Here is a 144,179-nt window from a genome sequence, read left to right as displayed (position 1 = left end):
GGTAGTCCCACCCTGCTGGCTGGACTTTAACTTTCACTGATCTGAGCTCTAAACGGACTCATTCGAGACGGTTGAGGACATTTCCTCTGCCCCAGACTGGCTCCTCTCCATGAGTCACCTCACGAGTCTGGTGTCTGGTGTAAACCTGCGTTTCCCCTCGCTGTCGGATTACTGTTCAGGTGAAACCTGTCGATGCAGATTGCTCCAGGTCTCGTAGCTCAACAGTGGCTGTAAATCACTAAATGTTCTGGCAAGAGGCAAATTTCTACCATTAAAGTTTGTGATGACAGCTCTGAGCAGAAACACAACGTTTGCATACTCGTGTGACATGTCAGCTGGTTTGTTTTTCCGGTTTCAGAGTAAAACAAAGTCTCAGGAGTGTGATCGCAGCTGTTTTAAGTGATCTTTTGATTCAAAAATGCCTTATGGTGAATAATTTGTATTTATGTAGCGCCTTCTTAGAGTTCTACAACCCCTCAAGGCACTTTACAACACAGTCATCCACCCATTCACACGCTGGTGACGATGAGTTAGCCACAGCTACCCTGGGGCGCACTGACAGAAGCCGCCACTCTGACCACCACCAGCAAGCAAGGTGGGTTAAATGTCTTGCCTAAGGACACACCAGCAGCATTCAAGTGCGGGGATTGAACCAACAACCTTCAGATTATTGGACAGCCCGCTCCACCACCCGAGCTACTGCTTCTTTCCCTTGTTTGATTTTAAAATTCTCACTCGTTGCACCTTTTAGAGTCACAGAAACAGATTTTTAGCTCATGTTTCCTGTCGCTGCTTTTGCTGACGCAGCAGAGATTTCTGTCCCCTCAGCTCTTCCTCCTGACTTCTTCACATTATATTCATCCATCGGTTGGGAACTTCTGCTGTGTTTTTATTTTGTTTGCTGCGTATGCGTTCATGTTTAAACCTGTAATTAACAGAAAACCGGTGTTTATGTTTAAACTGTTGCTTTAGAACCTCTGACCTTTTGTGGCACGTGACACGTGCAGGTTTTCACATCTTAGACCCAAATCAAGTTTAACTCTATAAAAACAAGTTTTATGCTGTTAGGAACTAGCAGCATCTTTTATGTGCATGTTCGGATCAGGAAGTGCCAGAATCTGAGCTGAGAAGGACAACAGAACCATCGAGTCGACTTATGTAACCAGAAGTCCTTGTGCTGTGACGGTGGCCCAGGCCAAAGGGAATCCCAGACGCTGTTCTTTCAGGAGGCCTGGCTGCTTCACACCAGCTGTAAACAGGCTTTAATTAGTAAGACGAACCATCACGCTGGTCACCAGAGCTGCTTGTTTGTGCCTGACATCCCCGGAGTGCCATTAGCCTTTAGCTGCGTCTGGAAGCTGTTTTATTTCAGGTTTATCTGATGATTTGATTCTTTTGCAAAGGCCTAAAATGGGATCTCATATTCAGATTCTGGCCTGAAATAGCAACAAACATCCTAAAGACACCTTTCATAACCTTTTAAAGTCCAAGCAAAAACAATTCAAATCTTTCTTCACTACTTTTTAAAATTAATTTTAAGCAAAACTGTTGTAATTTATTAATCTAATGATGTGTTCTCGGTGTAATCAGCTCGTCCAAGCGAATGAACTCACGCTGTTCGGTAGAAAAATAAGTGTCTGAGTGGATTTTATTCATTAAAATTGAAAGATTTTTGTATATGGAAGCTTTTCTCACATTAGAAGTGATGCTTTTACGCAGCGAACCCGAAGCTTTCAGCTCGTCTCTTTCTTCTGAACAACAGCTGCAGCTTCTGTCTAGAAAAGGAAACCATAAGAAACAAACGAGATGAACGGTGAAGGAAGGATTAGAGGAAATCAACAACGATAGACGAGGAACAAAATAAAGGCGGGTAAGCCTGAGGCGAAAAGGGAGCTGCAAAACCGGTCTGAACCAGCTGACTGTGGGCCTTCACACACTCCTCCCCTCTGCTCCCTCCTCCTCATCTTTCCTCTGACTCAGATGGGAGAAAGCTTTCCTCTTCATGCTCCGTCATGTGCTTGTTGTCACATGGAAAAAGAGCGGGATACACACTCCCAAGAAGTGTAAGGAGATCCAGAGCAGATGTAGGAGCGGGGCGGTGCAGTTCTGCCCAGGCAGGTGTTTCCCTGCTCCTTATGTAAGGAATCAGAAGATGCCTGGAGAAAGAGAAACTGTGAGCTAATTACTGAGCAGACATACTCAGGATCTGTGGGACACTTCTGCTGCTGGGACAGTTTGTTCCCAGCGGTTACACGGGCTGTTATCTCTATTTTTGGGTGCAAGTTGTAGATCTATATTTGGATACTATAAGACGGTGACTCTCCAGAACATTCTTATATGGCTTACAAGAAGGATAGGGCCTGGCTTGTTAGAACAAGTTATTAATGAGTTTTAAAGAAAGAAATGCACATTTATTAATTCATTTAGCTACAAAGAAATGGACATTCCAGTCCTGAGAAAAGGCATGTTTTAATCCCCACTCCTTGTTAACGTTCTGCCGCTGTATTTTCAACCTGTGGTAAATTAAATTCAATTATTGTAATAGTAATGAATTAATATTTGTTAACTGTACAGGGTTTTAATATTCATCCTGTTGTGAATCTGCTTTGCTACTGATACACCAAAATCTACACAGCTAAATACAATAAAGCCGAAGAAAGTGTTTTAATGCAGAAATAAACATCTAAACTAAAATACAGAGAGAGAGAGAGAGAGAGAGAGAGAGGAGAGAGAGAGAGAGAGAGAGAGAGAGAGAGAGAGAGAGAGAGAGAGTTAAAGTCCCATTGGCCATCATCACAGACAGGTGACCCATCCCTGTGAGGAGCGGTGAGCTGCAGCGGTGGCTGCGCTCTGGAACTATTTGGTGGTTTAATCTTCCAATCCCTTTAAGGCTGAATGTCAATCAGGGAGGCATCAGGTCCCATTTTTAGTCTTTTGTATGACCTGACCAGGATTTGAACCCTGATCTCCCAGTTCCAATGTGGACACTACCACCGTCAAACTCAGAGGCTAAACTAGGTTAAAGCAGGTGTTTCAGTCATCAGGTGATCCGTTGAATGATGAGTTAAACTTAAGTTAACGGGATCTTAACTGGGCTTAAGTGGATTTTGATCAGTGAAGGAGTTTGAGACATGGATCTGAAAATCCTTCATACCTGCAAACAAACTTGGTGTTTTTAAAATCCCTTTAATGCCAAATGCATCAAAATGGCTACATGTCCCAGAGTTTCTTAGACCTCTAACTCTTTAGTACACTCCTCACACTTCTGCTGTTAAATTCTGTCCAAGTCCTCTGCCCCCTTGTGGGAGATGTAAGCACTGCAGGAGTGACACACCAACTATATTTTGTTTTTCCGTTCATGTATTTGTGTATTTATTCCTTTTATCCCAAAGATATAATTGTTTGACATTAGCCCTATATTAATAGAACAGTCTTTAAAAAAATTATTTTATGACTCATACTTGATCTATCAGGCTTTAAAGGGTTGAAAATGAAATAATTTATTATAGTTAAACATGTAAGAAGGCTTTGAGGGAAACAAGGTCGTTTGGACTTGCTTTTAGCGCCCCCTAGTGTCTGTTTAGTAAAACCAAAAGTGAAATTTATCTCCTCGCTGCATGTTCGCCTGTTTACCACCTTCATTTAACAGCTGAAACGTCTCCTCAGCCTTGATATTTTCTACAGGAACGATTCATAACTAAATCAAATGTATCAGCTGCACTCATGATCTAAAGCATGCAGTGCTGGCATGTCAGCTCCACTTCTATTTATTCCTGCAGAAGACGGCCTGCCACTCTGAAGTCGCAAGTGCAGCATGGAGGTGGGGGTCTGAGTGACATTTTATTCACCATGTAATTTTAGCACATACTGGCTCAAGAGGGATTTAAAAATATGAAAAAAGTTGCAAAGTTTCCCTTTAGTATTGGAATTTATGACAGGTAAAATCTGTGAAAAGCTCCTTTTATGATCCGTGTGACCAAAGCATTTCATGTTGGCATTGTTGGAGATTAGGACCATCTGCATCAATGACACAAACAGAGATGGAGCCAGAGACTCGTGTGAGCTGGATGGCTTCATTAGTGACCCCACTTCAGCGTGGTTGATTCAGTCTTTACACCTCCTGTTCCCAACCCAAGTTTTAGAGCTGAAGGAGCTTCTTTGATGAGACAACAGATGAAATCTCTCAAAATAACCAAAAAAGTCAAGTTGTTTTCATTTAAACAGCCCAGAAGCCCCTTTCGCCTGTGTGTTTGCTGATTCTAAAACCCTCGTATTCGGTCTTGTTTATCGGTAGACGGGGGTTTTGATGATGATCGCTGTGAGGTCAGCCTGTGGGACATTTTCCATCTGATATAACCTGGCTGTCGGTCACAGGACTACTGAGACCCGGCAGCGTTTCTCCTCTCTGCCAAGTCCTAAAGTGACGTTCACCGACCGGCTCAAGCTAGCTTCTGTCTTCACACAAGATCAGATATGACCTATTAATACCCGTTTTACTCAGAGCAGACAGGGTCCCTGCGGCTAGTTTGTCTCCATTTGTCTCAGTTTCCATTTTAAGCAACACTTTTACTGTAAACAAGTCATGAATTATCAGCAGTTAATTAAAAAGTGAAGCAGCAGACCAGCAAAATGTACTTTCAAAATAAAATAACTGATTATGGAATTCAGTTACTGAAAATCATTATTTATTTGTGGGCTTCCTAAAGGTAGAGCTCAGACTCCTGACCTTTGACCCTTTCTGGATTGAAACTGCCTTTGTGGGGTTGGATGGTGGGTTCTCTGAGCGGACTTCCCTCCTGAACTGAAGCAGAAAGGTATAAAATCCTCTGTTTCCCAGTTGATCCGTTTTACTGGAATCTTCTGCCAAATGTTTCCTGTTCATTCCCAGCACCAGCCAGAGACCCATGCTATTACCAAATATTTTTAATCTCCACTATTAACACAAATATCTTGCGAAATCCTTGATGTAATTTGAAGCACGTTTGTGAAGATGTTTCTTTTTGCTTTTCAGCTGCGGCTCACCTGGTGCCGCTTAGTTTTTCCATTGCATGACGCTCCAGCTGTGTCTTATTTGTTACTCTGAAGATGCCGTTTGATGTGCAGCACATGTTGGCATCCTGTGTTTGACTTAGCTGGAAAAGGAAATGTTTCTCTGTTTCCAGCTTACCGGGCAATGGGGGCATTTTCTGTGCCCAGTACAGCTCTCACCACAGGAACTGGGCTTTTGGGAATTGTAGCAACAATTAATACCACCTGGCATTTTAGGAGCAGTAAAAATAAAGATTCCCAACAAGAGGGCTTCAGTTTAATAGAGGACATGATGAAAAAAGAGTATGTTTGATGAAGTTTAGCCAGTAAGGTCAAATGATAAACAAATCACAGCAGCTTTGTTTGCATTTAAAATGTCCTATTTAAATAGGAGTGAAATGCAAAATCGCAACAAACAAACATCAGGTAAGATATTTAATTACTTTTGTAAAAACTCAACAGCACTCACAACACCAACGTGATGACTAAAGGTAACTTTTGTAATCCGACGATTGATGAATAAGTCTGGACTTTTGAAGCATCCGTAGCTGTTTCCTCCATTCTAATCTGTTCAGCATCGCAACTGCAGACAGCTGCTTCAGGATTTGCTCTGAAGCCCAACGGCTGCAGCTCGTGTTCCTGTCTGCAGCTGTGCATCCCACCCTCCTGTCAGCCGTCTGAACGCATCGCAGTGGAGCCACGTGCTGGTGGAAACATGAAGATAGTTTATGTGGCTGCTGCATGCCTCTCTCTGGAAGCTGTTTTCTAAGAACTGAACACATCCGTGGAATGCCTGCTTCAGTCCTGATGTGCTTATCGAATCATTCGCTCGTTTGTCTGATGCTGAGATCTATTTTTATGATGAATAACTTTGATTAAATCCATGCTTTCGTTCTTTTTTAAACACAGAAACAGTTTTGTTTACCTGTTTGTAGCTACGGTTTCGCCGACAGCTGCCGGCAGCTGTCGGCGAAACCGTAGCTACAAACAGGTAAACAAAACTGTTTCTGTGTTTAAAAAAGAACGAAAGCATGGATTTACAAAGACACAGCAAGAACACACCTAAGAAACTTTGATTAAACCAGAAAAGGTTACTCCTTGTCTTGTTTTTAGGACAGAACATCCATGTCTGCACCAGACACACGGTGTTCTGTGTCATTCCTCTGACGGGTCAGAGGGGTTCTGCTGGCAGAGGTCAGGGGTCTTCTCCGTATCAGATGGATGTTCTGACTGATTGATGTCTTTGTTTCTGTGTGTGTGTGTGTGTGTGTCCATTAACTAGGATATTACATGTCTGAGTGTCTCGGTCATTTATGGGGGGTGCTGTTGCATGCTTTCTCTTCAGATAAGTGTCCCACACTTCAACAGGAAGCCCTGCCAAGGACCTCAGAGCTGCAAAGGGCAATCGAGGCACTGAATACCCCCCCCCCCCCCCCCACCATCAACCCATCCACTCGCTAACCTCAATGTGGTGTGCCGGCGAGAAGCGGAGCAAACCGGCGAGAACCAGAGCTGTGAGCTGCATCAGAACAACCCCCCCCCCCCCCCCCCCGGCTTCTTCCTCCTTAATGCGCGCACGCACGCACGCACGCACGCACACACACACACACACACACACACACACACACGCGCGCATGCACACACCACTTCAGAGACCATTGCTGTCATTTTTAAAAGTTTTTCCACTTCGCTTTACTCTCTATAAACAATTGCAATGCAACATTTTTTGCCAAAACTAATTATTATGATTAAATCCAACGATGTCTGGAAACCACTGATTTATTTATTGTCCTGCCAAAAAAATCTCAGACCCTCAACCTGACATCTGCATGAGGTGAGCCTTGATTCACCTTCGCCTCTATGTCCAAACGTCAGGATTTAGGTCAAAACAAAACTGAAAGCTCTAATGAATCCTGAGGAACACATTTATAAACAATCCTACAAGTTGAGTCTAATGTTCTTCTGAAAGCTTAATAACCTAAATTATAAAACATTTAAATAATGACTGTGAGCCAAAGCTGTTCTTTGCAAAGTAAAAGTGAGAGATTTTGTCTGTGTGTGGGAACGTTTCAGATCAACAAGACCTCTTCCTGTAGATAAAGAAGGAGCCAGCATCCCTTTAAGCACCAAAGACTCAAGGACATTTTATTATTCTCCCTAGAAATAACTTAATAAACTAAATAAAAACTAAATAAATTAAATAACAAAACCTGACAGAGCATCTACTAAGTAAATACATTTACTATCTAAATTGCTGTGAAAATACTGATGTCATCAGGTTAGCTATGTGTTCAGACTGGAAGGTCAAAATGAAAAAGACTTGGACTATTTTTGCTCTGAGAGACTTGTTCGTCCTACTCCTTAAAAGGTGTTTTGTACACTTTACAGTAGATCAACGCAAATGACAGCTTCTCCTCCTGGAAAAAACACGAGAACGAGATGTTTCTGATGGAGGAATCTAACTTTAGTGATACCGTGGCGTCAGTTCTGAAGCCCCAGAAGTCAGAATTTGAAATTACTTGATGCAACAAGCAGGAAGATGAAACACAGACCTTCACAAGTCGCACAGAAACCAAACAAAGAATAGACGTCAGCTGGTTTCATGCAAAGCAGCAGACAGTGTGGCAGCATGGTGGAGGAGGGGGTTCCTGTCACACACACACACACACACACACACACACACACACACACACACACACACACACACACACACACACACACACACACACACACACGCACGCACGCACGCACGCACGCACGCACACACACACACACACACGAGTCACATGTTTAAAAACCATGAAGCACAGGAAGTAGTTTAGCTGCAAGAACCTTTTGGGCCACAGAAACTTAAACTTTGGCTCAAAAGGTCACAGCAGCTTAGAGGTTTGGTTCTGAAGTCGTTCACTCAAACTCGTGCACTCAGGTGAAGACATCAGCTGATGTCAAACATGAAGAAGTCCCTCTGAAACCACCGGCATGATGCAAACGCCACTGGGAAAATGCAACTCCAGCAGAATGTTGCTCTGGAATTCTCAGCGGTTGCTTCACAATTTAAAAGCTGATAAACGAGATATTTAATCACATCTGTACTCCTGTAGATTACAACTTATAGTGTAATCAGTAACTTGGAACCTCTTGGAGCAGGAGGCCATCAGATAAACAATAAGTGCAGTTCGGTCCTGTTTTCCAGTAAGCCTCCCACTCAGTCATTTTCATTTCCCATAAACAGCCTCCTCTGCCCCCTCACCTGGATTCCCGGCTCATGCATTCATTCTGTAGAAAGCGTGGCTTCATTTGTATGAAAATGAAGCTGTACATTAAATCAAACAGATCATCATTATGTTGCTGCTCCACTCATCCTGTAAAATTTTAAACAACACAAACATTTAGCTACACTCTTCTCTGTTCCTCTACTGACTCATCAGGATCATTAAACAGTTTCCCCAGTGAACCAGTTCCACAGTTTGGTGCAGAAATTCCGACTTTCTGGTCAAACGCACCACAAGCTGCCATTGTTATAGAGTGTCAGTGGGCCAACTGTCAGCGATGCTGCTGAACACACAGAAAACTGAAACTGTGTGTTTTTCTATGTGTGTTTGGCCTCATGAAGCCATTTAAACTCAGTGTGTGGTTTGCTGTTTAAAGGCCCGAATGATGTCACCCCAGATACCATTCTTTGGCACATCAGGGAAATTCCTCGCTCTGTCCTGATTGGTTCAGCAGCAAAGTTGTTTTGTTATTAACTGCACTTGACGACAGCCCAGCCAATGAGGAACGAGCAGGGGGCGTGGCCTGATGTTCCCAGCTGTCTTCACTCAGACACACACAAACACACGCACACAGACTTGTTTCACTTCCCCTTTTGTTGTTGAGGTTGATGCTGAAAGCCAGTTCGTCCGGTGCTCTGCAAACTTCTGCAGCTCAAACACGTGACACATGTCAACAATCGAATGCTTTCAGTATGAGACTTTTAACTCCTACCTCCTATAATTTGCATTTAATAAAAGACAAAACAATGCAAAGAGACTCACGTGTTTGCATGCATCAAATTTTGCAACAATTTTTGCATAAAATTGAGTTTATATGGAAAAGTAGAAGTGAGAAAATGAAATGCTGAGTTGAACAGATTTGTTTTTATATGCAAAAATAAATGCAGTTTGATCAAATCAGTTTCATGTTCTCATAAATATATTTTTAAATTATTTTAACCTCTTTAAGCTATTCTTTTGGTCCAATTATTATGGATAATGAAGCAAAATCGTGCACAACAAGTCTACACTTCTTCAGGCTGCTCGGTATAATTAGGCCGTGCATGAAGGAGCTTAAGATTAAAGTTTTTCAAGAGTACTTTTAATAATAGAAATCTGTTACTTTTATATGCTCAACATGCAGACACCTAAAACACACTTTTTGTTTGTTTTAGCCACAGTTGCACAGAACTTTGTGCAGCTGATGAAGTTAAACATTCCTATATTTAGTTACGCCTCAACTGGTAACTTTCAATAAAGGTTTCCAGCTTTGAGTGTCTTGTGCTGATGAGGCGCTCCCACACAACAAAATAAATGTTGCAGAAAGCATCCAGGAAAGACACACACACACACACACGCACGCACGCACACACACACACACACACACACACACACACACACACACACACACACGCACGCACGCACGCACGCACACACACGCACGCACGCACGCACGCACGCACGCACGCACACACACACACACACACACACACACACACACAATAACATGCACATACTCCGAATGTTGTGATACTTAAATGTCTGCAGCCTCAACACAGCTGGTGCTGCACAGAGGAAGCCTTCAACTGTGTGTGTGTGTGCGTGCGTGCGTGTGTGTGTGCATGTGTGTGTGTGTGTGTGTGTGTGTGTGTGTGTGTGTGTGTGTGTGTGTGTGTGTGTGTGAGACCACTAATTCTACATCCCATCTCATGTTTACTGTGTGATGTTTTTATTAAGATTGTTGTTGTTGGCTCAGAAAGCCAGATGGCTGTTTAGTTGTCAGCTCTGCATATTTCAACATGTTTTTTCTTGCTAAATGTTGCATTGATGAACACGTAACTCCAGAAAAGCAGCAGAAAAAAGTTAAAAAAATCATTTAGCTCCACCATACTGTACTTTTCTGTACACTGAACATCTTGAACATCCATCTTGTTGTTTACTTTATATTCATTTAGCTAATCTAGGGAGAATGCCGTGCACAGTGTGTTCCTCTGCAGGTCATAAAGTTTACCTTCATTCCTCCTTCCATCCATGACTCGGCCTACCTTTCCTTTCTCCTGCTAGCTTTGCAGATTTTTGAAGAGATACGGCACAATAGGCCTTCTGTGTTACAGGTATTTTCATGCCTGACTGGCTTCAGGTACTGGGAGTTTTCTGCAGCGACACACACACACCATCACCTAAAGACTTTGTTTATTAAAGCCACACTCACCTTTCTCTGGTCATATTTTTCTGTCTACGTTTAAAACGTCCCTGCATCCAAACTTGCTCCGTTGAGTCCTGTTAATAATCCACCCCGAGTGTGAGATGTTTCAGTCTTCTGGCATGTTCTTTCAGCAGAAACATTTTGCGTTGTTCTAGCAGCTGTTTGCTAATGACTGTAATGTTCATGTTTCTCAACGAGATTTGCCGCTGAGTTAATTCAGCTCTGAACTTACATCTTTTTTAAGCTTGAGGCCTCCTTCATTTCTATATGTTTTGCACCCAACCAGCAAAATTGTCTGAAATGATCTTGATCAGCTCTCCAGGTTCTCAGAATGCCTGTTTTGGGTCAATTCTCCCCCAAAATCACCAAAAGGCCTAAAAGCTTTTCCTCCAGGCCGTTTTAAAAGGTTTCAACAAAAACTTCGGCTCATTACAAGCAAAATGTAAAAAAAATTGCTTTGTTTTCTTTTTTGGATAACCATAAACACAATCAGCGGTTTGATGAGCTGATAAAACATGATTTAAAGCTGCTGCCTTGTGTTATCACCACATTCTTTCACATCCAAAACTAATTAAACTGAGTATTAAAATAATCTTCAGAGCGGCCCTGGCAGCTTTGATTGGTGGTTTTCTCAAAGCTGTGTGTTTATGTGACCTGGAGCAGGGATTAGATCAGCTGAGTGACCTCCTGACACTTCAGCTGGGCTGCTGGCTGCAGCAGGAGGAGGCCTGCGGGGTTTCCCCTTCCCGTACGAGGCTTTGGCTGACGGTTGTCGAGGGGTAACATCAGGGGTCGAGTCTGTTTTCCCTAAAAACTGTCCCACCGAGTTTCCGGCAGGCCGTCAGTGACCGAGGCCTGCTGTGACAGTCGCTCAGCTGAAATGAGGCCAAACATTTTCTCTTTTAACTTCTCTTTTCTTTGTCTTTGGAAGTCCTGTTGACTCAGAATGTGACGCCGCTGAAGGGAAACTCATGCTGTGAATTTACTGGTTAAACTGGTCTGTGCGTCGTTGGGAAACCCCTTCTTTAGATTCAGCTCTGACGAGAATCTTGAGCTGTTGTTGAAATTTAGTTTCTTTCAGAATTTGACCTTCAATACTCTGGAAAAATAAAAATGAGTGGTTAAGTGTTGTTGAGGAAAAGGGGAAGAATAACTGCTGATGAGGTAGATGTGTGCGGTTTCAGCATCAGCTGGTCAAATAAATCATAATCTGTTGAACTAAATCAGAAAAAGAAAAAGGTTAAATTGTGAAATCAAACAAAGCAGCATTAGAGAGTCATGTAAAGGTTTCTTGATTTGTTGAGGAGCATTTCAGCACAGACCCGCACTTGTATGGCACCTTTCTGAGTCAAAGGACTCCAAAGTCATTCCTTCACACATTCACACACTGGTGGTCATGAGCTACAGCGTAGCCACAGCCGCCCTGGGGCACACTGACGGAGGCGAGGCGGGCCCTCCGACCACCACCAGCAGGCAGGCGGGTGAAGTGGCTTGCCCAACAACTAACATGACTGTTGGAGCCTGGGTTCAGGGCGACCTCTTAACCCCAGAGCCGCCATCGTTGTGATTGGTTTGTCTTCTTGATTGACAATTAAAGAAGACAGATAGAATGACGCAGGACCGGTTTTATTTTTAAATAAACCAGATGCGTCCATCTGATTGGACTGGATGATTTTTGATCCATGCAGAACCTACACGTATTCTGATCCACACCCATTTCACACAGTGAAGCTTCAGTTGTTTCCCGGCTTCAACACACCTGGTTTTAATCAGCAGGTGAATAACGGGCTTCTGGAGATCCCGATGACCTGCAGGACAGGTGTTTTGACCATCGAACCAGGTGTGCTGGAGCAGGGAAACAACTAAAACATGCTAAATGGTTGCCCTCCAGGACCAGAGTCACAGAATCCAGTTAATCACCCACTGGATAAAATCAGGTGTGTTGAAGAGAAGACGTCTCTGAAAAATAGTTCTGGACGATCAGAGCTGAAGCTGCTTAAAAACACGTTCATGTTCTGTTTTACCAACACAACAAGCTATAAGAAGCCAGTTCTATGCCCAGTAGGGATGTAAGAAAATATCGATATGGCAATATATCGTGATATTTTTTCTAGCAATATTATATCGATATTCGAAAGCCGTGTATCTAATTCTTGAAAGAATTTACATGCAAACTTTTGTGTATTTTATTTTCGTTTTGTGCAATTCAATCGCCACCCGCTAGTTGGCAGCGGGTTTTGTTTCCACCATTGAAATGTAAATCCCTCCATCATGGTTCAGATACCTCATGTTAAACATGTTACGTATCAGTTTGGACTGTTTATTGAACATTCTTACAATAAAGTCAGTAAAAAAATTGCTTGTAACGTCTGACTGAATGTATCGCAATATATCGTGATATATCGTATCGTCTCCCCTACATCGTGATATGTATCGTATTGCCAGAATTTCAAAAATACACATCCCTGATGCCCAGTTTGTTCGTTTGGAATAATATAAACAACAGTTTTTTTGTCTTAAAATTATTAAACGTATACTTCATTTTTACTTTTTAAAAGTGCTGCTGCTCTTAAAATAACTCTAATTCTTGCATCATTTGGCAGTAAGTCAGCGCTCACTAGATAAAACAGCAAATTCACATCTCTGATTATCAGAATAATGAGTTTTTAGTCACAAATGTCAGACCTTAAAGATGCATTAGGACCTACAAAACAACTCTGCAGTGTTTCAGTTTTCTATTTTCTTCTCTGAAACAGGAGGAGAGTGTTGGAGGGGATGGATGTGAGGATGAGGAGCTGTTTGCTCAGCCTGTTGTTTTGCCCTCTGACTCAGAACCAGCAGGATTTCCTCTGAAGTAGCAGTTTGCTGCAAAACTGCGGGTGGGAGGGTCAGAAAGGCGAGGAAAGCTGAAGTCCAGTGGGTTGTGGTCATGAGAGAGGGAGGAAGGTTTGACCTCGTCCATCGATAGCAAACAGATCATAATTCCACATCGAGACTCTAGAAGTCTGAAGGTGTTTCGGTCAAATAACTCATTTTCTCTGAGCAAATTAGGATGAGAAAAAAAATCCCTGCAATGTGTCAGAATGTAAGTTTATAGTAGCCGCGTTACAGAATGACTAGCATGAAGCTAAAATCACTCCATTTTATATTTATGCTGTTTTAGTTTTGTCTGCTGTCTTCTTGTTGTTTACGTTCGAAAGGAGACGACAGATGAGAATGAGAAAAAACAAAAACCCTCTCATGCACGATCAGCTGTTCTGAAGATGTTGTTCTGGTTTGTGAAAAACAGGCCCGCTCCGCTCTTCTAACCTCTGACACTGGATCCTCTCCAGAGGAAAGAGCTGAAGGAAAAACATCACCGTCCCGCAGTGGAAACATCACGGCCGGCTGCCGTTCCTCCTGCACAACCGAGGAGGACAAGATAAAGAGCAGGTAGAGACTCAAAACGCTGGAGCTTATTGTGGCGCTGAGGTCAGAGGTCACTCTTTAGGGAGCGTCAAAGACAATTATCAGAGCGGGTCGTCAAAGTCTAGACCAACTGTTCCTGGAGCCTCACTGGCTCCAGGAACAGTTTCAGGAGGAACAGATGTTCTCTGCTTTAAACTCCAGGAGTGTTTATGCTCAAATCTAATCTCTGCTTACATCAGTGATCATAGCGTCATTATTTTAAAGCTGCTTATTAACATGAATAATTCTAAATTATCATTCTGGTTGGCTTGTTTGGGGTGAGTTCTGTGGTAAATACGTAACCGTAAACTGATTTAATCTCTGCACTCTGAGTCTCAGCCTCATGAAAACAAAAACATCGCAGACCGACCTCGCACCCTTTGGCAAAACACAAACCTGCTGATTTATCTCTGTCAACAATCAGTAAAGTCAATACCTTTGGTTTCCTTTTTCACCCACTGGAGCTAAATCAGAACGATTCACAGCGATGCAGCTGCATGTGAGCGCTGCTTTAACGGTGTCTGTGCTTCAGGAACCAGGATTCGGTTTACACGAACGTGTGGCTTTAGGATGGGACGTGGCTTTGCTCACTGTTATACGCAATAAGTTTTATTCTCTTTTAAATGAAGCGTCATCTCCCCAGCTTCCTGTTAACATCTTTTCCTGTGAGCAGACGATCAACACATCACGGGTGTTCTGCCCAGATTGAGACCATGGGATCCATTCTGGGTTTGTGTTTTTCACCGGGAGACGTCTCTAGCTGCAGCTGCGTCGCTGGTCTCTCGGTCCCCTGGTGTTAATGTTTTGATGAATGGATTTTTGGGCAGAGCGTCGTCTTTGGTTTCACATCTGGACCGAGGTGCTGCTAACGTAAACAGACCAGGAGGAGTTGAGAGGAGGTATGGAATCGTGAGCCGTGACTGTTTTTAGGCGTCTACGCGCTGACGTGTGGGACAGCGTGTTCAGCAGACTCTTACCCTGAATGTCCAGCAATCAGCCACAAACCAGAAAATAACACCGTCACAGGTTGTAAATGTGTCCAACCATGGATCCAAGACCCAGATTCATCTGCAAAGAGAACAAAATGCATCAAACCATCCACTGGTCCTGATGACGCATCCTCCTCCCACCTGCAGGAAGCGGTGTCCCCACGCCTCGTGTTAAAACTCAAATGTAAACAGCAGAAAGGTCAAAGGACACAAGATAAGCAATGCAGCTGTGTAGATGACCTCCTGAAAGTGGCGCACAGATGACTTTATCACAGCTTATCTTTATTGCACGTATGGATTTAATTTGAGATTTTGTCATTTAAAACCTTTAGTGAGTCTGATCGAGGGTTAATGGATCTTTAAAGGAATAAGTCTCATTGCGGGCTGCGCAGTGGCGAAGTGGTTAGAGCTGTTGCCTTGCATCAAGAAGATCCTGGGTTCACTTCCTGGCCTGGGATCTTTCTGCATGGAGTTTGCATGTTCTCCCTGTGCATGCGTGGGTTCTCTCCGGGTGCTCCGGCTTCCTCCCGCAGTCCAAAAACATGAGTCTGTTAGGTTGATTGGTCTGTCTAAATTGTCCTTAGGTATGTGTGTGCGTGATTGTTTGTCCTGTGTGTCTCTGTGTTGCCCAGTGATGGACTGGCTCTCTGTCCAAGGTGTAACCTGCCTGATTGCCCGTTGACCGCTGGAGATAGGCACCAGCCCCCCCGCGACCCTACATGGACAAAGCGCGTTCAGACACTGGATGGATGGAAGTCTCATTGCTGCGGACCCAGCTCATGTCAGACTCAAACGGATATGCTGAGGCTGGTTGTGCGTGTTTCGACTTCCTCCTCAGATGCTGCGGTTGGTTATGAAACAAACCGTGCAGCTAAAAACAGCTTTAGTCAAACCCAAACCTTCAGTGCAACAACAAGTACGTTCCAAAAACAAGACGCTGCGACTTTTAAACTTTAAAGAGCAGAGAGCACGTTTGACTTTGGAACGTGAACAGTGGTTTGTGTGTTTTTTAATCATTTACTTTCTCTTTCTTCTGCCCACAGTCTTTTTGATTTCATAGCTCAATAAACTTTACAGCTTTCTATAGCGGAGTTTACAACCTGCAATCCTGCGACCAAGTGGAAAAGCACCTGAGATAATTCAGTTACATAACTGCTGTAATGTACAGAGTCATCCTGAAGCCTCCCACTGGGCTGCAGCTGTGTGTGAGGGTCAGTTTCACAAACGATTTCCTGTAAACTCCCACTGATGGACAGCAAAAGTCCCACAAGTCACTCGAGGAAATTGCAAAGCCTTGGGAATGTTTCAAGACCTTTTGGAAACTCTCTGGAGATCCTAGTTTGTGTTTAGCTCCCAGCAGATGCAGCCCAGTCAGAAACTGGCTTCGTCAGAAATGCAGCATTTTAAAAAAGGCATTCTGAGCCTGAGAGAGAGTTTTCAGTGAGGCTCTACATCACAGTTAAAACGTCCTCTAAGTCACAATCAGACCAAAAGACACAACAGCTATATGTCTCAAAATGAAACCATTTTCAATCTCTAAAGCTTTATTAACCTGGTTAAAGGTACACATTTGAATTATACTGTTTCATTGAATTTGGGTGAGCTAGAGTTGGGATGACCCAACCGTTTAGCCAGAGGTTTTGGAAGAGTTAAGGAAAGCAGAAGCAGGTTGGGACAGAAACCCACCTCGAGGAGTCTCGTAAAGATAAGAGCAGGTAGGCGAGTTCAAAGATCAGCGAGCAGCAGGAGTCTGACTCACCAAACAGGTGAGCTTTGAGGACAAGCGTTCGGTTTCCGCAGCGACGTGGATGACAACCAGCTGGAGACAGAAGGCTGCGAGTCACGAGCCACAACACAGGCAGGGGGAGGGGGACAGGGCCTGACAAGAGGACCTGAGGACAGGGACAGCTACAGCTGCTGAAATAATCAACGGACAGCCATGAAGAAAAACAATCCCTGACAAGTCTGAATTTGAACGATAGAATGTGGCCACTGCAGCAGAGGTGTTCCTTCTTGTGGGACAAGAAACAATAAAGAGACACGTGGGACAAACTTTAGCATCATTTGGGATAAGAACTGGAGTTAAAATAACCTGGATTAAAGCTAAAAGCCTGCAGGAGATGACCCTTCTGACAGGAGCAGACTCAGGATTTATGTACTTATAGCAAAAACATTTTGTGAAATGAACTCAGGTCCGAACGCAGCAGCAGCAGGAACACGAGTCAAGCTTTCATAGAAATACTCAAGCCTGATGATTACATCCAATCATGGCTGCTGCAAGCCCATCTTGTTCCGGCTCAGAAACAAGTGTGTTTTTACGGATTTCTCTTTGGCTTTTTTGTATAACCAGTAATGAGATTAAGTTGGTAATCTGATAATAGTTTGATCATTTAAAAAGCTGATGATTGGAGAGGATGCACTTTAAGGGTGTGGAACACTGAAATAAAATGATTGTTCATGATTATAATCAGTCATTCTGACTTTTTCATGAAGGCTGAACATGAAAATAGTCTCCTACACCTGTCTCCTGCATTAGCGTCTGATAAAAAATAGATGGTGAAACTCTAGGATTAGAAAAGCCTGACAGATCCACGTCACCCTGTCACTTAACATTCATGTACTCACCCATCTTGACTCACAGCGGGGGAAGGCTGTTGGTTTAGTGTCCAGGAAACAACAGAGAATGCCTCGGCTAGCAGAAGCTAACCGTTAGCATTAGCAACTCTACCACACAGCAGAACTCCTCCAGGCTTGTGTTATTTGTGGAGATAAAACATCAACGTTGAAAAGCAAATGGAATCAGTGGTAGGGTTGTGTTGCTGTTATCCAATCAGAAGCAAGATGTCAGAACATCAGGAAATAAAACTCTAAGAACTGGCGTCTGAAGCTCAGCTGTGCTGCGCACCGGTATGTGTCTCCCCTGAGAACAGCTTAAAAGACTTTCATTCCTACTAGAGACCCCAGCAAATGTTTTGAATTGACGAGTGAACCACACCTTTAGTTAGGTTAAATCTGCAGCAAAGGTGTTGTTTATGTTCTATTTTAAAAGTGTATCTGTTGATGAATTTGTGTGACTGATTTATTTATTTTGTATATTTGTGTTTGTTTTGTGATTTGGTGTCAAATGAAAACCTGATTTACGTCTCATTCTTTTATTTTTGTTTGGTTCATTTAGTGGGGTGGGCGGGGCTGCTTTTTTAATTAGGTTCTTTCTTTTGTTTTGAAAAAAAAATGAAAAATAAAAAACCATTATAAAACACCCAGTTAACATCTGCAGCAAGGCTTGTTTATCTACAGTAATCTGTAGGAAAACATATGAAATCACAAAAAGAGGATTAACAGCATCTTTTTCAGTTGATCAAGTTCATTTAAAAGTAATAAAATAACTAGACAACGGTCACAAATGTAAATCCAGTATTTAGGCAAAAGGTAAATTGTTTATTTTTTTTATTTATTTGCACATTCTTCACTGACTTTATTGGTTTTATGAAATGTGCTCCTGAACGAGACATCAAAGTCAGCAAAAGCTGCTGAACGCCACAGAGCTCATCTGACTGTGTTTAACTGATCATGAAGACTTTTTCTCATGTCTTCAAGCTGGATCTGGGTGCATGTTTGTTTGTGAATCTGCTTCTTATTGACAGTGACAACAGCTCTGTTTATGTGAAGACTCTTCCCCGATTAGTCTTTGTTTACTGACCCATAAAGACTGACGTCAGAACCCAGGACAGCCTTTCCTCCCGGGGGGTTAGGGTTAGGGTTAGGGTGGAGCTGTGATGGGAGGATGCTGACAGTCAGAGGGGGCGAGGCCTTAGAGAGTAGACGTTCACATTTTTTAATTATACTCAAATGAAACTTTAGTGCATCAAATCTGTAAGAATTTATGGCATTTAAGTGCATAACCTATTGATATTATTCCTCGTATAAAAACCCTGATTTGAGCAATAATCTACAGGGAGTCCAGTTTCCCGCAGGTTTAGATTTTCATCACACCTAATTTGGTCTTTAATAAACTTTTACGAAAACATTTAACCAGGTGTGTTGAAATAGCAAAACACTTCTCAATACAAACGTTTTCTGCTTCACAACAGTTGTCTCCACCAGTGCCTGTTTACCATCTGAGGGTCAGCCCAACGCCGACCCATAATGCCTGATCTCATGCTCGCTCCCTGCAGGAAGTCGACATCACACCACCAGATCAGATCTCTCCAAACAGAAGAAAATCCCACGGCAGCGTAGCGACGCCTATACAAAGTGAATCAAGTTTCACCCACAATAACATTTATGTTTTAGGTGTTTTGCTGACACGCTCTTCCAGAGTCTTTGGCAGAAGTGCACATCCCTCAGTAGCTCAGCAGAATGCGACTGAAGCAGTCTATTCTAACAATCAGACGAAAACATAACTCTAATCCAAATAAGTTTAAATAAAAGGCATGATTTGGCTTTTTTCTTCCTGCATGCTGGTTACATTTAAGATTTTGTGGCTGTGAGTGCTGGAAACTAGTTGTAGATTGTGAAAAATAAGCACCTATGAGCACTTATACAGTTGTAGGTTTGTCAACATTTTTATTTATTTGTGGCTTTGATGCAAAATTCATACGAGTGTGATACTCAGTTACAATGATGTTACATTTTATCCTGACTTGTTATTTTGTTGTGCTCAGAATTCTGTTCATCATCTAAAACCAGTCACATCTTAGCTTCATGGGTCGCCAACCGCTCCCACGGTTGTCTCAGGACTCGAGGCATCCCTCGAGTCCTGAGACCTGGAGAATCCATCTGAACATTTTGAGACATTTTAAAACCTCTCTAAAATGTTTATGATTATGTGTGGCAGCCTCTGTTAAGTCAGATCCTGTCTGTGAGAGTCAGAGAAGAGAAAATCAGAAAATCAAAACAAGTGGTTGCAGAGAAATCGCTGCTGTCAGAGGCCAAACCTCCTCCTGATATTTCCTCCTTCTCTCTGACATCCGACACTGTGTTTAGCCACGCCTCCTCTTTCTGCCCCCAGGAGTATTTACATCAGACTTATTTTGCTTTTATGGGACATAATGTTCCTTCAGCTGCGGAAAGCAAGACGATTGGGCAACACGTTCAAGTCAAAACTGACTGGCTTCCTCAGATTGCCCCTCGACCATTGTTTTCCTTCACATCTCTGAAGGAGTTAAGTACGTGCTAATCTTGTTCTCTTTCCAACAAAAATACATTCCTGAGAACTGCTTTCATGTTTGTCACATTAAGAGGGAGAGTTTCTCCTTGCAGACCTGGCTGGAGGCCAGCTTTTCGAACCAAAAAACTTCATCACGTGCACTGCTGCTCAGAACAGGAGGGAGGAAGCATAACTTGCATATGCTTGCATGTGTGCACGTGTCACGTTTGCATCATCTGATCAGTTCTGGTTTGAGCCTGAGCTGACTGACATCACATTTAAGATGCATCCAATTGAATTAGGCTTTAAAGGATTATTTTGTAATTGTTTTTAATAAAAATTCCTAAATTTGGGTTATTTGGGCATAAATGACATTAACATGTGTCACTTTTATGCTTTTCTTGCTTACTTGTCAGATTAGCAGCATGCTGCATTCATGCATCGTAGCTTCATAGACATCCCTGAAGTTAGCAACAATAAAAAATGAACTCTTATCACTTTGCAAAAGTCCTGCTGCTTTCTCTGATCTCGTTTCCATGGAGCTAAGCTTTGTTCTAAACCTTTAAAGTGATGTTGATCAGTATTTCCTGCTTTTTGAAGACCTTTAAAGTTTTTCTGTGGACACTGGTAAATGTTACATAATCTTACATGCAGCGTAAAATTTATTTTGTTTGTTTGTTTAGTTAACCTGCTCATCAGTTACACACACCGAGGTTTTCTGACATCTAAATATTAAAGCCAACAGGGAACATTAATGGTTTTTCCCTCAAGGGAAGCTGTGTGAAACGTGATCATAAACGAAGCTGCAATCCCAGATCAAAATCTCACTATAGCTGGTCTTCAGAGAGATGCTGAAATCATCCTTTAGCTTTAGGTTTTGACTTTTAGATAAACAGAAGGTTTATTTATGTACCTATTTATCTGATAAATTGTGTGACATCTGGTACGTCTGGGCTTTCTGTGGGGCCTCCATTGTGCTGAGGATGACCCGCGAAAACAAAGAACTGCTGAAGTGCTGGAACAAAGAGAGAAGGATCATAAGCACCACACAGCAGATTTCATAGAGCTACGGGTCACAACTGGAGGCGGGGCAGACGTAAACAAAGCGGCACTCGCTGCATGTTGTTTGTTCCTGCGTGGTATTTTCCCCCTTCTGGAGTATTTTGGGGAGCAGCTTGCTGTGCAGCGCTCTGCCGTCTGCAGCCTGAACCCTATGAAGTTACACTGCTTTCCATGAAGTCCTGGAAAGGGTGGAGGGCTGCAAATGGATCCCCCCTTCTTTCTTTAGACTCTTCAAAGGTCTGGTCTGAACCAGCGCTGACTTTCTGACGTCACACGCAGGCTTTAATGTTCCAATTTCGTCCAAACCGCATTACTGAGAATTTCTTAGCTAAAAGTTGATATTTTTCATTTAAACTTGTGCTTCTGAACACAAAAATGATCTGGAAATTCAATATTACCAACACAAAAGCTTGCCTTTGTACTTTTGTAATTTTACCTGCATTAAAAGCTTGGTGAATAGGGAGTATCGGGTTTTTTAGGATTAAAACAACAGAAAAGACTTTCTTATAAGTAAATAATCTCCTGTAACCATCACCAGGCGTGTTTTTTAGGTTCAGACTGAATTCAGATGCTGATGAAAGGAAGGAAAACAGCAGATAATATTTGCAAAAAGAACTTTGCAAACATATTGAACTTTGAGTTCTCATGTCCAGCTGTTCCTGAAAAATAAAGCTTTAATCTTGAGTAACATTTTGGCTGAAATCGTTTCTCCAGATTAGATTCTTGCTGTAAATCTGTAGCGATCGGCGTGCGGTTGCCAGATTAGATCGAAGTTAGTGACTTTTAACTCTTTCAGTGGCGAAATCCTGCTTTATTTTTAGGCATTTCCTGTTATCATTCAGTAAGTCAAAACTCAGATGCTGAATCGGTTTGTTAACTCTGAAGACGACACACGCTGTGCTTCTCCTGGGATCAGGCCAATGTCTCCTGGCAAACTCTTCGTCTTAGTGCACAACGAAGTCTTTATCTCCTCAGAAACACCCAGCTGGTGTGTCCTTCCACTTTGATGTCGAGGAGCTGCAGCAAAAGCAGCTCTGGTTTGTTTTGGTTTGTCCGCCTCCTTCTCTCTGCTGTCTGCACCGACTCTTAATATTTCCTCCTTGAAACTTTTGAAGAATTTTAAGCTAAAGTGTACAAATCTCTGCTTTGTTTTGTTTGTTTTTCTAGAGTCAACAAAATATGATTGTTTTTATGATTATTAGTTTTAAACATTGCGTGCGTTTACATGTAGCCAGTAACCCTTTTAAAACCAGAATATTCACAATAACCCGGTTCCGCAGGTCCTTGTAAACACCGTCAAAAACCCGGATATGCTCATAACCGGGTTTTTAAAAACCTGGTTAAACCCGGTTACTACACCTGGGGTAACCCTTTTCTAACCCGAATGTTTGGTCGTGTAAACGTATATCGGGATATCCCCATCAAAGCGTGTGTTCTGCGCATGCTCTGTTCGCAAGGAATCTTGGTCTTTTGAGTAGCGAGACGTCTTGTATGCACCAGAACACCGGAAGTAAACAACAAGTTGGGAGCAACACGGCGAGTCGCGGCACAGCACCACACTTTTGGAGTGACGAAGAAACTAAAGCACAAACAAACGCGGTCGCTATTTCTTCCGAACTGGGAAACATGTTGTTGTTTTCACGGATACCGGAACAAGAAGAACCGGAAACGAGGCATATTGCGTCTGGACGTAGTCCATACGTCTTGACGCTACCCCAACGTCCGCATTTACATTGGGTTATGCAAGTTAGTGGTAACTCTTTCTATTTATGCTTGTAAACGGGTTATTCTGATCAACTCAGGCCCTGTCCACACGTAGCCGGGGATCTGCCAAAACGTAGATATTTTTCTACGTTTTGGCCTGTCATCCACACGAAAACGGAGTTTTTTCACACGAAAATGGATCTTTTTAAAAACTCCGGCCAAAGTGAAGATCTGCGTTTTCTCCGTTTTGGGTGTCTGCGTGTGGACAGACAAAACCGGAGTTTTAAGGTCTGCAACGTCACTTTTTGCGACAGAAAAATGCTGACATCACGTGTGCGACCTGTGTTTACACTAGCCGACAGCATGGAAGCCCTCAGAGCTGCGCTCTGTCACTACCCGATCCATCAATTGTCCAAGTGCTTTTTGCTTGTTTGTTTTAGCAAGCGGAATTACTGCTCCTTGCGGAAGACTACAGACGAAGGACGAGGTTAAGAACGGGGGAAGTACTGCCGTCTACAGGTCTGGCATGTCCTTAACAGCGTATTTATCCGGGTACGTGTGGACAGAGTTTAGTTTTAAAACGCGGTGGTGTGGATGCAAGTTTTTGGAGGGGCGGACATTAGTTTTTAAAAACCCTGGCTACGTGTGGACTAGGCCTCAGAAACCCAAATACCGACCTTAACCCGATCATAACCCGGATATTGGCTGCATGTAAACGTAGTCATTGACACTGAAGATTTCTTCTGTGAAATTATGTATTTGATTTTTCCCCCACTCAAATGGTAAGTAGTCTGTATTTGTATAGCGCCTTCTTCTACAACCCCCCAAGGTGCTTCACAACAAAGTCATTTGCAGCTGAGAGAGCACACAACATCTAATGCGCGCTCAGAGGTGTGGAGGAGATTTGAGGAACGGCGAGTGCATTGAGTCCTTGAAGGTTCCATGGTCTCACCCAGATCGCCGTGGGCCAGCCGAGTGTGCCACAGTTCCAATCAGGATAGGAGAGAGAGGGTTTCAAGGACACTGTTAGGGATAGCATCAAGCTGAAGAAAGAGTCCTATCAGGTCTTTTTGACCTGTGGGACTCCAGAGACAGCTACTGGCAGGACAAGCAGAGCGCAGCTTGAGTGGTCACGGAGGCAAAAACCCAGGCATGGGAGGAGTTCGGTGAGACCATTGAACAAGACTTCCATTCGGCTTCGAGGAGATTCTGGTGCACCATCCGGCGCCTCAGGAGGGGAAAGCAGTGCGCTTCCAACACTATTTATAGTGGGGACGGTGTACTGCTGACCTCTACTCAGGACGTTGTGTATCGTGGGTAGAATACTACGAAGACCTCCTCAGTCCCACTGGCACGTCTTCCAGTGAGGAAGCAGAGTCTGTGAACTTTGGGTTGGACTCTCCAATCTTTGGGGCTGAGGGCCGCTCCTCCACATCGAGAGGAGACAGTTGAGGTGGCTTGGGCATCTGATTAGGATGCCTCCTCGATGCCTCCCTGGTGAGGTTTTCTGGGCACGTCCAACCAGGAGGACACCTAAAGGGAGGCCCAGGACACGTTGGAAAGACTTTTTCTCTCACCTGGCCAGAGAACGCCTTGGGAATACCCGGAAGAGCTGGGCAAAAGTGACTGGGGAGAGGGAGTTCTGGGCCTCTCGACTTAGTCTGCTGCCCCCATGATCCAACTCCGGATAAGAGGAAGAGAATGGATGGATGAAACAACATGTTAAGTGAGGTGTGTGTTTTTTAACACCTCCTAACTTGCTGAAGAAAAATATTTGTTGAAAAAAACTTAAGAACAATCCTTTAAACACAGAATAACACGTTTCTGGTTTTCACACGGGACGCTCTGTTGTGCACCATTCATCATCAGGATGGCTACACGTGGCTTCAAAAGGGTTTGGCATTACTTCTCATTGGTGAACTTTAACTGTGTTCCAGCAGCAGGAAGGGACACACTGAGCTCGCCTAGCTGAAATTCTCCGTCACGTCGGAGCTGCTAGTCCTGCTTGTCAAGTGTCTGTAACTAAAGATGATTGAGTCTTAAACCAGCCCAGCTTTAATGTTCTCCACAATTACAGTAAACACGTGGATTCTGAGTGCTGATTGGTCCGTTTGGTTCAGGTGAGCTGACGTGCACGGTGGGATGTTGGTCGGTTTGCAGCGACGGGTATTTGTGTCTGAGAGTGTGAGCAGTCAGCCATAAAAAAATCTGGACGTCACAGAAGCAAGACGTGAAGATCCATAAACACACACTGTCAGTACTTTATAAAACTGTTTAATGTGCAGGTAGAAGACACTTATTTGTGTCCCATGAGGACACAGGCACACTAAACACAGAGGCTGCCGGTGCAATTACAGTCCTGTAAACACAGCTTCAGACCGTGTGTTTAGTAGCGATCAGCTGTTGAAAGGACACGATTCCTTCTTGTTAAAAACACAACCTTTGCATCATGTGACCACACAGTCAGCGTCCCCACACGTCTACGTTTAAGTTGTAGCTCAGTCTAGTCTGCAGCTCAGGTGAGAGGAGTGTGGGGTCTGATTTCCTGCTTGTTCATCTTGTTCAACCATCACTTTGTGAGAACATCAAGCCCTGATTGGACAGCGTCACGGTGTTTGTGCAAAACTGTGAAATGTGATCAGACAAATTTACAGATTCAAACTTGTGAGCAGCTGTGAGATAAAATAGTCTGGTGTGGTTTTATTATCTTTTGATTTATTGATGTTGTGTTCTGATGATGTCTTCCTGCCATTCTTAGTTTTAAGGACTCTGTTTATTTTTTGTTTGTCCTTTTTCTCATCCGTATCCTTCCAGCTCAGAGCACCGGTTTTCTCGGACAGGTTTGTTTTTTGCTTTTGTGCTTCTGTCAGTGTTTTTTTTCCCCCTGCATCTGTCAGCTCTCCAGCTTGTTTGATGTTTTCCTTCTTAGATTCCCCGCTTAGTTTGTTTTTTAATCTGCCTCCGGCCTGTTTTGCCCCCAAGTTTGAGTTTTCCTTTTCTCCACAAAAAATGGCACCAACTTAAACCTGGCATCACCAATCAGCAGGGTTTTTTGTTATTGTGCACCACAAACACATCCCTATTAGGATGTGGATTGTGTTGACATCTTTTTAAAAGTCTTAATAGAGATCATGAAACTTTACTAAATCTGTGGAGTTTTAAAATCTAAAAGAAATTAATAAAATTATGAAGCAAAAATAATAATAACAAAAAATAAAATAAATATATAAATTGGTAATGCAACAATAGTTGAAAAATTACAATAACACACTGAACCAGATGAGCTTGTCAGACAACAGTTGAAAATTTATCCTATAAAACATTTAAATCCATTACCAAAGCCTCGAGCGCCACGTCAGCATTACAGGAAGATGATGGACGTCGTGAAACAACTGTTCCTGTAGGGAGGAGTCAGAGGGGATGACAAATGATAGAAATGTGTCAGATTGAATCCATAAAGACAAAAATTACCTTATCATTCATTAAGATCAAAGCCACATATATACTTCTGAAAGGTAAAAATTAAGTTCTGAATGAATCACGAATGATTAATTTAGTATTTTTACAAAAAAGGATCATGAATTATGTTTAATGTTTTGAGTGAAATATAAAAGTCTTTGTGTTGTCATACATCTGATTGGGTGAAGAACTGTCCATCGCATTATTAAAAACTGAAAGGATGGTCACGTGGTCTGAGTCCAAACTGACGCTGTTCCAGAGCAATGGTGCATCAGGGTAAGAAGAGAGGCAGATGAGGTGATGCACCCATTATGCCTAGTGTCTACTGTACAAGCCTGTGGGGGCAGGGCTATGATCTGGGATTGCTGCAGTTGGTCAGGTGTAGGTTCAGCAACAGGGTGTGCTCCAAGAATGAGGTCAGCTGACTACCTGAATATCCTGAATGGCCAGATTATTCCATCTTCCCTGATGGCACGGGCATATTCCAAGATGACGTTAGGATTCATCAGGCTCAGCTAGTGAAAGAGTGGTTCAGGGAGCATGAGATCATTTTCACACATGGATCGGCACCACAGAATCCAGACCTTAACCCCATTGAGAATCTTTGGGATGTGCTGGAGAAGGCTTTGTGCAGCGGTCAGACTCTACCATCATCAGTGTAAGATCTTCAACTTTTTTTCAACTTTATTTATAAAGCCCCTTCCTACCCCATTCAAGGGGACCCAATGTGCTGAACAAGTGTTAAGAACAACTAAAACACAATAAAAAAGCCATACAGTAAAATGCAGAAATACAACATTTAAAACGCAGTAAAAGATTTTAAAAAGCCATAAAACAAAAATGATCAGAACATCAAAACATGAGTACAAAAGCTAGACCTACTATGAATCTTCAGCCTAGCTTCAAAAATGGGCAGCGATGTAGACTGTTTTATTTCTAGTGGGAGTTGGTTCCAAAGCCGAGGACCCAGAACCGAAAAGGCACGATCACCCCTGGACTTACGCTTTGACCGCGGAACCACCAGGAGGTCACTCTGACCTGAACGTAACAATCTTCCAGGGACATAACGAGTCAGCAGTGAGGCTAAATATGGTGGGGTAGTTCCAGACAAAGATTTAAAGACAAAGATCAGGATCTTGAATGGGATACAGTGTTTCACTGGTAACCAGTCCAAAGTAGTCAGGAGGGTAGTGACATGCTCCCATTTCCGTGCTCCATAAAAAACCTGGCAACAGCATTCTGGACCAGCTGCAGTAAGGACTTGCTCAAGCCAGCATACAGAGTGCTGCAATAGTCCAATCTCTCGATAATAAAAGCATTGGCCACGGTTTCCAACTCCTGTTTTTTGAGGATCGACTTCATTTTAGAAAAGCGCCGCAGCTGTTAAAAACACAAATGAACAACAGAATTCACCTGAACATCAAATTGAAGAGCACAGACTATTTTAACACCAAAATCTGTGATCACAGACTTCTCGTAGGGGAGCAGCAATAAAAGGTCCAATCCATGGGGCTGGTGGTCATTTGGGGTAAAAACTATTACTTCAGTTTTGCCCTCAGTTAGGAAATTGGACCCCATCCATTGAGTAACATCCTGTAAACAATTCACCAGCTGCTGTATGCTACCCCTGGCTGAAGTGGCAAAAAAAAGTTGACAATCATCAGCATAGAGATGGATGCTAATGTTATGTTTTTTAAATAACAGTCCCAGTGGTAACAGAGCAAGAACAGCAGGGGGCCCAAGGCAGAGCCCAGGGGTACCCCCCACCTAAGCTCAGCATCTCAGGATGAAAAAGAACGGAGGGAAACAGAAGCCCTATTCATGAGATGGGACCTTATCCACTCCAACAAGGTCTTGGTGAATAATGAAAACAACACTGGATGGAAATAATTCTGGTGACATTGTAGAAGATTATCGAAACTCCACAGTGAAATGTTAGAGCGTGCTTTTTTTGATCAGATGAAATCAAACATTCTTATTAGCATGTCTGTTTCATCACATTGTTATTCATAAAACCCTGAGGATTTCTTTGGCCACGTTTGTATTTTTGTCTAAATGCTTGAGCACGGTATGGCTGAACTGCTTATTTCAGTTTAGATCCATCACATGTAACTTGTTGAAAATTGATGTAAACACAGAAACAAACAGCACCAGAGGATTTCTAATCCAAGCAGCTGTTTGCTCTAACGTAAGTGACAGGCAGTACTTTAGTCAGGAACTATGGTTCTGATCCAGAGCGTGAAACCCGTCTCTCCGGCAAACTGTAGAACACGATGTACTGGTCCAGTCGCACGCAACACACCCAACAGCTCTCCGTTATTCTCAGAGCAGAGTTCACAGCCCACGTTTGTCACAGTAAAATAAATAAAACAAGACAGTCCAGATTTTTTTTTTAATTAGGAAAACCAAATACAAAATATTGTTCACAATCAACAAGAGCATTTGTATAAAAATACATTTTTTTGTCTATCTTCAGTGTGCCACTCGAGTCGCACACATGACCCTGATCTGGTGCTGACATTATTTTGGAAGTTGAGGAGAGAACGTAATCCTCGAGTCAGTTTCTGGAATGTTCTTCATCCATACATTTCAGCTAAAGGCTCAACCTCGCAGCACCAAGGCGCCGTCTGGTCAGACAATTCAGTCCGTTTGGCTCAGAGGTTGTCTTATTTTTCTGCAGCTGGGAGAGCAAATGGCATGATCCTATTTAAAACGGCTGCTTACATCAAAACACCACAGCTTTCCCACTCGCCAGCGCCTCGAGCTTTACGGCGACACAACGCCACTTGTGGAATCCAACCACTTAGAAGGCACTTTTCTTGTTTTTGGTTTGAACCTCTCTCAGTTTACAATCAGCTCTATCCAGCTCTCTGAGAGGAAAACATGCAGTCTCGGTCTGCAGATTACTAAGGCTGTGTTATTTCCCTTTTACATTTTGTTACCTGCATGCATTCAGTACATCTAGATCTTATTTAGCTTTGCTCCAACACCAAACCCTTTAAGATACAGTATGTGTTTAACAGTATAAATTCATCATATACACACTGCTGTTGAGTCACACAAATGCATAGCAACGTAGGATTTCAACATCTACCCCGTTTCCAGGCAAATACCAGAAACAAGAGGATGATAATTGCACTTTTCTCTTTAACGCCGTTCAAAGATGGCCGTGTAATTCTGTACAGGTCAACTCGTCAAAAGCACTTTCTTTCCACCCAATAAATATCAAGTGATCTCTTCCACCCCCAAATCTCAAAATGTCTCGAATCTTGAGGGGATTGTTGACTAGGAGGCACTATGTAGCTCACTCTGCTGCGAGCCAAATAAAATCACTTGTGGAGGACAGGAACTGGTGCAGAGAAGTTGTTTCTCCTCAGTGGAACCTGGAAGCATCCACGCCGCTGGACTGGAAACAAAACCGCAGCTCCTCTGCATACGCCCAGTTCCCGTGAGCTCCATCTTCGGACCTCACTGTGGCACTCCAGTCCATCTCCACAACTCAGGCTGGGACCAGGTGCTCATTCACCAGAGAGGAATAATCCAGGAGAGGACGGATCTCTAGATTTGTTTGGTTAATCACGCTGCATGTCGCTCAGGCAGGGCTCATGGTTCAATACGTCATACAGCGAGGTCTCATGTTGATGGGCTGAGGGTTCGGGTCAATCTGTAGGCGGGAAAAGAAAAAGACGCAAAACAAAAAGGTGAATTCAAGTCAACGTTCAGTCACTGAATAACTCAAAGTGTACTTGGCAGTAAAAGTAACTGCTGTATGTGACTCACCTCGCTGTACACAGGCGGAGGTCTGAAACGAAACTCCTGGACAAAAGCCATGAGGGGTCGCTCCAGGATCCCACTCAGGTCATCGGCCGGCTGCGGCGCCGCTGCGTGGTTGCGCTGCTCTGCCTCCTCCTCAGTCACCACTGAGCTGTAATCCGGAGGAGCTGCAGGGGAAACGGCAGCGCTGTTATTGCACCATTCAGACTCAAGACTGCAGAAAAAATCCAAACACCGAGCAGCTGAGTCATCGCTGCTGTTAAAACTTTATAAACTCCAGCAGCAGAGATGCTCCAGAGGGGTGTTTTTTTTTTATCTTTTTGGCATATAAATGAACAGATGTTGCTGCTCTGCGTTCGTGGAGGTCAACAGTCTGAATACTTACGCTCAGGCTGCTCGGGGATGGCCATGCGGAGCCACTCCAGGTTGACGCTGTAATGGCTGCTGATGCTGGATGTCCTGCTACCAAAGGGATGGAGGGGGATGGTGCCTATGACCAGCGGGAGCTCCAAACACAGCTTGGATGTCCCGGGAACATCAACACAGACCTTTAGGAGGAAAACAGAACTATTAGTACCATCCGTGCAGACTCAAGCATCATTAGCATGCATGGAGGAAAAAGAAGTGCCGCTTACCTTGAGCAGGTACTCCACTTTGATGATGCGGCACTGCAGGATGGATGGACCCACAGGAGGGATCTTGATTGCTCGGCCGTGCCAGGTCTCGCGACTTTTGGCACCAACGATGTCGCCGCACAGTGTGGCCACTACTGAGCGCTTCTGCTTCATGGTGCCGCGGGCGATGAACGTCTGCGTTTGAGTGATGAAGGCTCTGGGCACGATGGACCTGGAGGTGGAGTTGTCGAACTCGGCGAACACGGGGATCACCTCTCCTGTAGGGGGATGAAGCGCGTTAACACATGCAGCGACGTGCTTTCAGGCGCTTCAGGTGACAGATGCTCACCTGGTGTGTAGCCTTTGCGGTCGATCTTTGCCGTCACAGACACCTGTCCAAAGTTACGGTACCATGCTCGTGCCATTTTATCCTTGGTACCAGCCTGCGGTGCCTGAAAAGTCGTAAAAACAAATGAGCACATGCCCAGAAGCCTTTAGGAATGTGTCAGCAGCATGATTTAAGAGGAGAAGTGCGCACCAGCAGGGTTGGCGTGTTGATGTCAATGGGTTCAATAACTGTAAACTCCTTCTTGAGCTTCCTGACGGTGGACCACGGCCTGTGGAGCTTGACTTTGACCCAGTAACGAATGCTGCCATGTTTCCCCTCGAACGACGTGACCAGAGTCTCTTCAGGAAGCTGGAAGCTGAACGGAAACTCGTGCCTGCCGGCGTGGAGGACGGTCGCTTCACCGTTATCTGGATGGAGGCAAAAAAAGGGGTTGCATCTTCTTTTAGTTTGGTTGAGTTGACTGTAAAGTAGAACCCGAAGCCCCCAAGTGGAAGATTAAACTCTTAAAAACTGATCTTTCCCATGAGGTGATGCGAGTTTCATGGAGGAGCATAAAATGTTTTAGGCCATAAAAAACTAAATTCAGACACGAGCGAGCTGAAGACACGGAGGCAGACCTGTAAGAGATCCTAGTTTTTAACAAATCAACTGTGAAACCTGGTGTTTCTCTGTAATCACGTGGTTTCCGTTTTTGCTCAGAGGAGCAGTTCCTCATCATGCCGACTGCGCTCCAGCGATTTCTTACAGCCCGGTTCAACAAATGTTTCTCTCTCCCCGGCTGAACCGGTCCTGGAACACGTGTTTGTATTGAACAGTCTCCATCGGTATTTTCTTCATTTTTGTTTGTTGGATCCTTCAACTTAACTCAAACTTTTCTTAAAACTCAAACATGTATATTCTTCATGCATATTTTCAAATTAACACATTAATACTCCATCGTTTAGGGTATAGGACGTTTTGTCTGCAGCCAGAGTTGAGCCGAACAACAACAACAACAACAAAAGGCTGACAAAGCCCTGGCTGTGTGCTTCCGGTCTGCTCTTTAAACCAAAACAGCTTTGTGCTGAATGAATGAAGACAGAAACATGAAGCTCCCCCTCACTGCAGAGGAGAAAAACAACCCAGATCTGCTGAGAAGATGATGTCAGGCTCCACGGATGTTTTCACAACGAGGAGACAGCTGCTGAAGCATCTGCCTTCTCTGAGTAAAATAAAGAAGTTTTATCTCCTGTAATATTTGACTACTGCTGCGTTTATTCTTCAAGTGAACTTCGAGGAGGCAAGGCATGCTCCTTTAATAAACGGATCTATAAAATAGTTTAAACCTGACTTTGGTTTCATTCATGTTTAACACTTCTGCATGACAAAAACAAACGAGGTTTAACTGGAGCACGTTTTTGTTCAGCAAAGTAAACAATATTCTGATTATGACCCTGTTCAGAGTTCTCTGACTGATAAAAACACATTATTGTTCAAGGTTCGCAGTTCCAGTTGGAGAAAGCGGAGTTTGCCGACTTTCTGCCCCCATCACCGAGCCTGTTGAGCGGACTCACCTGCCTGCAGCAGCACCTCTCTGTGGTTCAGGTACTCCACCTCGTCGCTGTAGTTCTGGGTGTACGCGGTGCTGGACCCAGCCGAGCGGGACTCGGTCCAGTGCACCTTAGCGAAGCCCTCCGCGTGGAGCTTCAGGGAGTCCAACTTTGTCTCCCCGGACAGCACCACCGCCACCCGTCCGGACACCACGTCCCCGCTGCTGAACACCGGAGGACAGTCCATCTCCGGAGAGTCAAACACGATGTCAAACTTTTTCAACTTGTCGAAAATCATTTTTGTTGCAAGTTAGGCGATTGTTCCTGAAAGCAAAAGCGAGTGGATCCTTCTTTGTGTTCTGCAGAGTTAAATGTCCCTGGGCTTCCGGGATGCTGCTTTCTGTCGTGAGACGCTCAAACTGTGCAGATAGTCAGAGGGCAGCCCTATTTGGAGACCTCGAAGTGGGCGTGGTCAACATAATTTATTATGTAAGGCCTCAGGAGAGGGTTGAAGGCTGGCTGGTGGTGCGTTCATGGACTCCGTCTTGGCACGGACGTTTTAAAACAAGCCCTAAAGTTAATGACCCCAAACGTTTAGTAGTGAAGTTTTATTTAACAACTTCAAATACGATCCAATTAACAATGAGCGCAAACAAAAACGCACAAAGTGTTGCGCATTATCTTAAAATCATCACTTTTCCGGACTGAGCCTGAACGCAGCACTATTAACATGCAGACTGGGTGTGGAGGCCTAGGAGGAAAACAGGGTGATGATTGATGGTTACAGGTTCTTAGGAGAACACAGGCCCACTGCCACAGTCTGGCAGAGATCTGGGGGAAATTATTTCACTCTGGGTCGAAGCTGTTTACTTAACAACATTCGTGTCACTTTGAACATGCAGTAACCTTATTTGGGATGCTTGACAAGCTAAAACCACACAGCTAAGCAACCAGAAAAAAGCACGCTGCAGGTCGGAGCCATTGGAGAACAAATTCCCTGCAACAGTTGGTACGTTTGCATGAATCATTGTGTGAAATCGTAAGGCTTTAAATCCACTTCTAAATAAAACCATAGTTGAAAACTCAGTTTAAGTATTAAACAAATCCTCCCCCGTCTTTCATTTTTAAAGTAAGGGAAGTTCTGTCCTTCCAGGGAAAAGTCTTCAGACAAAAAAGATCAGGTTTGCCTGAGAAAAACAGAGTTGTTTACTCCTTTGTTCGCTGGGATGACGACTCTCTTGCGCCACTAACTGGACAATTGTTGCAAAAACCTGCAGGGAAGTGGATGCTCCTGCAGCCTGCACTGGGACACTGATGAAGAGAGGAAAAGTAGCAAAACACTGAACATATAGCACTAGCATGGCACTACCAGTTAGAGAGATCTGTTCTAACCTGTTCCTCATACAGGTAGTATTGAGCTGTGGTTGGAAAGCACACGGTGTTGTCACGGAACCAGTACACTCTTCAGAACATCTGTGCAATAAGGATTGTTTAATCTGGTAGATTAAAAATCGAATTTCACAAATATATGTTTGTAAATATTCCCACAAGGGCTTTAAGTTCACTGAATGAGTTGATCTGAGACAAGCGCGCCACCTAGTGGTGAAGATGGGCAGAGGCTCAGTTCTAGCAGAGCATCCTGGCACAACACTGATAAGAACATCCTGTGGTTCTCTGCAAAAGCCAACAAACCAGATAATCCTCACACCATGTAGATGATTAACCAAAAGCTGCTGCAGGGTCTAGAAAAGCGATTTATTCATGTCGGCTCATTTACCAAAGAGCTGCTCAGAAAAACAACAGAGAAACTCAAAATCTGCTTTGCAAGGACAAATGTCAAAAAGAAAACCAAACATCTTGCTTCAGTGCTAAAAGGAATTGGACAAAAGGCAGAATGGATGTAGGCAACAGCTGGCAGAAGGGGTGGGGCCAAGGAGAGTCAGGCGTTGTTTTTCCTTGTTGCCAGGGTGACACAACTTTCTCCTAATTTATTTTTCAAACAAAAGCAAACAACAAACATAACCTTTGTTCTGACCTTCTGTTTGACTTCACATGCTTTCTGTTACCTGAGAAAACATTTTAAAAAAGCAAAGCCTGCTCTCCTGCAAGCAATTGTGAAACAAATGAGTGTTTATATAAAGGAATAACAAGAAGCGATGCTCCCATGATAACTGAATTACGTCAGATGGTTTAATTAGTTTAGTAAGCTCAAGAAACAAATCACTCAGTCTGAGATGATTAAATATTTTGATAAAGTACATTTTATGTGAATTAATCAGAATTGATCTGCTAAAGTTTAAGTGTTCAGTAAAGGTTAAAGAGCAAATCAACTTCTTTTTTATAGATAAACTGTATAATTGAGTGTCTAATCATGCTGTAGACATGTGTAGTCAATAATTTGGCACTTTAGTGCATCTTAGTAAAAATTTAAATATTCTGTCTAAAACTGTCAGCGTTGCCCCCTCTTCAATTAAAAACTCTGCACTACAGTTGAATTCAAAACTGCCATCACTATTGGCAAAGAGGTACCCTATGATGTTAGCTGGTACCATATGATGTCACAATGCTGCTGTGAGCCTGTGTGTGTGTGTGTGTGTATTTGTTAGCGGCTCCGCCCTCTCAGTCTGCCAGGCAACACCTCCTCGTGGTGCATTTTTCAAATAGGAAACGGAAATGGAGTTAGACTCTGGTAATAATAATAATAATTCATTTTATTTCAACAGCGCCTTTCTAAACACTCAAGGACACTTTACAGACAGATAAAATACACAACAATAAAAGATAGAACAGCATAAAACAAACAGACAGATTGGAGCAAAGAGAGTAACTACTTGGAATGCTAGACGGAACAGGTGGGTTTTGAGTCTGGTTTTAAAGAGAGTGAGGGAGTCAATGTTACGGAGGTCAGGAGGGAATGAGTTCCAGAGCTGGGGAGCAGAGCGACTGAAGGCCCTGCTCCCCATAGTGACCAGACGGAAAGGTGGGACAGAGAGGTGGATGGAGGAGGAGAACCTGAGGGAACGGGTGGAGGTTGAAGGATGAAGGAGGTCTGAGAGGTACGGGGGAGCTAGGTTATGGATGGCTTTGAATGTATATAGCAGAATTTTGAATTGGATTCTGGAAGTGACTGGGAGCCAGTGGAGCTGCTGAAGAACAGGGGTGATGTGGTGGAAGGAGGGAGTTCTGGTAATGATGCGGGCTGCCGAGTTCTGGAGAAGTTGGAGTTTATGGAGGGATTTGTGAGGAAGACCGAAGAGAAGAGAGTTGCATTAGTCAATACCGGAAGTGATGAGGCTGTGGAACAAGGATGACGACCGAGTGAGTAGTGAGGGAGGGGCGTAGGCGGTTAATGTTACGTAGAAGGAAGTAGGCAGACCGGGTAATATTGTTTATGTGGGACTGGAAGGATAGTGGTAGGGGGTGACTTGCTCTTTAATAAAATTAACAAATTCAAATCTAGTTCTTTTCATGTAAACAAAAGACAAAAAAATCAGGACTTTGTTTGCTGTAAATCTGCTAATAGAAAAGAGTGAACAAAACATTATGACCACTTCTAGGCTTTATTTCTAAAGGTTAAAAAGAATAAATATCCACCTGCTTGTGATTGAGAGAAACCTTTTCACTAGTCCCAGTTTACTACATACTGATAGTTACAACATTTTAGTCTATTCATAGATGAAAAGTATTTAAATAAATCAGATTTTGTACTGAATGTGAATTAAACTCAGATTGTTGGTAAAAACCTTTGACTTTTTATTTGAATGCATCTGACATAGAATGTGTATTTTGTTATGAGTGTTTGAAAAGCATCAGCTGTGGTTTAGTTTAGCTTTAAATAACATCTTAAATCTCATAAAAATGATGAATAAACATTGATGGAAACTTTTGGATGAGACTTCCCATCTAGAACCTTCCAGTCTGCCCAGCCAAAGGAGTCAAACTAGCTCAAGAACCTCTAATAAAACATTAACCACTGTCTTCAGTCTATTCACTCAGCACTTTTGCCTATAGTCTCTACCTCTGTAATTTTCAGCCCCCACACTGGGGGAATTTCACTCACCCAATGTGGACTCTGCACTAATGGATTTGTGTTTAATGTCAAAGATTGTGTTATCTGGCAAATATATCTGGCCTCTTTCCCAGGTTTGCATGCAACACATTTGGCTTGACTTTTCATTTAGTAAACTGCACAGGCTACGAGACACCTGGCGACGCATTAGATCAGCGTGTTTTCACTTCTTTTTTCAGAAAATAGAGAATTATATTCCTCAAACAGCTGCATTGTTTCCTAATATATCCCAGCAAAGCGTCACATCAGCAAATTACATAACTACCTTCAAACAAAAAGAAACAATGGGGGGGAATTCATATTTTTGCTAACTAGCATGTGGAAATTACATTCATCTAAATGTAAAAAAAGATATGGTTTAGCACAGCTGCAATGAAAATCATCAGTTTTATTTACATCCACTACTGACCTCTGATCAGATGTTGTCTCTTCCTGAAGTATGTGATTTTGGAGGTGTAGTCGTTGTAGACGGAGTTCATGCCGCGGTTCTCCAGCCAGTGTGCCGTGGCCACCCCTCTGCCCTGTACCTTCATGGACTCAACTCGGGTGTCCCTACGAAGCTCCAGGACCACCTGACCTGACACCGCCTCCCCAACGGTGAACGCAGCATCAGCAGGACCATCCAGCTCCAGGCTGAAGGACTTAATGGAGCTCAGCGACATACCTGCATGTCAGGAAGGACAAAAAACTGAGCATTAAAACACAAACACATTTACAGTAAACTACAGAGCAAAAGAAACAGTTATGACAGCTGACAGGAGCTCCTGTCAGAGGAGATCCCGACAGCAGCAAGTTTAAATCCTCCTCACTTCACTTATTTGAATGTGTTGGTGATGTTTGGGACCAACTCTGATTGGGTTCCTTCTAGGGATGTCCCGATACAACTTTTTCACTTTCGATACAATATCGATAGTGCAGCCTTCAGTATTGACCGATACCGATATCAATCCGATACAATATCAGCTCAAATCATACATACTTTTACCTATTTCGTAGTGTGGAATGTATGAAAGCTTGATCAAGTGATATTACTCAATTTGAGAACAAGAGAAAATAACAGTAAGTATGAAAAAAATGATTTTTTAACCATTGGTTGCAAAACTGTGAACCTTAAAGGACTGCTTATATCAGAGATTTTTGATGCAGTCCGATATAATCCGATGCCGTGTTTTTGGGCCGATATGAATAACTTCAGATACTGATATCGGAATGGGATATCCCTTCCATGAAATAGAAGCTCAATGTTATCACTTGTGGTTACTATCAATAGTTTTTGTGGTTACTATCAATAGTTTTAGTTTCACGTAACAGGGCTGGGTGGATCCCAGAGGGTTCAGTGTCATATCTACAACCGTACAGACATTTTTCATTAAAACAATGTTAGTTTATTTGTTTTTAGGTCATTTTATAAACAAAAATAACAGCTACTTGTTTGTTTAGACATTATTAATTAATATCACTACAGTACCAAACAACAGCAGCACTTTAATTAGGTACATGTCTGTGTTAAGAACAACTAAGGACGTCTCTGACACGTTCAGATGAATAAAAACAGCTGAACTGATGAATGGAAAGACTCAGAACTCACCGAGAAGAAGGCTACGTGGTGGGGCTCACGTAGGGGATGTTTACGGGTCTGTGAGACCTCTCTGCCTTGGGCTGAACGGAAGTCAAGCTCAGGAAAACGGTGACAAGTTTCAACGCGCAGGAATACCGCTGCCTCTCCGTTTTGACTCCAATAACAAAAAAGGGTGTATGCTAGTCACGGCCGCCCACCAGCCACGCATGGAGGAGGGCTCGCGCCTGGAGGAGTGGGCGGACCGTAGAAGAAGACTGAAGGTCACGTGACGCAGGTTTAAAAAGGTTAAATGGATAGCTGAGAGTGGGTTTCTGTGGAAAATATTATGAACATTTTAATGTTTTCCCTTTCCCCCCTGTTTCAGATGGCGGTAGTTATGAGAAATACTAAGTAGTTCTGACAGGAGCTATCAGCTAGTTACAGCGGGGCCAGTTTCAGTCTTTAACCATGATTAAAAATCTAAATCTCATCTAAAATGTTCAGTTTGATGCAAGGCAGTGCTACGTCATCAATATTGACATTGCTGTAAATTTTGTATTACAATTATTACTACAGGACAATATAATGCAACAAAAAGTGTTTCTAATTTCTGCTGAAAATTTAAATTCTAAATAAGTGTTTATCCAAGACTTCATGTTGGTGAAGTTGGTAGCACTGTTGCCTCACAGCAAGAAGATCGTAGACTCAAATGCTGACAGCGGCCTTTCAGCATGGAGTTTGTATTTGCTCCCCATGCTGGTGTGGGTTTTCCCCAGACTTCCTATCACAGATCAAAAACACAGCTGTTAGGTTAACTTAAGACTCTAAATTGTCACTAGGTGTGAGTGAATGTGTTAATGGCTGTGTCTATATGTGGCCATGGAGATCTTTCCAGGGTGTCGCCTGCCTCTTGTCCTGATGACTGCTGGAGATAGACGACAGCTCCCCGTACACCACTGATACGTGGTTTCAAAAACTAACGAGTGAGAGTTCCCCTAAATCACTATTTGGAGCATAGACCTATTTTACTACTTTTGTTTTCATCTTTGGAGCTGGTCCACCTGTGACTAGCCATTAGCTCATCAATACAGAAAGCAAATCTTTCTCTAAACTAAACGTTTGTTTTACAACAGTTAAATTATATTTGTTCATAACCTTCATGCAGAAAATCCCCTCAAAGACCTGAAATATCTCTTTGAATCCTTATATACTTAACCCTTTAGGGTTTGTAGCTTTATGTCAGATCTCCAAAAGTGCATTGATATTCAGCTTCTTATTCGGTTTAATTATAGCACCAAATCACAACAAGAGTTGGCTCAAGACACTTATTTGTCGTGCTTTAATCACGTGCAAGTGTGTTGAAATCATCGAGGTTGAATGTGTTCTTTACAATGACTTGACTACTCACTCATTACTGCAGATATTTAAGGGACTATACCTAATAAAACATTTTATTTTGTACTTGGCACATTTTCAGCTGCATCAAACAAGAACAGAAAACACAGAGAGCTGTTTCTTGGACATGAATCTGGGAGTTGGGGGCTGCAGATTGCAGCTTTACCAGACAGTTGACCTCAGTTTGTTTACATCTTCTTACGTTTAATCAGTGGAGCCTATCTCAAGGTTATTGCTACAACAGTTTTGAGTTCAGTCATGCCTTCAGAAGGGAGTAAGAATGTTTCTGTTAAACAGGCGGTAACCTTCATAGCCGTTAGCATTGACAGTGTAAACAGGGTGGAAGTAGGACAGTCAGAGTCTGACTGTAACCTTTCTGCAGCTTGTTCTGAGATGGATGGATGTGAATCAATCAGACTCCCAGCCGTTTATTCTGTACAGTACATGAAGCCAAGGGTTTATGTTTAAACCACATAACAGCTAAAACTATGATTGCATGCTGCTTTAAAATGTCATGCTGCACCATTCTGGGAAAAGTTTTATTCATCACCTACGTCAGATTATAAGAATTTTTCAGCAATTCAGTGGAAGAGAGACATTAGTGGGTTTGGTTGGATGCACACTCTGAATTTTTGCATTCATGACACTACTGGTCTGGGGTCAAAGGTCGATGTGCAAACAACAAAAGGACCATGTCATTTTTTATAGAGCTGACTCAGGACCCTGAGACCTTCCTCAGCATTTATTGAATAACTTGAATAACATAACTACTCACATGAAGAGAATAAATGTCAGTGTTAAAACTTTCTTTGCATGACTCCATAGAGATGTATTAAGCAGCACTCTTGTTTAACCCATTAGTGACCGACACGTTTAACTCACAACTTTAAACTGTCTAATCTGCATGTGGAAGGTTTCTTTTTACAAGTAAACGTCTCTTATTTTAGGAGCTGATAAAACAGAATATTTAAAATCTGACATTTAACTCATGAAATCTGCTCTCCAGTGATGAAATTGCTTAATATCTTTTATTAGGGACTGATGGAGAACACAGAATCCATTATTCCAGGTGGGATTCTGGTTATTTCAGAGTGAAGTGAGAGATTGTGTCTATTGACGAGGCGCTGCAGGGTCAAAGATTTGGCTGTGTAGTCGTCCCTGGTGACGGTACTGGTTTTCAGCCAGAGGGAACAATCTATGGCTCTGTTTAATCAACAGAAAAATAATCAATATTATATGACACTTTAAGAAAAAGCGTAATTAAGAATTACAGTTAATGCAGCAGTTATCACTGTAGTCTAGTGGAGAGTCAGCTTTTTATTTGATTGCAAAGTTTCTCACCTTTTGTTGCGACTGACACGCTGTGGTTTTGGAGATGTTCTGTTGGAGGAAATCTGTCTTTGTTATGCTCAAGTTCAGCCCACCACGTTCTGCTCAAAACACATCAAGCATTAACATAAACTGCTATCATCCTGTAAATACACAAACAGGTGAAATACATCACCTGGTTGTTTCAGTGCGTTGCTACTGAAGCGGACGACAGGTCTGCATCGATCTCCATCCTTTTCGCCGTAGTGCTCATGAGCTGTGGTGGTGTAGCTAAAGCCTGACAGATCTCGATGGCTGATGTGGGCGTGACTTCTGGTGATCAGGCCGGGCGTGGGCAAAGACGCTTTCTGATGAGCTTCTTGCAGCTGTATTCATAATGAGATAGAAAATGTGTGAATAATCACCAACAGAACTTTTACTGTTAGAATGTCTGTCCTCTCACGGTGGAGAAGAAGATTTGGTTGGTGGTGGACATCCTCTCTTTGTTTCTCATCTCATCCGTGTCGCCTTTGAGAACAACGCTGACTTTGGGATTTCTTTTTACCCGAACAAATGGATCTGCTGGGAAATTTAAAAAAAACATGTTGGAGATAAATCAGCAGCAGCTCATTTTATTTGAGTCTTTAAACATTATTGCTTGATTGATTTATAAAGTGTTACATGCAGCTTTAATGCGTTCTGTTTTCTACAACAGGATGTAAAAAAACGTTTCACCGAAAACTTCAATGCAGTGAATTCTAGTAATTCATTATGTAACAAGGAAAACTCACCCAGTTTGGGATAACAAAAGTCCTCTGTGGATGTGGAGGACCAGACGTTGTCATAGAAACCACCAAGTTTGAGATTTGTGTGCGGTTTCACCATTTGGGGGCGTCTGGATTAAAAAAAAACATTTAATCTTTAAGAGTCACAAATCAGAACCAGGTAATGCACATACTGCCTTGGTAAGTTGATCTGGATGGGTTCACACATAACAGGACATACACAAACCCAAACAATGATGCACACAGCTGACTCTTAGAAATATGCAAATATGCAATAAAAGATAAGCAAAATGTGTATTTTGACATATGATTTATTATCAGGCCAAAAAAAAAAGCCTAAAGATACAGTAAAATGATCTGAAATTGTGTACTGGTGATGGGGGAGTATAAACTGTTCTCTTGTGGGGTAAAAGTCTGCCCTGTGGAAGTCAATATATGATGTGTCATGCTTCTTGAAAGGCTCTTTCACAGTCTCAGCCATGATGAACATTGGAAAATGCACCTCAGACCTCATGACCTCATCCAATCGTTCCAGAGTCCAATTCTTTATGCCTCACAGCAAAATGAAACCTTTTGTTTGAAAGTAGTCCCAATGAAAGTGATTATCTTCGGTCTAAACAGCTGTTTAGCTCAGACACCATGAGCTTAACTGAAGAGTCACTTTCTGCAAGGAACATTTTTCCAGAATGTGTGTTTTGGTGTGAATGTTCAACGATGAGAGGGTTAACACGTTGTCATATATGCATCCAACACTGCAGTAACTGTCATTTACCAGGCTCTTATACTGGTGTAAAGGCTCACCTGAGTGTCCACCCCTTTCACAAGCCGAATACACAAAGCATAATCTTCTTTACTTTGTGAGAAAACTGAGACACTTATTCCAGATTAGCAGAGAAATACCAACCTGCAGGCCGATGGTTGAATGAATGACACAGAGTAAGATGTCTTTTGCTCCATGTTCTTTGTAGGATCACCGATACGGAGGGAAGTTGAGTGCTGAACAACAACAACAGTCATCACATACGTACATAAAATGTATTATAATATAATCTTAAACCTTTACTTTTCTAAATTTCTAAGAACTCTTCATTTCTGGAGACAGCTAGAGATTTCTGTTAACCTCAGTTAAATCCATCATGGAGTGGAAATGGCCTGTATTTGATATAGCGCCTTCTAGAGTCCTGGAACCCCCCAAGGCGCTTTACAACACAATCAGTCATTCACCCATTCACACACACATTCACACACTGGTGGGGATGAGCTACAATGTAGCCACAGCTGCCCTGGGGCGCACTGACAGAGGCGAGGCTGCCGAGCACTGGCGCCACCGGTCCCTCCGACCACCACCAGCAGGCAACGTGGGTCAAGTGTCTTGCCCAAGGACACAACGACAGCGACAGACTGAGCGGGGCTCGAACCTGCAACCTTCCGATTACGGGGCGAGCACTTAACTCCTGTGCCACCGTCGCCCCTAAATGAAGGCAACATCTCATAAAAGTCCAGAAAGTTTCCTCAGTTATTTGAGAATCCAAACATTTAGGTTATAGAAATGTTCAGAAAACTAATTTGTCCACAACATCATTATTCATGACAAATCTGTTAAATAGAACTAATGTGAAGATTTTCTGTTACCCCCCAAATAGTCTGACTTTACATTCAGTTTGGAAAAGGTTTTGGGTGTTTGATATTATCTAGAATTACCCTTGTGGCTTGTGGAGCTGCGAATCCACCGTGCTCTTTAAACGTGTCTTTTATGGACAGAGACAGCACAGCGTCCATACCCTTCTAATGTGGGAAATATCTCTGCAGGGAAAGCATCATTTTAGTAAATATAACCTACAACTGCATCAAGAAATTAGCATTTTTATTTGTGTTATTCATTATGGGTGAGGTTAAGAGTTTATAATTTACTTTGAACTTTTCCCCCCTTTTTAAAAGCAGTCCGTACTGTTTAAATGTGACTAAATGAATCCATCACTTGTTTATTTTCATTTAAAATTTGAAGATAATCCCAACAAATTTGACTAAAACTGTCAGCTTACCTGAGCTTTTGGGACGTTTGGCCTTTAGCAAAGGCATTGTGTGGTGTGGGATAAACGTAGATTGGGTGGTGCTTTCTGGAAGTTTTTCCTTCCGCTGGAACAGATCTGGGTTAGAAGGTCTTATGCAGGTTTGACGTGGCTGCAGTTGCTGCGACATGGTGGTGTACATGTCCGCATCCAGAGGTCCTGTCTCCCAACGGAAGTTGGTGGTGAACTTGGTCCAGTTCGGGATGCGGATTATTGGTGGCAACTGATGCGGCTTGAAAGACTTTGCTGTCTCTGTCATGAAGTCATTAACGTACTTTCCTTTGTTTTCACACGTTTTATTGGACTACAAGACTGAAGTGACGGCTACTTGGCTTAACTAAAGGCTTATTGTTGTATAATTTTAATGAATCAGCCAAATAAAAAAATCTTTAACTATTTATCAACTAACCACACCAAAATAATCTAAAATGTTTTATTAAAAATCTGTTAATATTTGAATGAACAAGAATGGTTTGTAGCTTCTTGTGATTGGAGGATTTGTCGTCCTCCAGTGGTAATTTGAGGACATTCTGTAATACTGTTGAAATAACTAAACTGACCCACAAACATTCATACCGTATTTATAAGTGCTCAGGAAGATTAAAAGCAGCAATTGGAAGCGCATAAAACTACAGCATCCTTTGTTTAAATCATAACAAATAATTCAACACTAAGAATTTAATCAAACACATTAAAATCCTGCTTTTTAATAATTGTAGATAAAAGGACATTTAAACCAAGTTGTTGAAACAGACAATTGAAAATAAAAACCCAATATATGCACAAAGACATTACAATGGCTCTGCTTTTGCCAACAAAACTGTAACAAATGTTTTATTACAAATATAAATATATGTTTTGCCTTAATTGCTAAACTGTGGCATTTTTTTCTTTTAGCATTAACCACTAATATAACATTCCACTTTTAAATGAATCCTCAAGTTATTGAGGTATGTTTTATTATCAATATAGTCAAATGAGGTATTTCTAACCAAACTAGTTAACTCTATGAAGACCTCTGCATGCCCCCTCGACATCTTACCCTCATCTTTGTTTAAAAGTGCTTTTCAGTCCATCGGTCCCAGCGTGCTCTCTATAATTAATGCTTCTCTGGTCTCTGGTCAGGTTCCTGCTTACTTTAAGAACGCTGTAATCCACCCGCTTCTTAAAAAAACGAGTCTTGACCCCTCTCTCTAGCAGCTTCAGACCCATCTCTAAACTTCCGTTCATCTCCAAGATCTTGGAAAAGGTTGTGGCTAAACAACTCACAGCTGCTCTTGATGAACATAACATCTATGATCGTTTCCAGTCAGGTTTTCGTAGAGCTTATTCTATTGAAACCGTTCTTCTTAGGGTCTCTAATGACCTTCTGACACACAGTGATGTAGGGGACTGTTCTGTTCTGGTCCTGTTGGACCTGACTGCAGCCTTTGACACTGTTGACCATCACCTGCTACTGGAGAGGCTGAGAGACTGGGTAGGCCTATCAGAATCTTCTCTGGAGTGGTTCTACTCTCATCTGTCTGAGCGCTCCTTCTCTGTGGCTGTCTCCGAGCTTCGGTCCTCCACCACCTCCCTTACCCATGGTGTCCCACAAGGTTCTGTGCTGGGGCCTCTGCTTCCTCCTCTATCTGCTTCCTCTTCAGCATATCCTGAGCTCCTTTAAAGTAACCTCCTACCATCTTTACTCAGATAATATCCAACTGTACATCTCCTTTAAGCCCCATGAGATGTCTAAGCTGCAGCTGTTACACACTTGCTTAGACTATTAAAACCTGGATGCTGTCATCATATAATGGTGAACTTCTCACTCCCTACACCCCCAGCAGGTCCCTGAGGTCCAGTGACCAAAGCCTACTGGTTGTGCAGCACACCAGGCTAAAGACCAAAGGTGACAGATCATTTGCTGCTGTGGCCCCCAGACTCTGGAACTCTCTCTCCCTGAGCTTGAGATCAGTGGACTCAGAGGTCTCCTTTAAAAAGCAGCTGAAATCTCACCTGTTCAGGCTGGTTTTGTGTGACTTTCATCACCACTCTCTCCTTATTCTGTTCTTATTCTGCCTTAACTGGGATCCATTGATTTCCCTCTTTCCTATTCATTCTCTCTCTCTCTCTCTCTCTCTCTCTCTCTCTCTCTCTCTCTCTCTCTCTCTCTCTCTCTCTCTCTCTCTCTCTCTCTCTCTCTCTCTCTCTCTCTCTCTCTCTCTCTCTCTCTCTCTCTCTCTCTCTCTCTCTCTCTCTCTCTCTCTCTCTCTCTCTCTCTCTCTCTGTCTCTCTTTCCTTAATTTTTTCTTCTTCTTTTAAACATATTTTTATTCATTTTTAAAATCTTTTTATACTTCAATATTTTTGTTTTGTTTTTGTGAAGCACCTCATGATTTTTATCTTGAGAGGCGCTACATAAAAAATCATTTTCTTTCTTTCTTTCTTTCTTTCTTTCTTTCTTTCTTTCTTTCTTTCTTTCTATTGTTTTTATTTCATTCTTCAACTTTTTCCGTTGTTTTATTCTGTTAAAGATGTGTCTTGATTGATATAATAAGTTCACACCTGTTCTATAAAATAAGTTTATTATACCAATGTCAATACATAAAATTTTGATTCCTTTATTTTTACAAATTAGCCTGCAGCCGGAAATTATTCAATTATTCTGAAAACCAGGTAAAAGGAAGTGACGTATTCTTGCAGCGGCATCTTCCTGTCTCTTTTCGTTGAGGCTCAGCCTGCGGCCGGGTGGGTACACGTTTTGTTCAGCATATGTTTCATGATTTTCTTTATCATTAAACCGTATTTTGATGATAAAATATTATAAAATTCTCGTTTAAATATTAGACTCTTCAGTTGTGGAGTAGTGGTCCCGTTCTCGGGCATGATAACGCAGTAATACTTAGAAACGTCCACGCGAACGGCTGGCATGTGGCGAGGCCATTAAACGAGTCCGCTAAGCTAACTGCTAATCTGACGTTTCCACCAACTCACCCGCCTGGACACAAACTCCATGACACCTATCATACTATTTACACATAAAATGTGACCCTTAAGGGTACTCCGGCTGGGGTCTTTTCTGTAGTTTTCATGTGCGGAAGTGAGCGTCTGTCAAAACACTAAGACGGTAAGCTAGCAGCACGGCAAAACCTGTAGCTAACTGGCTTTTCCTTTCCAACAGCCTGCAAACATGCAGATCTTCGTGAAGACATTGACAGGGAAGACCATCACTCTTGAGGTCGAGCCCAGTGACACTATCGAAAATGTCAAGGCCAAGATTCAAGACAAAGAAGGTGAGAGCCCGTAAAAACTCAAATAGCCTTATTTGTAAAGTCATCTGGAGGCTTTCCACAGTGATTTTAGTGCAGTGGATTACTTAGAAAATCGGTTGTAAATTTTATTCTGAGTTCGTTGTCTCGGCTCTGCTTTAGAAAGTACAGAATTTAATTTTAATCACCTGTTGGATGTCTATTGAGTGTTTGTTGCTAAAAATGTTATTGTACAAAATTAATGGCCAAATGCATGTATATGCACATTTTTACATAACAAAATCAGGAAAGTAAAATCGGTCTGTTGCCTTTCTATCACAAATATTTGCTGTTTTATCTAGACTGTATGGTAACGCTGCTTATAAATTTTTTTTGTTTGTTTTAAGAAAGTTGAACTAATAAGATATTTAAACAATTTTTTTAATTAAAAACAGCAAAGATTAAAAACAGACACAAGTAGAAAAAGTATATTGATTTAAATTCTTAGGGTTTGTTTTGTATCAAACTTTACTGTAAATCTAAGAAATTGCATCAGACCAAAACTAAAAGCATTTGAGTTATTAAACTATAAAACATTTTAGTATTGGCAACACTCCAGACATATTATTCATTTGTTCTATAGAATACTAAAGCTCACTTTAATATAAAATTTCCACCTAGCTTACTTATACAAGTTTACTCTATCAAATGTTGTTAAACTAAAGAGCTTAGTTAATTTAAAGTCTGAGTTGTGTATAAAGCTATAAAAACAAATGTTGCCTATTAATTGACACAAGTTCATTGTTTATGATAAAAACAGAAGGAAGTATGTGAAGTATTTTGATTATTTTAAAATTTTGACTATAAATCGGTTCAACACTTTATAAGGAAAAGGATACATTAAAATAATTTTTAATGAAGATGTACTCTACTTTATACCATAAATTAACATGACAGTTTTAAATGGAGTAATTGACCAGATGATTGTTCTTGAAGGAATCCCCCCTGATCAGCAGCGTCTGATCTTTGCTGGAAAACAGCTTGAGGATGGGCGTACCCTATCAGACTACAACATTCAGAAAGGTATGGCCAGATTAACACCAGGTGAACGAAGTGTTGGAAACATGAATACAAGACTTAACAATCAATAGTATGGTCAAACCTGATGTGTAGTCTTACAAATTGTACTATTGCATATTGACATTTCTAGATTATTGTGACCTTTTAGATTGATTTAAAAGTCTGTTTGGTTGTTTTAACTATCTTACTGACATTCTTACCTGTGCACCAGAGTCAACCCTCCATCTGGTTCTCCGTCTGCGTGGTGGAATCATCGAGCCCTCCCTGAGACAGCTGGCCCAGAAATACAACTGTGACAAGATGATCTGCCGCAAGTAAGTTTAGTTATACATGGTATTTATGTCTGCAGGAATTATCTCTTAACTGAAGCGATACTGAAGTTAAGACCAGATCAGCTATGATCTGAAGTGGGTTCTAGTAGTTGATAGTTTATTATTGTAACAGCAGTGATAGACCAAACTATTTATAGTAAAATGTAGTTATGTACATTTCATTTTTGGTACAGTTGGTAGTTCAATTTTTGCAAGTATATTCAGTCCTGCAACTTTTTTTTATATAATAGTTTTCTGGTTTTCAGCTGCAGTTACTTTCAAAGGTTGCAGCTCTGAGGAACTGTTCTTATGTTCAAACGTGGGTTCCTTGTTTTCAAACGTGGGTTCCTTGTTTTCCAGGTGCTACGCCCGTCTGCACCCTCGTGCCGTCAACTGCCGCAAGAAGAAGTGTGGCCACACCAACAACCTTCGCCCCAAGAAGAAGCTGAAGTAAACATTTAGTTTGCATTGGCGCTGTATGCCATTTTGTGTTAAAATAAATGTTAGAAAATTATTCTACCGGCCTGGTCTGTTTTTTTAGAGTCCCCGTGGCTAAATGGCCCGCCGTGAATTACGGCTTGTTCAATAAATTCATTACTGGTCATCAGGTGTTCTTAAATTAAGATTAAAGCTGTTTTCAGAGGTCCTTCTCAGAAACTTGCTTGTTCACAATGTTTTATTTGAGCAGCCAAACTCGAGCTGCTTTTTATTCACAGGTTAAGCTTTTTTCTGTAGTTTTACAATCATCTCTGTTGTCTACCTTGTTGGAGCATAAACATGAATCACACTAACTGGACAGAATAATGCACACTCAAGAGCTGCATCTATGTTGTAGTCCTGGAAAAAAACAGCAGTAATAATGAACTCAGCGTAACCCTCTGGAGGCAGGCGTTGCAGATTAGCAATGTACCTACCTGGTTACTCCACACACGTATTTCATGAGCATTTTTTAACTCAGAAGTACCCCTGAAGGACTTAGTTGTTCGTCCTTTTATCAACTTTTTTTGAGTCTTGAGAGGGTTAAATTTCGAAGCGTCTAAGCGGTGGTCTAACGCTATTGGTTAATTCCGGTTCTCAGTGTTCTATTGCATGGAGCTCTGCGGGGCAGGGGGCGTGCTTAGCAAAAGAAAAAAAAGACGAATTGCGTAAATTTCATCACAGTACATGATGAGACAATCGCTTTTACGGATTTCTGACAAATCATAAATCATTTCTGAAAGGGGAAAACTCCGGAAAGCAGCTTTAACTTTAAGGTTCGTTTGGTTTAAAGGGTAAATGTTGTTCATGAATACGTGAGCAAGCTTTAACATCACATAAAAGCAGCAGCTACTTTGCATGACAGTTTTATTGTTTAAAACGTTTCCGTACAAATATAAGGAAGTCCACCTCACACGGACAAATCCTGCAAACGGGTTCATCCTCACACTGAATCATTCAGGTCACACTTGTGCTGAGCAAAAACAGAAATACTACTTCAGCAGTTCTGAGGTATTTGAGATTGTACTTAAAGGTTTAAGTTACAAGCTTTATCAGAGACGAACGTCAGCTACCTTAGTTGCATTTGTCCCTGTGGCTTCAGCAAGACTGGCACATGGTACATGTTCTACAAGCTGTTCCCAATGTTTCATCAAAGAGGAATCCACCCATTAATCCTGCAAAAATAGCTTCATGGTAAAGGCAACATCCTTAACCCAGCCTCTACTACTCATGGGTCACATGTCTATACGGCAACATATGAGGAACGAATGTCTTAAAATGTGTTTTACTCAATCTAAAACATCAAAAGTAGACAGGTGCTCACTGGTTAAAAGTGTAAACATGAGCAGCACTTCTTGGTCTGAAGCATCGGGAGTTAATTTGTATCCACAGCAGATTAAAAATACTTCCTGTTTAATTAATCATGATCTGTTATCTGTAATTGTTCCACTAAAGTGTCAAAATTTACAGGAGGCTGTTTTCTGCTACCAGTATAGTAACATGAATGATCCACTAATGTTTTCATGCTGCAGCTGATTTTCTAGCATGAATGTGACATACATCATTCTAATAAAGCCTGCTAACATTTACAAGCTGAACTGGAATAAAGGGAATAAACGCCCCGTCTCTCACCTGATGGCTGCCGCAGTCAGGCACCAGCTCCCTCATAACCTTAATGAGGAAGAAGTGGTTAAGGTGATGAATGCAGGTTTATGTAATAACGGGTGCTGCAGGGTTAGGGTTCAGTTTATTGCATTAAATTCACATCTTGACATGCTGTGACGCTTCAGGCAGTCACAGCTTTATCAGCTGCACCTAATTTGTACCGATATAACCGTCATGAAGAAATCAATAAGTCTTCAGGAGCTGAGGAGCAAAAATCAATGGGATCTGTGCATCTGCTGTTCACATCGAACCCTGACAAGTTGGTTCAGTACCCATTTACTGCAACTGCTGCAGATGTGCCATTTTACTGAAGCAATCAGGCCACACACACACACACACACACACACACACAGTGTCACATTTCTTACATGTAGTTTCTTTCTGCAGAGCTCATGCGGTGCTATCGTAGTGATCAAAGGCTTGTATATGTTTAGAAATGTTATTCTGTATCTAAGCTCCTAGACTAAGTGTAAAAAAAACAAGCTAGACTTTTTGAGTGAACACTGACAAATGTAAACAAAATGAAACTTGGCACAAAACTGAAAAAGTTCAACAGCAACATCGAGGTGGGAAAGTTTTCTGGTGCATCAGGACATCGTTACAAGGCCGATCTCGTCCAAATTTCAGAAAGTTTGCACCTTTTCTTCCTTTCATTTGGCTGCTAACCTTTGCAGATCTCTGGTCCTGACTGTAAAGAACCCATCGATGAACATGAATAATAGAACTGGTGGTGAGAAAGAGCGCTTCGTATAAAATAGTCAGTTTTATGCTGGCGGTTCTCAGAGGATGGAGCTGGAGCGAGTTGTTGCATCTCTGGGTTGGTTTGTTGGTGTTCTGGCTGGTGTGATCGGAGTGCCTGCTGATGATGCTGGAGCTCATTAGACTCAGGGTGTTTGCATCTGTGTCCATACCCTGGGTGCATCTCCACAGTGACTCAGGAAGGCTGTTATGATGATGATGAAGCTGGGATTTTCGTCGAGAAGCTTAATATCTAAAAATATCACTATTCATGATTAACAAATGTAAAAATCTAAGATCTTTATTTTACAATCATATGAGAAGGAATTGGGGTGATTTTTGAGGATGTTAAAGACTAAACTACAGAACGAGTGCACATTTACATCTATTTCACCGTGTCTGGATATGCCTGAGTAGCTCTGCTGGAAAACAGCAGCACCTCCATCACTGGGCTGTTATACACACCTCATCGCTGGTCTCTTTGTTTAGCAACATGTAGGAAAGATCTCCTGCTCTGCAATGAGCAAAAATTAAAACACTTAAAAAAGAATTTCTACATTTGCAAACTAACATGTTTTCTTATAAATGTGCTTTATATTATAAGATTTGTCATTTTTTTGGTTTATCATCTTCTTATGCCTCGTTTACAAACAGAACTTATAACCTTCCCATAAAGAAGGCCTGTCCAAAGCATGGCTTGGGGGCCATTTGTGGGATTTTGTGCAGCCCCCATTGTATTTCTACAATGGTGAGATTTTCCTGTCCAAGACTCAGATTATTACAAGTCTGATTTTGTTCAGTGCAATTTTTTTTAATTGCCATAAAATATTTATTTGGCCCTTGAGGACCTTTAGTTTGATGCTTTAGGCCCTCATATTTAAAGGAACTTTATGGACTTTTGAATTTTTATGCTCGCGATTGCCCCTCAGGCCAAAAGCGGAACGGCAGCTTCAATAGTAGGCTCGTGCACGAGGCGCGCATGCTGTACGTGCACACTGCTTAACGAAAATAATAGCTGAGACAGTCCCTTGTGTGTGTGTGTGTGTGTGTGTGTGTGTGTGTGTGTGGCCCGGAGGACAGAGGACAGGAGAATGTGCAACTAATTAAATAATTTGGTTCTGTACTTTTCTCTTCAGCACAGCTGACAAAGGTTTAAGATGGGTCAGTCCTCCTGCATGCTCAGATCATTCCCTTCCCTTGCTTGAAAAATTGTTCCAAAAGGAAAGTTGAACCCACATCTTTTTTATCTGTGAATTGAATGCCGTTCGGTGAGTTTCAAATAAAAATTTGGGCATCGTACTGTAAAAAAATATACCATTAATGTAAAAAAGAAACTCTAAATAAACTATGTTGTCATACAGAATCGAACCTGGGTCTTCTGCACAAGAGTCCAACATCTTACTAGGTGAGCTGAAGCGCCTGTGACGTCCTTTGTATCTGTAACATTTATATCCTTGATGACAACTGAAACAAAGTTCAAAGAACGGTTCGGAGCGAAAATGGCTATTTTGTTGCTAATTTGCAGGAAATATCTAGAAGAACGTTCTACAAAAAGTAGCTAAGGGTCCTCAGAAATGTAGCTAGCTTTGTCACTAGGCGTTAGGAACAGCGACAAAGACTAAAGCTACTGATAACAAATGCTACGGGCGATGCCTGAGCTTGAACGCGCATGAAGCAGTCTGCTTGACCCGAGCAACTCTTTCTGTGATTTTTACAGAAAAACAGGCAATCACAGTAAAAATGCCAGGGCTAATTCTACAGGACCAGGGCATTGCAGGAGAATGTATGAAGAAGATATTTATTATTTCTATGCATGTTTTGGCTGTCAAACTTCCATAATGTCCCTCTAAATGATTGGGGTAGGTACTTAGAACGGCACGCTAAAGGAACTGAGTTGAACTTTTGGTTAGCTCACGCTGATTCGTTATAACTAACAGCCGGTATCAGTAAAACTAGAAGAGTTGCTTTTGCAGCAGAATCGAAGCAAAAGTAAATAAGCACAGTTCGCTGTACTTTAAAATAGCCATTATGGAACTCCCAACAGCAAAAAACGCAGTGAAATTTTCCCACGACAACGTAGTTCACGGAGGTTTGTTGTCTCACAGAGCGGTGTAAAAAACAGAGCTTCTACTAGTCATTGAATGCCACATTTATATCACACGGCTGCTCTCTCGGTCGTCCAAATGGATTAAATTGTCGTACTTCAACAGAATAAAATTTTTAAAGTTACTGTGGACGCTTTTTGGCACTGATCGTGACATCACTCACTGCTGAAGCAGTCGCGGTACGCTGATGTCATCAAAGATCTGAAAGGGCTGAATTTAGAGACACAAGAGGTCTGGGCCATCGTATCTCCTGGTCAAACTTCCCCCTCCCAGAAATGATCCTGAAGTTCCGACAATGGAAACACGCTGAAGGAATTAAAACGGAGGAAGAGGAATTTACTCAAAACTAGTTTGATGGAAAATTCATCATGAATCAATCCTCCTTGGAAGTAGCTTCACTCCTTTAAACACGGGTCAGTTAGATAGCCGTCTACTGCAGGTAAGATGCTGACTACTATTCAGGTACACCAAAGGTTCCTGAAAAAAGCCCATTCAGCCGGCCCGGTGAAGTGGAGACACGCGTGCCGGGAAGTTCCAGTAGTGGAAACACGCCTATTTATCACAAACAGTACTTAAGCTGCAACACTGGTGGCTGATATTATTCAGAGTTGCTCCTCTAAAAAAGAAAATAATAATTAGCTTTTCTAATCACTCATCAGACCCACAAAGCAGGTCACATCAGGATATGGTAAGTGTGGGAGTTCGGCTGTGAATGTGGTAGTAAAACAATAATGTCTCATGCAAAAGGGACAAAATGTAAAACAGCATCAAGCTAAAGTGCTGCAAAGGTTAGAGATTCTCAGAAGGGACTGCAGACTGAGCAGCAAGATGAAAGCAGGACTAGGGCTCGTTAGCAGAAAGGTGCAACAAAAACACACAGGACCATTTAACAACTAAAGGTTCTGGACTTTTGTAAATAAATGTGGCTCAAGCTAGAACGTTCCCAAACCAAAAAGGGTCTCGTTTGTTCATTGATAATAGATCAACAGCTTTCAGAGGGACACCAACGATGAGTCAATGAGAAACCGTTTGTTCACCTTTAGGAGGAGCACCTTCACCGATCCTAAAGCAAACTAATGAGGATGAGCCTCCGTGTGATTTTCGCTCTGCTGCTTCACCTGTTAAACACACATCAAGCTGCCATCGAAGGCGTGAACGCCGACTGTGGAGATGCACCCCAGCTCCAGCTACTTATCGACCAGCTTAGCCAGGCTTTGCCTCAGGCCTCGCAGGTCGCAGATTTTAACGTCTAGAACATCGATGATTCGTTGGACTTCCACTTCCGCCTGCTCCTGTTCCTCCTGATTGGTGGCCAGGGATTTCTCAGCACTCTGAACTCGATTTTCCAGCTCTAAGTTCCGTTTCTCCAGGTCCTGCAGATGTGCACAGAAACAGGAAGGAGGTATTTTTTCTGAGCTATTGAGATTTGAAAACTGACTTTTATAAATGACGTAGGACGCAGAATACCTGTAAGGTAAGTCTATGAAGGTTCCCTAAAAATGCTTATAGGGGCAAATCTATATTCCAGATACATCCCAGAATATATTAGGGTTAGATATAATTCACACCAAATAAGGATATTTCATTTAACCAGAGGAAAAGGAGCTGTTGGATCCATCGGGGTAACAGAATACACTGATCATCACCTGAAGTCTCAATATGATCTCCTCCTTTTCTTTCTCCAGCTCACCCACATCTGTCTTCTTGCTCTGTAGATTCTGAATTTCCTGAAAACACAATGATTTTAGGTGGTTAAAGCATTGCCTGTCTGATTTTTCCACTGCCACCATCTTTGCTTTTGAAATATAAACTAGTAAATCTCCTAATTTGCACTAAAAAGCATCAATTCTTGCATTCATTGGTCATTCACACACACAGTCAGCGACTTGGGAAGTGAACATTGCTCCAAATATCAGGATTTTATCTGTAAAAATTAGAAATTGTTTGCATGAAGCAGCTTTCTGGGAATTTCCCACTTTGGGAGTAAAAAGTGTTTCAATAAGCATTTTTAATGCACATAAACTTGAACCAAACAAGTCAAAATGGTTCACACGACAAAACACTTTTCACCTCACATGAATAAATACAATCCCCACTGAAGAGTTCAGAAGGGTTTTTTTGTCTCATCAAAGCGCCTAAAAGACAGTTCGGGATCTTAGCCAACGTCAAAGCACAAAGATTCAATCGCTCCTTTTCAGTTAGTGTCCACTTTAATTTAGTAAGGTGATTTCCTTTAGGAGAAGAAACAAAACAAGGTTACTGAAGCAGGAAGATTTCATTTAAGCCTTAAAGATGATTTAGAGAGAAATGACACAAACTGACACCTGCACATTTTTTTATCTGCCTTTTGTTTCACATCCACAAACTACAGATTCACACTAAAGAGCATTTTACAGCAACTGACATCAGTCAGAGATTAAAGCGTTTATATCCAGCCGACCACTGGGAGTCCTTTATGAATGTTGTTGTATAACAGCCCAGTTTTCTGCGCTTGGATTTCATCAGAAGACAAATAGATCTGGACAGCACGCGGTGCAGGGAGGGAACTTGCCTGATCTTTGGCTCTCAGCAAGGCTTCCAGCTCCTCCAGCGACTGACTCAGCTCCTCTTTACCAGGCTGACCAGCGGCAGGACGCCCCAGCTGGGTCTCCAGCTCGGCCACCTGCAACACAAAACAAACACATATTTTAAAAATGACATAATCAAAATGCTCAGGCTGATGTCATAACTGTGAAGGATTTTAAAAAGCTTGCATTTAATGAATATACAAATAAAGGATATTAGAATGGGCATTAAAGAACTGGCTGCACCAAGACTAAATCTAACTCTTCCGATGCAAGGTAACAAGATGGTGTTAGAAAGAGCATCTCTGCACAGCTCCACATCTTCCGGCCCCGCTGAAGCACATTTCTTTACGGATTTCCTGAGCCTCCTTCTGACACTGATCATTGTGGGACTCATGAGGAATACTGGGTGTTGCTTTTTGCCCAGTCCTGCTCAGGAATAAACATGAACAAAACGTTCCCTGAAATGTCAGGAAAGAAGAGCAAAGACACGTTGAAAAACAGAATGAGCGCACAAAAGAGCTAAGATGTTTTTTATTTGAAGGGAGTCGTGCTGGAGTTTATGTTTAGTGATTCCCCAATGAGCAGAGGCGCCTCCAGAAAATTTTGATAGGGGTGGCCAGACGGGGTCAATGAAATTTTTGGGATGGCACACCAAACAGGTCCTAGTGGTAACTCTGGGAGAGTTTAGCCTGTGACAATGTACTGCATTGCTCCTTTATTCATTTTTATATAAAATAATAATAATAAAAAACAGTATGTATTCAAAACATTTAACTTAAATTTTACAAACACAAACATTTCAGAAAAATGCATTTCAGTTATTTAAAATGTTATTTCAGTTTTTATTATAAAATTTATTTTTTAGTTTAATTCACCTGTGTTCACAAAAAACTATGGAGATAAAAACATTTTTTTAAATCGTGAGCAGCAAAAACATATGTATTTTTTATTCTAATTATTTCTTTACTCATTAATTGTGTTATTTTTATTTTGTTTTACAGTTATGTCTTGAATGAAAAGATAAATTTACGTTTTGACTGAACATTAATATGATTTATTAACAGCTATTTTCTAGGGATGGCCCCCTGGCCACCCCTTGGGGGCGCCATTGCAAATGAGCAAAAGCTTTGAAAGGCTTTGAAAAAAATCCTGTATGATGGACTTTACCAAAATCTTTACAACAGCAAGGCAGTTTTATTTATATGGCACATTTCATACAGAGGCAATTTAATGTGCTTTCCATTAGCAAGCATAGCAAGAACATTAAAATCAACGTGACAGCAAAATGAAAATACACAACTAAATGAGACCAAATTAATCTAATTTATTATTCATTTAATTAACACAAATTAATTTTAGATTTAAGAATAAAAAAGACAAAGTTAGAGTGAGCAGTTACAGTGCAGAAGGTGCAACATAAACATTCATTCAAAGGCTGATGAAAACATGAAGGTTTTAATTTTGATTTAAAAGTTTCTAGAGTCGGGGCACATTTGAGGTCAGGAGGAAGCTGATCCCATCTGTGAGCAGCATAGTAGCTAAAAGCAGCTTCACCCTGTTTGATTCTGACCCGAGGTTCTACCAGCTGACTGCTTCCTAAGGATCTCAGAGCCCTGCTGGATGTATATACAGGCAGAAGATCCAAAATGTATTCTGGCTCCATGCCATTGAGTGATTTATAAACTAGTAGAATCACTTTGAAATTGATTCAGTAGTTTACCGGTAACCAGTGTAGAGATTTAAGAACAGGAGCGATGTGCTTGGTTCAATATGGATGTAGGAAAATATTGATACAGTGAAATATATTTCCTGTTGTGATACTGAATCACTATTTAAAAGCAGTGTATTGATTTTCATTGAGATTTACAAGTAAACATTTGCTGTATTTCTTTTGTGTGGTGCAATTCTAACTCTGACTGCTAGGTGGCAGCAGTTTTCCAGCCTTCATTCAGACGGAACAATAGGGAGCCTAAGTCTCCTCCCTTTCCAGTCCATGGAAGAAGAAAAAATGAATGCAAGTCAATGGTGCTAAAACGCTTTTTTCTTCTCTGCCTTGCCTTATGCCCTGGATCGCGCATATGTTGTACTGCAATTTAAATGAAAACTAATTATGGGTGTTTCGACCATGCCTGTCACGTACTTTGAGATTTATTAGCTTGTAAAAGTTCGTAATTAGCATGACTACAAAAGAAATCGGCACGTCGCATATGTGACGTCACCACAAAATCTCCTCTCCCCCAGCACAGCTGCTACTTACCACATGGCCAAATTTATGGTGGTTCTTGCCTTCTGAAGGAAGGATTTTAAGTTTGTTGAACTTACAGCCCTCAGTTTTCTTCGTGCCTGGTTCGATGAGGTCACTTCGTGAAGCGTATTTGTAGTCCTAGACTTATTTTTACACAAAACCTAAAATAACATTTCCTTCCGTTCGAAAATAAGCGTGTTCTTGGTATGAAAAAGCATCTTTAAAATTCACTGACATCATATGTGAAATCCATGGCACAAAAAAAGCAGAATTAGAAAATAGCGTTTTTAGCTCCATTGACTTGCATTAATTTTTTCGTTCTTCCGGGGACCCATGATGCGGAAGTAGATGGGCGTGGCTTAGGCTCCCTATGAAACCCCGTAAATGTCTGGGAAGAGTTTTCCCATTCAACAATTCCATCTTAAAAGTGGCAAATATCTTCTGACTTTTAGTATTGAAATATATGGCATCGTCTCCCGTTATCGTGAAAGATATGTTGCCAGATTATTGTCAATACACACCACTACACAAGAAGTGAAATCTGCAAAATCAGCAGTAAAATGAATGCAAGCAGAATAAAGTATGGACACAGAAACACACAGAAAGGTATTAATTACATTTTCACAGCTGACAAAATGCCTTTAAGTCAAGACTCTGGGTATCATTTAATAACATCCATCAGGTGTCACTGTCCATGCTGTCATACATCTTTTTTATTTAGATACCCCATCACCCATTAACACACACACACACACACACACACACACACACACACACACACACACACACACACACACACACACACACACACACACACACACACACACACACACACACACACACACACACACACACACACACACTTTGATGCCTCTCACTGGAGAAAGAGCTTTACTGCCAGTGGGCTCAGAGCTGACGCCTCTCGCCTTGGAGACTTTGGTAATTGAGGGATGTGACCTGGCAAAAGATTCTGATTTTTTTTTAACCCAAAGTCTGACCCAGTTAACTGAGTTTTAACATATTAATAGAAAAGTGTCAGAAAACAAGGACAACGTGTTCAGCATCTGAGGTTTGATGTGAAATTTGCCATCTTTGTTAAATGTTAAAGGTCCAGTTTCCCTCTTGGCTTCAGTAACCTCACACGTAAGCTGCTGATGCCTTGTTCTGTACCGTTTCAGTAATCAGCTTAAGAACTAGAATTAATTGGATCCCAAGTGTTTGAATCTGCAGCATTTAACAAGAAGCCACTTTAAAAGTCTGAAAGCTCACAAAGCACCATCTCACCATCATTTAACCCAACGTTAAATCAGGGAATCCCAGTTTCTCATATTTTCATTAGACAAGCAAATGTTGCCCAAGGTCGATGGAATTACATTTAATAGCAGTTAAGAGTCAGATGGTTTAGATGAAAGTGCTTAAAAATTGTTAGTTGTGAGAGAAATGATCTATGAGTGATTCCTGCAACAGCATGGATCAATGACCTGATTCAATCATGAATATATCAACAAATCTTCTATCAGCATGAATTTAAAAAAATCTGGTTTGAAGAGCATCTGAGATAACTGCAAACGTTAAAAGGGATTATGTAAGGACTCATTACAACCTAATGTCACTTTTCAGGTCACCTTGAGTGTGTGAAATGTAAGTATATGAGCGTAGAGAGGCTTTCCCATGTGGCCCACATTTTATTCTCTCTGCTTTTAAAGTCGGTTTCAAGGTGGCGCTTTATAGATTCCAGACCACAAGGCGCTGCACAACATCCACTCAGAAAACCCTCGGCAGGGTGGAGGAGAGGATTGTCCAAACAGTCCCACTTTGTGTTATCAGCTGTGTGTGTGTGTGTGTGTGTTAGCCACTATCCCTGGAGACATAAGCTCCCTCTTTTTGAACTCAACACAAATATTCCTGAAGAAAGAGTTTTCCAAAATTTGTGTGCCTAGAAATATTTCCACCCTACCAACCAAACAGGAAAATCAATGAACCCAAATGCAAATGAAGATCTCTGCATAATAATTTATTTCAAGCTCTATTCCCTGAAGTCATTCCTGTCACCCTCCACCTTAGTAGCTTTAGCTTGTTGCACTCAGAGTCCGTTAGTAATTCACTGCTGTAAAACCAAAACTGAAACTCCTGTGCATTCGTCTTTTTAGCTCCTCAGCCTTCATTAGTGTCTACACGAGCGGTTCATCACTAAACCAAACAAATCAGCTGTGTTCATGATCTAAAATGTGCAGGAAACATGCTGGAAGCAGACCCCAGCGCCAGTACGTCAGCTCCACTTGACTAAAGACCAAAAGGGACCTGTCCAGTCACCATACATGGTCAGACTGGCATACACGTATTTCAGCGTATGCCTACCTGACAACAAAAGTCTATTAGACAGGCGTACGCTGTCAGATCATCATACAATTTTAAGCTGTTTGACACTTCGATGGGCCATATTACCAATCGGATTATCATACATTTTTTTAACAACCGTATGACACCCTGACTTGTCAATTTGATATAGCACATACTGGCTCAAGGCTGCATAGTATGCCTTCAAATAAAATCTTGTGTTGGGAAATGACGGTGGGAAAGTTTTCTTAGTCAAATGTTAAGAATAACTTTATTGACTATCTTGTGCAATAATGACAAAGATCTGAAGAGATCTGTTAGCGCTCCGAGCATGTTTAATTAATAAATCCCAGCATTATTATTGCTTTGTTGTTGTAATAATAGCTAGCTGTAGGGTCTGACTGTCATATTTTGCTGTCTTAAATTTTATTAGCAAAGCTAAGTTGTGCTTTTACAGCAGTTGGACTCAATTCTGGTGGGCTTAGAGTAAAATTATTCAGCATGTCAGAAAGTTTACAAAACTTTTATGAACGTTTCAGTTGTTTTAAGCTAATTCTGATAATAAAAGGACAGGAAGCAGCCTACTCATGTTATCTGTGTCATCCTGCAGTAGAAAATTCATTCAGTCAATGAAAAAAACCAGACTTACTGCTACGTTTTTCCTTTGCTCTTGTCAGATTAAATAGCAGCATTCTTCAGATCTAAGTCATCATAGGTCACATCCACCTGGAGCCACTTCAGAGGGCTGAAGATCCACATGTGGCACCAGAACCGCAGGTTTCAGACCCCAAAGTGTTGCACATCAATATGTAGCTATAAATTCTGGATTTTGTGTTTACCGCATCGAGTGTCTTATAATTTCCCCTCCAAAAATCAGAAAAATGAATTAAATGCACCAAATAAAAACAGCTGCATAAAAGCAACTTGGATATCGTTTTTCAAATTAAATATAAAACTCTGGTGGTGTCAGTTCTGATCAAAGCTGAGAAGAGGTCAGCGATAACCCAGAAAACAAACCCAGCCCCCCTCCTGTGGTGGATGAACACCGACATGGCAGAAGCTCAGAGTGTGACGAAAGAGAAAAAGCCAGCTTTTCTCCCTCTGCTTCTCTGGTGATTTATCTTCTTCCACTAACTGGGACAGAGGGGGGAGGAGATGGGCAGTGTGGGGTGTCCTGTCCCAAAAAAACCACTCCTGCCCCTCTCCATACCCTACTGCCAATCCCTGGAGGCCTGTTCTACTTCCTGCCACCTGGTTGACTTTGCTGCAGCTCAGAGTGTGTGTAGCCCTGTCAGTGTGTGTGTGTGAGAGAAAGGTAACCTTCATCTGGACTCGTACAGCAGGAGGAAATAGATGAAGCCCAGACCTGAGCGAGAGATAAAACAGCCACTTTAGTCGGCGATGAGAACGTTTCACTCCAGACATGCAGAACAGGCTTTGTTAAGCTTGACCAGGGGCATAATTTCCTCTCTCTAAATTAAAGATGAAATGTCTGCATTCTGGCCCCGCCATTATCACGGGAGCCTGTCAGCAACGATGCACCAGGGAGGGGAGCTGGATGAAAAATGAATCTGCAGTTTGAAGCAGTCTACGGGGAGATTTCACTATGATTGTTGAACACTGTGTGTAAAAAAAGCCTCTGCATTAGATCCAGTTGAGTGGGTGTACGGGACAAGAAAACAAAGATGGATGAAAAGTTTCTCTTCTCTCTTAAACATTTTTAAATGCAGAGAATAGCGTCGACTTTTCTTGAGATACTTTTATTTATTTGCAGCTGATGTCAGCTCTAAATAAAAAGACAAGAAAGTAAGCAAATTGATTTTATAGAGACACGTTTGATGAAAAAGATAAACCGATGACGCTCAAAGATAACAGAAATGCTCTAATTAGCTGTAAAGTGCTGGAGAAGAGCTCACAGCAAAGTGGAAAAGCAGCATATCTGCAGTTCTGAGCACCATAAAACCTAGATCCCGTTCCTAAGTTAATTCTAAAGCGGCCTCAGACAGTCAGAGTCACAGGGTTTTATCCTGTGTGACGAGAAGGAAGACGACGTCGTGGCCCTGAAGCATCAATCTGGGATTACATGGAGAGACAGAAGAGAACAAAACAGCCGCGGCCTGAAGAACTGGAGTTCTGCAAGAACATCTTCTGACAAGTATCATAAAACACTCCTCAGAGCAAGTGTGTAAAGTAGGACTGAAGGTGTTTCAAAGGTTAAATGTGGCAACGGAACACAATGCATGGGTGTGGGTTAGTTGTTTTACTTCACAGAAACTGTGTTTGCTCATTCATTTAATTATAAATATGAATATGTTTTGTTAGCTTAAATGTGAAACACTGCAAGCTCAATACAATGTTTTAAATAAAAATTAAAAAGGTGACATTCAGGTAGTCATGGCAACAACACAGGTGCTTGACCCTCCACCAACAGATGAGACAAGAGGTTTGATTGCAGATAAATAACAATCTCTTCTTCTTTGGCAGCCATGAAACAAATGATCAGCGATTCCTGAGTGGTTGAATAAAGAAATTAACGAGGCTCATCTTTTATTTCTTCCCATTTCCACTGAAGCATGCAGTGAAGGCCTTTGATCTGTCAACTGCTCTGACCAGATCTCACACAGGAAACACAAACAGAGTAGCTTGTCTATGTCAAACTCAACCCTGGTCAGTTTAGGGGTGTGTTGGTATCACCTGATCTCGGAGGCGATCGGTCTCCTCCTGGTATTCAGCCAGCTGATTCTTCCACTGCTCCACGCTGCTGTTGGCCTCCTGCAGCGCTGCCACCAGCTTGGCGTTGCTGTCCTGCAGCGTGAACAGTTCAGCCTCCAGGTTTATCTCACACATAGACCTGAGGGGAAATTATAGCCAGATGCAAAGAGTATCAAGACATAAATTCATACGTATAAGGAACCCAGCAGATTGCATCGAGTCACTGACTAGTGTCAGAGTCTTTACAGCAATCCTCATACAAAGCAAGCATGCAGCGGAGAGGAAAACTCCTTTTTAACAGGAAGAAACCTCCAGAGGATCCTGGATCAGTATAAGCAGCCATCCACCACAACTCACTGGGGATCGAGAAGACAGAGCACGCACACACACACACACACACACACACACACACACACACACACACACACACACACACACACACACACACACACACACACACACACACACACACACACACACACACACACACACACACACACACACACACACACACACACACACACACACACACACACACACACACACACACACACACACCAAGTAGTGTTTCTATGGCTATATTGTGATTTCTTAGTAAATATTCTATTTGGTGAGAGATAAACTTTATTGTATCTATCCTAGTGAATCTATAATTAAACAGGTAAACTAGTAGTAGCACATTCAATGTCAGAGAAAGTAAAATGTTATTATCAGGAAAGGGAGAATGTTTAAGTGGTTAGCAGCAGTGTGCTAGACGATGGCGCCCTCCATGAGGCCACCACAGCTCAGCAGAACATCAATGTAGCTTCTTCTGGGGAGAAAAACACTTAGAGAAAAAAATAAAGCTAACAGCTGAAATAGCAGGAAATAATTCAGTTAAAGAGCAAATTGTAGAAGAAAGTAGTCAAGTGTGGAAAGTGGTCAGTAAGTCCTCCAACAGTCTAAGCCTATAGCAGCATAACTACAGAGATAGCTCTGGATAACCTAGCCTTTTAGATGGAGGCATGTTGGAGGCAGGGCAAGGGAGAGCCGTCTTTACCGACAGTACACTCCACCTCCCTCTACTCCCCCACTTGTCCAGATCTAGGCTAACATCAGATTTTAACCATAGGCCCTATCAAATAAAAATGTTTTAAGCCTATTCTTAAAAGTAGACAAGGTGTCTGTCTCATGGACTAAACTTGAGAGCTAGTTCCACAGGAGAGGAGCCTGATAGCTAAAAGATCTGCCTCCCATCCTATTTTTAGATATTCTGGGAACCACCAGTAAACCTGCAGTCTGAGAGCAAAGTGCTCGGTTAGGAAGGTATGGAACAATCAGGTCACTGATGTATGGTGGAGCTTGATTATTTAGAGCTTTATATGTGAGAAGGAGAATCTTAAAATCTATTCTGAATTTAACAGGCAGCCAATGTCAGGAAGCTAAGACACGAGAGATATGATTTCTCTTTTTAATTCTCATCAGAACTCTAGCTGCAGCCTTTTGGACAAGCTGAAGACTTTTAACTACATTATGTGGACATCCTGAGAGTAAAGAATTACAGTAATCCAGTCTTGATGTAATTATCTTGATGTCTTCTGTCTTCTAGTGGAAGGCCTAAGATCTACAGATGGTAAGAGCCACTTTTATTTTAAAGTTGCAGCTGTGGCTGTGCTTGGGAACTATTTGCTGGTTTCACACCTCAATTCAAACCCTTAAAGATGAGCGTCCAGCAGGGAGGTGTAATGTCCAGAAATGTTCACTGTTCACCTACATATTGACCTAATGCCACTGGTCATCTGCAGACCTAATTTTATCATCTAAAATGGATTTTACACTCTGTCTTTCTGCAAGCCAGAAGGATACTGCAACCTTGCTGACATTTCAGGAGGGACACATTGTCAGCCTGTGTTCCCAAACAAAGTCTTCTCTGATAACACAGCAGGAGTGGCCACTCTCTATAATAGGACTGCTTCAGCTTATATGAGTTGATCATTCATGAAATGAAATTAACAAATGTTATATGGACAATAATAATGTTTCATTAATCTGTGCTTGAATTATTGAAATGAAATGAAGTATTACATTGGATGATTTTTATATATATATATATATATATATATATATATATATATATATATATATATATATATATATATATGGTAATCAGTAATGTTTGATATGACAAGGCAATCGTTACCTGCACCCAGATACAAGGACAAATTAAAGTTAAGTTAAACTCATGACACAGAGATTTCTTTACCCCAGATCAGAGCATCCGGTATCTCAAGAAGGCGTGTTCTGAGTTTTCTTGGTAATATCCCTTAACATGGCACGCTTCGATTGGACAAGTAAATCATAATATGAGAATATAAAAACAGAATCACTTACAGTGATTCAACAGTCGCATTCCAGCTTTCCATCATCCAGCATTCGTTCTAGAGAGCGTTTCGGAACGGCCGTCCCGAGCGACACCTCTTTAACCCTGAGCATTTTTGGCAAGCTGCCAAAACCCTGCTAAAAGCTGCCTACTGCTGACACAGCAAATGGTTCCTTGCCGATCAAAGCTGATATTGTTCTGACTCCTTATGAGTCCTCCGAGACGCAAACGGTTCCATCCATCTGTTGTGACCCGGGACATCTCTGGACTGGAGAGTCGGTGCTATGGGTACTCTACAGCCCTCGGTGCCAGAGGTCATCCGACCTCTCTGACCTTCGGATCCACGAAGAGGGTCTCCAAGAAAGAGTGAAGTAGACACACTGATAGCGTCTGATGCCTTTTGATGATGTAACCGGATTACAGGATACAATAAGATAATTAAAAGAAAAAATAAACAAATGGGCCAATAATTAGGTTCGGGGAGAATTGGAGGTTGTTTAAGAATGACTGGAGTCACGGGTATAGCATGAAACGGTTTATATACTAAATTTTAATAATAATGGGAAATATAACACATAAAGATAACACACAAAAACAGATGAAAACAATCGACAATAGTAAAATGCTCGGTATGAGATTTGATCATATGAGTCACAAGTCAGCCGGCGTCAAGTCAAATCCCCACGCTTGGGGTGAAAGTCAGAGTCCGGTGGTGCGATTTTTTTCCTACCGCACCGTTGAGATTGTTCACAGAAGAGAGCAGTCTGCTCTTCAGTTACTTGAGATGTCCTGGTTCGTTCAGTGGTTAAGGCTCGCCATCTCCCTCGTCAGGAAGAAATCCAGTTCTCGTTCCAAGTGAGTGATCATAGGAGTCGGGATCAAACCCAAGGAAAAAAAAAACCCAGCCTGTAAACAACAGGACTGTTAGCGAGTTGGCATCGACCCTTCTCGTCACATCACAGCATAAAGTCTTACAGACTTAACAAATGCTTCACTCTATTGGCATAGCCAATCATGTTTGGGTTCACAGTTCAACTAACATAACATCAATTTGATTGTCTATTAAAATAATTCTCAGTAGCTCTGGAAATATAATTACATATGACAACAATTGTTCAGCTCAATAGGCTCAGTTAGATTCTATTACTCTACACTATTCAACAAGAAATACATTCATGACAACAAGGATACATTTAGTTGTGTTTCTATACAGCATTGTGACACCTTGTATATCTGTAACACAATAAATAAATAAATAAATAAATAAATAAATAAATAAATAAATAAAATGTTCTATAACAAAATTCAACAAAATATAAATTCTGGTCCTTTGGTCCACCTTTGTAAAATAATTCCTCCCTAATCAGTTAGCTTTTATTTATTTTTATTTATCTATTTTTTTTTATTATTAAATGTTTGGTTAAGGGACGCATTGCTAATTCTATGGCGTTAGCTATAACGCCCCTGAGGACCTTGTACATCTAGGCCGTACCACCATTAACTGGCGGTTTGAGCCGTTAACTCCTGGGAATCCTATATGCCGTACCGCCGTTAACTGGCGGTTTGAGCCGTTAACTCCTGGGAATCCCATATGCCCTACCGCCGTTAACTGGCGGTTTGAGCCGTTAACTCCTGGGAATCCCATATGCCCTACCGCCGTTAACTGGCGGTTTGAGCCGTTAACTCCTGGGAATCCCATATGCCCTACCGCCGTTAACTGGCGGTTTGAGCCGTTAACTCCTATATGCCCTACCACCGTTAACTGGTAGTTTGAGATGTTAACTCCTGGGATCTAACGTCTAGCAGCCCACTGCTGTCACCTCGGTTGCTGTAATTAGCTTTTTGAATTTAATAATTTACTGAATTTAATCTCATTCACTCACCAACGCGCTCCAACGGTTCCCTCCTACAGAGGATTGGTTCACTCTGTCGTCTCCACACAAATCTATAAGAATGGAATTAATTTGATAAGCTATTTAAGTTTCCTTTTTTTTTTTTAAGTTGCATCGTTAGCTTTTTCTCTTCTTTTTTCTTTACTCACCGCGTTGGTTCCAAGTTCCTAGCTCTTATTAGAAGGAGTCAAGTCCGCCTCTCCCTCTATCTATGCGGCACCCAAATCAGGGTTCTTCACGGCCTCGACCGTTGTTTTTTTTTCTCTCTCTCTCTCTCTCTAACCGCTCAGTCTTTGCTTTCTGTATCTGCGTGCTGCACAGCTGTTTGTCTCTCCTCTCGCTCAGCTGCGTCGCACGGTTTTATTTCGCGGAGGCGGGACTTATTTCTCTCAGCCAATGAAATTTCAGATTCCCACCTGGACCAATAGTATACAGCTTTCCTCTTCTGTTTCTGTTAGGGATGTTCAAGATTCTTGTTTTAACCGATGTTTAATATTAAACTCGTTATTTTAGTTATTCACCCTTCCAATAATTCATTATGAAATTATCTATTAGTTAATTAGATATCTATTAATTAGTATTGTTAATTTCCTTAATTTATATTTTATATTTTATCTAAATTGAGGATGGATCATATTAGTAAGCCAATTAGTTAATACCTCATTAAGGTTCTAGCTTCTGGGTTACATCCTCCCCCATTAAATATCATGCACGTCCCTGTGCATTGTTTCTACGGGGTACACAACTTCTTGAGTAAGAGAGTCAATAAAAGCTTTATTAAGTCCTTGGAAAAGGGACCTAACTACGGTCACTAGTGGATTGCCCAATTGAGAGTAAGTTAGTCTTTGAGGAGGCTGACTACTTCGTTCAGATCTCCTGACATACATCTTTGGTTGCACAGTATCATGCTCATCCGTTTCGGTTTGATTCTCAACTGAGACAGGACGAAGTGAGCTCTCTGTTTCCGACAGAGCTGATGAGCTATTCTCTAAGACTTTGGTCTTTTCAGATGTATGTGTCTGATCGTGTATGATGGGTTCAAAACTTACATCACGTTGCTGCGACTTTAGGACACCATCCAATTGAGGTAGGTTTGTGTTAGTTTCATCCCCCGTTTCTACGTCAGGTAAGTATACTTCGTTTTTTTTCGTTTTTTCAGGTAAGTATGTTGCTGCTTCTTTCACTCTTTCAGGTAAGAATGTCGCAGTTTCACTCATTCTGTCAGGTAAGAATGTTTCGGTGTTGATGCCTTTGTCAAGTAAGGACAATTCAGCATTTTCATTACCAGCTAAGGTTGGTTCCTTGCGATCCCCTGTGTGTAAGGATAGTGTGTTTTGTTGTTGAATATTATTTGAATCTGCTATGAGTTCCCTATTTGGCAAGGTGACCGCTATTTGATAGGATGGTCGGTTTAGCACTTGTGGAAGATCAGAGTAATAAAACTCATCTACCTCTTCGTCAAGTGGCTCATCTGGGTCAGGTTCTAAGGCTGAACTCTGTCTTGTATGAGGTCTGCTAGGTTTCGTAACGCGTTCTGTTTCATTTTCTAATGAAGAGAGAAAACCACAAGGCAGTAAAAGATCTCTGTGGAGTGTTCTGTTGGGTCCTTCTCCGTTCTCTGGTTTTACAGTGTATACTGGCAAGTTTTCCATCTGTTTGAGAACTATATACACTGTTTGCTCCCATTTGTCTGCTAATTTATGCTTTTCTCTTAAGCGAAGATTTCGGACTAAAACACGATCTCCCACACCTAGTGTGGACTCACGAATGTTTCTGTCGAACCGTTCTTTGTTCTTCCTCGCTGTTTTTTGAGAGTTTTTTATGACAATGTCATAACTCTGTTCCAGATGACTCTTCAGTTCTTTAACATACTGAGAATGAGTTATAGAGGGCTTGTTCAAATGCGGTAACCCAAAGGCAATATCTATAGGCAACCGAGGCTGCCTACCGAACATTAGCTCGTAGGGAGAGTATCCCGTCACGTCATTTTTTGTACAATTGTACGAGTGAGTAAGTGGTTTTACAAAATCGCGCCAGTGATGTTTCTCAGTGGCTTGTAAAGTTCCCAACATGCTGAGTAATGTACGATTGTACCGTTCAACGGGGTTGCCACGAGGGTGATAAGGGCTCGTTCTGACTTTACGGATACCAAGTAAAGAACAAAGTTCCTTGATTGTACGTGATTCGAAATCCCGTCCCTGATCACTATGAAGACGCTCAGGAAACCCGTAGTGGACTAAAAAATGTTCCCACAGGTTCTTCGCGACGGTGGTGGCTTTCTGATCTTTGGTTGGGATGGACACTGCATACTTTGTAAAATGGTCTGTAATCACTAAGACATCTTTAGTGTTCTTACTGTCTGGTTCTATGGAGAGAAAATCCATGCAAACTAACTCCATAGGTCTGGTGGTGGTAATACTCACCATTGGAGCAGCTTTGTCAGGGAGGGCCTTCCGACGGATACATCTTTCGCAAGTTTTAACTTTGATTACGATATCACTAGCCATTCTTGGCCAGTAAAAACGGGACCGAATGAGATCTGTCGTACGTTCAACCCCAAGATGCCCCATATCATCATGTAGGCTTTGCATGACTGTTGAACGTAATGAATCAGGCAAGACTAACTGCAATGATGTCTCTGGTCCTAATTGGCGTCTCCGGTACAGTAAATCATTTTGAAACTCAAACCGTTTCCACTCTCTCAAAAGGTTAAGAACCACCGGGGGTTCTGCAATAGTATCAGTTGGCGGTTTATTGTCAGTCATAAGCAGCTGAATGACTCGGCCAATGGTTGGATCTTTCCTCTGCAAGGAGACAAGGTCAGCATGGTTATACTTGGGCACAGCAAAGAAACTGTCACTATTGTCTTCCAACTGGAATAGGTCTGGAATGGCCGCTGCAGACATGGCAAGTGACTGAACTAAACCACAAGGAGAATCAGCCTCATCCAAGACCATGTGCTTTTGGCATGTTGCCTTCACTGCTTCGGCTTGAAGTTGAAGCTCGACTTCTTTGACAGAGGATAAAAGATGAGATCGGAACTCATCTAGTCGTTGGCATTCCTCAGTGAATTTTGAGTTGTCTTCAGGTTTATCATGCAGCCTCCTAGACAGGCCATCCGCGTCAACGTTCTGTGTACCTGCACGGTATCTGATGTCAAAATTATAGGTGGACAACGCAGCTAGCCAACGATAGCTCGTTGCATCGAGTTTTGCCGTTGTTAAGAGGTAAGTTAACGGATTATTATCAGTAATGACAGTGAATGTGTTCCCATACAAATAGTCATGAAACTTATCTGTTATGGCCCACTTTAAGGCTAGAAACTCCAACTTGTGCGCAGGGTACCTAGTTTCACTAGAGCTTAAACCGCGACTTGCATAAGCGATTACCTGTGTGACACCGTTTTGCACTTGGTATAGCGCTGCACCGAGTCCGGTCGTACTAGCATCTGTGTGTACTAGATATGGGAGTTTTGCGTCAGCGTAGCCAAGAACTGGCGAAGTGGTAAGTTTTTCAATAATAGTTTGAAAGGACTTCTCACAGTCTTGGCTCCAACGATTCCCAAAGGGTTCTTTGGGGTTCAAGTACTTTGATCTACATGGTGGTGTTTTAAAGTTTTTCCGTTTGGGTGGATAACCAGCCGTGAGAGATGTTAGTGGCTTGACAATATTTGAGTAATCTTTAACGAAGCGTCGGTAATAACCGGTAAATCCTAAGAAAGATTGGAGTTCCTTCAAAGTCTGAGGCTTCGGCCATGTTTTGAGTGCTTCCACCTTATCTGGATCGGTTTTTATGCCATCTCGAGATACTATATGTCCAAGATAACGCACAGATGTCTGGAAAAAACGACACTTATCTGGTGATAGCTTGAGTCCGTATTCTCTAAGCCGTTCAAGAACGTGAGAAAGTCTGGTTTCGTGTTCTTCCAAGGAGTTGGAAAAGACGATCAAGTCGTCTAGGAAAACTAACACTTCCTTCAGATTAATGTCCTTCATACACTTTTCCATAACCCGTTGGAAAGTGCTTGGAGCATTTGTTATTCCTTGTGGCATACGGTTAAATTCATAAAACCCAAACGGGCAAACAAAAGCAGTTTTAGGTTTATCCTTTTCACACATCTCTATTTGATAGTAACCTGACTTGAGGTCCATCACAGAAAACCACTGTGATCCAGCGAGAGCAGAAAAGGACTCCTCCAAGTTAGGCAGGGCATATGCGTCGCGAATGGTTTGCAGATTAAGCTTTCTATAGTCTATACATAGACGTACCTCACCATTCTTTTTCCGAACTACCACTATTGGTGAGGCAAATGGAGACTCCGACTCTCTTATTATACCGGTTTCCAAGAGGGCTTCCAAATGTTTTCTCACGGCTTCATAATCATGTGGATGGATCGGCCGAGATTTCTGTTTGAATGGGGTCTCGTCTTTTAAGTTGATGTGATGTCTTATCTGTTGTGTATGACCAAAATCAAGATCGTGGTGCGAAAACACATCGGAGTAAGTGTTAAGTTTGTTGGTGATCCTCCCTTTCCATTCTTCGGACAAGGGCGAAGTACCGAAGTCAAAACTGAGAGGAGGGTTTGAAGGTGAAGTCTGTTGCTGCGAACTACACGCCGCAAGTACTTTCTGATCACTTTTGTCAGGTTCTGGATATGGCATAACACGATCGGCTTTAACTAACTCAGCGATCACACAGTTAGTGGGTAATGTGATGTCATGGTTAGTTTCGTTTCTTAGTACAACAGGTACTTTGTATGGACCATGTGAAGGTAAGGAAATGAGGCAACAGTCTACAATTATACCCCCTGGTAGAGAACCATTGGTGGGTTGTTCAATGAGTGCATAAGGCTCATGCTTGTTTTGGCTGGGTTGCATAAACCCTTCTAGTAACAGTTTTTTATTTGCAGGGAGAACTTCTTGGGTTCTCCCTCGAAGCTTCACCACACCAACTCGTCCATATTTGCTTTGTTTTTTTCTGACTGCTAAGGCTTTTAGCACGTGTTGGTACCCATAAGAGAGTGCCTTGGAATCAGGTAAGTTATTGGCAGACAATTGCTCATACAAAGGATCGAGTGTGTTTGTGCCAATGAGTAGTGGTGTATCAGAGTTTGAGCTTATATCCGGAACCACTAACGCAAGGGTAGGTAACTCAAGTCCAGACTGATCGAGCTCTTTTGGAAATGTGACACTTATCTCTATGTATCCTAAATAAGGAACTGCTTGACCGTTTGCGCCCTCGACTTCTAACAGATTACTGATGGGTTTAATTGAGAGGTCAGGTAAGTGTTCTTGGTAAAAAGAATTGGCAATGGTGGTTACCTGGGACCCTGAATCCAGTAAACAATTACATTCAACACTGTTAACTGAGACTGTAGCTGTGCATCGCCCACCCACTAATCTTTTGGGAAGTTTTGGCACTGAATGAGCATGAACTGGCTTGCAAAAAAGTCTCTCTGTCCTTTCCTTAGAGGGACTTGGTTCTACTTTAGCACCTATCTGTCCCACGATAGGAGCTTCTACCGGTTTAAAGGAGGAGACTGAGCAATTGGCTTTGACATCTCCCACTCGCGCTGCTTCTGTCTAAGAGCAAGTCTTTTAGTTGCAACTAGTGCTGGATTTGGCTCGTTGCTACAGCTAGAAGCTATGTGCCCATCTTCTCCGCACTTAAAACAGTATCCAGGCTTTGGTCTGGGCACCACTGCAGTTATCTGCTGAATCTGTTTGGGCTCATCTGGAATTTTAGTCCCCACACGGGGTTTTGACTCTTTTTGAGTTTTCTTTGCCTTTTTATCTGTGTTGTTAACCTTAAGCTGTGCAATTTGGCTCCTGAGCTCAGCGATTTGTTTGCGTAAGTCATCACAGTTATCATCTATTTCCAGTTCACAAGTGTTTTTACTCTGAGAGCATGTTGTTTGCACATTTGAATACACTCTAGTTCGTTGTGCCCCTAAGTGTTGTTTCATGCGTGCTGCTTTAGTAGCCTGTTTGTCTTCTTCAGTGCGCAGTTTGAGGAGAAGTGCTGTAAAATGAGGCGGGTTGTCTTTCTTTTGTTCGAGTTGCAGGTTTGAAATCAGCGAGCTGTCCCAACAGCCTCTGCAAAACTGCTTGAGCAGCTGCTGGTCGGCGTCACTGGAGGAAATTCCATTCCTCTGAATAACTAGGTTTAACAAGGTGTATAACCTCTGAAAGTAATCAGAAGGTTTTTCACCACTGTCCTGGTTTGTGTTTAAGAAGCGAGCAAAGAGCTCGTCGCCGTCTTCGACAGCTGCGTAAGCTGAATCGAGATGTTCAAGGTACGTGTCCGGGTCGGATTTTGGACTAAGAGCTTTAACGATGCTCGCTGCTGGGGCTGACAGACTCTCCACGATTCTTCGTACAATTTGGGACTTGGTGAGTGAAGGATCATTTATGCATAACACTACACTACTACGCCAAGTATCATAGTCAGTTTCAAAAGAAGGGTGTGGAACTCGCCCTGAGAACGGTTTTAGTCTGTATTGTGAAGTAGGCGGAGGGATAACCTCACTGCTTTTAACAATGTGTTCCACAATAACACGCTGAACCTCAGGTGTGTTTAAAAGATTTGGTGGAATGCAAGGGTTTTGTTTTCCAGTCTCTGTAGGTGGACAATTGTCCTTTGAGTTGTTCATATAGTTAACTTCTGGTGTTAAAGGCAGGGAATATGTAACTTGGTCACTATGGAGCATTGGCTCTGGTTCAGTGACTGGTTCAGATGCATGGGTATCCCTTCCTAAAGATTCCCCAATTTTTGCCAGTTCCTCCATTAGAAGGTCTTTAAATGATTGATTGCTACGCGCAGCTATGTCCCTGAGCTCTGACAGATAGGCATCAGTGGCAGATGTGCTAGTTTCTAGACTGTACGCGCTGGCTAGGTCTTGAATATGGAAGAAAACATCTGGGTTCCTAGTACAAGGTTTGTCATAGGGTAAACATTGTTTCTTTAATTCCTTAACAGTGGCTTCATGTTGAAACTCCACAATAATCTGATCACAGTTTGGTAACTTAATGCGCCTGTTAACTGGTCCGAATCCTTCCATAAACCCAAAGACTTCGTTATCAAGGTCTGTATCAGTTAACCCACTGATTAAAACAGCATTTGAAACTTTGACCTTTTCTGTTTTCACAACTTCCATTTTAAAACACTCAAAAGTACCAATAATGCCAAAATGGCAAACCACTGTGATCTCCAGGCACTCTTATGATGTCAGTCAATGGTTAGCTAAGGTAACAACTCTACAATTCTCCTGGCTGGCTCGCCAAGTTTTATGTAACCGGATTACAGGATACAATAAGATAATTAAAAGAAAAAATAAACAAATGGGCCAATAATTAGGTTCGGGGAGAATTGGAGGTTGTTTAAGAATGACTGGAGTCACGGGTATAGCATGAAACGGTTTATATACTAAATTTTAATAATAATGGGAAATATAACACATAAAGATAACACACAAAAACAGATGAAAACAATCGACAATAGTAAAATGCTCGGTATGAGATTTGATCATATGAGTCACAAGTCAGCCGGCGTCAAGTCAAATCCCCACGCTTGGGGTGAAAGTCAGAGTCCGGTGGTGCGATTTTTTTCCTACCGCACCGTTGAGATTGTTCACAGAAGAGAGCAGTCTGCTCTTCAGTTACTTGAGATGTCCTGGTTCGTTCAGTGGTTAAGGCTCGCCATCTCCCTCGTCAGGAAGAAATCCAGTTCTCGTTCCAAGTGAGTGATCATAGGAGTCGGGATCAAACCCAAGGAAAAAAAAAACCCAGCCTGTAAACAACAGGACTGTTAGCGAGTTGGCATCGACCCTTCTCGTCACATCACAGCATAAAGTCTTACAGACTTAACAAATGCTTCACTCTATTGGCATAGCCAATCATGTTTGGGTTCACAGTTCAACTAACATAACATCAATTTGATTGTCTATTAAAATAATTCTCAGTAGCTCTGGAAATATAATTACATATGACAACAATTGTTCAGCTCAATAGGCTCAGTTAGATTCTATTACTCTACACTATTCAACAAGAAATACATTCATGACAACAAGGATACATTTAGTTGTGTTTCTATACAGCATTGTGACACCTTGTATATCTGTAACACAATAAATAAATAAATAAATAAATAAATAAATAAATAAATAAATAAAATGTTCTATAACAAAATTCAACAAAATATAAATTCTGGTCCTTTGGTCCACCTTTGTAAAATAATTCCTCCCTAATCAGTTAGCTTTTATTTATTTTTATTTATCTATTTTTTTTTATTATTAAATGTTTGGTTAAGGGACGCATTGCTAATTCTATGGCGTTAGCTATAACGCCCCTGAGGACCTTGTACATCTAGGCCGTACCACCATTAACTGGCGGTTTGAGCCGTTAACTCCTGGGAATCCTATATGCCGTACCGCCGTTAACTGGCGGTTTGAGCCGTTAACTCCTGGGAATCCCATATGCCCTACCGCCGTTAACTGGCGGTTTGAGCCGTTAACTCCTGGGAATCCCATATGCCCTACCGCCGTTAACTGGCGGTTTGAGCCGTTAACTCCTGGGAATCCCATATGCCCTACCGCCGTTAACTGGCGGTTTGAGCCGTTAACTCCTATATGCCCTACCACCGTTAACTGGTAGTTTGAGATGTTAACTCCTGGGATCTAACGTCTAGCAGCCCACTGCTGTCACCTCGGTTGCTGTAATTAGCTTTTTGAATTTAATAATTTACTGAATTTAATCTCATTCACTCACCAACGCGCTCCAACGGTTCCCTCCTACAGAGGATTGGTTCACTCTGTCGTCTCCACACAAATCTATAAGAATGGAATTAATTTGATAAGCTATTTAAGTTTCCTTTTTTTTTTTTAAGTTGCATCGTTAGCTTTTTCTCTTCTTTTTTCTTTACTCACCGCGTTGGTTCCAAGTTCCTAGCTCTTATTAGAAGGAGTCAAGTCCGCCTCTCCCTCTATCTATGCGGCACCCAAATCAGGGTTCTTCACGGCCTCGACCGTTGTTTTTTTTTCTCTCTCTCTCTCTCTCTAACCGCTCAGTCTTTGCTTTCTGTATCTGCGTGCTGCACAGCTGTTTGTCTCTCCTCTCGCTCAGCTGCGTCGCACGGTTTTATTTCGCGGAGGCGGGACTTATTTCTCTCAGCCAATGAAATTTCAGATTCCCACCTGGACCAATAGTATACAGCTTTCCTCTTCTGTTTCTGTTAGGGATGTTCAAGATTCTTGTTTTAACCGATGTTTAATATTAAACTCGTTATTTTAGTTATTCACCCTTCCAATAATTCATTATGAAATTATCTATTAGTTAATTAGATATCTATTAATTAGTATTGTTAATTTCCTTAATTTATATTTTATATTTTATCTAAATTGAGGATGGATCATATTAGTAAGCCAATTAGTTAATACCTCATTAAGGTTCTAGCTTCTGGGTTACAATGAGAATCAGCTTCATAGCTTAACGCAAACCAAATTCTTCCCTTTTGCACCCAGAACTCAGTTCTTCTAGAGACGAAAGTTCTGATAACATCATATTCCCACATAGGCAGCATACATCAAATTCCATCCATCACAGTAAATATTAGTTAACTTGTCATGTTTTAATTGTTTGGAAAATAAATTCTTACTTTTATAAACCTGACTCTTTTCTTGAATCAAGACGAATTGTTCTACAATCCCTGAATAAAAAAAGAATCCTAGAATCTTCTGATTAAACATCCAAAGACCAAGCAGGTTGATATTCTATATTTATATAGAGTATCACAGCTTATTGGTTATAAGTAGAGGTAATATATTAAGCTCTTAAAGCACTATATTTACCGACTCCCACAGAGGCTTTGGGTCCCATTATTAAAGTATTTGGTAAGACCAGACCAGGATTTGAGCCCCAATCTCCCAGTCCCAGGGCAGACACTCTACCACTAGGCCACCGAGAAGATTAATACACATAGTAAAAGAATATATAACTATGTTGTCAAATGTTTTAAAATGGTTTAAGGGACAAAATGCTACTTCAGTGAATTTGTCAATTTTTCAGGCCCCTTTGGAGACTCATGACCAAAAGCACATGTTGTTCTGAAAGAGCTGAGGGAGTTGCTGTGGACCCCTCCTCCTCCCAAAGCACTCACAGGTGGCCCAGTCCTCCACAGCAGGAGACATTAACCACCTCCTCTACGTTGTCTGTGTCTCTCGTTGATTTGTTTCAGGTTTACAAATGGTTTTTAAATCACTTTTTAAAAGTATGTCCACCTTATTTCTCTCTAATACAGTCATTACAGTACACACATGGTCAGATTAGGTAATGACATCATTTGGTGACTTCCAGGTCACCATTACCTTACTGAGAAGTTGACCACACTGCTTGTTTCTGAGTTTTTTTTTCTACACTGAAAATGACAAGCACTGTATTTTGTTGTTTCTACTGTTTTGTGCAGCCAACAAGAATGATATGGTGATAATAAAATGTGCTTGCAGGTGGAAATATTCCTATTAGACCACTTGTACGATAATCCAGCTCAGTGTGGCTGTTTATGTGTTCATTTTAAAAATGATTTTTATTGACCAAAGCAGAGCAGAATGTTCCTAAAACAGCAAGGAAAATACACCACTGGGTCATGTATATGAAAGCCAACACAGAACAAATAATGTGTCGTCCTTTTATTTCAATGTGGGAAGCATCCCGTGTTCCAGTAAAGGTCAGGATTCAGTGGGAATACATAATAAACTAAAGAGCTTTCAGCTGAGAAAATGGAGTTTAGGGAAAGCAATCCTTTCCATGACGACTATACTCACAGCCTGGCAACCATAAACCTTTTCACCATAGCAACAGAAGAGGGGAGTCTGCATTATAAAAATCATAAAGTATAATCACTGGCATAACACACACACACACACACACACACACACACACACACACACACACACACACACACACACACACACACACACACACACACACACACACACACACACACTGCAGGACTGGAAAGAAAATCACATAGCTTTAAAGCAAAGCCCATTTTGATGCTTAGGCACTTTCAGCTGTTATGTCAGAATGAACCAATGAGTGCACATAAAATATGGTTGCTAGCTACAAGCTAACTGAAGCTGACGGCGGTTGGCGGGCGCTTTTAGCCAAAAAAACGCAGATGAGTGACACTGCTACCCTCTGCCTTCTAGGCTGTAACACTTAATGTGAGGCCAAGGCTGAGGCCTTAACTGGATCAAGCAGGGGGACAAGCTGCTAGCGCTAGCACTGACGTCTCATCTGCTACCGGTCAATCAAACAGACACCCCAGTTTAGCATAATTTCAAGCTTTAATTGCATCTAAATAGGTGAGTTACAAAGAAATTCACCACCAGGCTGTAAACAAGTTTTTTCTGTGGAAGTCGATGGGAATATGCTCCTTTCTGGATCCAGCCCCTAGTGGTTTAATGGAGAACTGCCACTTTTGTCACTTGTGTAGGTTTCACTTTGGCAGCCAGCAGAGTTTCCCCCTTGGGATGAACCAAGTCTTTATGCTGCAGAGCTCCATCTATCATCTGTCCATAACGATGTCTGGTGTTTCAGCCTGATGTTTTCATTTTACCTGAGATATTTCCACTTACACAACAGTGTGTGTGTGTGTGTGTGTGTGTGTGCGCGCGCGAGCGTGTGTGTGTGTGTTAAAGCTGGTTCACACATCCCTTCCTAAATTCTCTCATAACCCATCTCTATGTTACAGCTTTTCTATGCTCATGTGGTTGAGACTTCAATGCTTCATCCTGGCAGGAAGAACTGAGATAACTTTTATTTATTTGTCTTTGTTCTGCTGAGAACTGCAGACTGAATACTACCAACTTCCAACCCACACAGCCAGGAGGGTGAGAGGAAATCTGCTAGAAGATATAATCCTGATGAACAGTGCCATAGTTCTTCAGCTGTTCTACAGCTGACCAGATCATATATATATATATATATATATATATATATATATATATATATATACACACACATAAATCATGTACTTTAATCATTCATATTAAAAAATATATAGTTTGAAGGGGAATAAAAGGACATCAACACACATTCATACAAATACATCCTGTATGTCAGAAATGCCTCACAGTGACAGTTAATATGTATTGAAATGAACTTTTACACAAATATGACCTGTAATCATTGGGTTGCTGGTTTGAACCCAAGCCAGGACCAGAAAGCACTTTGAACAGCCTTAGTTTGGAGAGAAAGTGTTTTCTTCTTGCTGTGTTCATGAGCTATATTAAAAAGTAATGGTAAATGGTCTACACTTGTATGGTGCTTTCTGAGTCAGAGGGTTTTACACTACAGTCATTGTTCACCAACTCACACACACACACACATTCACACGGTGGTGGTGATGAGCTATAATGTAGCCACAGCTGCCCTGGGGCACTCCGACAGAAGCCACCACCCTTCTCCAAGGACACAACGACTGACAGGTGCGAAGCCTTGGTTCAAACCACCAACCTACCGATTGTGAGTTCCTAACTCCTGAGTCACCGATCACCCTCTCGTCGACTAGCCTGAACTCTTCGTTCTTTCGGTCACTACCCAAAGCTCGTGACCATAGGTGAGGGAAGAAACGTAGATCGACCGGTAAATTCAGAGCTTCACCTTCTGACTCAGCTCTCTCTTCACCACGACAGACCGGTACAACGGTCTGGATTGGTGCAGATGCAGCACCAATCCGCCTATCGATCTTGTGCTTCATCTTTCCCTCACTTGTGAACAAAACCCCGAGATACTTGAACTCCTTCACTTAGGGCAGGACCTCATCCCTGACCCGGAGAAGGCTTTCTACCCTTTTCCGAGTTTAATTGTTTGTAGTTCAAATTTTACATGTGATGTTTGCTAAGCCTGCACCACGAGCCAAACCTGTTACAGCACCTTAAAACAGGCGGATTATATTTTAACATTTTATTTCTCAATCTTGAAAACAAACTTAAAAACAACAATAAACTCTTTATGTATTCATATTTTAGATGTTTTGATTAATTAACTTCATGCTTCTTAATTATTTAACACTTTCAGCTTTGGATTAAACCCGCCTTCCATGCAACCAGAACTCCATCATTACCCTTCAGACAGCATCTTCCTGACCCTCTCCTTCTCTGCTGTCAGCTCCACTTCAGCACTCCTGCTGCGGAACAGTTTCTCCTCTCCGGGGCCGTTAACCGTCAGCAGCGGCGGGGAATGACGCTCCTCCGACAGCTCCTGCAGCACAACGACGGGGGACAAAAACACAAAAAGAATTTCTTATGACACGGGCTCCATTGGAGAGATGAAACCAGTTGCAGATCTTCAATCAGGCTGTTTTATTCAGCTCAAAAGGTTTTGGAGGGAATGTAAGAAAAGAGAGAAAAGACCGAATACATCTGCACTTTTTCTGCACTTGTCTACATTTTTTTTCAGCAAGGATTAAATGGATCCCTTCTTGTAATTTTGGCCTAAAGTGAGCCTCGGGCCTTTAACTGAACACCCAGATGTGTAATTAGAACAAGAGAAACAAGACACAGGAGGAACACTGGCCTGAGCTCGGCGTGTCCCATCTGGGCTCCTGTAAACAGGCTTTAAGCAGAGCGAGCAGCCATGTGTGCAGCGCAGCTGTTTCGTCTCCACACAGCCTCAGAGCTCTGATTGGACTCAACAAGAAATTACTGATGTGCAGATTCTTGTTCTGTGGGTTCATCTGCTGTTGGTGTGTAAATTAAAACTATGCACACCACGGCGTCGTGCTGCGCTCTGAAGGTCTGCTGAGAAACTACGTTTAATGCAAACCGAGTCGAAGGCTCAACTCGGGGTCAGCGAGGAAGAATTGGGAGATATGTTTGCTGAAAATGACGTCAAACTCCAAATCCAGCTGAGGTTTTCTTTTTTACCCAACCTGCTTTGAGGTTTCCCTTCCCCGCAGACCAGTCACACATTTGTGAATCATTCGTCTTAATTAGATGCTAAAACAACAGCCTTATTAAAAGCATGCTGATAAATTATCACCGGCACATTCCAGATTCGCCCGTCTCTTTATTTTCTTCTCCTGCGCAGAAGTCTAAACTTGAACTCGTCAACCGTCGACTCTGAGAGCATCACAGCCCTGCTGCGCTGTAGAAAGAGCTTTTATTATTAATTTGAGCAAGCCTGACGGCTCTCCCTCGAGGACAGCGGTTTATGATCTTTAACTCAGTAACTATTTTCCTTCTTTTGAGTATGTGCAGGATTAAAACTCACAGCCCAGGCATGTGGGTGATCTCTGAGGAGGGAAAAATAAAGTCTAACTTAGACCGTCCCGCTCCATCCCGAAGACCAACCGATCCTGTGTGTCTCTGAATAATTCATCCCGCAGACAGGAGCACACATTTACTGATTTTATCATGTTGTTCCCTGTTAAAGTCAGTAAACTACATCCTCCAGTAAGTTGTGAAAACGTTGCAGCACGCTGCCTTGTATCGTACATCTTGAATAATATATGCACACTTAACATTCCGTACGGTCCTTTTGTTGCAGCAGCTTCACGAAGCAGCGTTTGCTCTGAAGTCAACTTTAATCAGAGTAAAGATCAAATATTGAGCTTAAAAAGGCTCCCATCCCTCCTGCTTGGTGTTGTCACGCACCTGAGAGAGCTGAGATGGATGAATGCGTCCCATGATGCACCAGGGAGGAGGGAAAGAGAAGAGAACAGGGATAAGCGTATTAGATCGTTCACACAACATTAGAGAACACGTCCTGTACGGGACGAGTCATCCGCACGTTTTCGCTTCTACGTCCTCGGGTTTGTTTCCAGTGGGATGAATAATTAGCAGAAGTGTAATGTAAGGATTCCCCTCACAGACTCCATAACGTAAACCCTTTATAGTGAGAAAACTGAGCTGTTGTAAAAGAAAAAAGAAAATCAATGGACTCTTAGATACTTTAAAAATTAAGCAGCCTTTCTGAGAGCTTTCCCCCTGATGTTTCTGCTCGCTGTTTGTCTTAAGAACAGCCACACTGATTACTTATTCATCAGCATCAGGCTGTTTTTCTTCACCCAGCTTGATAAAAGCTCCCGTTTTTACATTCAGTGTTTTATTGAGACCTGAGTAACTAATTCATGTGATCCGTGCACGTCTCCCCCGACTCACCTGTCCCATGCACCTGCTAAGCACGCAGCTCCAACTCTGGTTTTAATGCAGAGTCTGGGCTTTAAAATATTGATGTGCGGTATTCCAGATAGCCTCTCTGTGTGCATCAGAGTGGGTTTCATCATTTGTGTTGAGAGAAGCTGAGGAGGAGAGCTGCAGCCTGCAGGCGTTACCGCCGTTACCCGTCATAACGGGCAGATTATGCTGCTTATTTACTTTTACGGTCTAGTTTGGTGGTTTCCAAACATCAGAGCACACTGACGCTGCTTGATTCAATAACACGTTTCTTTACACAAAACACAAAATAAGATCTGTGTTTAAACATCTTTACCTCTTATTTGGACAGAAAAATGACGTGTTTATGTTGTTTAATTCAAAATAAAGTCATCTTTACTTTAGATGTGAAATAATCCTACCCGGCGCAGAATAATTAACTGAATGGAAAATGGTTTTATTTGACGATTTGCTGTAGCTGAGCAACAAAAAGGAGACTTAAGAAGATGCACAAAATACCATATTTTGGTTAAGAAAAATTCAAATGACATTTTTGTGGAAATATTGTCAGTGAAAAAACAATTTGCATGAATTAAAGATGATAATTTTCTTCTTGAAGTGATTTTTTGTTGCAGTCCTGAAACACAATCATCCTCTATGGCCACCAGCTTCATTTAGAGCTGTTAAATGTATCATAACTTTATCATAATAATGATAAATATCCTATTAACTCATAAAGATCTACCATTAAATATCTAACGTACTGCAGCTTTTATGGGTACAACAGAATGACATGTTTGAGCTTGAATTTTTAAAAGTCTCACAGGAAAAAAAGTCAACATTTTCCTTCCGAATGTAAAAAAATACTACATTTATTTATAACATACTTAATATTCATGGTATTTCATCACAGGAGTGCCAGTAAACCATGAACCAGTGAATTTGAGGTACCATGCCCTCATTAAGCATCACTGCACCATAACATGCCTGATTCAGGCCTTCAGTCATGAGATGCAACATCTATAAAAATATTTTAATAACTGGTTTCCATGAATCTAATTACTTGTAATTATCAGGACGAGTGAGTTCTGTGCCCTCCTTTATCTGCCTTCGTTCAGCGCTCGCTGACTTCTCCATCTCTTCCTGCATCTTATCCGTAAGCTCTGTAAATACGGTGGGAAGCTGAGGCTTTACTGCATGCAGATCCCCTGCTGCCACTCACGCCTCAGAGACACGACGTGCGCTCTGCAAAGGCCAGAGGCTGCAGAGTAAACAGTCACTGACCAGGACCGGGCAGCTGGTGAAAAGTGAAATCCACAGATGCGCTGACTGGGTTTCCCTTCATCGTTTGTTTTTGTCATGATGCTTTATGATAAACATTTCCATAATCTAGAGTTTAGAATGGTTGACCTGTTTGCTCACACAAACAACAATTCCCAAAAGTGTTACAATGCAACTCTAAACTAACATCAAACTGAAGCAGCCGTGGATTTGTTAGCACTGTAGCTCAGAAACTCCCCGCCCTCAGCTCACATTAAAGCACGTCTGATGATTATTACACAGGTTTAGGTGGTTGTGAGAATCGGTGAATAAAATCCTTTTTCCTCTGATTTATTTCTAAAAGTTTCAATAATTTATTGCTTTTTATTTTTGTGTGTGTGTGTGTGTGTGTGTGTGTGTGTGTGGTATGAAACAACATCCTGCAGCTACTCCTGCCTGTCAACACGGAAACATGCAGAGGCAAGAAATCTATTTCACGCACGTTCAAAAATCAACACGGGGGGGAGAGGAAAATCTGCTTGAAGATCAGGTTTCTCTTGTTTTCTTCATTCGGGTGTGCACTGGGAAATTCCACTTTTAATCCCAAGAGGTTTCCTCTCATTTTGATTAGACATATAAATTTAAATGAAACAATTCTCTCTTTCAGAAGAGATTTTACGGGGTTTTTGCAGCCCTGTGGCCCGAGGAATGAAGCACTCTGGTTCTTTAGCGATAGGTGAGATTAACAACATACTAAAGGGATGCAGGATTTGTTGCGTCTCACGAGGTGAAGGTTTCAGGTGGATCTGAGTAGATCTGTGTGTCCTTTATTCCTCTACTGGGTGCATGCTGCAGATCCTGGACACAGAATGTTGACTCATCCCAGGTGTCAGTCTTCACAGGACATCAGAAAAATGATGGAGGTGTGAAGATGAACAGTTTAACGTCCAGACGATGAAAAAAGCTTTAATGTGACGTGACCAGAGCGGCAGCTCTTATGGTTCATTGAAGTGACAACTCTCTCCATCTTTTCCCTTTGCTGACAGCTTTACTCATTAATGTTATTAATGGAAGTTAGAGAGATTCCTGCAGCAGCATCTCCAGAAAACATTTATTATCTGAGTGGAAAACACTTCTCTGTGTGACCTTTGGAAGGTCATACGTGTGAATGCACATGTGGGATAAGAACCTAAACAAGCAAACATGACCTTTAACCTTGGTCTTTGGTGCAGCTCCTTTTAGCATCGAGTTTTCTGAGACAAAAAACAGAATCTTGGGTTTTGTTGAAAACAATATTTACTGAAGAGTGGCCAATAAATGTCACAGACGTTATAAAGTATGGCTCTATTCCTGCTGCGGCCGCCTTGTGCTGCTGACCTTATCAATGTCTCTGTTATTGTATCCATGACTGTTTTCTCTCAGCCTGGCCAAAAAAAAAAAAATAGCCGAGACACACCATCACCTTTTATCTGAGAGTCTGGGCGCTGAGGTCGCTGTTGGCAGCATGACGCTGCAGTCTCCCAGACCTGCTGAGTGGCTCTTTGTTAGGACTCACCCCCGATGCACAAACGCAAAAGCATTAACAGCCTCTTCACTCTGTTCTGGATCTGCGCCGCTACACCGACAAAATTCACCCCGAATCTCTGCAGAAGAAACAAACAACTGGCAAAACTCCAAGAGGATGTTGGTTTGCTGTTTTGGGGTTTTTGTTTGCCTCTTCTATCTAACTTTGCTCAATTAAGTCCCAGCCCTCCAAGCAGACTGCGTGCTTTTTCAGCGAAAAGTTTTCTAAAAAAACAAAATAAACAGTAAAAAAGGAAAATGGAAGTTTTCCACGGCAGGACAACTTCCACTTCTTCACCTGAAGCTGATCAAGTTCACCGAGAACCCACCGACCCCGGCAGGATGGAAGCTGTCTATCCTGCAGTGCCCAGATTCCTCTCAATTAAACATGAATCAGCTCCCTCCTCCACTGTCCCCATTTATCCTCCCTCTTCTTGACAAGTCATTGTGTTTCTCTTTCAGGCCCAGTCATACTGACCCCCATCACACCTTTAGCTCAGCATGCTCGCTCCAACTTCCACTTTCATTTGCAATGCATGAAATCTTTTTATGGAGTTAACCGACGAGAGAATAATGGAGCACCAGATGGGGCATCAGCTAATCCATCATAAATCTAAATATGTTTAAAATAGAAAAAAAAATGCGCAAAGCATTACTGCTGTGCTGTCGCATTAACCCTGGGATCATCATATCTTTCTGAAGGCCACAGGGCCAGCTGGCACGACCCCTTCTTATTTAAATCCACATCATAACACAATGACAAGTAATAACGTTCATTTCAACGAGGGTTTTCTCAACGAGAAGAATTTTTCAGCAATGAAACGTGATAAAATTTTGCAGATGAGACTAAATGATTCTTTCTGACCACGGGGAGACAATGAAGTCACCGTTAAAACAAGATGTTGGATTCAGCTGCAATAAAACAACCAGAAGAGGTGAAAAATACGTAGATACACATATTTGCGACAATTTGCATGGTGGGAAAAAAACTGCTTAACAGCAGATAAAACTACATAATTAAAAACTGTAAATTTGGAATTACACACAGGATTTGATCTCTTTTTCAAGAGAAACTTTTCTCAAGATTTTTTTGTGAACGTTTAGAACAAAGTGGATGACAAGAACCAGACACCAGGCTCTGAATATCTCTGCCATTCAAACTCTGGATATTCTCAGAGCATCCTGGAATGTTGTGTGTGCTCCAGCATTCTTCTTTGTTTTTTCCTCTCATCCAACAAGTGAAAGTTAAAGTCCCATTACTCATCATCATGGGTGAAATTACATGTCCGCATTTGACCCTTTCCCATGGGGAGCGGCGAGCTGCAGCAGTGGCTGAGCTCGGGAATTATTTGGTGGTTAAATCTTCATTTTCCAATCAGTTAAAGCTGAGTGTCAAGCGGGGAGGCAGGGGTCCCATTTTTAAAGTCTTTGGTATGATCTGACCAGATTATAACCCAGATCTCCCAATCCCAGGGCGGACACATACTACTAGGCAAGGGAGCCGCTGGCTTTGCTCCCAAAACGAAGATGCCAAAACTTGCAGTTCCACCCTCCTCCTCTAGGGGCTGGCTCCAAAACAGAGCAACTTCCCATTTACTGCCAATTCAATAATGCTAATTTCACAGCAGAACTAAACATGTTTACAGCCTAGTTAAAAAAACATTAGTAGATCTAGTTTGCATTCATGATAACTGTGAGGGGGTGACATTTTTTGCAACTTTTCCTTTTAAGTGCTTGAAATTCTGAATAATTAATGAGCATCAGTGCCACAAGCTAGCTCTAGGAGCTAGCTTCGCAGAAAGGCCTCCGCCTGGGCCTCACGGTAATAGATGTTCGGCCATTTTGACTCTCTGTACTTTAGTTGTGTCCTCTGTGTTTGGATGCTAATTGTGGAATTATTTGGACAAATAGGGCAATGTGGTTACTGACTGCACTAACGGATAATTCAAGCAGCTTCTGTTTAATTTTTATCAGTAATGTTAATGTGGCATACCAAAAGGCCAAGTATTTCATCATAATGACCAGAAGTTAACTTTTTGACTTGCAGGTACAACTGCGCCACACGTCCTCCTGACGCATCTGTAATTTCTGTATTTCACTGGTTGAAGCGGGGAAGCTGTTAACATCACACTGCTCGGTCAAAAATGGGTTAAATATTACGTGTTGGTGGGGCTGGCTGGCTGACTGAGTACTGAAACTTGTAAACGGACCGAGGCTAGCTAGCAGAGGCTTCAGGGCTTTGCTGGTCCACTGTGGTCAAAGACTCGCGAGGTCGCCACTGCAGGGAGGTTTGCTGAGTTTCGGTAACATGGCTCTCTGTTTAACAGTGGCAGTCCTGTGATCAGAGATCCCCAAATCTGCCACTTCAACCTTCTTAGGGAACTCAGATGAGCAAGGCGGAAGCCCGGCTGCAAAACAACTGCTTCACGCAGGCGGCACGCTCCTATTTCCAGAGACACGCCGCACGTCTGCCTGGCTTCCATGCTAGGTTTTCGTTGTGCGGCTTGCCTGTGGAGCTCTCTGAAGGGAGATTACCGAAATACAGAAGCTCTTTGAATTTATTGTTGAGCACCGTGTTTTTCTTGCTAGAAGCACCCAAAAAACCCTTTGTTAGCTTCAGTTAGCATGTAGCTAATTTACTGCCGATCTCCGAACAAGGTGGAGCATAACCTCACGCATGCGGCCAGGGTGCCCAGCTCCGATCGCAGCGCTCTGAGGCTCGCCTGTATTTTAACTGTCCAAATAAAAGCTCTGCAGGCGACCAGCATGACTACAGCCTCGCAAGGAAGCCAAGTGGCTGCATGGGTCGGCTACCCCAAAGCCCCATCTTAGCTTCTTGGGTTAGCTAAGTTAGTTAGTTACATTGGTTCCTTTGTTACAACCCTGTTCCAGCCATAACAGCCCAACCCTCAACTCCCCCCTCTTTTCCCATTTTGGGATTGTCTGGGCGTGATGAGACATGTGACAGTAAAAATGGAAGTGGTGGGAACCTCTCATTTTGTCTAAAAACGTATCATTTGAGCCTATAGACCAGGGGTCCTCAATTATAATGGTCACAGGGCCACTCACAAAAGAGACCCAGAAGAAAGAGGGCCAGAGGGGGGGAGGTGTTGTGCTGCTGCTGCTGTTTGGATCGCTGGCTGTCCTGTGGGACCCTCACCATGTAACCCTCATGTCCATGCTGTCTCTGGAGGAGCAGATAGGAAACAAGATCTCCTGCAACTTAAAATGAACCAAAGCTTCCTCCCAGTTTCTCTTTAAGCTGAAATTAACATCATTTTATCATCATGAAACAAAAGAATAAAGTGGAACAAGAACTTCTATCTTCTATTTCTCTCCACTTTTAACTTCTCCGTGTCCCTAAATAAAAGAGACAGATGATTACGCTGCAGCCGCCATCCCTCTCTCTCCCCAAGACTGGATCTCCCGACACCACAACACTCGGTCTGACTGAGCGCTTCGAGGAGAAATAATAATCATCCTCTCTCTCTTCGAGGAGAAAAAATAATCATCCTCTCTCTCTCTCTCTCTCTCTCTCTCTCTCTCTCTCTCTCTCTCTCTCTCTCTCTCTCTCTCTCTCTCTCTCTCTCTCTCTCTCTCTCTCTCTCTCTCTCTCTCTCTCTCTCTCTCTCTCTCTCTCTCTCTCTCTCTCTCTCTCTCTCTCTCTCTCTCTCTCTCTCTCTCTCTCTCTCTCTCTCTCTCTCTCTCTCTCTCTCTCTCTCTCTCTCTCTCTCTCTCTCTCTCTCTCTCTCTCTCTCTCATCGAGCGAGCGGAGCGCGCCGTGCGACAACCCGCTCAATTAACATAATTTACGACCCAAATCCAACAGAACCGATCGGGCTGATTCGGTTCGGGTTCAGTCTCAGGTTATAACTCCAGCACTCAGCCCTGCAGTGCCACATAAAGGCTGACCAAAGTTTCCTACCCGGTAAATGTGGAGAACACCGCTCTGACGGATTTGGATGCTACGCTGGTGCTACCTTTAATATAACAAAACTACATTCCACTATAATTGATTATGCTACTCTTCTATGATGCAGAATCGTTTATGCCTGCATCTCATGCATTGATTATTTGATTATTTTCCTCAGCTCTACCCTACACCTCCCGGTCGGCCGTCGGGATGGGGGTGGGGGGTTTGGGGGCCACAAAGAGAGGGCTCGCAGGCCGGACGTGGCCCGCGGGCCGCCAATTGAGTATCACTGCTATAGACATTATATATATGGCAAGGTGGATAAACGAGGGCCCGGGCGGGATTCGATCCCCAGACTCCCAGGTGAGAGTCACACGTGCTAACCAGTCAGCCAAAGGGACCTCCCCTTGGCCATTAGCTAGGGCACATGATCAATCAGGATACAGTGACACTCACCCTGTCACATCTATGTCGATGCCACTAGGCCACTGAGAAGGACATTAGCAGTAGCTCGGGCTCGCATTACCAATGTTTATATATCACCAATTGTTGAGGTGGGTTGCGACATGCAGGTTGATGGTGGTGTGTCTTAGCTAATGATGTGTTAAAGGGAAACGTAGCAGTTTTGGCTTGCTTTTAGCACCTTCTAGTGTCTGTTTAAACCCACTGTCATAAAGCCAAAACTGAACCTCTCCTCCTTACTGTGCGCTCATGTTTTTAACGCTCTAATCTAACTGCTGACATGTCTCCTCAGCTTTCTTCAGTTTCTACAGGAGCAATTCATTACTAAATCAAACAAACCAGCCGTGTTCACGATCTAAAACATGCAGGACACATATCTCTTGTTCTCATGATTCAGAAAACTCGATGTTGACTTTTGTTTGACTCCTATTGTGGTCGAACATTCTTTTTATTTTTTTTTAGCTTCATCAGGTGTTTTCTTTGTTTTTTTTCTGAGGCTCCACCATGATAAACACGTTACAATAAATGCTAACCAGGTATAGCACGTCTGTTCTGAGGTGTAAACATGGATTGCCATAAAGTGTGACGACTTTAGGGCAGCGGTCCAGAGAGGCTGAAGTTGCAAACAGGGTATCCTGCTCACAAGGGTGGAGGGGGCTGAGAGACTCTTCATTAACCCTGTAATGGGTCATTTTAGCACCTACTGGCTCAAAAATCGATTTAAAAACTTGAAAAAGTTGCTTAGTTTGCCTTCAAAGCAGCTTTTCTCTTTGGTCTTTACAACATTACTAATTTACATAGAAAAGCACGTCAGAGACGGCACAGACATTACAATAGAAACCCCAAGCTCCAAATTCAACAAGGTAAATTTTGTTTGAAATTCTAAGACTGCTTTAATAAATGGAAGGATGTGTCACCTGAGGAGCTGCGATGTTGAGTGCCGGGTTGGCCAGTTCAAACCTCTCCTGTGATTTCTCTCTGACCAGACGAGCTGCTTCCTTCACCTCCTTAAACTTCTCTGCAAACTGCAGGTAAAAGCAAAGGAGAGACAGAAGTCAAACTCTAAAAAAACAAACTTCTGTTTTCTTCTTCAATAATTAACTACTTCTTCATGGTGAGACTATTTTACAGAAACAACTGGAACACTGGATGGATTTATTGCTGCAGAGATGTTATCTTCAACTCCTTTCTAGTATTGCAAACAAAAGCTCTTTTGTGAGTAGAACAGAAACCAGAAAGGTCAAACTAGGTATTTAAATTAATGTTGCAAAATATCTGCAAAATCCACACATTTGCAAAATGAAAAGGTCAGTTACTTTATGTATTCTGAACACGTTTTATAAGAACAGGTTTGAATATGATTGGAAGGCAGCAGGTGCTCGTACGAGCAGTCCTAATGCAGCGGAGCGTTGTCGGCGTGAGTTCACCTGCTGCAGCTGCTGCTCGGTGGAGAAGCCCAGGCCGTAGACGGTGTTCGCGCGGCTGTCTGCCCACTGACCAAACTTCTGCGAGGTTTTGGTGAACGTCATGTTGGGAGTGATGGTGCTGTTGATGATAGCCTGAATCCGCAGGAAGAAAACATGATGAAAATCATTAGTGAGATTTCAAAACTCTAATCCCAGTTGGAGAGAAAAGAGGGATGTTTTTATTTGGTAAACAACATGATGAAACACAGAAATTCGGTTTAAAAATAAAAAAATATCACAGAGGACATGTGGTTCATAATTACACTGCAGGGAGTTCAGTAAGTTGTGAACTTCCCCTGCAGCAGTCATGGTGCACTGACCCAGGAGCATCATGCATTTTTAAGGTTAAAAATAAACTTTCTCTTATTAAGAATAACATCAGGAGTTAGTCACATTATGGGCGACATAGAATTTGTATTTGGGTCATTTTTAGGTAAATATCCTCAGTGGAGGTTTATTCTAGAGCTACAAATAAAGATAAACACAAAGACATGGAAAGATCAAACAGAATAGACTTGTTGTGTTAAAGATGATTTATTCCTTCAATATTCCCATGTTAACGACTAGATCAGGTGGATCTGTTCCCAAAATGATTTCTTTTTGTCTCATTTCCAAAAGCCTCTGGTCTCAGGAGGGGGAATTGGCCCAAATCTTAGTTTTCTCCAAGTTTTCTTCTCTAACAACGATGGAGTCGGGACTCCCAGGTGCTCGTGGTAGATGCAGCTTTACTAACTGGGACAGGTTATAAATATTCTGTATCTTATGCCAAATGTAAACACATGTAGTTTGAGGAATCTTCTGCATGAAGAGTCCTAGATAGGAATGAGTGAATTTTTGTTTCAGGTAGGTTTTGGACTCACCTTGGTCCCGCCCACACTAATGACGCGGTAGACGCTGCGGCTGGCATCGAAGAAGAAGGACACGGTGACGGCGTGTTTGCTGGCCGGCAGCCAGTTACGTTTGGTGGCCGGATCGATCTGGAAGACATGAGCTCTGGCACTGAAGATGGGCTGCTCCCTTTCAAACACAAACCAGAAGAAAAGAATAAACCAGAATGAAGTTTCTGCTGATTTGGTTCATTTAAAAACGCAAAAACAAAAAAAAAAAAACACAGAAGAATCAATGACTTCTGATGCTCCTGATGACTTTCCTCCTCAATCCGGTCCACCTTAAATCTCACTAACAACTGCTGCATATCTTAATTTTATTCATGCACTTTCTTTTTAATGTCACAGTTATATTTTACATGTAAAAACAAGCAGTGTTCTCAATCAGCAGCCATTTCACAATAATGATTTTTAAGTACTTGCAGTCCCAAAGATCCCAAATACGACTTGTTCATTTGAATCCTTTGTTACCCGATCTCTCAACAGATTGATGCTGATAATATAAATTGTAAGCGGTCTTACACAGATAAACAGCAGTTTAAATGACTGGACTTTTGCATGACGGACTGTTGTATCAAATGATAAATTCATCCAAATGTCCACTTTTTAAACATTAGGATGTTTATAGTTATTTTTATATTTGACATCCAAATACAGCACTTTGTTTTACCATAAGCTTTTACAACAGATATTCTTCGTACCAGTAAAACATTTCAGAGAAATATGTTTATTTCTGATAATCATCCATGAAGCGGTTATAGAACAACAGGAAACTGCTCTTGAGCCTCTATTTAACATAAGGAGCCAGGATAGCCAAGAAATCTGGACCAACCATTGCAGAAGCAACAAGACTTGCAGGTCAGTCTGGCTATACTCCAAAGTAGCCTCAGCAGGTCTTCCACTGACCAGAACAATTTTAGGTAGGGCAAATCACTAGCCTACTAGTGAACTAGACCAAATTCTTGCTTTGCAAAGTTTGGTCTAGGCATGCTCCACTGGAACCTCTGCAGCCCCTAACAGCATTCTGGCTGGCCAATCACAGCTCTCTAGAGGGGTTTCAAACACATAAAGAGCTGTGATTGGTCCATAATGGTGGGCCAATCATAGTGCTCTATCTGCTTAGTGAACAAATCACAGAGCTTGATCTGCTTTGTGGGCCAATCAGGGCACTCTATATGCCTGGTGGGTGGGATGATGCAACAGAGTGAAACAAGAGTATGTCACATTCTTTGTCCAGTAGCATGCGGAGATCATTTGAAAGACAACGGTAGAACCCGCCCCACAACCGAGAGCCGTCAATGGAGCGTTGCCAGACTAAATAATACATTTATTTAGTCTGGCTTGCCAGGCTAGCAAATCACAGCACATTTTGTGGGTTTGGCAGCGGACTGTGATGGAGAAAAGCTACAAACATGGCGTATGCTCAGGAATGATGCTCATCTAAAACGGCTTTGGCATAGACTTTGGACGATTTAGACTTGGGCTTTTCTTTGACATATGAGCAGATGGAGGTACTTAAGTCACTTATCACAAAAAGGATGTATTTGCTTCTTTTTCTACTTCTTCTTCAACGGTGTAGTGAACTGCCCCACTGACTGACTTCCATAGCGAATAACTACTGATGCTGCCTGAAGCTAGAAGCTCTTGTGTACAGTCGTGTACAGTTAGCCTGGCCAGCCATGCCCATGCTTCCTTATAACCCCACTTCCAATGACTTGGACATGTCTTTAAAACCACAACAAGAAGTGCTAAAAGCCTTTCTTCTTAAAGAAGTTTGTGCCGTCGCTAGATGCCATCTTTTTCTACAGCTATAAAACTACAACGTCACGCCATACAGTCGTCATTTCCACTTTTTTTCTGATGTCTAGCCCCACCCCTCATGAGCCTCTCTGACTCTGAGTATCCAGACTCGTACTCTGTGTAGAACAGACAGAGGACGAGTCTGGCAGGCTAGTGTGCAGATCCAGATAAATCGATGGATCTTTCTGGCGTTCATTCAAAGTCTGCATATTCCCAGTACATCCTGGAATGTTACATGTGGGCTCCAACATTCTTCCTTGTTGATTTGCTTTTAATTCCCTTTAAACTGTTTATGGGAATATTATTGCATTTATGGCTTCATTAATTATGAGACGCTTCAGATGCAAAAACAATAACATTAGGCAAAGTATTTAAGCTTATAGACCAAACCCTCAACATCAGAACTCATTGAAATAACAGATAATTATTTTTGTGTTCCAAAGAGCTCGAGGTCATGGAAGCCATCCCGTTCTACAAACCTTTCTGATGCAAAGACTCCTTAACCTCCAGCAGTCCAATTAGCCCTCCTGCTCTCTTTGAAGACCAAAGAGTGGCCGTGAGGATGAATTATAACGAAAAGCTCGCAGGACGATGAGGAACTATTCAGGCCCTTTGGCGAATTCTTGCAACATTACACAGCTAATGGAGTTTGTACAATGTTAACGTATGCAATGAGCCACCTCTTCAAGTCAATTATAAATGAACATTAATGGAGACAAAGAGCACTGGGAGGAGGCTCTGGTCTGTCTCTCACCATGAGAAAATACCATTAAATAGGTCAACACTGGCTACGCATAGAATCATTCCAGCTGGATTTATTGGGAATTACTGAACATTTGCATTCAGACAATAGATGTTATTGTTCAGGCACAAAATCCTGATGCTACAATAGACAATAGTCAAACAGCAGCAGAGCCAAGACAGCAGATTTAGGTTTTGTCCAGGTTTAGGACAGCTGTAACTATAAATAAATGTTGCTAACTTCTTAGTGGTTTGTTTGATGTCCAGACAGGATTTCAAAGAGAACAGCACAGGAAAATGGGATTTTAATCAGCGTCATTCACACTCACAGACACCTGTGGCTCATTTTAAATGGGTAGAATCTATTTTGCAGGGCTGTGCGTGATGTACCAAATATGCAATAATTACCAAATATGTCAGCGACATTACAAAAAGTCCTTCAGAGTAATTAAGGAATCATCAACCCAAAGACTTAAAGAAGGGACCCAATGCTTCCCTGCTTGACACTCAGCTTGGGGGGTTGGATTGGGGGGGTTAAACCACCAACTGGTTCAAGAGCTCGGCCATAGCTGCTGCTCACCGCTTCCCACGGTATGGGTCAAATCCAGAGATGTAAAATAAAATCTTCTTGGTTTCTTATTTCCATAATTAATTAGAAATTGGGTCTAAATGGATTAATATCAAATCATGTTTTAGGCACAACCCTGCAGCAGCTTTACCTTTTAGCTCAGATTAGGTATCTTTTACCTGTGAAACTTCAGCGCTGAAGGCTAAACACCAAACTCCAAACCTATAAAACTGTAAATCCTGCAGGCAACGCTGTGTTTGCTCCTAAACCAAACTGTTTTTAAAGGGGGGAACAACACAAAAAGATGGAAAACCTTTCCAACAAGCAGCAAGACCTGACAAAACTGCATCACAAATAATCACGACACTGTAAATAAAACGTTGTTAGAAAAATCATAGCTAGGACCAAAGTGAAGCAGCCTGTCAGGATTTCATCTCAGTGAGAAATGATGACTGACTGCTGGTGGACTCTCAGCAGATTCCAGCGACATTAATGCCACGTCACTCATTTAGCCCACTCACCACTTTGCTGTGAAAAGCCAATCAAGCTAATCAGGCCAGACAGGAAGCATCATGTCGACGTTTGATGAAATGAGGAGATTAAATCTGGATTAGAGAACCTCCTGAGGTGAAAAGGCCTTCCAGCTGCTTGCCACTGAGGCCACATCTGAATGAAAGGAGAGTAGGAAGAAATGTCTGCAGCCGGTGCCATTATTTTAATTTTACTAAACCACAGGAATTATTTTATGGTTAGTTAATCAAAATAGGTGCTGCAAGGGTGAAATTGTGCATGAGTTATTAGATCTAAGTGATGTAAGGTTATTTTTTTAGTGACACCGCTGATCTAACAGTCATTAAAATCACCCAAAGGGAGTCTGCCCTTGTAAAAGTCAAGGAAAAATGTGCTTTTCAAAACAACCATGACATTTTGAAATCTGGGGAAGAAAAATTATTTCAGAAAAAGCTGGTCAAGTCGCGGTCCTGCTGCTGTGGACTCAGATGCTCCTTCATAAAGAGGAAGCAGGTGTTGTTCAAATAATAAAAATACTTAATTAAAAACCTGTCTCTCTCCTTCTTTTCATCCACCACCCCATTATTATCTGTTCACCAACGGGCTCAGTCTCTCTGCACTTTAATTAATAAATGAAACTGACTTCACTGGCTTTTATGTTAAGCTCTTTACAGCAACGAGAGGTGAGTTATGTTCATAATAAACCAGAGTGTAGAACAAACATCTACACAGCCCAACAGTGTGTGCTTCTCCTGGTGAAAAGTGACTTCATTTTGTAAAATGTGCGTGCATGTGTGCATGCATGTGTGTGTGTGTGTGTGTGCTCTGTCTTCTCGATTACCAGTGAGTCGTGGCAGATGGCTGATCCTCTGGAGGTTTCTTCCTGTTAAAAGGGAGTTTTCCTCTCCACTGTCGCTGCATGCTTGCTCAGTGTGGGGATTGCTGTAAAGTCTCTGACACTAGTCAGTGACTCGATGCAATCTGCTGGCTTTCTTATAGGAAACTTTTAACTAATTGGCTTAATGAACTGAACTGAATTGGTATGTGCCTTGAGACGACTCTTGTTATTTGGTGCTAATAAACTGAATTGAACTGATTTGAAAATAGCTCATTTCTTCTAACATAGCTGTTACACATCCAACTGGGTTTAGACGTTCTTTCATCTAAATGAAAAATTAAACATACAAATATTTCATAATCATGACAACATTTTGAATTCTGGTGTCTTACATATTCCATTTGATCTTTACAATTTTTTCATTTGATCAAATTCCCTCCAGGCCTTCACATTTGTGTGAAATGAAGATATCAGGTATAAAATTAGCATTTTGTGAAAAGGAGAGGAAACTGTTTTTTAAGTATGAAAACAGATTTGTTTTAAATTCCTCAATTGAATTTTATTATCTGTTAGTTTTGTTAATCTGTTCAGATCTTTTTTTAATATTGATTATTCTGGTGGTTAAAAAAATGAAATCAGTCCCTGTTAAATCCACAGTTTCTTTTCCTAATTTCCTGTCTGCATATCCACTGATGCATTTACTAAGGGTAAAAAAAACATGTAAAATAAAGATCCAACATGGTGAGACAAACAGCGTGGGAGTAAAGAACATGACACTAAAAACAGCTTCACTGATGCACTATTGTGCAAATTAAAACAACTGTAAGGAATTTCTATAGAAATCAGCAGAAATTTGAGACCTTCAGGGAAGTAAAATAAATACAGTATTTACCTGCTGCCGTGTGACTGTTTGTTACATGCTTTGGAGAATCATGTAAATCAGTTACTCCATCTATTCCAGGTCATGTGTCGTTTAAACAGCTGCTCGTTCTCATCCCTCCTGCATACGCTTGTAAAACACTCATCCAAACGTGAGTAGATCTGTACTCAGATCAGTTCAGGAGATTAAAAGACTAAATACATAATTCTGTATATGCATCTTTAAATGTGTTTAGAGCTTTATTCAAATCTCAAAAAAGACTGAGGGGAAATATGGTAATAATACTGTATGTGTGTGTGTGTGTGTGTGTGTGTGTGTGTGTGTGTGTGTGTGTGTGTGTGTGTGTGTGTGTGTGTACATGTATGAGAGACTCATTCATCCTATGAAGGGTCATTGTAGCACCTATGGGATCGAGAAAATGATTTAGTATATGACAAAGTTATTAAGTGTGCCTTTAAGCCTGAATCAGTCTGCGTGATTTTTATCTTGAGAGGCGCTATAGAAATGATATTTTCTTCTTCTTTTCTTTGTCCTTCTTGTGCTGCTCCCATCGGAACCAGAGGAGCATCAAAGTCAGTATTACTGTTAAGCCCAGTGTCCTTTTGGAAGTCTTTAATGGTGTTAAATAAAATGCCACCCAACCCTACCTTAAAGCCTGGGATTAAAATACACAAGTACAACATATCGTCTTTATCTGCTAAAGCAGCAGGAAAAGTTATTTACCCAGAAGATTCAGTATCTTTGACTTTCTAGGCACTCTTATTAAACCAGCTTCATGATCCAGGTTCAGGTTGAAATCTGAGAAGTGGTTATGGAATCATCTTAAAGCCAATCAACAATTATTCTGACGAGGTCACAAAGTCAACAATCACATGCTATTTCTAAAGTATCAAACACCGGATTTTATCTTCCACCGTGGAAACACACCCGTGTTTCTATTCAAAGATTTGTGCAACTTTCCATTCTGGATGATTCCACTGGCTTGAAAACTACACGTTATTTCAAAAAAGGCTCAGAGTGTTTTTCCTTAATGAAATCTGCACTCTGCCATGATCAGAGGAAGCTCAGGCTGAGATCACACATGGCTGGAAAGCACAGCAACACCAGATAAAGCAGCCTGAAGGCCATCAGCAGCATTCCAGCTCCACAGTACCCTGATTGCCACAAAGCATTCAGATGGAGTTGGAGGACGTGGCCTTCCATACTGAACAGGAGATGGGAGGAAGAGTCTGCATGAGCCAAACAAACAACCCGACTCTTCCTACAGTCTGCCTCCTGGTGAGACTCTTTTTCTGCTTCGTGTTCCCACAGATGAAATAACTTCTCTGAAGGACGGGAAAATATTACACCAGTCTTTGCGAGCTGCCTGCATCAAAGCCCGTTCACAGAAGGACTCGCGTGATTGGTCGGTATCTACGAAAGCCCTTACAGATCAAGGAGACTCTAATAGACTTCTGACCTTCGAGGTTACTTTCCCTCAGCCTGCATTTCTGCTCAGCTTGAAATTACAACCCAGACATTCCCATTAAATCAGCTGATATAATCTAAACTGATACAACGAACCTAAAAACGCATTAAATTTGATCAATCAGAGCTCCAAACATGCAACTGTGTCTGAACGCCTGTCTGTAACGATTTGTTTAACCTTCTGCTGTCTTTGAGATACGTTTGTATTTTCTACTAATAAAAATCTGTGCAGCTCAAAGTGACCCAGAATTCAGTTTTTTTTCCTACTTCCTCAATTTTGTTGAGCAATTTCTGTTACACTCTTCCCCTTTAATGAGAAAACAACTAATGCTCAGTGGAGCTTTCCAGTCAGCCAAGTCTACATTTAAAGCATAAAAACATGCAAACTCCAGTCTACCATTCTGAAAGTGAAATAATGCAGCTCGAGTAGTGAAATGTCTTGTGCAAAATTTAAATGAGAACAAATCCGTTTTTCCCTGTGCAGGGTTGCTGATTCGAACATGAACTGATGACGTGATGGAAAACGGGGAATTTTACAGCCACAGTGTGTGAAAGTAGAAGTAGATCAGCTGATCCGTTTATTTAAATGATGCATCAGTAATGAGTCAACCCCAAAGGTCAGAATCAGAATTAGACTAGAGCGCTAATTTCATTTTTCTTTTTGCAAATAAATTAAATGACATAATTTCAAGCGGCTCAGATGAGTTTTCTCCACAGGGTGACAGGGCTCTCCCTTAGAGACAGGGTGAGACGCTTGGTCATCCAGGAGGGGCTTGGAGTAGACCCGCTGCTCCACATCGGGAGGAGCCAGTTAAGGTGGCTCGGGAATTAGTTAGGATGCCCCCTAGACACCTTCCTAGTGAGGTTTTCTGGGCACGTCCAACCAGGAGGAGACCCAATGGAAGACCCAGGACACATTAGAGGGACTATGTCTCTCGGCTGGCCAGGGAATGCCTTGGGGTTCCCCTGGAGGAGCTGGCCTAAGTAGCTGGGGAGAGGGAAGTCTGGGCCTCTCTGTTTAGGCTACTGCCCCCGCGACCTGACACCGGATAAGTGGAAGAGAATGGATGGATGGATAGGGCTGTCGCGATTGAGGAATTCCCCCTGCGGTGAGTCAGGGCAGCTCAATATTGCGATATGCGATATTATTGCACCCCGTTTTTATTTATGTACTTAGCAAATTTGTTTGTTAATTACTAAACTCATGGCAATATTTCCTTTGAAACATTGTGCTTACACATTTAAAAAATGTTAGAAAAAAATACATGGCCATTTTAACACTTTATTGAATGCAGATCAAAGGGCAGTAACGGCATTCTCTGACTGAACTTAAAAACAACATTCAGGAGGTTTAACTTTGAAATGCAAATTTGGCTGCAACATCTAACAGAAATAAAAAAAGTGCCCTACTATCTCTTCGATCAGCACGGACTTTACCTCTCAGCATGCGCTGTCGCGAGATTTAATCAAGTGCGGTAATTGCGGTGGCACGTCATGCAGCGCGGTGGGTTTCTTAATATCGCGATATATTGTTCTTGCGATTATTGCAACAGCCCTATGGATGGATGGATGGATGGATGGATGGATGGATGGATGGATGGATGGATGGATGGATGGATGGATGGATGGATGGATCAGACATTCAGGATTTGGTAGATCCAAAACTTTTTCTCTTTTTTAATCAACTTTCTCAACTGAGGGAAAAGCTCCCATAATCGGAAGGTTGCAGGTTCGAGCCCCGCTCAGTGGGTTGCTATCGTTGTGTCCTTGGGCAAGACACTTAACCCACCTTGCCTGCTGGCTGTCGTCAGAGGGACCGGTGGCGCCATTGTATGGCAGACTCGCCTCTGTAAATAAACCTGCATGATAATGAGGCTTTGATACTAGTACGAGTCAGGGTTCAGGGTTAAGTCACATGCAGTCAGTGAATATTTATTCTTTCTAAATCTACAGATGTATGAACACTCAACAGTGAGATTTACAGTAAAATAAATCAGCTCCATAAATCAGCACAAGCCCTGACTTCTACAACATCTACAATTGCTAAATAAATAAGTGAATGGTTTATGTATAACCCACTGAATAAAAGTTAAATTCATTACAAATGACATATATGAAATGTATGATTAATGAGTTCAGTTTGACAGCGATGAAACCTGTAAGAAAAGCAGTGAAAAGATATTGATAATTCAGCTGTTTGATAACTATTGCCCAAATAATTGTCCTCACAGGTCAGACGGGAAAATCAGCCGGATGACGATGGTTCTGTAAAGTCTGATCATTTTTTGTCTACTTCATCTTAAAAATATTTTAATTCATTCATACTTATACCTGCTGTTTAATTCAGCTTACAGCTGAGAATTATACTCAGTAGATTTCAGAACAGAATTATTTCTTGTCAACACGTTCACACTCAGACACACACCATATCTTCACTGCACAAGCTTTGTCACCCCCCCAGTCACCAATTTCCAATCCTTTCCTCTCTCACTCCTCTTGCTCTACTTCTCTCTCCATTTTCTCCTCTTAACTCCGACAGCAAGTCACCAAACTTGAATCTCCGATCTGTATAACTTGAGCTGCTCTGTCTCGTAACCCTGCGGTCAGACCCAATCAGTCGCTGTGGCGGGGTATTGTAAGGTTTGGCAACAAAAGAAACACCAGCGGCGAAGTTCAGTGTGAAGCGCTCTTTTACTGTGCTCTTCTTCAGGTGAATCTCGCAAAAAAACTGCAGTCTTCTAACACAATGTCCATAGACTTTAACCCAAGATTAGCAGTACCTCTGGATCAATTCACAAACGTCCCCCTCATTGGAACTTGAATTGACTCTGATGACCAACCACCCTGTCAGCTGAGCGAGCGTCCTTTTAAAGGGACAGGCTCCGCCCAACAAAGAAAGTAGTACATTTCCCCAGATACCAACACATCCTGATATTATCACCAACCACAGTCGCTCATTAAGGAAAAATAAAACACCTCAAACTGTCAGCAATGAGGCTTGAAATCACCCAAATAAAGGATGAAGCTCGAGGAGCCACAGCCACAAATGACGTTTCAGCCCCTGATCTACTTTACACCTACACATTTTGACCCTTTATCTTTTAAACAGTTTTCAGCTCAATAACACAGAAGGGGACCTACTGAATATATAATTTTAGCAAACACAACAAAACATCATGTGTGCACCCACGACAAAACGCTGCAAGTTATACTAAAATAAGGTTTGTAAAAACATATAGATATCCTGGGTGTACTCCACTTATTGGTTCAAACTCATAGGCTAGGCTTAACTCGTGATGGCTCCTCCGTCACAGTCGCTCATTAAGGAAAAATAAAACACCTCAAACTGTCAGCAATGAAGCTTGAAATCACCCAAATGAAGGATGAAGCTCCAGGAGCCACAGCCACAAATGAAATTGCTTATGCTTAAATGCGTTCTCACTGGAATGAGGCAAATTTTTGAGAGGAAAAAAAAGCTTAAAAACAACAAAACAAAGTTATGAACCCCATGCGCTAGAGGACAAATGAAAACATGAGATCGTTTTTAAACATTTTTAGCCAAAGATATTAAAGACCACTGTGAGAAGAGCCATCTGTGGCTGCAGAGCGGCTGGTTGCAGACCTCTAATCTAAATAATCTCTATTTTACAGATCAATGATGTCCTGAGTTCTCTGTGGTGGTTTCCCTGTGAAAACCCCTCAGCTCCACTTCGGTGAGCATACGGAGTAATTCTTTCCCCATGCTCCTCCCCTTTTCTGTTCGTCTCAGCTCTCAGTGAGCTCAGGCAGGTCACAGAATAACAAACACAGTTCACGGTTTGCACCTCACCAGCTATTCTAAGGTCATTGGTTTGCAACTCGTTTGGAAAAAAACATGAACTATTTGGTTTGTTGCATCGTTTAGTACAATGAGTCTGGGTTTTATCATTTTGAGTGTGTCATTTGAGCAGGTATGTACCTTCTGAATTATTATTATTATTACTATTAGTAATATGGGATTTCATAATTACAAAATCCCATGCAAACCCTGCAATAAAACACACATAGGAGAAACCGGACGCCAACTCAACACACGAACAATAGAACATAGAAAGGAGTGCGAGAGAGAAACAAGTTGAAAACACACAAGAGCAGCAAAACAAGAAGCAGAAAGTACAATAAAGAAGTCAGCCGTAACAGATCACTGCACAAGAGAAAACCATATAATGGACTGGGACACAAGGATCATAAACACTGAACAACAGAAATACAAAAGATGGATAAAAGAAGCTATAGAGATAAGGAGATGTGGATGTGGGACCATGAACAGAGATGATGGGGTCTACACATTGGATCGCGCATGAGACTGCATCATCAGAGAGGGGAGAGCGGGCAGCAGAGGGTGACAACGTCCTCTGCTGCCCCGGATAAACGGAGAAGGAAGTGACGCCACCATCAGCGTCAGCTCTGAGGATGTTTTGCAGTCGGCAAACGAAACGTTAGCAAGGTAAAGAAAAACCTTTCCTGTGTTTTAAAAAAAGAACCAGAAATGGAATTAGAAACTAGACACAGTAAGAACATACCAAAGCTATTACTATTAGTAGTTTTATAGTAGTAGCAATAGTAGTAATTGTAGTAGTAGTAATAGTAATGGTGGTAGTAACTACTTCTAATACTACTAGTATTAGTAGTAGTACTATTACTAGTAGTAGTAGTAGTAGTAGTAGTAGTAGTAGTAGTAATAATAATAATAACAGTAATAATAATAATAATAATAATAATAGTCATAATAGTAGTAGTAATTGTAACAGTAGTAGTAATACTAATGGTGGTAGTAACTACTTCTAATATGACTAGTAATAGTATTAGTAGTAAAAGTAGTAGTACTATTACTAGTAATAATAATAACAATAATAATAATAACAGTAGTAATAGTAGTAGTAGTAGTAAAAGTAGTAGTAGTAGTAGTTGTAGTAAAAGTAGTAGTAGTAGTAGTAGTAGTAAAAGTAGTAGTAGTAGTAGTAGTAGTAGTAATTGTAACAGTAGTAGTAACACTAATGGTGGTAGTAACTGCTTCTAATATTACTAGTAATAGTATTAGTAATAATAGTAGTAGTACTAGTACTGCTGCTACTACTACTAGTAGCTGAAACAATAGTAGTAGTACTAGTAACAGTAGTAATTGTAGTATAAGTAATAGTAGTATAAGTAATAGTAGTAACAGTTGTAACAGTAGTAGTATTAGTAATAGTAGTTACAGTAGTAATAGTAGTAGTAATAGTAATTGTAGTAATAATAGAAGTAGTAATAGTAGTATTAGTACTAATAATAATTAGTGGCAAGCAACAAAGGTTGAGTGATGTCTAATTTAAGGAAATCAAACTGATTTTAATACTTTCTACTTTCAGTTTTCTTTTCCATATCAGTGACCTGATGAACTATTTAAGCTCCATTCAGATTCATTAGAATTGGGTAGCACAGTGAGATGAGCGGTCTGCTTCTGTAATAACCAAGATAAACCGACACGTCTTGACCCAGAAGCCAGAAATCCGCTTCTGTCCTGCTTCTGCACGAGTCTGAAATCTGTTAAAATTCTTTCTGAGCAAAGTCAGCTGGGCGTCTTGTTTCACCATCTGTGCTTCCACCCTCTGGCAGCTTCAGGCCTTCTGAAGCTGCTTTTTACTCCTCTCCTCTTTAGTCGTCGGAACACACTTCTCCTTTAAGGATCTTCTTCCTCTGACCTCTGAGAGGCAGCAGCCTCTTGTCCAGCTCCTGGCGCAGCGTCGGGCAACATGACACGCCACAAATGAAGACTAAAATAGGGAAGATGGGGAAACGCCAACTCATACTCTAACTGCTCAACAAGTCATCACTCACACTGCAACCTGACACGAGCTGGGTTTTCATTTCCCCACATGTAAAATGTGACAGATGCTTTGAGGTTCTCTTCTTCTTCTGTCATATTCTGAGGTCAGGGGTGAACTAAACCAGGTCTGGGTGTGTTACACGAAGAGCTCTGGTGCTCTCATCAGAAGAACAGCTCTTCTCACAGGAGTCTGGCCAAACTCCTGCTGCTGCTGTGGATTGTGAAGGTGACACACAGACAGGCCGCATTCAGCCTAAAAGAGCAAGTCACCCCCTACAAGAAACTTACTTCACTCCCACTTCATGTTTGAAAAATGCAACAGATGCTGTTGCTTGGCAGACCGAGAGGGCGGAGCCACTAACAAATACACACACACACAGGCTCACAATGGAATTATGACATCACAGTATACCAGATGACATCATAGCATACCTCTTAGCCAATAGCGATGGCAGATTTAAATTCAAATACAGTGCAGAATTTTTCCCTGACGACGGCGCAACACTGACAGTTTTAGGCAGAATATTTGAATTTTAACCAAGATGCACTGAACTGCCAAATTATTGACTACACGTGTCTGTAGCATGATTAGACACTCCTTTATATAGTTTATCAGCAAAAAAAATGTGATTTGGGGGTGACTTGCTCTTTAAGGTCAGACGAAGACGGGAAGAGAAACAGCTGATCTGGACTTTGTTACACACTCCTGTGGCAGAAAAATGTCTGAACAAAGAAGCAGAAAAGGCATAAAAATGATTCGGGACTGAGTCAGATTAATATTCATGTCCTTGACAACAGTTACAAAACTCCCACACACAGACTGGTTCAGTTCAACTCAAGTAAGACTCAGTCTAGTTATTTTATATTAGTAATAAAACCTTTCATTCATGGGTGTGTTTTAGTGGTTTATGGGAGCTGCTGCTTTGATCCTGCTGGTTTTTATCCTACGGTGTATTTACAAAAATGCGTTACAAAATAAAACAAAACTGTGTTTACCATCACAAATGTCAAGGAAACACACGAAAGATTCATGCTTGTTGACACAACAAAACATGGTCTTTTCTTTTATTTGCTTAAAGGGGACATTTTATGAAAAGCATCTTTTAGTGCTGCCTGATGGGGACTCTACCGTCGTATAGACACTCCAAACATTCAAAAACAGTCAATCCGTTTTCTGTCAGGTTCCAAAAATCCCTGAATGTTTCTTCACAGAGATGCGGCATAGAAGTCCACACCAACCAAAAACGTCCAACATTTTTGTTTACCAAGAGGCAGAGAGAGGGTGTGCTGTTGGAACTTTAGAGGGGAGCGACACACTTCAGATGGGTCTGGCCAGCAACCCTCACGCTAGAAAAATATTCAGCAGAAGAAGAAAGAAGAAAAAGAAGAAATAAGAAAGAAGAAGAAGACGACAGGATTCTTTAAGATGCAACATGACGGGACGCAAAACAGAATGGACCAGACTGGACCAGCAACATCTGGCAAAACTTTTGATGTGAGCATAAAAATTTGAGGCACTTTGTCTCTGCTGAGAGGTTCGGTTGGTGTTGGTCGGTTTGAGTTGGGAAGACGACTGAATGGCCACACGAAACTGCTACGGCTAACACTGCTAGCGACCAGTTGGTTTAGTCAGTGCCGCTCAGTTTGAGCAGGATTAGTAACCCTAACCTTCTTCTGATGGAAGGACCTGTCCCTGCTAGTAGGTAGAGAATACAGGGGAGTTTTCCTCTCCACTGTCACTACATGCTTGTTTATGGGGGTTGCTGTAAAGTCAAAGACACAACTAGTCATTGACTTGATGCAATCTGCTGGGTTTGCTGTTTTCTTACTTAGGAAACTTTCAGCTAAATTCAATAATGAACCCAACTCAGTGCACTGATAAGCAGGTTCAATTGGAATGTTTACTTTGTGAGGTGCCGTGAGAAGACTCTAGATGTGAATTTGGGACCAGAAATCGGAGGGTTGCAGGTTCGATCCTGGCTGTTGTGTCCTTGGCAAGACACTTAACCTGCCTTGCTTGCTGGTGGTGGTCAGAGGTGCCGGTGTGTGAACGTGTGAACGACTGGTTGTTTTGTGAAGTGCCTTGGGGGGCTGTAGAACCCTAAGAAGGTGCTATACAAATACAGCCATTTACCATGAATTAGTGCTACATAATGAAGCTGAAATGAACTGAATGTGCCCCTAATCCCCCGAACAGGGGAGAGGTGGGCGTGGCCAGCAGCTCCACAGAGTCTCCGATCAGGGTTTGTAGACGTTACAGATTGTGTCTGATGTTGTTTTATTAATAATCAACTCTCTAGTTTATAGCAGACAACAAATTCTTTTATACCCAGATTTCACAATCGCTTTCTGATACAAAGGTTCTGTGTTATGGAAATTTTATTATTAATTCTTGATCATTGACTCAATCAACTGAATGTAATATGTATTGCTCTATGCCCTCTCTCTCTCTCTCTCTCTCTCTCTCTCTCTCTCTCTCTCTCTCTCTCTCTCTCTCTCTCTCTCTCTCTCTCTCTCTCTCTCTCTCTCTCTCTCTCTCTCTCTCTCTCTCTCTCTCTCTCTCTCTCTCTCTCTCTCTCTCTCTCTCTCTCTCTCTCTCTCTCTCTCTCTCTCTCTCTCTCTCTCTCTCTCTCTCTCTCTCTCTCTCTCTCTCTCTCTCTCTCTCTCTCTCTCTCTCTCTCTCTCTCTCTCTCTCTCTCTCTCTCTCTCTCTCTCTCTCTCTCTCTCTCTCTCTCTCTCCTCTCTCTCCCTCTATGACCAGATGTTCGGGGCATTTTGCCTCGTGCATTATGCCACAGTTATAACTGTTTGACTTGTCTGTTCATTGTCTCCTTCTCTCTCTACTATAGGAAATGGGGTTATTGATAAACATATTGATAAAATCCATGACATTCTGATACACATCTACTTTACACCACACCACCACCTACAACTCACATTACATCACCACATATACACTCCATCACATATCGTTATTCATAGCTTGTCATGTATTATCATCAGTTTAGAAAAGAATAAAATTCTTTTAACTATATACTTGACTCTGCCTGAATTAATACAAAGTGTGTTTATGGTCCCTGAACAAGCAAAGAATCCTAAACTCTTCTGGTTAAACATTCAAAGATCAATCAGATTGATATTTCATATTTAAATGGAATCATCACATCTTATTGGTCATAATTAAATATGCAATCGTTATGCTATAAAGTGTGACGCTACACAGAGTCAGCAGTAGAGTTGCATTGCTGTAATCCAATCAGGTGCAAGATGTCAGAATATCAGGAATAAACTCCAAATTCTGCCCTTTTGCACTCCCCTCATCTCTGTCTCACTTCTAGTTCCTGAAACTGGAGCATGAGAGCTTTACAAAGAGACTGAGGCACTGAAGAGGCATTAATTTATATAAGAGACCTCTGAAAATGAATTGAAAAAACAAGTGGACTTGGTTTTTAAAGTGACAGAGCCCCAAAGCAAATCATTATGAAAGACATTGGAAAAGTCAAAAATAAAGCTGATGAGATCTCTTTTTGTGAGATGGTTTTGGGCAAAATTTTGAATTAACATGTTTTAAATAGATCATAAAGTCATAATATATACTTTGAGACAGTAGCGTCCAATCCTGGTCCTCGAGGGCCATGGCCCTGCTTGTTTTTACTTGTTTGGGCGACGGTGGCACAGGAGTTAAGTGCTCGCCCCGTAATCGGAAGGCTGCAGGTTCGAGCCCTGCTCAGTCTGTCGCTGTCGTTGTGTCCTTGGGCAAGTCACTTAACCCACGTTGCCTGCTGGTGGTGGTCGGTGGGACCGGTGGCGCCAGTGCTCGGCAGCCTCGCCTCTGTCAGTGCGCCCCAGGGCAGCTGTGGCTACATTGTAGCTCATCCCCACCAGTGTGTGAATTTGTGTGTGAATGGGTGAATGACTGATTGTGTTGTAAAGTGCCTTGGGGGGTTCCAGGACTCTAGAAGGCGCTATATCAAATACAGGCCATTTCCAAGTCTCAACACACGTTTCAAAGGTTAAATTATCTTTTCAGTTGGTAATGAAGCTCTGCAGAAGCTTTGACATCAACCACTGATAAAAATCAGCTGTGTTGAGGCCGAGAAATCTCTTAAAATAAGGATGGTGGACCTGGACTGGACTCTGCTGGATTAAGACAATAAACAGGCAACAATTACTGATTTTACAGCCCACGTTTGTAGCATATCAGAAGAACACACTGTATATTTATACACCACAACATCCACTAGACAGCACTGGGTGTTTTAAACAACCTGACATGCAATACAGCAGCTGAGCAACGGCGGAGCGACAAGACGACACGGTAAAAGAGACACCAAGGAGTCGTGCTGACAACATCTGCACATCACGACAAGCATGAAGCCTGAACTATGCAAAACATCTATGGTTTCATGCAGTTTCCACAGATACTCAGGGAAGGATTAAACACCACAGACGTGTGTGGAAAAAAATTATGGTGGATTCTGTTCAGAGGGAGATGAATATTTCATTAAGTAGGCCCAATCTGTCAATACCTGATGCTGGACTTTAAAGCATCAAACCAAACGCGCTAATGCTCAGAAGTTCTCCAATTTAAAATGTATTGTTGACATTTGCATTAATAGCTGTTCCCAATAAATCCCATCAATAACACATAGCTATTTTTAAACTTCCCTTTTCCTTTCAATGAAATAATGTTATACTCAGTAAGGAATTAGGAATAAATAAACTGGTTTTTAGTAATCCAAAAGGATTCAAATGAAGGTGACTGGACTTTGAAGCTTTGTCAATTCTGACCTGAATATGAAAAAGTCAAGCTTATAACTGTAGCTGTCTACAAGCTTGACCCTCTCATAGTGCCGGACGATAATTCAACAGTTCAATATATCTACCGATAGACATGTGGTGCGACAGTAAAAAAAATGGGTCGATAAAACTTTGATAAAAATTTCCTTTTTTCATTATAACCTATCAGGTAGCAGCATACTAGACTCCCTACTTACTCCTAATCAATCAAAACCACGCTGCGTCACCAGGCCCTCCCCTCTCAAGTCAAAACAGAGCATGCGGCAGCAAGATGTCTCAGCGAGAAGAGGCGGAGAAAAAATAAAAATAAAATGGCCAGGGCTGCACGTCAAATATATTTTCTACAATTGTTAAAATATTTTTCAATGATTATCAATATTGATCAATATTAAAAAATTGTTATGGATATACTTTTTTCTATATCGTCAAGCTCTACCCTTTCATATAAGCTTGGGGGGGGGGGGGGGAAGGTGTCCATCGGTTGGTAGAACCTCGGATTCGGGCGGAACAATGTGGTTTTCATCCTGGCTGTGGAACACTTCCCATATAAGCATGACGTCAGAATTGACAAAGCTCCTCAGATGAGAAGTGAAACGTCTTCAAGAAACCAAAGATGTCCAGTTGCCTTCATTTCCTCCCTCTGGATTACCATCACCTGGATGACCGAGAACCTTCCCTGGCTTGTAGTGTGTGTGTGTGTGTGTGTTTGTGTGTGTGAGAGAGAAGGAAAATTTGATTGAAAGATGAGTATCATTTCAGTGGAAACTACAAGAAGTGGAGTCACCAGTCGCTGTCATGCAGAACCACAACACAGACTAGGTTGAGTTTGTACCTCTGACGGTGTAGCGGATACATTTTTACAGCTCTTAGACAACTCCTCTGCAGCAGAACCAGAGAAGAAGAGGGTCCAGGTTATAAACATCCAAAACACAGTCGTGTTGTAAATTCTGAAGCCAGTTTTCCAGTGCTGAGGACTAATCCAAAAGTTTTCACAAAACTGAAGCAAACACTGGATGTAGGTCAGATGTGCTAAAATCTGTAAGACGGAATGCAATCATAGCACAGCTTTGATGTCTTTCAGAGTCTGAAAATGCACATGAATGTGAGGGAAAACCTCACATGACCACAAAGATTTTAGCTTCTCAAAAGATAGAGCTCCTACATTCTTCTCACATGTTACAACTGAATGTAAAAATGTTCAGAAATGCCTTCAAATGTTGCAGAGAAATGCAATTTTTTCTTTTCAGACACTAACGTCAGCTAAACTATTTGTCTTTCACTACTGTGATGCGTTCGGATCCTCCTGTTTGAGTCAGGAAATTAAGTGCGTCTGTTATTTAACAAGGTCATTAACAATAAAAGACGTAATTGAGCACATTGCATCACCGCAGTCTTACTGTCACATCTCAGGAGGAGTTTCACTGAGCACTCAGACAAAATGCAGCATAAGTGCACCTGAACAACATGATCTAAATCAGATGAGTATTAAAAGCAGCAGGGATCCATCTGATTTCCAAGTACAGCCACAACCAAGAGTTTTGAGAATGACGCAAATCCATTTTCATGAGTCGTGATCAATTTCAAAGACCATCCTAATCATGAAAATGAACTTAAACCTGTCTTTATTTATGGCATTCAGAGAAAAGTTTGTCCTGAGAGAGAGGTCTTGTGTCCTACCAGCAGTAAATCATCCTGAGACCAGAGCTGCGTATCGATTCAGGAACTGATTCGATTTTGATTCTTGAGACTTAGAATCGACTATCGTGATTTGATCTAATCTGCTCTGACCTGACACTGATTTGGGTCAGTCATTTGAAAACTGTTCTTTTTTTAGCCATCATCACAGAACTGTGCAGTCGTACAATATTAATACTATTGACATTTAACAACAAATTAATGAAATATTGGTAGTTAAAATGGCTGTAAGGTACAATTGTGTTTTTGATTGGTTCAAAGTTGATAAACTGTCACTTAATATTCAAAAAATGAAAAATTTATTATTTTAGGACATAAAACAAAAGATATATTCCTCCTATAGTTTTTCACTTATTTGTTGTTTTTGTATGCCGTCATTATGATTCACACATATGAACATTAGCTTCTTGCACTACAATATTTTATTCTCTTCAACTTGGACTGTTTTTTATTATTTAGAAACATCTGATATTGAATTTAAGTTAAAAATGATTTGATTTCTGTTTTATCTAGGAAACCTGTCGATGTTTTGATTTAATTTTATTTTACATCACACCAAATACAAATTTGTGTCTCGAGAGGTTAAAGTTTTATTTATCCGTACATAACATATTGAAATAGTGTTTGTGGTGCTACCTGTCAGTCATAGCTTTATAAAATACTATTAAAAATAAGTTTTCACATTTAATGAACTTTCAAATGAACTGTCTTGATTGGCTCCTCTCTTAAAAAACAAAACATTCTGACACTATTCGATTACGTATAAGTATGTGCATTTAACTTTTGATTTACAGATAGGCTTTCAAAAAGTTTTTACCTGTTCCTCAGATATACATACATGCATACATATAAAACAAGACAATGGAGTGACTTATTTACCATTTTGCAGATTGTCAATTAAGCAAAATACACTCAAATACAGAGGGCCTTTCCTTTGGAATAAACTACCACCAACTCTTCAGGATACAACTGCACTTCATTATTTTAAAAAACATTCAAAATTACGTTAATCTCAAATAGCACATGATGTTGTCCAGAAAAAAGAAATGTATTTTCCTAACAAAGCACTACCTGAGACTGGAGTTGCTTCTCAGCCAACAGGAAGGACTCATTTGCAGTTTAGCCTCAGAAAACATTCATGAAAGAATGGTACCTGAGCATCCTCCAAGAGGAACTCCTCCGAACCACCAAAGAAAACACGGATCATGAGCAATGTCTTTTACGGGGTGATGCTCCATCAGCTAAAGTCAGAACCAAATGGCTCAGGGAACAAAACATAATTTGGGTCCATTTCCAGGAATCTCTGCAGACCCCAATCATTTTGAGATTTTGTGGATGATCTAAAGAGGACGAAAAAAATCTATATTTACAATCTCCAACCACTGATTGTGTGAAAATGGGGTGTGACCACTCAGGATTTGGACCAACAAAACATCAGGGTGAACTTTAGACCTCTTGAAAAAGGACCAACACATCAAATACTATAGTTATGTATGTTGAATACACTCTGACAACATCAGACAATAAATAAGAACAAGGAAGCAGCAAAATTCAAATCAACATTTATGTCATGGATTTGTTGTTGTCTTGGTGATGTTGAATGGTGATGCATTTATTTTTTTTTTTTTACATATTTTGCAGCCTTGGGCCCTTTTAAAGAGATATTCGACTCAAACAGTTGGTTTGAGTATGAAAATGCATCAAAAACATTCATATTCTGTATTTCATTAGACAGAACAACGGATCTAAACAAAGGGAGAAGACACCAACCATGTTGTAACTTTTGCAGTTTGTGAGCAGAAACATAAAATAGACCATGACAGAGATTAGATGACCTTTTAATTAGTTACACGTGTAAATTTAAAAAATGTGTGTGTGTGTGTGTGTGTGTGTGTGTGTGTGTGTGTGTGTGTGTGTGGTGTGGTGTGGTGTGGTGTGGTGTGGTGTGTGTGTGTGTGTGTGTGTGTGTGTGTGTGTGTGTGTGTGTGTGTGTGTGTGTGTGTGTCCTATGAGGATCTCCTGCAGGATCAGTGATCCAAGAACTGATGCAAAAATAGGATAAATCACAGCGACTCATTCATCTGTTAGGAGCTGACCTGACCTCCGGGATAATTACTACATGATGTTTGGAACTGGACACGTGTTAATTAAATCTGACCAAATCATAACCTTCCAGCATCTGACTTCCATCTTCTTGCGGTCACACTGAGCTGTCATTAAATGGGTCAGGCTTCGCATAAAGGATCCCTCTATCTGGGGTGTCCATTAGGACAAAAACAAAGAAAACAGCAGAGTCACATGTGAACTGAAAGCCGCTACAGGCAATAAAAAACTAACTCCGCAGCTCAGCCGGATCCACACACGCTCCGATTATTCACCAGAAAGTTCACTTTAAATCACCCTGCGTTTACTGAAAACACACAGGAGGAATCCTTAGAGAACTCACCCCATGCTCCGAGGATCTAGACGCCGATTTAAAGATTACTTCCACTCACGAACTCTTTCTGATCCGTTATGTCCACGCTCCAAAACGCAGAAATCCTTCCCGAAACCCTTCTCTTACATTGCTGAAGTAAAAAACTGGAGAAAAAAAAACAGAAAAAAGGCTAATCACTTCCGACTCCAGATTCGCTCTCCGTTTCCCCTCCTACAGCACTTCTCTCCACTGAAATCAGTTGTTGTACTCCGGGCTGCCTGGGCGTCCTTTTGTCCGCGGGTTTGCACTGATCGGTCGTCCCTGTGCGTAATTACGCACCGTGAACGATTGGCTCAGCTGCGCGAGCCGCACAGACGGTGGAATGTCGATGAAAGTCGAGTAGCAGGCTGCTCCTACTGGGTCAAAGCTCCTTCAGAACTTGTTCACTGTGCTCCCCTCCCGCCTGCGACTCAGATCACTCTGGGATTCTATTCAGGAGGAGCAGCGAGGTCTCCTCAGCGCCGCCTGGTGGGCGCAATGACACCTCAGCTCCTCCTGATGCCCGCTGTGGAAAGTCCATGCACCCATCCATTATCTGAACCCAATATTCCACGTAGGGTCGTTCGGGGGGGGGGGGGGGGGGGGGGGGGGGGGGGATTGCCTGCCTATCTCCAGCGGTCAATGAGCAATCAGGCAGGACACCCTGGACAGAGAGCCAGTCCATCGCAGGGCAACACAGAGATACACAGTACAAACAATTATGCACACACACACACACACACACACACACACACACACACACACACACACACACACACACACACACCTAACGACAATTTAGACAGACCAATCAACCTAACAGTCATGTTTTTGGACTGTGGGAGGAAGCCGGAGTACCCGGAGAGAACCCACGCATGGACAGGGAGAACATGCAAACTTCCAGGCCGGGAAGCAAACCCAAGACCTTGTCGATGCAAGGCAACAGCTCTAACCACTGCCCCACCGTGCAGCGGAAAGTGTCAGGCTGAAATAGCGTGAATTTATGAGGTGCGGGAAAACATGTACGAATTTTACATCACAGGAGGGCCAAATAAATACAAATCCTGAAAAAAGCACATTTAATTGATTAAATAATTAAATAATCACCAATTAGGCACAAAATTGGATTATAAATCACCTCAATCCAATTGAAAATAACTTCAGAGCATAATTTTATGACAACATCGCAGACATGTTGGTGTATGTTCACACATGTGACATGTGTAATACCACACAGAGCAGGCACATAAACCAGAATAAAAACACAACATTTTTGTTAAAACAATCCTTGTTTAGTGATGCTCTGTGGGATTCTTCTGATTTGTCTGATGAATCAGATCTAATTTCTCATTGATCACACAGCATCTTCATCAACAGTAACTGTGCTGCTGAAGCAGTGTTTAAAGTTTCAAAGACATAAAATCCTTTCTTAGCTGCTAATTAATGAAAAAAATCAATGAGTTTCACTTCTTTACTTTTGCCTTCAGTCTTTTATTAAAACGCTAAAATATATCTTGTTTTGAGAAGTTCCTTCACTTTAGGCTTTAGGTTAGAGTCAACACTGATTTATTGTTTATTGGTCTGAGCTCGAGCTGAGTATGGGACATTGGAGTCTGAAGTGGAGGTGGAAGAGCAGCTTGTGCACTAATCGTGCTGCTCACTGGCCTGTTTCAGCAATGCAGCTGACTGCCCCTCCAGGCTGCAGGGAGGCAGCAAGAACATTGGATCTCTAAAACTAAACTCTAATCAGCAGAGACTCCTCAGTTGGTCTGAGGGACTGTTTAAAGCCCAGCTGGACTCCAGGTAAACCAGGACTGAATCTCCAGGGGTTTAACACACGAAATAATCAGCTCCAACAACGTGAGAAATGCTGCTACTCATGCATTTATAGAAAGGTCTGGGAGAAACAACACTAGTTGGCTCTGGAGCTGCAGCAAACATTAAAGTAGTGAAGACTAGACTGGCGGAGGGTCTTTGCTTCTAGATTTATGGGACAGCAGTAGCTCAGGAGGTACAGCGGGTTGTCCAGTATTCAGAAGGTTGCAGGTTTGATCCTGGTTCCTGCCAGAGAATGCTGCTGATTTGTCTTTGGGCAAGACACGCAACCCACCTTGCCTGCTGGTGATGGTCAGAGGGCGGTGGCGTCTGTGCATGACAGGCCTCACCTCTGTCAGTGCGCCCCAGGGCAGCTGTGGCTACATTGTTGCTCATCCCCACCAGCGTGTGACTGTGTGTGTGAATGGGTGAATGACTGATGCCGTGAAGTGAGCGTGATGTACAACCTGGAGATCTGGCCAAAGGGAGCCAACGTATGGAGACTCTTGAAACACGTAAGGGTGGAGTCTCAGGCTTCACACACTGTAGCTCTGATGAAGGAGTTCCTAGCAGCCTGGGATACAATTAAAGTTAAAGTCCCATTTGTCATCATCATATGCTGGTGAAATTACATTTCTGCGTTTGACCCATCTCCTGGGGGAGCGGTGAGCTGCAGCAGAGGCCATGTTCGGGAGCAATTTGGTGGCTTAACCCCCCCCCCAGTCCAACCCCCTAAAGCTGAGTGTCAAGCGGGGAGGCATTGGATCCCATCAATCAGAGGTGTGGACTCGAGTCACAAGACTTGGACTCGAGTCAGAATCGAGTCATTATTTTAATGACTTCTGACTTGACTTGATAAAATCTATAGACTTATGACTTGACTCAGACTTGAACGCCAATGACTTGCGTCTTGAATGGACTTCCATCTGTTGACTTGATAATGACTTGAACATATTTGATATTTTAGCACAAAAGAGGCACGACATGGACAAAAATCATGAATCATTCTTCGTTCTGGGTGTGATCTTGTTCTGCTAAATGCAGCAGCACTTTGTTTATAATCAGTTTCAGTTGCACTTTCTGCTTGTTTGAGCAAATAAATGAAGCTTTAAGAAGCTTTATTTCTGGAATTTATTTATTATCATTGTCATCAAATTGAAGTTGGACAGATGACTTGATTATAACTTGAAAATTCAAGTTAAGAACTTGGACTTGACTTGGGCTTCCAGATCATTGATTTTGGACTCGACTTGGACTTGGTTGTCTTTGACTTGGACTTGACTGGAAAGGCTTACTTGTGACTTGCAAAGCAGTGACTTGGTCACACCTCTGCCATTAATGACCCAGCTGAGATCTGAACCCCTATCTCCCAAGCCCAGGGCTAAATTAGTATAAAGCGTGTCTGAAATAACTGCATAGGCAGACATGAGTCACAGTTTTGTTGTGGACCAACAGCTGGATCAGTGTGACATTCTGTGCTTACAGAAAATATTTTAACAAAACAGGATCTAAAAGGTCAAAATTCAATTAATAGCAATTGTCATGGGGCTGGAGAGTCAATCACTGACACCGTGGGTAGAATAATAAGGGTGTGAATACCAGGTGTTGTTGCAATTCTTTGGAACAAGAAATTAGACCCATATATAAATGAGAGGAGGCTTGGTGTGGACTGGTGTATGGCAATACACCTTAACTTTTCTTAGTGAGGTATGGCATATGACTTCACGATTGGATCACTGTGTCAGGCATGAGCATCTTATATGGTTTGTCAAGTGCTGATCATATTCCGTTCAGGTAGAAAATAATCTGAGTATGTGTCTGAAGAAAATGAGTACAAGGAAAGTTATAGATTGGCCAACCCATTCTGAGGAGAACATCTGAAACTATCAGCTGCTTACTGAGGAACTTTTTGAAGGTATTTGCCTGCCCAGCGTAGCAGTGACCTGTAGAGAAACAAGGTGTAAAGATCCAGAGCACACATCAGCAGTAGGAAACATAGTGAACACACTACTTAAGGCTATCATTCCTTTTTACAGACATAAAACTAAAACACAGTTTTGACCAGGCTGGAGAGAGTATGTGATTGAGAACCACGCTGAAGCGTGAGAGGCCTCAACAGAGTGGGTGCTAGTGAGGACACCTAGACATGGGCCTGTGTTTGAGCATAAAAGAGTTACAAATGCAACCGCGGGAAGTGGTATTGTGCTAATTTTATTTTATATAATCAATGTCTCTGGAATAAAGGCTACTTGACTTGTCTTGACTCTGGTGCTCAGACTCCCGTGCGTGCCAACTCACGATGCGTGAGAGTTGGCAGCCCTGCTTAAGTGCCTTTCAAAAAAATCTAAAAGTTGATGTCAGAATTAGTCGTAGCCGTCTTAATTATTCTTCTCCATCGCATCATCCCGCCCACCAAACCAAAAGAGCATTGTGATTGGCCCGCCAACAGACTAGCCAGGGCTGCTGAGGTTCCAGTGGAGTGTGGCTAAACAATACTTGGAATAAAACTGGATAAATCAAATAAGCTTTAAAGAATCTTCGCTTGCAACCAAATAAAATTGCTCAGACGTCTTATATTCATATTTGAGAGAATTATGTTTGACTATTGTTGTGTTGTAACTAAAATGAGCAGGCAGTGCTTACTTTATTCCAAACTTTATTGTCTTAGTTTAGCAGATTATAGTCTTCTTCTTTTGCGTCCACACAATACCTTATACTGACACCTAGTGGTTACAAAGCACAACAACCAGTTCACAATCAACAAAGCAAAAGACAAGTCCAACACTCTCACTCAGACATTCTCTTAAGCCTGCCTAAATCCAGCAGTCATCAGCGGACAGGTCACCAGTCCATTACAGGGACACACAGACACAAAGGTGAAGTCTGATTTTTCACCAGGACACTAGATGATGATGTTTTTCATCCAGACTGCATCAAATTTAACAAACTACTTTAGTAGATAACCAGAAAAATGTGTGGACATGTCAAAACCATTTAATCAGATCCACTGGGTTACAGCCTCTACTCGTTTATAAGAATTCTGCCATTAAACAGTTGAGTCGATTTTATCAGACCGACACAAATTGGGTTTCATCCTGGTATCAGAATAAAATAGCCATGAGTCAACATGGTTGTGTTTTGGTTTACACTGAAATGCACTAGGCTTACTCTATGTCGGAGTAATTGGCATGGCAGAGTTTGCTGAAGGAAAACTATTCTCATTAACTTTGTGACTGAAGGGATTTGATTCCTCGTTTTCCTTCCACTGTAGAATCTTTTGCAAGAACATTTCCACTGACTCTTGTATCATGGCATAAAAGACTTCAGGGCTTCAGGAGCAAATTTGTTTCTAGTAATGTTTTCCTTCCATTCATTTCTTTACAGTATGGAATCAGAAAGTATTTTCCCTACAGGAACATCTGGAATTAATATAAGTAGCTCTTCGTGGTCATATTGCTGGTGAGAGTGAGAGTTGGACTCCGCCAAGGCTGCCCTTTGTCACTGATTCTGTTCATAACTTTCATGGACAGGATTTGTGGGCTCAGCCAAGGTGTTGAGGGGATTCGTTGGTGGCCTGTGGATTGAATCTCTGATTTTGCAGATGATGTAGTCCTGTTGGCTTCACTGTCAGTTCTTTTGAATAATATCTGATCACTGTCTTTTTTCCAAAAACAGTTGATCACAGGAACCCCCAACATGAAAACAGCGTTTTAAAACAACATAATTTTTAAGCTTTTGCATTTAAAGCTGTGGATCTGTTGCTATCAGATGTCAAACATTAATCTTTTATTTTATAAACCGAGAAAAGAGAACATGCTAGTTACATGCATTTTCCTAAAAAATGAAACACAGCTGATGTGGATTTCTGTCTTTATATTTAATGCTGTGGACTAAATCCCAACCTGGAATTCGCGCCTAAAGGGGGCCCCTAGTCCCTTCAAGGTTTCAAGGGGTCCTCATAATTGTGTCTGAGATGAGGCTACCAAGATTATACTTGTAAAAATTACATTTATACAGTTCCAACCAACTCAATAGTACAATCAAAACTCAGTAAGAGGCATTTCCCTTTGACTGTACAAAGTTTGTAGTTATTCACTTTTAATTGCGTGCATGCAGGTAGTAGTTGGGGGGGGGGGGGGGGGGGGCTGAATTGTCTTGGACACAAGAAAAGGGGGTGCTTGTGATAAAATATTGGGAACCACGTTATTATATCATAGTTTACTTAGTGTGAGCGTTTTGGCGAGTTTGTGGTTGAAATATTAAAGACTTTGAGCTGAACAGGGTGTAGCATCTGAACTAGGGCTGGGAAATAAATCAAAAATTTATCGTTATCAAAATTTGTGACTCTTATAGAGATAATTTTTTTCCCCGTCAATAAATTTGATAATAAAAAAATGAAAAGATGTGTGTAGGTTGGCAACGTTCATGTCCCTTTAAGAAGTTGTACCACCTTTGGTCATTTAAAAATGTGACTCAATATAATACACGTGACATCCCCATCTAGTGGACAACTTTTGATTCTGCGCATTCCTGTAGTTATCGTCCATTTATTGTTATCAAGGTGAAATCCTCAGTTTGGTTTTAGGCCACATTGCCCAGCCCTAATCTGAACCATCGCCTAAAGCCTGTTTCACACAGAATGCAGAACAGATGCGGTCCGGACTTCATATGACACCCACAAAGAGCACAAGTCCAATCGGAGCCACTGAAAAGCTCCCGCATGCAGAATGAAAAATTACCAAAACAGGAAGGGTTTCAGTTCATTTCAAAATAAAACATGTAAATTTATTTATGCTGTCTTTTGTTTTATTATTAATGGGGATATCAGTTCAATGTGTGGTAGTTCACGTTTTCACAGGTATACTTTTAAACGTATGTGTGATTTCTAGGGCCGGGACTTTAACGCGTTAATTATGATCAATTAATTAGAAAAAAATAACGTGTTAAAAAATCCACGCATTTAATCGCAGCTTGCATTTCGAGCAAGACGGAACCTTTGTCATTGCACGACTTCCTCGTAGACTGAATATCACTGACGCACACAACAATGCACAGTGCTAATGGCTACTAAAACGGAATAAAAACAGAAAGAAGTTGCCTTGCTTGGACTGATGCAGGATTTAGGAAACTCGTCCACCTCTTTTCTTAACTTGGGGGAAAAAAACCTTCCAGACAACAATGAACTCCGTGTCGCGGACATTTTTCAGAGATCGATGCTGCCCGGTGGTACCGGAAACTTTACAAAAGTTGTGGGAAGCTATATTTTTAACATTTACGTAACATCTGTGCAGCGCTGAAAGCACCAGACAGAATAATTCTTTACCCTAACAGTAGTTTATGAAAGTAGTCAGACAAAGGAGAGGCACCTGGCTTCCGCTGGGAGAACGCTCCGTGTCCTCACTGTAAACAATCACAAACAACGTGTCTTAAAGTTGAAAACAGAAGTTTAAGTTAAAATAGAAACACTCTGAAACTTTTCTGATGATTTTCTAAACAATTCTGTCGGGGAATTATATGTTTCTGAGACGAGTCACTGTCTAAACATCACATGCATTAGTCATTAAGCAGCGAGGTGTGTTGAAGCTGTCATCAGCTAAGGGGCGGATGCTTAAGTGCATCAGGGGCAGCGAGGAACGAGGAAGTTGCGATCAGGCTGGAGATCACACCAGATTCGCTGCTGCAGGCGTGAATCTGCGGGTCTGCAGCATCCCCTTCTTAACGTGACATCAGGATTCCCATGTAAGGAAGGTCCGCTCACCTGTTCGCCATGATCTTTTATCTTCCTATCATCCTCCAGTCATCCAACTGGAACCAGTTGGTGTTCCTGATCATTCTCAGAATATGTCATGCCTGCTCTGGTGTTAGAAGTTAGTACATTTAAGTCCTAGGTCATATTTGTGCCGGTTTACTGTCATTTTGAAGGATTATTATGTGTGTTTTTACTACATTATGAGTAGAAATGCTAATGAAAACTCCCAATTATACAAACAAGTGAAACTGGAAAAATTAGAATCTGGTGCAAAGTCGAATTTATTTCAGTAATTCAACTATTTAAAGGCGCAGGAACACTTTGCAGGTGTTTTCTATTAGTAATTATAAATTTTAGTTGATTTGGGTCTTGTTTCATATCAGTGACATTTGAATAATTAAAATGATTTTTTAAATTAAAAGCATTAGTTTACAGTAATAACCATGTCTAATGTTTGATTCTCTGTCTCATAATTTTAATTAAGTTTTGCTTTGAGAGCACATTTTCCTGAACGATTAAAATGCAACTAATTTAATTAATTACAAAGCCTTTTAATCAAGTCCCAGCCCTAGTGATTTCTAATCATTTGGTGTTCTTGTGGGAGTAAATATCCGGAGATGTTCAGCACATGAAACGCAGTCAGTGTGAATGGAAGTCCGCCTGGTAACCAGATCGTCTCAGAACCACATTCTATGTGAAACAGGCTTTAATCTGTGTCTGGAAACAAGCCAAGGGTCGTTTGTTAAATTCTTGTTACTGATTTGGGAACCACCTGCCGCTTCAGGATCCAGATCTGGAGGTTAAAAGGAAGGCTGAGCTGATGATCAAGAACCAGAAAAAGTTCAAACAGAAAATCATCCAGAGGCAGACACACAATTTTTAAAGACTGATTAAAAAAGAAAGATGCTGACTCAGCTCATTGGAATATTTTCTGTTGCACCTGCAAATGAACCTCATATCTTTCAAACAGCTTAAATTAAGGACCTTTATTGATTCAGTTGGAACAAGGGAACCACTATCTTGTGATGAAATGTCACTGCAAAGAAGACCTAATGCTTCAAATATGTATTTACATCATATTGATGCCTCAGTCCAGTTTATCTCCAGCTGTGTGACAGAATCAATGGTTTGGGATGCAAATGCTTAAACTGAATCGCTGCACACACTGCAGTTGATTGTGGCTCAGATGATGGAAAGACATCAAAATTAATATTAGGGCAGCATTATTAAAGCTATAACATGTTAGGACTTAAGCAACAGGAGGCTGATTATGTTGAAATAATTCACTCAAATCCGACTGAAACTAAACGGCTAGTTCTGAATCAACTAAACTACTTGGAGCATGATTGTCACTTGTCTGCAGAAATGAAAGCAGGTGAACAAGAGGCTGTGGATTACATTCTTACAATGTTCAGAAAGTGTCACTCTTCTACAAAGTTACAAAACTACAATCCATCCAACAGTTTGGGGAAAACACAAAAGTCCTAATGAAGTAAACAGCTTTCACCTCGTTCCTCTTTTCAGCCCGTTGCTGCCAAAAACAAAACACATTTGAGTAAAACTATGTAAAATGGTGAAGCAACACCCAACTGAACACCATGACACACACAAGCAGCAAATGCAAGTCTAATTCAGTTGATGGGACTGGTTCACACAGTCCTCCAGGAAGGTACAGGATCATGACTCTAAAGAGGAGCTCTACTAAAAGTAACACATAAAGCAGAAAAACAGCTGTGCACAAATCAAACATCCGCTGAAGGTCAAATAAAATCTACCAGCCTGTTTTTACTCCACAGAGAAGGAAGGTGGCTTTTTGCCTTCAGCCCATCTTCAGCACGATCCAGCTCTTAACTCATAACCTGGCCTGATTTACTTCTATAAAAAAAAATAAAAAAGTCTTTTCAGCGGGATTCTTCAGCCCTCGTCTGTTGAAAAGGATCGTCATTTGCTGGTAGTTTGACTTGAACTACATTCATGTCTGCGCTGCAGCTGTTTATGGTCTTAGGCACAGATTCTGGTTTCTCATTCGCGTTTCTTCTCCTCACCAACAACCAATCAGAGCTGAAGGTGTTTCCACTCCACACTGGAACCAAAGGTGGTGAGAATTGTGTTGGTTTAAAAATTATTTTTAGTATTGCCGCTATAATTCAGCAGCATGACCACAACTTACATGCCATCTGTCTGGATGTTGAGTCCAAAGGCTACAGTGTGCCTCCTGCACTCCTGTCCGTGGCGGTTAACACGTCTTCCTTCTAAGCCACCTTCCTTTTCTACTGCCTTGTGGATTTTTGCCACGAAAGCCTACGAGTGATCGATTTGTCTCCCCTCTTATTTAGCTTTTTCCACCTCAAGCAGGGATTTCTTTGATGGGTGGGGACAGTCCATGATCCCCTGAGGAATCACTCAGAGCAAAGCATTCAAGCATTTGCCAATCTAAGCAGACAGAGTTGTTTTAAATAAAAAAAGGATCATCTGGTTACAAAGCACAGCAACACGTCAACAACCCGCGCTTTCATGAGATTACAGAAGAAAAAGCCTCAGCTGAAACATCAAATGACACTTAGCTGAATATTCAATGCTGGTCATGTTTGATAGTTTCACCGACTTTTTATATCTTTTTGTAATTTTGTGCTCTGTGGTAAGAAAGGTATTCAGAGAAGAAAAACTGTCCCATGATGATCACGATATCTGTGGGATTCGCGTCTCATGCCAGGAAAAACCGTCTGAAATCCAAGCGCCAGTCCAGCGCTGGCGTGCGATCGAAACCACCCCATTAAAGACCTTGTGAAGAAGCCAGTGGTTCTCAAGGCCAATGAAAGGTATCTCAACATCAGACTCGAGCACAGAAACCAGTGTTTTTACTTCCTCTCTGAGAGGGTGTGTCGACTGCTGCTTCCTTCTGAGGCTGCTGAGGTGTTTGGGCCCAGTAGAAGAATATCCTCCCGTGATGAACCCAATTTTTCAGACAGTCTGGGACATTTTACGAGTTGATAACCAACTTCCAGCGTGGGGATTCTTTGTTTTCTTTTTGTGCTGCCTGTTTAAAGACGTTCTGCAACCACTTCTGTCCAGATTTGGAGAACGAATCCTTCAAATTCCAGAGAAGCTTTAGATCCTTATCTGAAGACAGGTGTACGAACTTGACAAGAGTTTTCCCAGAAGCTGAGTGTGAAGGTTGTTGGGTGGTTTATTTAGTTGGGGGCTGAATCTCTTTTGGATTCTCTTGAGAGATGGTCGATCTCTCGTCTGTTTCCCTCAGCAGCCCGACCAGACGCCGCCACATTCTCGACTTTCCCTCCTTCACTACGCACGGGCATCGGTTCCTGCCTCTCGCTTGTTCACGCGGCCTCTTTCCATCATCCTGCCCATCTCTTAGTGCTCTCTTCTTCTTCTACCCTCCCATTTCTCTCGCTGGTCATTGGTTTGGTTTCGCTATCCCGTCGCTTTCACTTGGTGGTGCTTCGGATGTAGCAGAGGAAAACAGGTATCCATTTTATGTTTTTATTATTTCCCAGATTAAAAAGCTGATGAACTAAGCTCAGCTCAAGCCTAGCTCCCTTCTTCAGGCAACCTGGAAGACAAAAACACATGGCTTAGAAGTGCTGAAAATCTTTTGACCAGCACCAGCCTGATGAGAGAACAACAAGCTACACTGAAGAAGCGCTGCCAGGACTTACACTTTAGTACTGTGACAGTCCAGTTACCCCACCATGCTGGTATGCACGTTCACCCTGGTAAGTTGAGTCCTGGGACAAAGCCACGTCGATTTGGGACTTGAACTCATCACCAAGATAGCTGTCCTGGAGAACATAACGGGACACATTTTAACACATGAGGGGTTTCCGTTCAAATCCTGTGTACAAAGTCCAGCCTGGGTGTGTATTCACATGAACCACGTCCACCTGGATGGTGGAAATTCAGCTTTAGTTTCAATAGAAACATTTACTATGAATTTATGATGAATACATTTTTTAAGCTAAACTTCCTAATTAATGCATTATTAAAGAAAATGAGTGTAAATGCCCACTGTAAAAAAAAAAGTGGACATTTTTGTTTTTTTCTGTAATAAAAGCTGTTACAGGAAGTGATGCAGGCAAATGTTTGATGTGCTGTGCAGCTTCTTCCAAGTTCAGTTTAGTCATTATGCCGAAGTTTAAGCTACCTTCCTGCACAATCCTCCAGAGATGCTCCCACTGTGGAGTTAATGTTACCACGCTAGCGCTGTTTATTATACATTAGGTCTTCCATGTGTGCAAACTGATCAGAAATAAGCATGCACCATTTCTAATTACTAGAGACATAAATGTTAGTAATCATAAGTTTACCACTGGATCTGTTCAGTTGCAGGCCGGGTTTTGCTACATCAATAATTACCCTCTACTGAGTGGACGCAGGCATCTGTCGCTGCCGCTAAAGTCTATTTATGAGCATCTGAGCAGAGCCATCGTTATTCTGTCTCCCAGGATGAATTGAAAAAGTCACGTTTGCTGTTTTATAAGGTTAAATCCAATCGTTTCCACCCGACCCTTGGAAAATCACATCATCGGATCAAAGCACCCCTACCCCAAACCTTTTCTTCCAGAACAACCACAGCCACATGAAAACGACCCTCGGTTGGAATGATCTGCTGTATGGGAGGAGTGTTATTACCTGGGACAGCTCTGGCTGGGAGAGGCCAGGCTGGCTCATCTGAGAGGGCTGGCTCATGGAGATGTAACCCTGAGTCAGAGGCCCCTGAGAGAAGGACTGCGAGGCCCCATCCTGGCTGGCCTGGCTGTTGGGTCCGTTACCCTGACCCATCGAGCCACGCACCCTTTGTCTCCCGCCGCGCCCAAGCTTCCCCTTCATAGCACCACGGCCTTGTTAACAGAAATAGAAAACAAAGTGTGAAAAACAAAAATGGCGACTGGAAATTAAAGTGCCATCAAGTTAGTTCTGACAGTTTGAACGTCCAGTGCTTATTAACTCATTCACCGCCAGCCGTTTCCTGATCAGAAAAGCTCTGCTGCCAGCATTTTTCAGCGTTTTTACTGTTTTTTTAAGAGTCACAGAACAAGATGATGTCAACGCCAAAACTAACAAAGCAAAGAGTAGACTCACCTCTTACATCAGGAAGAATCCGCGTGTTTTGAGCTTTATCTGTTCTTTCATAATCCGTTGTCGAATTGTGATCAGCAGAAGCTTTTCCAGTTCGCGCCTCGCTTTTTTTACAGCAGTGGCCCAAAACGATCTCCTAACACGTGGATTTTCTGCTCCCTGATCATGTGACGTACGCAGATGATCGGCTTTAGAGCTGGGATGTTTGTTCTCACGGTGCGGGGGCTCATTCCGATGCCCACACAGTAAAAAAAATGCAATTGATGACTTAATTTGTCAATGGCAGTGAATGAGTTAACGAACCCAACAACAGTTTAAGATTCTGTTTACTTTCCAAGTGAATTTCCAAGAATCATGATTAATTTTCTATTTTTATGACCGATAACCGTTTTTCTAACCTGCTGTGTGCATGAACTTAGCATGGCTGTACCTGCAGCGGGGCCATTGGTCTGACCCAAGTAGCTGGGTGGGGGCATCGGGGGCATCACCAGGTTAAAGGGTATGGGAATATTCATCGCAGCCATGTGACCAGGCCCGGCGCCAATCATCCCAATCTGGTCGTGGGTTTGAAAGTACATGTTGGACGGACGTCCAGCTGAAAGGGTTTTAACAACACGACAAGTTTGACATTTGCCAACAACCCACTGATGTGATCAAATACATAAGAAATAGTAACCAAATACCAGCACTGCTGCGGTCGTAGGCGGAGCCGGGGATGAGCGCCTCACGAGCATCATACATGGCAGTACTCATAAAGCGCCCTCCCTGAAAAACATGCATCATTTCAAACTGCTGCAGGCTTTGTTCAACGAAGCCGACAATAGAAATGACAAGTACCAACTATTTTACTCATTTAGGGCTTATTCATGTAGGATTAGTTTATAGTGCTACTTACAGGGTTGATGGTGTTGACCAGTTTACGAGGCTTGCTGAACTGCATCAGACTCTCCCGCAGGTTGTTCAGAGGTCCCTCCACCAGAACCTTCTGCTCCTTGTAATAGTTCAGCAGGTTGTTCCACAGAGGCTGCTTAGAGAGGGCTTTTGGGTTCCCCACAATGATCACCCCATACCTACACACACACACACACACACACACACACACACACACACACACACACACACACACACACACACACACACACACACACACACACACACACACACACACACACACACACACACACACACACACACACACACACACACACACACACACACACACAGACACACACACACACAAGAAAAAATACCAGGAAATATTGGAAATATCAAAAATTTAAAAATCAATAATGCAACGAATGAGTTGATGATTTGACGTTCAAATGTTATCCAGATTCATTCTAACTGAGTTTGTTTACTTTGCTCTGGTCAGCGCCACGTTGAGACGACGAGGGTCGTTCAGGAAACCAATGCCCTGGTGCTCGTTGGCACGAACGCAAGACAGGATGATAAAGTCCTTCTCTCTGCCCTGGAAGGCGTCCACACTGGCAATTTCCACTTGCTATGGGAAAAAAACCAATGAAAGGCGATTAAAGGAGAGAATGGACTGTAAGAGCAAAGGAACAAGTAAGTTTTACACCAGAGAAAGTGGCAACAGCTCAACAGAGGCCTTGTTCATAAAGCTAGCTTAAGCACAAAATGAGGTCTGAAAATGACGTAAATCATTCTCTACGCAAGCTTTGTGGTTAAGAGCATGACGGCAAAATATGTGCAACTTTAGGCCAACCTTTACCCTAGCATCAGTACATTTTGAAGATAGGAAACCAACAAGAACCTGCAAGATGGTAAAATGGTGAATTTCAGCCTCACGTAAGGTGCAGGTTAGCAAAACACTCAGGCTGCGCTCCGGAATGTCCTTCCAGACATTGGTAAGGGAATGATGTGCGCATGTGCAGCTTGATCGCGTTACATCGACTGACCAATCATAAACCTTTCTCTGTGGATCTCACTCGTTCAAAAAAAAAAACAAAGACAAAAACAGCTGTTTACAAGCAAAGTAAGTTCAAGACACAGTGAGCCACATCTGAGGTGGATTTATTTTTATCAGGACTACTGACTCTCACACGACCAGCGTGAGACACGTATCTAACCATCTTCATGTGCTCTCACACCACACCTCCAATTTCTCAGGTTGATAAATAACTATAGTCGATCTCTTTGAGCGACATGCTGCATCATGCTGCTGTACACACACCTCCGCCGGGACAGGACTAAATTATTATTACAGGTTGAGGAAGTTCACTACAACATAGTTTATATGTTTGCACCATACCGTATAGCTTTCCTTTGTTGTCAGCAGATGGAGTATTTGTTATTTCAAACGGGGTACGTACTGGGTAATCTTAATAAGTTAAACTTCAGCCTATACCCTTTAGTCATAAACTATGAATAAGTGTATTGGCTCTTTTACATGAGGAATCAGGAGGTGTTTGTGATTATCCTGTTTCTTTTTTTATTATTATTTTCCTCTGACTGTGCAATGTTATAATCAAATAAATAAAAAAAATCAAACTTAATTAAAGACCATCTTAAATAATCTTCAGTCAAAATAATTGTGATCATCATTTTTGCCACAATAAAGCAGCCCTAATATATTGTTGTAAAACATGACGCTACATTCAGAATACATATTAATGCCTTCATTGTCTGATAGCGCATGTTAATAAAACTATGAACTAAAACTCTGCACCGCAGCAAACCTGGCACTTGGATATCTCAGCTATCCCTCAGCACCTTAATGCAGCCGTTTTGGGATGGAATCAATGATTATCGCCGTTTTCCTCTTTGCCTCCATCTGACCATTGTGTTTTAATGCTTATTTATTTTTAATTTTTTTATGTCCACAGCAATTGCTCAGCGGCTCAACAGCTCACTGTTGCAACACTCTAGGCCAAACACCTTTTTGTGCCTATGTCACAAAAGTCTCTGTTGCTATGGTTACTACATGAAATGCGATCAATCAGCTGGCCTATTTATATCCAGAGTATTCAAAGTACTCTGCAATGACCATTTGTCAGAAGGTGTGGTATATAGGAGCTGGGATTTGATCCAAAAACACCTGGGCACATATCTAGGAAGAGTGGGATTTACAGAACAGAATTGTGTGCAGCTGTGCGTACGCAGTGTTTTATAAGTTGGATAGTTTGCATAAGTAAATTTGTTTTTTGCTGAGCTCGAGTAGTTTTAACAAGATTCTATGCAAAGTTTTATAAATGAGGCCTCAGGGTCTTTTACTGATGCATGAAGTTATAAACTACACTGTTTTACTAGTAGATTTGGCATTTCAAAGACCTGAGGTGATCTTGTAGTTTAGCAGAATCTGGTACCTGATAGAGTTTGGTGTGAAGTGAACCACTGAACTGCATGTACTGGACCAGGTATGAGCGCTGGCCCTCATAGGGGGTGATGATGCCGATCTGATCCGGTTTGGCTCCTGCTTTGAGCAACCTGGTCGTGATTTTCTCAACGTTGGCTGCCTCAGTCCTAAAAAAAACACACACCAGAATCAATTAAAATCCATTTTCTGTTGAACTTTAAAACACAAATAAAAACATTTGAAAAGATGAATAAAACAAACATTTTAATAAATGGAAAAGGAACAGCTTGACTTCAGAATCAAACTACATCTTCGTTGTGTTTAGCTAGGCTTTACTGTTCATTGTCAATAATAAACATAAAACCCCTTTTTACATCAGTTAGATACTTAATTTCCCAAAAAGTGAAATAAATGCTATTTACACAAAACCGAGGGACGATACCTGTTGAGGTACGAGGTTCCAGAACTGGCGATTTCCTCCTGACCCTGGGTCACGTAGAAGAACATGGGCTTATCTGGCTGAGGCCACTGGAAGTCAAAGCCCTTCTTGATACGATCCGCTGAGAAAGAAGCACAAATCTTATGTTTAACCAGCTGAGTCAAACACAACAGGAAGGATCCAATTGAATGAAACCAGATGAGTTGGGCACACCTGCGGTGACACCATTCTGCAGGGAGCCTTCGTAGAAGATGTTGGAGGGGAAGGCACTGAGAGCCGGGTGCATGCGGTACTGGACCTGCAGCCGGATTGGCCGGATACCCAGAACCACCAGTCGTTCAAACAGAGACTGAGACAGACCTGCTTTAGCTGCCTTCTTACACATCACCACTGGACCAAGCTGGCAATGGTCGCCCACAAGAATAAGCTGGGAGGACAATGGTATCAATAATTATTTTCAAATAATCATTTTGATAACTGCCATTCTTATAATAAAAACATCACCTGTATCTAAAGAACCAAGGTGTTTGGGCTGTGTGCACATTTCAGTACCTGCTTTGCTCCTAAAACCACAGGAACCATGCACTCGGGTTCAGTGGCCTGGGTGCTCTCATCAATCAGGATGGAGCGGAACTGCATCTTGGCCAGACGGGGATCTCCAGCTCCAACACAGGTGCAGCAAATCACATCAGCGTTCTGAACAATGAAGGAGATCAAGTTAACATCGTAAGAGACGCCACAAGAAGAGCATCCACATCACACCATGTTCTAATGGACTTTTACAGACAGACATGGAGACGCTCTCTGGAGTGTTTTATCAACTCGGCCTGCTCCGCTTTACCAGTCGGATTTGTAACGGAGTTTCCACTCTAACAGGAAAATGCCAGCAGATTCCGATCTGCACGTTGTCTGCAGCATACTCTTGGACTAAAGCATGCTCTTGAGATGATGTAGAAAATGTTCCACACTGGCTCAGTTTGGGCTATCTGCGTAATTTTACTGCTTCTGGATTTGTTTGAAAACTTCTTTTATTAGGAGTTTTATAAACTATAAACTTGCTCTTGCAGCGCCTGGCTCTGGTGTTAATCAAGTGAAATTATATCTCTTTGCAACAATTTTCACAAGAAAACAGAACAGTTAAAAGCAGGGCTTGTGTTGACCGGACAGTTCCCGTATTTGGCCGTTTATTTTGACGGAGAAAGAATAGAAAGAATTACCCCGACGCATGCAGACGAACTGACATTTTATTCGTTTCGCACATCGCAGATGTAGCAAATCACCCAAGAAAAGATTTCCTTCTGAAGATCTGAGCTGGACACTGCTCAGCGCAGCTCACTGTCAGCGTGTACTACATAAGGTCCACAGCGAGCTGAAGATGTGGAGAGGGGCTTGGAGCGCGTCGCAGAACCAGAGCGCATGCAGGAAGATTCCTCCGACTGAAGCGAGACTTGTCACTTAGAAAATGTTCCCTGATTATGAAACTTTGGCTGAATTGTGCTTGTTCCTGTCTCCAATGTGGCGTCACATCCATGAGCCGTCTGAGGAGAATCCCAGAATCTCACATCCTCTTCAGCTCAGAATGCGCCTATATGATTACGCACAAGCGTGACGCGTCAACCCGGTCTCACAGTCAGACCGGGTTGGACCCATTCAGGTTTATGCAGACAATCTTTACATTTAGAATTAGCTGACAGATGTAAAATTTATGCAGTAAAATATAAAGTATTTTATTTAAATATCCAGTGATTATTTTACAAGCACAGAGAGCCGCATCAGATGGATGGAAGAGCCGCATGCGGCTCCAGAGCCGCGGGTTGCTGACCCCTGTTCTAACGTTTCATAGATGAAAACAAACCCTGACGGCCTCCTTACCATGAGCAGCTCCCTCTCAGCGGTGCGTTTCAAAGCCCTGTAACGTTTCTCATCAGCAGAAGACAGCTCGCCGGTCTCATCCTTCAGCTGCTGTAGCTTCTGAAGCTCTGGCATGCTGCAGAGACCAAGGCCAGCTGTTATTATCTATGTGTGCCACTATAAAGAACTCTGACTGGTTTACTTACTGCAACAATTCTCTCTCAAATCCTTACACAAATGTTCTATTTTTACCATAATGTGAAACCATTTAAACATTTGCAGTTTTGGATTCTGAAAGCATTGATTTTCTGATAAAAAAAATCCAAAGGATGTTTATTGTTGATTTAAAGATTATTGTCACATCAAGTCTTTGTTATTGAACTGAAATGAATAAACAGCTGATTAAATACCGTATTTTCCGGACTATTAAGTTGCACTTTTGTTCATAGTCTGGCTGGTCCTGCGACTTACACTCCGGAGCGACTTATATACCAAATTATGTATACCGCACTGCTGCAGACCGGGTCCAGACCAGGAATAAGCTCCTCTGCACCGCCATCACCTGCTGGAGCCTGTGGCGAGCTGCTGCGGGCCGGGCGGCTCCAACCCAAGAATAAGCAACCCTGTCCTGCTGGGAGGGTTTCAAACACCGCCATCACCTGCTGGAGACCGTGGTGCGCTGCTGCGCCCTGGTTGTTCATTCTGTTATTGTTACCGGTACTTGCAATGTGAAATGCTTGGTCTCAGATTTTGTAAGAAAAATAATAAAATTCCCCCCCAAAATGCGACTTATAGTCCAGTGTGACTTATATATGTTTTCTTTTATTCTTCATTACACATTTTATGGCTGGTGCGACTTAATACTCCAGAAAATACGGTAACACATAATTACTTGTTTTATGTCACTGACCTGTCCATGTTGCTGATCTGGTTGTGGAGAGCCAGAAAAGACACAGGAGACTCGATGGCCTCCCGGCTCTTAGCGCACAGCCGGACTACCTTCAGGCCGGTCTTGTCAATCTTCTCAGTCAGCTGGTCCACAGCGATGTTACTGGGAGCACAGACCAGAACCGGTCTGCAGGACAAACAGAAATGTGTAAACTTTCTCACCTGGGCAACATATGGAGAAATGACTGAATTTGGTGGTGAACAGTAAAAATCATAAATTTAACTACTTTTGCCCAAAATGAAACCATAACATCACAGAAAGCATTATTATTTGATGCAGATGATACAGGATCAAAAACTGTGGTTTGCATTGAAGTCAATGGGACGTTTTTGTCCATAACAGGCACAAGAAGGTGGTAATTTTAAATCTGCTGCTATACAAAAACTAAAAAAAAAGCATAAAATGTGATATTTTGCCAGACTCTTGACATATCCCAGGCTGATTTAAAAAATTATTTCAGTCACTCAAAATATGTTTTATGTAAAATATCTCCTCTTTTGTCTGCTTTTTTCATGAAAAAATGGGCATCACATAATCAAACTGGCATATAAAGGGTTCAAATTTAGATAAATATTCAATATTTGATTTTTTTTATCAGAACTGAAGTTGATCACAAGATTTAGACCCAAAAAGCAGAAAAAAATATTAATCTGGACCATTTTTAAAGCACTTTTAAAAGTGGACATTTTTGTCCTCCAATCACTTGAGTGTTTAAATCTGTTGCTCTGTAAAAACTATAAATGCAAACAATTCTAAATTTGAGATATTTCATAACATAATCAAGACTGATTTGTACTAAACACCCCAGGCAAAACAATGTCTTTTATAGAAAATAACTCAAGTTTTTGTGTTTTTTTTCATAAATTACATCAATGACTGAGTATTCAAACTGGCGTTTCAAGGGTTAAAAGACTCAAAATGATAGATTTTTTTTATGTTTGAGCAGGGCTGAAGTTGTTCAACAGATCTATGAAAAAAAGGCAAAAAATAAATAATTAAGGTTTACATTTTTTAATAGCACTTTTACAAGTGGATGTTTTTGTCCTCTAATGACCGTTTTGAATGAAAATTAAAGTGAAGCCTGAGGGTTAAATTAGAAAAACGTTTGCATCTCACCCATTTCCCTGTCGAGACAGGTGATAAACGATTGTGGCAGAGGTGACGGTCTTTCCGGTTCCAGGTGGACCCTGTATCAGACTGAGAGGCCTCTGCAGCACCGTCTTTACAGCGTACACCTGAAAGCACGGGTCCAAAATCAAAACATTCCCTTCAGAAGTTTTTCATTTCATTCTAAGAGCTTAACTGGTGCACACATTAATCATAGCTGATTGAAGATATTCATCTAAATTAATGCAACAAGTCCTGACCTGGGAGTGGTTCAGGTCAGGCAGACCTGGGGCCGTGAAGCGCTTTGGCAGCTGGCACTTGATGGTGACGTCTTCAACCTCATGGCCCAAAAGTTTGTGGTAAATGTAGCCAGACACGGAGGTTTCGTCAACGGCAAACGTTTTCAGGGCGCTTTGCATCCTGCAGATTTACAAATGTGATAAAAATCACTTACTTGTCCTCTGAGGAGAAGCTCTGCCCTCACTAAAACTAGAAATATTAATAATTCTTCTTTTTTCTAGCTTCGATATGAACGATCAGTAACAGTAAAGGCAAATTCTATCATTAGAAATGACAACATTAAACTTTAAGCATACCTGTCAAAAGAAGTGGATTTCCAAACAAAGTCCACCTGGAAGTTGTGTGGGATTTCCACAGGTGCTCCAACGCTGCTCCGCAGCTCAATGGCAATTTCATCCCCGTAGTCTTTAAACAGTTAAGGAAATTCATGCTTTTTGTTTCTAGGAGACTAACTGTACAGGTAACTTATCAAATCCTCCCAGAATTTGCCATCACAGCTGTGAGGTAGCTCTATGTAACTAAGTAACTTTACAGGATACTGTCTGGGACTTTGATGACATGACCAATGCCCTTCCACAGTGGGGCCAAGTCTCCCTTGTAGCGCAGGCAGATCTCATCACCTTGCATCAGTCGCATGTCTGAAATGGACAAGAACAAGTTAGAAACTTGTTGATGCAAAACAAATAAATGAATTAATACCTACAATACCCCATCACAAATAAAAACGAGGTTAAAATAAAAACATGCAGACATGTCACCAAAAGATGAAGGGACGAGGGAGGTTGCATGCATTTCTGCTGACTGGAGGGAGAAGGGGAGGAGCTACATCTGCACCACAGAACCACTGGGAGGGAATCTAACTGAGAAAATTACCACCTGAATCCGTCTTGGGCAGAGTGAAATAGGCAATCCGCTTTTTGTTCAACCCCAGGTCCCACCTGACTGTTATATTATCTTGAGTCTGAAAATAAAAGAAAAATATAACAAATAAAGAATAGTAACGGTCTATTTTTCACTGTTGCATTGATGAAGTTTGACTTGGAAAAAGCCGTTCAAGCAAGCTACATTTTGAAGAGAAAACATTTTTCAGAGCTTTTCAAGCAATGTTGCAAAAAATGTTCCAGACAAAAGTCAGACAGTGCCTTTAAGGAAAACGCTTTAAATGCAAGAGTCTGACCGATGCACATGACTAGTAAAAATTCTTCACTGTCCTAATAAAGGTCTAGATTTTATAACCTTGTCCACATGTAGCTGACCGATTACACACCAGTGGAAAAACTTCTAAGTGACTAATTCTGTGTTGTAAAAACATTCTCTGGTACCTGAGACTCTTTAAGCTTTTTGTCATAATCAGCCTCCAGTTTGACCAGAGGCCCAAAGATGTTTTGGTACTGGTAAGCATCCTCGTAGCGCAGCAGCACGTGCTGAGGCTCTTCGTCCACGCCAGGTTTCTCCAGGTCCTCCAGAGTGGCACTGGGATTGTCCTGTAAACAAAAACATCACAAAATCTAAAACTGAAATGACATTTACGGGGCGAAGGTGGCACAGGAGTTAAGTGATTGCCTCTTAATCGTAAGGTTGCAAGTTTGAGCCCTGCTCAGTCTGTCGCTGTCCTTGGGCAAGACACTTAACCCACCTTGGCTGCTGGTGGTGATCGGAGGGACCGGTGGCGCCGGTGTACGGCAGACTCGCCTCTGTCAGTGCGCCCCAGGGCAGCTGTGGCTACATTGTAGCTCATCCCCACCAGGGTGTGAATGTGTGTGTGAATGGGTGAATGACTGATTGTGTTCTAAAGCTCCTTGGGGGGGATTCAGGACTCGAGAAGGCACTATATCAAATACAGACCATTGCCTTCACTGTTAGATGTCTATAAACTAAACAGATAAGAGAACTCCATGCTTTCGTTCTTTTTTAAACACAGAAACAGTTTTGTTTACCTGTTTGTAGCTACGGTTTCGCCGACAGCTGCCGGCTTCTTCAGGCTGACGCTGATGGTGGCGCGTCACTTCCTTCTCCGTTTATCTGCGGGCAGCAGAGGACGTTGTCGCCCTCTACTGCCCGCTCTCCCCTCTCCGACGATGCAGTCCCATGCGTGGTCCAGTGTGTAAACTCCGTCGTCCCTGTTCATGGTCCCACATCCACGTCTCCTTATCTCTATTGCTTCCTTGATCCATCTTTTGTATTTTTGTTGTTCAGTGGTTATGATCCGTGTGCTGTCCCAGTCCATTACATGGTTTTCTCTTAAGCAATGATCTGTTACGGCTGACTTTTTTATTGTACTTTCTGCTTCTTCTTTTGCTGCTCTTGTGTGTTTACGATTTGCCTCTTTCTCGCACTCCTTTCTATGTTCTATTGTCCGTGTATTGAGTTGGCGTCCGGTTTCTCCTACGTATGTTTTATTGCATATTTTGCATGGGATTTCGTAGATGACTCCACATTTTTGTCCAGCTGATATTTGCAAAATAAAACTATGGAAACGCTACGTAGACGACATACTGGAAATCATACCAAAAGGTCAAACAGAAACACTAACACAACACTTAAACAATATTGACGACACGGGCAACATAAAATTCACTTATGAGTTAGAAACAGAAGGCAGCATAGCATTTATGGACATGAAAATCACCAGGCAGACCGACGGGACCCTAAACATAAACACATACAGGAAACCAACACACACAGACCAATATTTATTATGGACATCAGAACACCCCACCATACACAAAATGTCAGTAATCAGAACATTATATCACCGAGCAAACATGATAACAGAAGAGAGAGACCGTAAACAAGAGGACAAACACATACAACACGCTTTAAAGACCTGCAGATACCCGACATGGGCAATAAACAAAGGAAAACAACAAACAAAAACAGAAAGCAAAGAACAACCCAAAAAAAGAACCAGAAACCCAGAAAGACAAGAACCAAAACCAGTGATAACCCTACCATACATCAAAGGCATAACAGAAAAAATAAGAGCAACAATGAAAAAACACAACATAAACACACCAACAAAGCCATACACAACAGTTAGAAACAGATTAGTACACCCAAAAGACAAAATATCAGCTGGACAAAAATGTGGAGTCATCTACGAAATCCCATGCAAAATATGCAATAAAACATACATAGGAGAAACCGGACGCCAACTCAATACACGGACAATAGAACATAGAAAGGAGTGCGAGAAAGAGGCAAATCGTAAACACACAAGAGCAGCAAAAGAAGAAGCAGAAAGTACAATAAAAAAGTCAGCCGTAACAGATCATTGCTTAAGAGAAAACCATATAATGGACTGGGACAACACACGGATCATAACCACCGAACAACAAAAATACAAAAGATGGATCAAGGAAGCAATAGAGATAAGGAGACGTGGATGTGGGACCATGAACAGGGACGACGGAGTTTACACACTGGACCACGCATGGGACTGCATCGTCGGAGAGGGGAGAGCGGGCAGTAGAGGGCGACAACGTCCTCTGCTGCCCGCAGATAAACGGAGAAGGAAGTGACGCGCCACCATCAGCGTCAGCCTGAAGAAGCCGGCAGCTGTCGGCGAAACCGTAGCTACAAACAGGTAAACAAAACTGTTTCTGTGTTTAAAAAAGAACGAAAGCATGGATTTACAAAGACACAGCAAGAACACACCTAAGATGTTCAGATAAGAGAACTCGTAGCTCTTACAGCCTTCTAACCTGTGCTGGCTAATTACTTTTCTACAACGGCCTGACATACCTTCCACAGTTCCTCCAACTTGTTGATCTGCTGGGCCGTGATCTGACGAGCTCGGAGTTGCTCTTGCTCTGATGGGATCTTTACCAGCCAGGACAAAAAGCAGCGGTCCTGGATGAGAGGCTGCCACTGTGAGCTGTCCCAGTTGATGTCCTTCAGGCTGCTCTGACTAGCACAGGGCTGTCTGTGTGGACAGAAACGGGTTTTTACATGTCGATGGTTGCACACAATCGATAGACCCGTGCATCACCTGATCCAGAGCCCAGAATCTCATATCTTCAGCTCAGAAAGCGCAGATATGATTACGCACAAGCGTGACCCGTCAATCCGGTCTCACAGTAAGACCGGGTTGGAACTGTTCAGGTTTACACAGACAATCTTTACATTTAGAATTGACTTATAGGTGTAAAATGAATTCAGTAAAATATAAAGCATTTTATTTAAATATCCATTCATTATTTTACAAGCACAGAGAGCTACATCAGATGGATGCAAGAGCCGCGGGTTGCCGACCCTTGACTGCAACGCAGCAGTAGAGCCCTGCGCGGGACTGTTTTCTTCATCCCGCTTCTGCCCGCTCCCGCTGAATTTCTGACAATTACCGCCCGCAACCGCAACGTGTGTGTTACACTCCCGCCCGCACCTGCACCGTACATGTCTACTCCCGCCCGCAACCGCAAAACTCGGAGAAATTATTACCTCACAACAAAAGAGATGTATTGAGTTTGCGTCCTCTCTGGTCCTGGAGAAAACATGTCATTTTATAGGCTATACCAGGGGTCGGCAACCCGCAGCTCTTCCATCCATCTGATGCGGCTCTCTGTGCTTGTAAAATAATGAATGGATATTTAAATAAAATGCTTTATATTTTACTGAATTAATTTTACATCTGTAAGTCAATTCTAAATATAAAGATTGTCTGCATAAACCTGAACAGGCCCAACCCGGTCTTACTGTGAGACCGGATTGACGGGTCACGCTTGTGCGTAATCATATCGGCGCTTTCTGAGCTGAAGATATGAGATTCTGGGCTTCTCCTCAGACGGCTCCTGGATGCGTCGCCACATTGGAGACAGGAACAAGCACTATTCAGCCAAAGTTTCATAACCAGGGAACATTTTCTAAGTGACAAGTCTCTCTGAGAGACAGGGTTTGGAAAACACTCGCTTCAGTGGGAGGAACCTTCCTGCATGCGCTCTCGTTCTGTGACGCGCTCCAAGTCAATCTCCACAACTTCAGCTCGCTGTGCACATATGCGCTGACAGCGAGCTGCGCTGAGCAGTGTCCAGCTCAGATGGGAACCTTTTAGCTACATCTGCAATGTGCATAACGAATAAAATGTCAGTTCGTCTACAATGCGTCGGGGTAATTCTTTCTATTCTTTCTCCGTCAAAATAAACGGTCAAATACGGGAACTGTCCGGTCAACACAACACAAGCCCTGCTTTTAACTGTTCTGTTTTCTTGTGAAAATTGTTGGAAAGATAAAATTTAACTTGATTACCACCAGAGCCAGTGCGCCGTCATCTCCGTGACGGTAAATGAGGGAAAACCAAATTGATCGGATCCTGCACGTCTTTTAACACATTGGTCAGGATTGACGCACTTTGTTTTCATTTAGTTGGTTAAAAAAAAGTCGGGCTCGGGTCGGGCCAGAGAATCCTGAAAACCTTTTCGGACCGGGTCGGGCAGGGGCTCCACCCCCTCGGGCCGGACACAGGTTCAGATTTTAGGCCCGTGCAGGGCTCTACTCTGGATGCAGTGGAGAGAAATAAAGGAACCAGCAAAGACAGAACCGGTCCATGTTTGGGATCAAAAGTACAGCTACACGCAAATTGGCTAATGCTAAAGCTAACAGGTAGCAGTCTCACGATCAAGTGGCCCACAGAAAAATATTTGATGATCATAAAACTAAGACTAAACTCTACAAGCGGATGAAAAGTCCCCACCATCCTGTTTATTCTGCATCCTGCAGCGCTATGGATCAGAACCGCTGCAGATATGAGACACATTACTGCTACAAGTCTGCTCCACACACAGGAGCAGGAAGTACGGCAAGCCGTTGTAGTATACAATTCACAAACGCTTCTATCTTTGAACATAATTAAAACTGGATTATTGCCAACCCGTACATAATAGACATGCCACCATTACATTGTTAGCAGCAGAAATTAAATGTTATTACCATTTCCAATACAAATGCATGTTAATGAAATGCATAATATTTTACTGGATATATTTGTGTTTTTATAATAAGATGAGTGTTATTAACACAAACCTAAAATGTTACTGAAATGTAGATCAAATATTTAAAAATATTTTTAACTATAAATATCAGACGGGGAAAAGGGAACTAAACACCAATCTAATGCATATTATTGAGCCTTTCATAATAAAAGTCTGTTATTTCAGCCTGATAATTTTGTTGTTTTATTTCATATTTTTTAGCAGCAAACCAGTTTTGTTTCACTTGAAACATTGTCAAATGGAATATTCAATTAATCAATAGAAGCTTAGATAAGAACACTTAATGAAAAAATATTTTGCCTTTAAAAAAGTGAGGCAGTTGAATGCACAGAGTATGCATGTGCTGGCACATGGTCAGGATGGTACCAGCTCTGCCTCAATTTGAGCCAGGAAAAGCCCTGTTTCTTCTTATATTTTTCCAAGTTAGTTGTTCAACCTTCTGACGGTCACTCTCATACAGACGAGTTTTGGTGAATGCAGTTATGTCTGTTGCTCTGAGTGTCTTTTTATTTCTGCAGGGAGTAATGAAAACTCAGCTCACTTTGCCCAGAGTTTGTTCTTTCAAATTTGCTGGATTGATGCATTTTAACGAGCTACTACCCCCGCAGGTTTACATCCTTCTCACAGATGGACTAAAAGTTCAGTAGAAATGTTTGTGTACACTTTTGCTACTGCATGCATGCACAGTGTGAAGGAAGGGGGGAGAAACACATAATGCCGCACACAAGGTCTCTGTCGGCTACAAAGTATGAGCAACAGGTGATTGTTTGGTATGATTGGCTCTGAGAGGCATTGATCGGAATTTGCAGATCACATGTTTTTCATGGAGATTGAAACAATTTGATCAGTTACCAATCAATCAGACCATTCCTAATAAATATACTCTCAAATGTTTAGTACAGTACAACTTTAGCAGGAAAAACTTTGACTTTTTTGCTATACAACAACCAGCTAGGATTGACAAACACCTTCCATCCACTTACCTGCAGAGTAGCACCACCACGGAGTCAGCTTTGGCTGGGATAAAGCCCAAGAGGAAAACATTGCGGCAGCCACAATTGTAACACTCCAGCACGGTTTCACCCAGAGGTCCATCTTTATGCAGCGTAACCTCTTTGCATTTGGCCCTCACCATGTGGTTCACAATGTGGCTGGAAGTCATAAATGTACAATGAAACAACGGGTAACCATAATCAAAAAAGTTTAAAAAAATTATAACTGCCAAATTATAAACCTTCCAGATGTGTTGCCACGGCCATTACAGAACCACTTCTTGCTGGTGTTACAGTACACAACACAGGCTGGGTCATGGATACCACAATAGCTGCAAAATCAAATGGCATTTCAAATATTTCAGTGATTAGAACATATAACGCATCAGAAGTTGGAAAATAGAAAATATAGAATAATTTAATAGATTCACTAGTAAACTTAACTTTCCTTGCTCTTTTCTTAGAAACATGAGTAATCACACGTTGAAACCAGAAAGGTTTTAGATATATTTATAAAAATGTCTGTATAATTTAAAAAAAGTCAGCAACAGTTAAGCATCTTTTTTTAACACAAGCATGTTTCCATTTTACACACTCCATACTGTACATTAATGCCACAGTTTTGCACATACCAACCACTGTATATTTTATATCTCTTATCTTATTGTTTACTTTGTTCATTTGTAAAACATGTATATACACATTATACACACACTCACACACGTAGAAAAAAAGATACTAGCACACACATTTAGTAATGTATATACCTTACATACTATACATATTATTACTTAGATTAGCCATTTTTATATTTTGCTTGTTTTTACGTTATGGTATTTTTGTACAACTCTGTTGCTGTGAAGCTCGCACACGAGAATTTCACTCTCATGAACTGTACAAGTGTACCTGCACATGTGACGTGACAATAAAAGTGATTTGATTTTCCGTTTTTATGTTAGTGTTTTATAACACAAATTAACTTAAAGGAAATGTATTGCTGATCGATTACAAGCAAAACAGGAGTCTGAAAATAACTTTAAATATGATCTGACACCTAATAAAATGGCTGTGAATTTTGTTGTTGTTTATTTTTTAACTCTTTACATGCACTGATCATAGATTTATAATAGTATTTGAAATTGTTTTGTTGTTTTTCAGTGTTTAACCAAACGCTTAATCCTGTAAAAAAACAGACAAAAATTATTTTAACAGCACCGTAAACAAAGTTAAAGGTTACTACAGAAGAAATAAAAACACACTTAGGAAAATGCTGCACTTGAGATGCACGTGTGGCTTTCTGTGATGCATTCTGTCACAGTACCTGCATGCGTGTACAGGAAGGTCTTTGGTGTAATAAGTGTCTTCTTCATCCTCTTCAAAGTTCAGCTCTCCCAACAACTGGCTGGTTTTGGCCACAGAGTCATCAACCCCTCCGTTATGAAGACCTTCATCTGGACCATTCACCTGCAGCGCAAAAACAGTCTTAACCAAAACACACTCGATGCTAACGAACAGCAGCTAACGGCTAAGGCACACAGTGCGGAAAAGCCAGTTAGCGACATGTTGACAGAATGCTACTGTTTACAAATCCCGTTTTTGTGAATCGCAGAGTCTGGTTTGAATGTAGGGTTCGAAAGAAATGTGTTGAGATTACTAGTGGCTTTAACTGTTTATTTAACGATGTCCTAAAACCAGCTAACACGAAGCTAAGTCGGGCTAAATTTAATAAAAGCGGGCTAACTGGAAGCTAACTGCTGCTAACACCATTACCGTGCATACTGGAAAGATTGAAAAGCGTCTAACCTGGCTGTCCAGCTGGCTCTGCGTTTGGCCTTGAGTTTGGGTCTGGCTAGGAAGCGTGAAGTCGGTGAAGTCATACTCGGAGCCCTGTGTGTCGGCTCCGATGAGCTCGGCTTCCTCGGTGTCCAGGAAGGTGAGGGTCTGGGAGCTCGGCCCGTACGCCTCCACACTCATCTTCGACTCTTTTCTTTCGTTTTACTCAACGATTTCCGATGCTGTACAAAGACGACCAAGATCCACAGAATTTATTTTGTCGATGTATATTCTTGAGCGCGTCGCAGAGACAACAAATGTCAACTCAAACAAAAAAATGGAACCGATCAAAAGCTACTGCAGGTCCAACAGCCAGCAGCGGTGACGGACTTCCCTGCGCCGCGCGACGCGTGACGCCACTGGGAGGGGCTGGACGGCACAGATGGGTCAAAAGGAAAGAGGGCTCACTCTGTTTTTCTTTTTACTGATTTCAAATCAATATACATTTCTCAATTAATTCTTCAATATTTGGGACACAAAATGATTTTAGTGTTAGTTTTAGGTTTTCAGAGAGCTTTGAAACTATACACAACTACTACAAAACCTTAAAATATGCCCTAATCTCAAACTGAGATAAATTTGATTCAGTTCAGTCCAGGGGCACTTAGGTAGATGTTGATAGTATTCATCAGTTCTGTTCAACTAGAGACTTAAGTTTTACCACTAATTTGTAACTTTACAATGAGCCTTTTTAGGAAGTCATCACCATCATCAGAAGTAGAAAAGAGAGAACTGACATGAGAATCCAGGGTGAGAGCTGGGTCAAAGGTCACACCATGATTCCTGACAGAGGGTTTGGTGTGAGAAGCAAGCTGACCAAGAGAGTCTCTGACTTTGGGAACCAGCTTGTCTGGAGCACAGATGAGGATCTCAGTCTTATCTACATTCAGCTTTAGAAAGTTTCCAGCCATCCAGGTTTTGATAGTGTAAGCAGGTGTGTAACAGCTTAGACATCTCATGGGGCTTAAAGGAGATGT

The 144,179-nt window shown here is 41.8% G+C and overlaps 4 protein-coding genes and 1 long non-coding RNA gene across 8 annotated transcripts; 1 reads left to right on the top strand and 4 right to left on the bottom strand.

Annotated features, from left to right (window-relative positions):
• Positions 1-29,611: 29,611 nt before the first annotated feature.
• On the bottom strand, positions 29,612-38,416 carry arrdc2 (arrestin domain containing 2). Of its 2 annotated transcripts, XM_015970869.3 has the most exons (8): positions 38,219-38,416; positions 37,040-37,294; positions 31,222-31,439; positions 31,033-31,135; positions 30,705-30,961; positions 30,455-30,617; positions 30,076-30,236; positions 29,612-29,959 (listed from the first exon to the last, which is right to left on the bottom strand). In XM_015970869.3, the coding sequence occupies exons 2-8, from the start codon at positions 37,290-37,292 to the stop codon at positions 29,906-29,908; spliced, it is 1,209 nt and encodes a 402-aa protein (XP_015826355.1). In that variant the 5' UTR covers positions 37,293-37,294; positions 38,219-38,416; the 3' UTR covers positions 29,612-29,905. The 2 variants fall into 2 exon arrangements, with proteins under 2 accessions (XP_015826355.1, XP_015826354.1); XM_015970868.3 differs by lacking the exons at positions 37,040-37,294; positions 38,219-38,416 and adding an exon at positions 32,586-33,092.
• Positions 38,417-46,385: 7,969 nt separating this feature from the next.
• On the top strand, positions 46,386-48,880 carry uba52 (ubiquitin A-52 residue ribosomal protein fusion product 1). Its single transcript, XM_015970867.3, has 5 exons — positions 46,386-46,475; positions 46,909-47,020; positions 47,972-48,058; positions 48,267-48,369; positions 48,727-48,880. Exons 2-5 carry the CDS (start codon positions 46,918-46,920, stop codon positions 48,818-48,820), a joined length of 387 nt encoding a protein of 128 aa, XP_015826353.1. The 5' UTR covers positions 46,386-46,475; positions 46,909-46,917; the 3' UTR covers positions 48,821-48,880.
• Positions 48,881-54,305: 5,425 nt separating this feature from the next.
• On the bottom strand, positions 54,306-113,993 carry LOC107392834 (homer scaffold protein 3). Of its 2 annotated transcripts, XM_070554226.1 has the most exons (10): positions 113,759-113,892; positions 110,450-110,496; positions 92,142-92,298; positions 91,243-91,374; positions 90,733-90,840; positions 80,586-80,722; positions 63,195-63,351; positions 55,903-56,013; positions 54,998-55,078; positions 54,306-54,724 (listed from the first exon to the last, which is right to left on the bottom strand). In XM_070554226.1, exons 2-10 carry the CDS (start codon positions 110,470-110,472, stop codon positions 54,539-54,541), a joined length of 1,092 nt encoding a protein of 363 aa, XP_070410327.1. In that variant the 5' UTR covers positions 110,473-110,496; positions 113,759-113,892; the 3' UTR covers positions 54,306-54,538. The 2 variants fall into 2 exon arrangements, with proteins under 2 accessions (XP_070410327.1, XP_070410328.1); XM_070554227.1 differs by lacking the exon at positions 110,450-110,496 and having other exon boundaries at positions 113,759-113,993.
• A 9,226-nt stretch (positions 113,994-123,219) lies between these two features.
• Positions 123,220-123,639, bottom strand: LOC139071569 (uncharacterized). The gene is made up of 2 exons (XR_011521411.1): positions 123,502-123,639; positions 123,220-123,414 (listed from the first exon to the last, which is right to left on the bottom strand). It is a non-coding gene; the product is annotated as an uncharacterized lncRNA (long non-coding RNA).
• A 1,179-nt stretch (positions 123,640-124,818) lies between these two features.
• On the bottom strand, positions 124,819-143,569 carry upf1 (UPF1 RNA helicase and ATPase). 2 transcript variants are annotated; one of them, XM_070554223.1, is made up of 24 exons: positions 143,173-143,569; positions 142,691-142,833; positions 141,612-141,701; positions 141,361-141,528; positions 138,135-138,315; positions 135,713-135,874; positions 135,264-135,351; positions 134,930-135,028; positions 134,687-134,795; positions 134,351-134,510; positions 134,100-134,218; positions 132,945-133,109; positions 132,056-132,170; positions 130,736-130,879; positions 130,397-130,610; positions 130,187-130,304; positions 129,755-129,911; positions 127,787-127,929; positions 127,324-127,498; positions 127,112-127,193; positions 126,859-127,023; positions 125,982-126,190; positions 125,009-125,131; positions 124,819-124,902 (listed from the first exon to the last, which is right to left on the bottom strand). In XM_070554223.1, the coding sequence occupies exons 1-23, from the start codon at positions 143,341-143,343 to the stop codon at positions 125,012-125,014; spliced, it is 3,297 nt and encodes a 1,098-aa protein (XP_070410324.1). In that variant the 5' UTR covers positions 143,344-143,569; the 3' UTR covers positions 124,819-124,902; positions 125,009-125,011. The 2 variants fall into 2 exon arrangements, with proteins under 2 accessions (XP_070410324.1, XP_070410325.1); XM_070554224.1 differs by having other exon boundaries at positions 135,267-135,351.
• Between the last annotated feature and the right edge of the window lie 610 nt (positions 143,570-144,179).

The sequence above is a fragment of the Nothobranchius furzeri genome, chromosome 8 (assembly GCF_043380555.1).
Source record: "Nothobranchius furzeri strain GRZ-AD chromosome 8, NfurGRZ-RIMD1, whole genome shotgun sequence".
Classification (NCBI taxonomy): Eukaryota; Metazoa; Chordata; class Actinopteri; order Cyprinodontiformes; family Nothobranchiidae; genus Nothobranchius; species Nothobranchius furzeri.
The sequence above is the reverse complement of the archived record's forward strand: the minus strand, read 5'-3'. Positions and strand labels throughout refer to the sequence as shown.

What these genes read in the sequence shown, in the direction of transcription:
- arrdc2 (XM_015970868.3), bottom strand. Translation starts at nt 32,859, where the DNA reads ATGATTTTCGACAAGTTGAAAAAGTTTGACATCGTGTTTGACTCTCCG. An exon ending in AAGTGGAGTACCTGCTCAAG is followed by an intron (nt 30,618 to 30,704) that starts GTAAGCGGCACT and finishes TTCCTCCTAAAG; the next exon opens with GTCTGTGTTGATGTTCCCGG. An exon ending in CTCCGCCTGTGTACAGCGAG is followed by an intron (nt 29,960 to 30,075) that starts GTGAGTCACATA and finishes TCCCGCCTACAG; the next exon opens with ATTGACCCGAACCCTCAGCC.
- uba52 (XM_015970867.3), top strand. Translation starts at nt 46,918, where the DNA reads ATGCAGATCTTCGTGAAGACATTGACAGGGAAGACCATCACTCTTGAG. An exon ending in AGACTACAACATTCAGAAAG is followed by an intron (nt 48,059 to 48,266) that starts GTATGGCCAGAT and finishes CCTGTGCACCAG; the next exon opens with AGTCAACCCTCCATCTGGTT. An exon ending in GACAAGATGATCTGCCGCAA is followed by an intron (nt 48,370 to 48,726) that starts GTAAGTTTAGTT and finishes CTTGTTTTCCAG; the next exon opens with GTGCTACGCCCGTCTGCACC.
- LOC107392834 (XM_070554226.1), bottom strand. Translation starts at nt 110,472, where the DNA reads ATGTATCCGCTACACCGTCAGAG. An exon ending in CCGAGCAGCAGCTGCAGCAG is followed by an intron (nt 90,841 to 91,242) that starts GTGAACTCACGC and finishes TTTTACCTGCAG; the next exon opens with TTTGCAGAGAAGTTTAAGGA. An exon ending in TCAACATCGCAGCTCCTCAG is followed by an intron (nt 80,723 to 90,732) that starts GTGACACATCCT and finishes GTTGTGCTGCAG; the next exon opens with GAGCTGTCGGAGGAGCGTCA.
- upf1 (XM_070554223.1), bottom strand. Translation starts at nt 143,343, where the DNA reads ATGAGTGTGGAGGCGTACGGGCCGAGCTCCCAGACCCTCACCTTCCTG. An exon ending in AGAGCCAGCTGGACAGCCAG is followed by an intron (nt 142,834 to 143,172) that starts GTTAGACGCTTT and finishes TTTGCGCTGCAG; the next exon opens with GTGAATGGTCCAGATGAAGG. An exon ending in GCAGAATGGTGTCACCGCAG is followed by an intron (nt 130,305 to 130,396) that starts GTGTGCCCAACT and finishes CTTCTTTCTCAG; the next exon opens with CGGATCGTATCAAGAAGGGC.